Genomic DNA, 106,689 nt, shown 5'->3' with positions numbered 1-106,689 from the left:
TACCTGGGTCCATTCAAGGTACTTCAAAAGATCAATCCAGTCTCTTACAAACTATGTCTGCCCTCCTCCCTCTGCATTCCAAATTATATCCATGTTTCTCTTCTCAAGCCTTTGGTCATTAATCGGTTTTCTCAAAAGATCATTGCTCCCACTCCTGTCTCTGGTTCTTCTGACATTTACGAGGTGAAAGAAATTCTAGCAATGAAAACTGTAAGAGGGAAACATTATTTTCTTGTTGACTGGAAGGGGTTTGGTCCTGAAGGGAGGTCTTGGGACCCGGAGGAAAATATTTTGATCGCAGCCTGCTCTGGGATTTTCTAAGACCCAAAAAGAGGGGGAGACCCAAGGGGGGGGGGGGGAGGGTACTGTTATGGGCAGTGCGCCAGCGATTCATTCTGGCTGTGAGGGCTCCCACCCTGCCGGTACCAGTGGCTCCAGGACTCGCGGTGCGGGACGTGCCCTCAAGCGAGTCCCGGGTGTTGCTATGGACAACGCTCCGGCCGATCAGCCCGGCCATGAGCGCACCCCTTCCTATGCTTGCGGCCCCGGGACTCACTGTGCGGGACACGCCCACACATGAGTTCCGGGCATCTCCTTACCCCACAGTGCTCCAGGTCTCTCTCTCTGTCTGCGCACCACTGGCGCATGGGTCCCCTTTCCTTAGGGTGCACGTGCTTGCGCTACTAGATTTAAAGGGCCAGTGCTCCCTTAATTTGTCTGCTGCAGGGCAGACCTTATTTTAGTTCGGCACCTCCCTTTCATGGTGCTGGATCTTCGTGCCTTGGGCCAAGAGAAAGCGTTTCTACTGTGATTGCCTATTTTGTGTTCCTGACCTCCTGCTCGTGACCTGACCTTGCTCCTTGCCGTGCTTGTCCTGACTACGTTTCACCATCTGTGCCAAGTTACATCTGGGCAACCTGTATGGACGGATCGTGCCAGGGGATTGAATGTTCAAACATGGGAAGGTTGGTATATATAAGCATTTGTAGCAGAACCATCACTACCGACAAAGCTATCTGTGGCATACCTGTGGGTTTGGCCTCCTACTTTGGGCTCTACACAGTCCCCCTGGTGATGTTTTGTACACCATTGCAATTGTTTTTTAACATCTACACTATAAAGATAAAATCAGTGAAATTAACTTTAAAAATGCTGTAAAATCGTGACATCATAATTATATAAATTGAGAAACAATAAAACTGTTAAGCACCACCCTGGTACCTCCAGAAGTTTCTGCGACAGCTTAGTCACTACCTGTTTCCAGGGCAGTTGTATACCTGTCACTTGCACTTTAATCACACTTGAATCCTTACAACAGCATGTACCCTTGATGCAGTCCATGTCCATAGTTACAGGAACAAGAACAAATTTCTCTACTGTTACATTATGTGCTCCGGCCACACATGTTGGCCGTGAGCGCATGGTCCCCTTACATTCTGCTGCCGGCGGGGCAGGGACTCGCATAGCGCGACTCGCCCGTCACTCTCCGGGTGTTTTTCCTGCCTCTGCCTCTCTGCTCTGGCGCGCGTGTCCCTGTCCCCTAGGGCTCGCGCGCCGGAGCTTTTAAATTTAAAGGGCCAGTATTCTCATCAGTGTAAATTTCTAAATTCCTCTACCCTCCTCAGTTCCCTGCTGGATCATTGTTGCCTTGTGCCTTTGAGAAAGTGTTGCTCTGTATTGCCTTGCAGTGTATCAGATCTCTTGCTCTTGTGACTTGACCTTGCTCCTCTGCCGCCTGCCTAATGAACTCCTGCTTCGCTTTGACTACGCTACTGTGCTGCCTGCCCTGGCCTTCTGCTATCCAGACTATGAGTTGCCTAATCTCTCCTGTGCCTCGCATCTCCTCAGCCGCCTGTGTGGTCGAGCCATGCCAGGGGTAGCGACCTGGGTGCCACCTGCAGCAGCAAGTCCATCCCACTTTGCGGCGGGCTCTGGTGAAAACCAGCGGCACCTTAGACTCCGCTCCCTGGTACGGTCTGAGTCATCTGCCACACAAGTCCAGCGGATCCACATACACCGGGGTTCCTGTCTTCAGAAATGTGAGTGTTACATCTACAGTACATTAAAACATAACAAAACATTACAATGTAGTAAGGGGGTGCTTGCAGATCACCCACTGTACATAGGTACTTACTTATAATTTTTGCAGTCTGACTGGACAGTCACTCTAATGTTTTATAATATCATAAATCCATAGCTATACATTCCATCTATGTAGGTTATGTCTCGCAGTTACTTATATCATGTCTCAGCTCCCTCTTCCCATATTTGCCTAATTCTCTTTGTACGATCATAATTCATTTTCATTGGCAAGCGTCCTCACCTTGATGATTCTTTGCTCAGCACACATAAATACATATGTTGCCCTAGGCAAATTCTTTTTGTAATGTAAGAATACCCAGATGTAACATGTAAGAAATAAATTACCTGTTACTTCAACCTGTAAACCAATCATTTACATACTGTCTGACAATATGTATGAATAAATACACCCATGTAACTGAGCAGTGGTGGTAATGCTGGTAACCACATAATGCTATGTAACCCCATAATATTCTGTACTAACTGCTTGACATTGCAGAGCTTTAAAGGAAATCTGTCACCAGTGTCACCTGCACCAACCTGTTGGTACTGACAGGGCAGGTGACACTGATGACAACAGTACTCACCTTGTCCGGTTCCGTGGCGGGGATCTCCGGTAATCTCCTCCATTAACTCCGCTCTGTGCACCCTGCTTGGGGCATGGGCGGAGCTTACTGACGTCACCGCTGCTGCGAGACCCAGCAGAGAGCAGTAGCGGCTTGGGGCATTGGCGCTTATTGACATCTCCCTGCTGGGTCCTGCTGTGATAGAACAGCAACGGTGACGTCACTAAGCTCCGCCCATGCCCCAAGCGAGGTGCCCGGAGCAGAGCTAACGGAGGAGATTACCGAAGATCCCCGCTACGTAATGGGACAAGATGAGTACCGTTGTCATCAGTGTCACCTGCACTATCTGTCGGTAGCGACAGGTTAGTGCAGGTGACACTGGTTACAGATTTTTTTTAAGGGTCTGTTTACATAGAGGAAATTCAGCAAGATGTGTTCTTCTGCACTTAGATTCCATGTTTATGCCCGCTGTGAACATTTCATGTGGAATTTCTGTAGTGTGAATTTTTCCCTTGTGCAGAGCAGTGCTATGGGTATTTGCTCCTACTTCGGACAGTTCCTGACATGGACAGAGGTGTCAGCAGAGAGCACTGTGGTCAGACAGAAAAGAACAACCTCAACTTCCTCTGTAGTATACAGCAGCTCATAAGTACTGGAAGGGTTAAGATATTTTAATAGAAGTATTTACAAATCTGTTTAACTTTCTGGAACCAGTTGATTTGGAAAAAAATATATATATTTCCCCGGAGTACACCTTTAAGCATATGTTCAACTCTTACACCTTAAAGGAGTACTCCGGGACAAGAAAACTTATCCCCTAGAGGATAAGTTTCAGATCGCGGGGGGTCTGACCTCCCGTACGGGGCCCCGGTAGTCAGCGGCAAGGGGGCATTCCAGACCACCGCATGACGCGGCAGCCAACACGCCCCCAAATACATCTCTATGGGAGAACCGGAGCGCTGCATTTGACAGCCTCCGCCTCTGCTGCATTATGTGGTGATCGAAACGCACTATTTCGGCAAAGAGCCGAGGGCCCCATACGGGAGATCGCGGGGTGCCCCAGTGGTAGGACCCCCTGCGATCTGAAACTTGCTGATTGTTTCCAGCATAATTGTGGTTGCCAAACTTTTTTTTTATTATTTATTTTTATAGCACCCTTGGTTCCAGGACACTGTACATATGATAAAGGATAAAACACATAACACAAAGGCAAATACAATCCCGCCCGTTCCTCAAAGATCAGTAGCTCACAATTAGCATTGTGCAGTTGTCTTGATCTTTGCAGAACAGGTGGGAGACAAATGCTGGATTTCCACTTTAAGGGTAGGGTCACAGGTAGGGCATCCGCAGCGTTTGTCATGCTGAAGATGCGCCAAAGGCCGTCACAAGAGCAAGCTCATAGCTGCGGTTGCGTAGCTCTGTGTGTCCGCTTGCAGCAGCGAATTTCCCACTGTAGACACACTTGAGGAGATTTATCAAAACCTGTCCAGAGGAAAAGATGCCCATTTGCCCTTAGCAGCCAATCAGATTTCCTCTTTCGTTTTTACCAAGTCCTCTGAAAAATGAAAGAAACGATCTCATTGGTTGCTATGGGCAACTGGGCTACTTTTTCTCTGCACTGGTTTTGATAAATCTCCCCCACTATGCCTGCTCACAGCAGATGTGAAGCAGGAAATCCGAATCTACGAGCAGACACACAGAGCTACCTAGCTGCAGCAGGAAGCTAGCTCTTGTGAAATACACTGCACATTTGCTATGTGTGACCCTACCCTTAGGGCAGGGTCAAAGGGGGCGCATTCACAGCGAATTTTACACTGCAGATGTGCCAGCAGGACTGCAGAGAGAGCTCCCGGCTGCGGCTGGGTAGCTCTGTGTGTCTGCTCATAGCGGCAGATTCCCTTGTGATCCTGTGTATTCACAAATACAGTATCCTGCACATATTTGATGCACAGGATTTGAAACTGCAGATTTTATGCTGAAGATTTCAATGTAAACTAAATGATTGAACACAGCATCAAATCTACAGCTTCAAATCCTGTGCATCACATATGCGCTGGATACTGTAAGTGTGAATAGCCCTCAAGATGGTGTCTGTCAAGAAGCTTGCTGACAGTTTCCAATAACAAAAAGCAAAACTGTGATAACAGCTCAGGCACTAGGGGAGATTTATCAAAATCTGTCTAGAGGAAAAGTTGCTGAGTTGTCCATAGCAACCAATCAGATTGCTTCTTTCATTTTTGAAAAGGCCTCTGGAAAATGAAAGAAGTGATCTGATTGGTTGCTATGGGCAACTGGGCAACTTTTCCTTTGGACAGGTTTTGATAAATCTAACTGTAAATCGGGATGGGCACAAGATATGTTATGCAACATATTTACAAAGGTAAACACTATTTTACATAATCTATATCTATATAGAAAGCTGTGGTGATTAAAGAAAGACATATGCATTAACCCCTTCTTACATTCTGACATGGGGAAAACGGCATAATATGGCATTCCCACATAGGCGTTAGTGGGCTAAGTGGGTTTGCGGGTGATTAAAGACAACTCAGATTTCAGTAATTTAGCTAATTCAGCACCACAGTTCATAGTATTAAAGGGGTACTCCGGCGCTTAGACATCTTATCCCCTATCCAAATATGCCTGATCGCGGGGTCCCGCCGCTGGGGACCCCCGTGACCTTGTACGCCGCACCCCGTTAGAATCAGTCCCCGGAGCGTGTTCGCTGTTGATCACAGGAACGGAGCATTGTGAGGTCACGGCTCCGCCCCAGTGTGACGTCACGCTCCGACCCTCAATGCAAGCCTATGGGAGCTGTCACGTCCCCTCCCTGTATATACCAGTGATCGCCAACCTGCGGACCTCCAGATGTTGCAAAACTACAACTCCCAGCATGCCCGGACAGCCAACGGCTATCCGGGCATGTTGGGAGTTGTAGTTTTGCAACATCTGGAGGTCCTCAGGTTGAAGACCACTGGTATATACGAAGGAAGAGGGAGGAACTGATGCAGGCCGGGTCAGTGCTGGTAACACATCATGTACTAAACTGGCTTAATGTAGATATGGTTCAAGGTAAGTTAACCCCTTAAGGACTGGGCCATATTTCATTTTTGCACTTTTTTTTTTTTTTTTGCGCCACCAATCTTACTATGAAAAAATTGAGAAAAAAAAAACTTTTCGGTAAAAATGACCCCTTATCTTTATTCTGTAGGTCCGCAAGGCTACCTAATTTATATAGGTTTTATGTTATTTTTCTACTTTAAAAAAATTATAACTACATGCACCCAAAATAGTATGTTTCAAATTGTCATGTTCTGACCCCTACTTTTTTATATTTCCGCATACGGGGATGTATGAGGGCTCATTTTTTGCGCTGTGATCTGAAGTTTTTATCAATAACATTTTTGTTTTGATGGGACTTATTGATCACTTTTTATTATTTTTTAGGGTTTACAAAATGACCAAAAATACGCAATTTTTGACTTTGGATTTTTTTTTTACGTATACGCCACTGACCGTGCAGTTTAATTAACATTATATAATTATAGTTTGGACATTTACGCATGTGGCGATACCACATATGTTTATTTTTGTTTGCATTTTTTTGGGGGGGAAAAGGGGGGTGATTCAAACTTTTAGTAGGGAAGGGGTTAAATCACATTTATTAACTTCTTTTTTTTTAAACTCTTTTTTACACCATTTTTTAGTCCCCCTATTACATGCAATTTTCTGATTGCATACACTGTTCAATGCTATGCCATAGCATAGCATTGATCAGTGTTATCTGTACTCTGCTGCTCTAGGCTGCTGAGCAGGCATGAAGCAGCAGATCGCCGATCAGACGGAGAGGAGGCAGGTAGGGACCCTACCCCTGTCCTCTCAGCTGTTCGGGATGCCACGATTTCACCCCGGCGGTCTCAAACAGGCCAAATGAGCTGCTGGGAACCGTTTACTTTTACTTTAGACACGGCGATCAACTTTGATAGCCGCATCTAAGGGGTTAATGGCGGGCATCACCGCAATCAGTGATGTCCGGTATTATTCATGGGTCCTTGCGGCTGATAGCCACCGGGACCACCCGGCTATGATGCAGGGTCAGCCCGTGTCCCTGTCTCATAGCAGGGGAGCGGGACCAGGGCGTAGAGATAAGCCCTTGGTCCCCAAGGTGTTTTAATAAAGTAAATGTAAGCAAATCGTCAGGACCGGGTGGATTACACCCAAGAGTTCTTAGAGAACTAAGTTCAGTAATTTCTGTACCCTTGTTCATTCATTTAGAGATTTTCTGGTGTCTGGTATTGTGCCGAGGGACTGGCGCAAGGCGAATGTGATACCAATCTTCAAAAAGGGTCTAGGTCTTCCCCAGGTAATTATAAAACAGTAAGTTTAACGTGCATTGTGGGAAAATTGTTTGAAGGACTCATAAGAGACTACATACAGGAACACTTAGGGGATAATAGTACACTGCTCAAAAAATAAAGGCAACACTAAGATAACACATCCTAGATCTGAATCAATGAACTAATCGTATAAAACACTTTCATCTTTACATAGTTGAATGTGCTGAAACAAAATCACACAAAAATGATCAATGGAAATCAAATGTATCAACCCATGGAGGTCTGGATATGGAGTTACACTCAAAATCAAAAAGGAAAACCACACTACAGGCTGATCCAACTTTATATAATGTCCTTAAAACAAGTCAAAATGAGGCTCAGTAGTGTGTGTGGCCTCCACGTGCCCGTATGACCTCCCTACAACACCTGGGCATGCTCCTGATGAGGTGGGGGATGGTCTCCTGAGGGATGTCCTCCCAGACCTGCACTAAAGCATCCGCCAACTCCTGGACAGTCTGTGGTGCAATGTGGCGTTGGTGGATACAGCGAGACATGATGTCCCAGATGTGCTCAATCGGATTCAGGTCTGGGGAACGGATGGGCCTTCCTCTTGCAGGAATTGCTGACACACTCCAACCACATGAAGTCTAGCATTGTCTTGCATTAGGAGGAACCTAGGGCCAACTGAAGATCTCATCTTGGTACCTAATGGCAGTCAGGACACCTCTGGAAAGCACATGGAGGGCTGTGCGGCCCCCCGAAAGAAATGCCACCCCACATTATTAGTGACCCACAGACAAACCGGTCATGCTGGAGGATGTTGCAGGCAGCAGAACGTTCTCCACAGCGTCTCCAGACTCTGTTACATATGTCACATGTGCTCAGTGTGAAGGTGCTTTCATCTGTGAAGAGCACAGAGCACCAGTGGCGAATTTGCCAATCTTGGTGTTCTCTGGCACATGCCAAACGTCATGCACGGTGTTGGGCTGTAAGCAAAACCCCCACCGGTGGATGTCGGGCTTTCATACCATCCTCATGGAGTCTGTTTCTGAACGTTTGAGTGGACACATGCACATTTGTGGCCTGCCAGAGGTCATTTTGCAGGGCTCTGGCAGTGCTTGAACAAAAGGCGGAGGTAGCGGTCCTGCTGCTGGGTTGTTGCCCTCCTACGGCCTCCTCCACATCTCCTGATGTACTGGCCTGTCTCCTGGTAGCGCCTCCTTGCTCTGGACACTATGCTGACAGACACAGCAAACCTTCTTGCCACAGCTTGCATTAATGTGCCATCCTGGATGAGCTGCACTACCTGAGCCGCTTGTGTGGGTTGTAGACTCTGTCTCATGCTGCCACTAGAGTGAAAGCAAAAGTGACCAAAACATCAGCTAGGAAGCATAGGAACTGAGAAGTGGTCTGTTGTCAGCCCCTGCAAAACCACTCCTTTATTGGGGCTGTCTTGCTAATTGCCTATAATTTCCACCTGTTGTTTGTTCCATTTGCACAACCGCATGTGAAATTGATTGTCAATCAGTGTTGCTTCCTGAGTGGACAGTGTGATTTCACAGAAGTGTGATTGACTTGGAGTTACCTTGTGTTGTTTAAAGGGGTACTCTGGTGCTTAGACCCCACCCCCGTGTGATGTCACGCCTCCGCCCCATGTGATGTCACGCTCCGCCCCTCAATGCAAGCCTACGGGAGGGGGCGTGATAGCTGTCACGCCCCCTCCCGTAGGCTTGCATTGAGGGGCGTAGCGTGACGTCACACGGGGGCGGAGGCGTGACGTCACACACCGTCGGCCCTGCGGTCGCCGGTAATCAGACCCGGAGCGAACACGCTCCGGGGACTGATTCCAAACGGGGTGCCGCGTGCAAGATCACGGGGGTCCTCAGCGGCGGGACTCCCGCGATCAGGCATCTTATCCCCTATCCTTTGGATAGGGGATAAGATGTCTAAGCACAGGAGTACCCCTTTAAGTGTTCCCTTTATTTTTTTGAGCAGCGTATTATAAGTGATAGCCAGCATGTGTTTACTAAGGATAGCAGTTGTCAAACCAACATAATTTGCTTTTATGATGGTGAGAGCAGCAGCCTTGACTGTGGCTGTGGATATAGGGGGGACATTTATCATTGTTTGCTTTGGTAAGCAAGTTCTGAAGGCATTTTTTTTGCTTTAGTTTTGCTTATGTGCTACATATTTATCATACTATCACATGGGGTTGATAAATTTAGAGCACATAAGCAAAACAAAAAAGTTGCAAATGAGACTTTTTAAATTTGCTCACGTACAGGAGTTTTGTACTCCAGGTCAGATCTGGAGCAGACTTGCGACTTTTTGTAAGGGTTTGCATACGTGCGACTTTCGCACATCATAAATTCGTGACCACTGCAAAGTGAAAACTGAAATTTGCTTAGGTAAGACTGTAACTTATTGCTTATCCACAAAAGTCACACAAAAAAGTGCTTAGGCGCACGTGTGACTTTTTGTGCGCCCAGAGTAAGCAAAAAAAAAAAAAAAAAACATAGATAAAAACAGATTTTTTTTTTTTTTATAACATATAGATGTTTGTTAGGTAAGTTAAGGTTTTTGGATTTGGAAATTTTGGTTTGTAATTGGATTGAAAACTGGATTAAAGGGGTACTCCGCTGCTCAGCGTTTGGAACAAACTGTTCCGAATGCTGGACCCGGTAGCCAGGAGCTCGTGACATCATAGCCCCGCCCCACATGACGTCACACCCAGCCACTCAATGCAGTCTATGGAAGGGGGCGTCGGCTCCAGCATTCAGAAGTTTGTTCCAAACGCTGAGCAGCGGAGTACCCCTTTAAGGACCGTACACAGAGAATGGCGGTCAGTGATTCGTACTCTGACTGGTCCCCGGTTATTAGTGGTGGTGTACCACAAGGTACATTTTTTTTATTAATGATATAGAGGATGGTATTAACAGCTCTGTTTCTATCTTTGCAGATGACACCAAGCTTTGTAGCACGGTACAGTCTATAGAGGATGTGCATAAGTTACAAGATGACTTGGATACACTAAGTGGCTCATTTAGTATTGCAAACCCGACATGTTTTGTAGGATTGTGCACAGAGAAGGAGGAGGCTGTGTGCTTTTTGGTGCAGACAAGGGTGTGGTTAGGGGCGTGGCTTGGGCTATGGACTCCAGCCCCCAGTCTTTACGAGACCTAGCAACACCCCTTCTCACAACTATATTTTTCTCTAATGCTAAGGTGTTGCAGAGAAAAACATAGTTTGAAATCAAGCATGTGAAGTGGCTCTGTTTTTCCCCCACCCTGCTCGACTTAAAGGGGTCGCCGTTACTCCCCCTCCCATAGACTTGCATTGAGGGGGCAGGGCGTGACGCCACATAGGGGCAGAGTTGTGAAATCACGATACTCCGGCCCCGTGGTCATCACGCTGCACACTCTGAGCCTCCAGCGCTGCGGAGAGCTTGCAAAGGTGGGTGCTGAATGACTGATTGTGTGGGTCGCCAGTGGCGGGACCCCCACGATCAGACATCTTATCCCCTATCCTTTGGAGAGGGGATAAGATGTATTAGGGCCGGAGCACCCTTTTAATCAACAGGTCTCTCTGTATACACAAAGCCAGGAGAGACCTGTCAATCAAGCCAAGTTGGCCAGGGAGAGTCCACCTCCCAGACACTTTCCTAAGTGCCAAGGCTCAGATTCAAACTAAGGTTTTCCCAGACAAGCTGCGGAATTTCAGAATAAAACATAGTTGCCAGTGACAAGAATGCATGTCAGGATTTCATGCTGGCTGTGATTCATGCAGCATAAATCTCAGTCTTTCCATTTTATTTGTTGTTCATTATCTTGCAATCCTGGCTTTGGCTTTTAAAACTGCATAAAAAACACCTAAGGGTAAGGCCACATGGAAAGGAAATGCAGGAAATCTACAATATATATATATATATATATATATATATATATATATATATATATATCTATTTGAGCATTTAAAGCAGAATATGCTAATTATCCCTTCTTTGTATTTGAAATGTACAAATGCGGCTTTTGCTAGAGATCTGCAGTGTTTCCACATCAAATTCTTCAACACCTGCAGATTAGGACTTTCCCATTTAAAACAATTGGGAAAAAATAAATCTGCAGCATGTCAGCAACATAAAATGCACATTCTACAGGATAGGGGATAAGTGTCCATGCCGCATATATCAGGCAACTGATGGTTTTGACTGATAACAATTTATGCACTTTTTGTGCATCAGTCGTGCCATCAGTTGTGAAAAAACTGAGCCTGACACAACTGACATATGTAAACCACTGGGACCCCCTGCAATCTCCAGTACGGAGCCCCGGCTCTGCTTCCATGCCGCATATATCAGGCAACTGATGGTTTTGAATGATAACAATTTATGCACTTTTTTGCATCAGTCGTGCCATCAGTTGTGAAAAAACTGAGCCTGACACAACTGACATATGTTAACCACTGGGACCCCCTGCAATCTCCAGTACGGAGCCCCGGCTCTGCTTCCGGAAATGACGTTTCGTACCCAGCACTGACACCCCCCCCCCAAATTCATTTCTTTGGAAGAGGCAGAGACACTCCCATAGAAATGAATGGAGGGGGCTTGTATCAACCTATGTCAGTGCTGGGTGCGATAGTCATGTTAGAGGACCCCCAGTGTTTAGCCATGTGAGTGCGAGGTGGTCAGGCAAATGGGTGAAGAGGAGATGGAGGCAGGGAAGCTGGGTATGCTGGATCATGCTTCATTGCGCATAGCAGGCCATTTCAGATTAGCAATACCAGCTAACACACTGGCCCTGATTTACTAAGAGTGTTGTGTAGGTTTCTTTGTGGGTTTTAATTCCCTACAATTTTTTTTTCCAAGGTATTTACTAAGGTTTCCCTACATTTTGCACTTTTCCCTATATTTTGCTTTTTTTTAACTTTTCTGTGAAAACCTTAGTAAATATGTTGGGTTTTTGTGAAAAGTCGGGGATACGCCCCTTTTCATTAGCCACACCCCTTCCCCCTATGGCCATGCCCCTTTTTCAGGTTTTCTCAGTAAAATGGAGAGTTGGTCGGGCTTTTTCAACTCTGGTGCAAAATCTGGCGCAGTTGGAATTTTTGGCGCACAACCCAACAAAAAATATCGGGTTTACAATAGTAAATCATCGCAACTTTGTATCTCCGGAATCAGACTGTTAGTAAGATACTAAGGGGTGCTGACTATTTTACATGCTTTCTCTTTCAATAGTCTGCATACATCATTTTCTTATTATTATCTTTTTCACAACGTATGGATGAGATTTCTAAAAATCTCATCCACATTGCCACTACTGTAATACAATGTGCTTTTTTTTTTTTTTGCATGTGAATCTGTGCTGATAAATCAGCAGTAGAATACAATACAAGTTGAGTGGGTAAGATTTTACAAAATTAATTCAAAATTGCGATGTAGATTTTAAAGTCCACTGCATGTGAATTATGTGGTGAATTGTGCACAGATTTAATGAGGTATGGCCTCTGTGAACTTACCCTTAAAGGGGTACTCCACTGGCCAGCGTTCTGGCTGCATTCGGAACATTTTGTTCCAAATGCTGTGCTCGTGCTCCGGGGGTCGTCCACGCCCCCTCGTGCAGTCAGGCCACGCCCCCTCAATGCAAGTCTATGGGAGGCGGTGTGACAGTGGCCACACCCACTCCAATAGACTTACATTGAGGGGGCGTGGCCTGACACAATGTTCCGAACGCAGACGGAACACTGGCTAGTGGAGTACCCCATTAAGGGGAACTGTATGCAACAACTTCAAGAATTACTAACATGGTCCTATAAGGCATCACTAAAGATGCCCACCATTCTGGAACCAAGCCACATATTTTGAAAATTGTTTGCATAAAGGCATAGTTCACATTAGCCAATTTTTCTTTATATGGATATTAATAAAAATCTTTTGTGTTCCTTCCTTATCAGCTTTGCAATATAGACTGTGACATAGTCATATCATCAATGGGTGGTTCAAGGTATTTTTCTGGACAAACATTCAGGGAGACTTTTTTATTAGTTTTTAATTTCTTCTCAACTTGATCAACAAATTGATCACCGAGTTTTGTCGGTATTTACTGCCCGTATTTCAACAGTTTACCTGAGAAACCCAAAAAAACGGGCATGGCCTCTGCGTTTTCAGCTTTCCCTGCAAATTTATTATGGATTTCCTTCCAATTTTGGCACATGGACTTGGCATTTTACTGACCAATTTAAAGTGGTCAGTTTTCAGGGCTAGTATGAGGCATTATCTGAAAATGAATTTATTAGAGGATCCATTTTTGCTTTAGCCTCTGCAAAAGTATTCTCGCCTAAATTCTCTAGCAGGACTTATACTGGGATTCCAGGGCAATAAGCCCTGATTCCCTTAACTAGCACTGCTTTCCAGTTTTGGAGCCATAAGACATCCGTCCCACTCTGTGACTCCTCCTTAAAGGAAATCTGTCACCAGTATCACCTGCACTAACCTGTCGGTACTGACAGGTTAGTGCAGATGACACTGATGACAACGGTACTTACCTTGTCCCGTTCCGTGCAGGGGATCTCCGGTAATCTTCTCCGTTAGCTCCAGCTCCGGGCCTGGCTTGGGGCACGGGTGGAGCTTAGTGACATCACCGCTGCTGTTCTCTGCTGGGTCCCGCTGCTAGAAAACATTCTTGCTCCCCTCCAATCCATCCTCAACTCTGAGCCTAACTAATCTACTTCTCCCCTTGCTTCTCCTCTGCCTTTCCACACTGTCAATCCTTCACTAGCTACCTGTTGCCCAACAAATGTAATTTTAAGGGAATCTTCAGAACAGGCTTGTAGTGCGGGTGACACTAATGACAATAATACTTACCGATCCCTGCTCTGTGCCTCCGTTCTTCTATATGTGACAATAACTTGCTTAGTGCATAGGAAGGTGCTCCCAAGTTCCCTGTGCACAGTGATCAGGGCTTCCATCAGAAATTTTGGGGCCCCTTACACAGCTTAAGGCCTGACCCTGCCACCCAGCTTGTCCCCGAATTCCCCCCCCCCCCAGGGCCCAATCCCAATTTAATTTTATAATTACAGTATAGCAGAGTACGGTGCAGTAAAATACTGTGCTGCAAAAATATTTTACTGCACAGCACTCATCCTAAAAATGTGTTAATATTCCCACATACTGACCATATAGAGGTAGATACTACCAAGCGTCTGCAGACAGTTTAAGTGATTATAATTACATTTTGATACAAGCATCATCTTCTCTGAGTCGTTCACATTTCCTTTTTTCCACAGAGCAGCCAAACATTATAGGCTCCTTTCTCCAGCAAAATGCTGCCTCTTTACAAATTCCCCATGTGTATTGCCCTAATACGTAGTGCTCCTTTGTGCCCCCATAAATAATTTTAGGGTAGGTGTAGGCTCCATATTGCCCCCATAGGTAAGCGTAGGCCCCCATATTGCCCCTATAGGTAGGTTTAGCCCTTATAGGTATGTGTAAGCCCCGTAGGTAGGTGTGAAGACCCCCCATATTACCCCTATAGTTAGGTGTAGGCCCCCATAGGTAGATGTAGGCCCCCCAGTATCCCTATAGGTAGTTTTAGGTAGATGTAGCCCCCAATAGGTAGTTGTAGGCACCCATATTGCCCCCATAGGTAGGTGAAGGCCCCCATAGAAAGGTTTAGGCCCTCATATTAGCCCCATAGGTAGGTGCAGGCCCCCATATTGCCCCATTGGTAGGTGTAGGCCCATATTACCCCCATAGGTAGGTGAAGGCCTATATTGCCCCCATAGGTAGGTGTAGGCCCAAATATTGCACCCATAGGTAGATGTAGGTCCTTAGTGCCCCCATTGGTATAGGTAGGCCCCCAGTACCCCCATTGGTCGGTGTAGGCCCTCATAGGTAGGTGTAGGCCCCCTATGTCCCCACAGACATACTGCCTCCAGCCATGTACAGTATATGTCTGCAGGCAATATGTCTGTGTACTGTCCTGCTTCTGTGCTCCAAGTACTGCTCCTTTGGTCCGAGACCTATGGGTTATAGTAGTAGGTCCCTGGACTGGAGGAGCAGTGGTCGGAGCACTGAAGGCAGCGTGTTGTGCTGGTATAAATACCTGGCCAGCTACCTGTCTTCCTGCTCCGTGGCTCTCCTCTGCTCCATCTGTCCGGGCTCACACAGGCACGTCATTAACGTGCCTGCGTGCACTGCCTCCCGGCAGCCTCCAGATATTTAAAGCGGCCGCACGCCACGTGGTCACGACATCCCTGCATCCTGAAGAGATCCTTCAGGACGCAGTGATATCCCTGTTATACTGGTCGGCGGCGAGTGACGTGGGTCACAGGATCCAGCCCCCCTAGGGTCCCGGGCCCCTTACAGAGGTACCACCTTTCCCCCCCCTGACGGTGGCCCTGATGGTGATGTCCAGCTGCCATCTTCCTATTAACGCCTTTTCCCCTGTGTTGAGCCTCCTCTGCTGAAAAATGGAGCTCCACTTTGCAAAGGCTCAGGACATCAGAGGAGCATTAAAGTCGGTGTTGCTCTTCCCTTGTCTGCACACACAACCGTCTCTAAAAGTTCTCTTGTGCCTCCCCCATACACTAGAAATCACTACCCCGACATATCCAGCTATCACCCATCATCAAGTCCTTCAAAAGCAGCCTGATGACCCATGTCTTCAGAACAGCCAACAACCTACAATTAATGGCTGCTTCCTTACTTATCTCCCCTTGTAGATTGTAAATCCTCGCGGGCAGGGCTCCCTCTCTCTACTATTTTACACTTATGGCCCGTTTACACTACGGAACTTTGAGCAGAGATTCAGTGTACAACAGGTGACGCTGAAATAAATCAGCACTAAGGCCACGCCAACATGCGATGTCCCCACTGATGGCAAAGTGTGGAATTCTGCCAAAAGAGTGAACATGTATGTTCATTGTTTCGGCAGAGCCCGGAATTCTGAATTCTGCCATGGAAATGTTGCAGTGTGCATGGTGCAGCAGAATCCCATTGAACTCTGCACCTGAATGTCTCAACGGAAATCCACTAAAAAATTTGGTAGTGTGAATGAACCCCAATTGTACTTGCTTTTGTGTAATGATATGTATTTTAACCCCTCACAATGTGTAAAGCGCCCTATAACCAAGGGCCCTATAAAAATAAATAATAATAATTTAAAAAGCTAAAGTATCTAAATGTAAAGCAAAAAAATGTAATAAAAGTAAAAATGCATAATACATTACAAATAGTTTTGGATAAAGATAGTTTTCCAGATAAACCTATAAAAACAATTATATTTAAAATTAAATATGTTAATAAAAAATGTATATAAAAGTAAAAATGTATTAATTAACTAGCTAGTTAATATAAAATAGGCATATGTCTATTCAGTATTAGTAAAAAATGTGTTACACTTTACTAATAAACAAATAAATAAATATATATATATATATATATATATCTTACCAAAAAAATACAAGTAAAAGTACTTGGGAAAACTCATCGAAGCAATAAACCGAATCGCTGATTTTAAATATTTAAAATATACAAATATATTTTTATTGCAAATTTTTTTTTTTTTTTTAGTGCGTGCGTGTGTGTGTGTGTATGTCCCCCCTCTCTGTGAGCTCTCTCTCTCTCCCCGTCTGCTCCTTGTGGCTGAGCGAGGTTCATGTTGCTCTCTCTCTCTCTCTCTACACTGCCAGCCCCTGATGTGATGGCGAAGAAACCCCGTTGACAAGGCACTGCTTTTTCATGACGGTGAGTTTCCCTTTGAGTGTATTATAATTTTGTGATAAAAATTTCAAGGAAAAAAAAACACACAACCTCCTTCCTCCCTTTCCTTCCTTCGGGGGAGGGAGAAAAAAAAAGAGACGGGGAAATCTATCTCCAGACAGACAAGGAGCGAAAAAAAAAAAAATAGAGAGAAAAAGAGGAGCACATAATAATAATAAAAAAACAGTTGCCAAAAAAGCCAGCATATTAGGTTTCAGCTTGGAGAGCCATTGGCTCCCCAGTCTCCCCCTTCTTTACTCCTCTTTATCTTTCTTTTTTTCCTCCTCCGGTATTACAATTGGGCAGAGACGGAAGCAAAAAAAAAATAGAAAGGTGGGGGTGGGGGGTAGAATACTAAAATATTTATCGACGGTGAATATACTGTTTCCGATTTGTGAGCTCCTTTAGCTTCATGGCTGTTCGCTGGGGTTTTTGTTGTTTTTTCTGTCTGTTTGTGTGGTAGATATTCCAAGTTACGCCGCCGCTGTGTGAATTAAACAAATATAGGGTTATAATTTTACGTTATATGTCGCTTTAGGGGTGGAGAGGACAAGGATGGTCGGGGAGGGGGGTAAGAAGAGGTTGTTTCTCTTTTTCGACTCCTTTTTTTCTTCTTTTCCGCCCCAAGGTGATTAAAAAAAAGTAGCCAACTAAGGTGACAGTGCGACGGCGAGGGAGGGGTAGTAGTTTTTTCGTAGTAGTTTTTTCTTCTTTCTTTCGCACCCCCCAAATGCAAATCGAAGAAGGAAGGAAAAAGAAAAACTCTTCTTTCAATGACTCATTGATCTGAACTGGGATAAAATTAGTTTTTCTCTCTCTCCCCTCTCTTTTTAACTCCCACTACCACCATCACCATCACCTCCCCCACCCTCCCCGCCCTGGATTCACCACCATCAGGGGAAAAAATAGAAAAAGAAAAATAATCTTTAGCAATCCCCTCCCCTCTTTCTCTGTAAAAGCCGCATCGCTCGCTGCCCACGACGATTTATTTCGAGGTGTCTGTGTGTGGGAGACGTCGCGGCTGGCCCCCTCTTCGTCGTCGCCGAACTTTACTTCACGGCCGCCGGCTTCACTTCAAATCGACTCCCCGGCTTCCGCTCGGGCCTTGTCGTCAGGAGTCGGTTTTTTTTTAGACCGGACGTTTCCTCATCTATTGTGATATTTTTGCTTCTATTTTCCATAGCTTGAGTTTTTTTTCAATTTGGACGATATTTTTACCTCAGACTCGGCGCCGGGAAAAAATAACAAAATCCCGGTGAGGCGCGGGCGCCATTATGGGATATTCGTTACTGTGGTTATGGCGCGGCGGGAATTCACCGGCCTCCTGGTTATGGTGTGGTGTCGTGTTATGGCAGCTCCGTTATGTTGATGGTGCGAAGGAGACGGCACCTCCATGGGGTGAGCGCTGATGCCGCCGGTGTTTTGTATGGCGGGCGGTGAAGTCGTCGTCGTCCGTGTTGTTGCCGCGGGCGGGAAGCCGCCATTCACCTGACGGGTTGGTTTGTTTTTATTCGTTTTGTCTTCACGTTTCCGTGTTACATTTCGCTGTGCCACCTATTTTGTGTATTGTTTGGATGGTTATGTATCTTGTTTTTATTCATATCTAATTAAAACGGCTTCTTTAGGGGGTTCGTGCTGTGTTTGTATGTGGTGATTTACACAGTGAAGGACATTTCACCTTATTTAATGCAGTTTTTTCCTGTCAGGTTTATGTATTGTTTTGTGAGGAGACGGGAAGATGGCGCCGGGTGCTGGCACACGGCCAGTCGGGTTGGCGCAGTTCAGCCTCGGCCTCCATTTTATCACCGAGGCTGCCGCTTCCTCTCCGGGGTGTTAGGCTCTGTAGTACACGGGGGAGCTGGGGCTTTAGTAGTATAGTTCGGTCTATTTACTATGTTCTATTGTCCTCTGTTATCAGCCATTTCTGACTCGGCAGAGGCTAGGGATGCCACCCTTCTTGCATGGCCATGCTAATTTGCATAATTATATATATATATATATATATATATATATATATATATATATATATATATATATTTATATACTGTGTATATATATGGAGGCTAGGGTTGCCTCCCTTCTTGCATGGTCATGCTAATTTGCATAATTATATATATATATATATATATATATATATATATATATATATATATATATATGTAACATCACATAATACACACATGCAGGGGAAATTTTGTCCTATTTTGACCCCTATAACTTTTTTTTTTCCTTGTATGAGGGATCTTTTTTTGCACCTCGATCTGTAGTTTTTAACAGTACCGTTTTTTTTAATGTGACTTTTTGATCCATTTTTTATTTTTTTTAAGCAAATTCAGGGGGTTGAAGTTAGTTACTAACTACAACTCCCAGCATGCCCTGTTATAGCCTGTGGCTCAGCAGCTGCCCCAAACAAAAACTACAACTCCCAGCATGTTGGACTATATAGTATATTGTATAAGCCAGTGTTTCCCAACCAGGGTGCCTCCAGCTGTTGCAAAACTACAACTCCCAGCGTGTTGGATTATATATAGTAGTATATAGTATAGGTCATTGTTTCCCAATCAAGGGTGCCTCCAGCTGTTGCAAAACTACAACTCCAATCATGTTGGACTATATTGTATATAGTATAGGTCAGTGTTTCCCAACCAGGGGAGCCTCCAGCTGTTGCAAAACTACAACTCCCAGCATGTTGGACTATATAGGCTAGGTCAGTGTTTCCCAACCAGGGGTGCCTCCAGCTGTTGTAAAACTACCACTTCCAGCATGCCTGGACAGCCGTTGGCTGTTTGGGCATGCTGGGAGTTGTAGTCTTGCAACAGCTGGAGGCCCCCCTGTTTGGAAAACATTGGTATAGTATATGGTGCAACATTACGGGAGTTGGAGGATTGGTTGGATTAATAGCAGCCATTGCATTGCTGGAATTTTTAATATAAAAATACCATCAGGGTGGCGAAAATACCGTCTGTGCCGGTAAAATACCGGCCAAGTGGCAACCCTAGCAGGGGCTGAGTGTAGTTTTGGGTTGACTCAGCTGTTACCAAACTTCAAGTCCAGCATGCCTTTGGCTGTCAGGGCATAATGGTATTTGTAGTTGTATCAGCTGGTTGTCAGGGCATTATGGGAGTTGTAGTTTTGCAACATTTCAGAGAGCAACAGGTTGGGAAACATCGCTATACAGAATAACATATCCGATTCCAAGAAACCGAAGGGTTAGAGCAGTGTTTTCCAGCATTTCTCCAGCTGTTGCAAAACTACAATTCCCAGCATGTCCGTACAAAACTACAACTCCCAGCATGTCTGTACAGCCTTTGGCTGTTAGAGCTCTTTATTTCACGACCCATTTATGTTGTGGTTGTGATTTTGCCTCAAATGCTTTAAAAAAAATCCACAAAAGTTTCTCACAGATTTGTGGTAAAAAAAAAAAAATAAAGCACAATTTGACGGCACTGCCTGAATACAACCTCAGGGCCCGTGCACACTACGAAATTATGAGTGGTATTCCGTTCTGAAATTCCGGTGTCCCAGAATCCCATTGCTGTTAATGGTATTCTCCTGCACAGTGCACACTACGGTACTATAATTGGAATACATTGCTGCCTATGGGGATTGACAATGTCCACCCTCGTAATGTGAGCACAGTTTTAGAGCTGTTTATATGGCGACCCATTAATTTTTAGGTTGTTATTTTGCCTCAAATGCTCAAAAAACACAATGGGGGACATTATCAAGGGATTTAGAGCTCTTTTTTTGCTTATAAAAGTGCGACTTTTGGCTGTAAGCAAAAAGCTACAAAAGAGCTTACGAAAGTGAATTTCATTTTTCACTTTGCAATGGTGAGGGATTTATCAAGTGCAGAAGTAGCAAAAAAAAGTCACAACACCTCCAAAACAGCGTAAATGTAAACCAGCCTGGAGCTGGCTTACAAAACTGCTTTGGAGGGCAGATTTTATATTTCCCGCTGGCAGCCAGGAACACAGCTCCAGCGGAAAAATGATATAACAACCCTATAACGGAACCCGGGCTGTCATCACTCTGCAGCCGCCTCGGCTCCGTCATATTTTCTCCCCGCTACCCTTACAAAAACACGGACACTGCTTTTTACCCCCCTTGTCTCCCACCCACCCATGCTGCACATCTCCCATCTGTCTGTTACCTGTTGCAAGACTACAACTCAACACATAGAAAAGTTAGGGCACTATCTCCATAATAGACCATAGGCCACTAATATATAAACACCAAAAATGGAGGCCAGAAAGAATGGTCATACACGTATTAAAGGGGTAGTCCAGTGGTGAAAAACTGGATAGCGGGTGTCGACCCCCGCACAAAGCGGCGGCCGACACGCCCCCTCAATACATCTCAATGGCAGAGCCGGAGATTGCCGAAGGCAGCGCTTCGGCTCTGCCATAGAGTTGTATTGAGGGGGCGTGTCGGCTGCCGCTAAGTGCGGAGGTCAACACGCCCCCTTCCCGCGGGCTGTCGGGGCTCCGTACAGGAGATCGCAGGGGGCCCCAACGGTCGGATCCCCCGCGATCTGTAACTTATCCCCTATCCTTAAGATAGGGGATAAGTTGTTCACCACTGAGTCACCACTGGATTACTCCTTTAATCTTTATTACAAAAAATACTAAAACAATTAGGCAGATTAAAACAAGAACAGTAATGAGAAGACGGTTACACACAGAAAAAGGAGATGAGGATATCGCATAAGGTGCCTGATAATAGTTATCAACCTACATGGTAATAGGTGGAAGATTAAAGCAGGATCACAGATAAGTAATATGTCCAATGGAATAAAAACGGCGCAACAGCAGCTACTACAATGGTAGTTATGCAATGCAAGGGTGAAGGCTGGAAGGATAGAAAGTCACAGATAGCAAGTATAAAGACTGCCCACACAATATACCCCACATACAGTACCTCGCCTCACCCTGAACGCGTTTTCGCTAAGGCTTTGTCAAGGGGCGTGTAAAGCAGTGTCCCCATCATTAGAAGCGATTGTAGCGGGGAGAAAAGTGATGCCAGCCCGGGCTCCTTTTAACATACCACAGTCCTGTGGAGTTTGTCTATCCCCTACTGAAATTTCACATTTCCTGCTGGGTCCCATGATTGGCAGGGACCGTGCAGCCAATTACGGGACCCGGCGGGAACTTTGATATTATAGAATATAACGACTTTTTACCCCCTTTTTCCCTGGCTTTTCTCTCCCTTTCTCCCCGGCTTTTTTATTCTATTTTACTTCACCTGGCCGCGCTTTGGCAGGCTCAAGTTCAGGCTGCGGGTCTTCCGGGACTGCGGTGCCTTTAAAGCATTGAAAGCATGCCAAGTGACAATCCCTGCCGGCTCCTCTACTGCGCAGCGTAAGGGACGTCATTCCCTGCAGCTGCAGTGGGTGAAAGTGTCCGTAACACCGGTGACGTCCCTTACACCGCGCAGTAGAGGAGCCGGCAGGGATTGTCACTCAGCATGCTTTCAATGCTTTACAGGCACCGCAGACCGGAAGACCCGCAGCCTCAATCTGAGCCTGCCGGAGCGCGGCCAGGTGAAATAAAATTAAAATAAAAAAGACGGGGAGAAAGTGGGAGAAAAGCCAGGGAGAAAGGGGGTGAACAGCCGGGGCTCCTGCACATCTCCCGGCCCGGCTGTGGGAATCCTGGGCGGCTGCAGTGTTATGTCAGCCCGGGCTCCCTTTGCTACAGCGCAGCAGAGTTCACTGTAATTTCAAATTTCCTGCTGGGTTCCTTGTCACAGGAACCGGCGGGAAATATGAAATTACAGTGATTTTCCTATCACCTCTGGCCAGGGAGCAGAGCGCATTACCGCCCGCTTCCCTAACTTGCTTGTCACCTGCCGCACTGCATGACTACCACTCCCAGCATGCCCTTACTGTAAGGGCATGCTGGGAGTTGCAGTTCTGCAGCGGGGCAGGTGACAGGCTTGTCACTCTCCCGCACCACACAACTACAACTCCCAGCATGTCCTTACTGTAAGGACATGCTGAGAGTTGTAGTCCTGCAGTTGGGGGGCAGGTGACAAGCTTGTCACTCGCCTGCACATATCCCACACCGCACGACTACAACTCCCAGCATGTCCTTACTGTAAGGGCATGCTTGGAGTTGTAGTCGTGCAGCACGGTAGATGTGCAGGCGAGTGACAATAAATGTATTAACCTATTTTTCGTGGGTTTTTTCTTCTCATTTCAGATCCGTGTATCCTGTGGACTCCTTAGGATTTGGTGGATTACGTTGACAACCAGCGTTTTTTCTTTGTTTAATGTTAATAAAATGGTTAACGAGGGCTTGTGGGGGAGTGTTTTTTTGGAATAAATTATTTTTTAAACGTGTTGTGTTTTTTTAAATTTTATTTACTTGACAGGCTTAGTAGTGGAAGCTGTCTAGTAGACGGAGTCCATTACTAAGCTGGGCTTACCGTTAGCCACAAAAACAGCTAGCGCTAACCCCCAATTATTACCCCGGTACCCAACGCCACAGGGGTGCCGGGAAGAGCCTGTACTAACAGGCCCAGAGCATCAAAAATGGGGCTCCTGGGCCTAAGCGGTAACAGGTTGGCATTATTTAGGCTGGGGAGGGCCAGTAACAATGGTCCTCGCCCACCCTGGTAACGTCAGGCTGTTGCTGCTTGGTTGGTATTTGGCTGAGAATAAAAATAGGAGTTTTTTTTTTTATATTTAATTATGCAAAAAAAAAAAAGCATAGGGTTCCCCCTATTTTTATTCTCAGCCAAATACCAACCAAGCAGCAACAGCCTGACATTACCAGGGTGGGTGAGGACCATTGTTCCTGGCCCTCCCCAGCCTAAATAACACCAGTCTGTTACCACCTAGGCCCAGGAATGCCATTTTTGATGCTCCGAGCCTGTTGGTAGCTGTAATAATTGGGGTTTAGCGCTAGCTGTTTTTGTCGCTAATACTAAGCCCTGGCTTTGTAATGGTCTCCGCCTATAAACAACTTCCACTACTAAGCCTGTAAAGTAAATAAAAAACAAACAAACACAACATGTTTAAAAAAAATTATTCCAAAAAAACACTCCCCCCAAAAGCCCTCGTTAACCATTTTATTAACATTAACCAAATCTAAAGTAATCCACAGGATACACAGATCTGAAATGAGAAGTAAAAAAAAAAGTTAGTACATTAAGGAGGAAAAAAGTAGTAATAAAAATGTTATAAACATATGCATATATATCGCACATTTTTTTCAAGCTGCAAAGTGGTGTTCTGAAGTCATTTATTGGTTTTTGCTTATGTGTGCTAAAAAAAATGGTGAGCCAAATTTATCAACTCCCTGTGATAGTATGATAAATGTGTCATGCATAAGCAAAACTAAAGCAAAAAAAAATGCCTACAGAACTAGCTTACAAAAGCAACAATGATAAATGTCTCCGAAAATTTTGGCTATATTTTGTTCAAAAATTTGCAACAATTCTTTGTTGCCACATACACAAAAAACATTCATATATTTGACCACCTCCCCCATTTAAACATAAACTTATAGGTAAGTAAATGATTCTAGAGGGTCTCCAAACTGGAGATTTGTTCACATTTGCATCAGAGGCTATATTTGTGTCCTATGTCGCAGACTACGTAAAAGGCCAATAAATGGAGCTGGACAGTGTTGCACAGTGGACACCAATGGATTCCATAGACTTTAATGGGGTCAGGTGGGTTTCTGATGTTAAAGGTATTCTGCAAGGGAGCACCTCGAATTCTTTATATCATGTCACTTGACAATATTGATATTTTTGTTAACCCATTGGAGACATCAGGTGTACAGGAATACCTTGCCCCTTGGGCCTTAACACACCAGGGTGTATCTGTACGCCCTGAAGTGCTATGTAACTTTGAAGCGAGTGCAGGAGCTGCTCTTGCTTCAGTAAGGCGCTCGCTTCAGAGCAGTGAGTGTCGGCTACTGTACGTAGCCGGACACTAACTTCTAATGACATGCAGTGGCAATCCCACTGCTGGCTGTCATAAACCCTTTATATGCTGTGATCAATACCGATCACAGCGTCTAAAGTTAAAGGAGATCTGTGGTACACATTTTTTATAATCCCCTTTGCCCGGGCTGCAAAAAGTAACAAAACAAACTTTAACTCGCCTTCCGGCATTCCCCCGTTGTGCCTTTATCGGTGTCTCGGTCCTCCGGTGCAGCCGGCTGCTTCCTGGGGACAGTGACTCATACTACACTCAGTGTATCGCCGGCCACAGCAATGTCCCGCCTCGGCCAGTGATAGGCTGAGCACACTGTCATGTAAGGAGCCTGGACCCTGCCTTCTCCCTGCTGTCCGGGCTCCTTACATGACAGTGTGCTCAGCCTATCACCGGCCGAGGCGGGACATCGCTACTGCCGGCGATACGCTGAGTGCAGTATGAGTCGCTGTCCGCAGTAAGAAGCTCATCACTGAAGGACCAAGACACCGATAACGGTACAAAGGGGGAACAACGGAAGGTGAGTTAAAGTTTGTTTTGTTACTTTTTGCAGCCCGAGCACAGGGGATTATAAAAAAATGTACAGTGGGGCAGAAAAGTATTTATTCATCCACGCCCCCTCCCATAGACTTGCATAGCGGATGCGGGGGGTGACGTCACACGGGGGCAGAGTCGTTACATCACGATACTCTGGCCCCATGGTCGCCACCCAGCTGTTTGTGAGCTGGCACCGCGGCGTGCAGCTCTAACAGGTGGGTGGCGAATACACGATTGCAGGGGTCCCCAGCAGCGGGATCCCCCGTGGTGAGACATCTTATCCCCCTATCCTTTGGATAGGGGTTAAGATATCTCAGGGCCGGAGAACCCCTTTAAATGTATGCTATAACACTGCACACACTGATCGTTTACATTGATCATTGGTTTCTCATAGAAAACCATTGAGCGATGATTCTGCCGCTTGACTGCTCATGCGTGGATCTCAGGCACTGAGTAGTCATTCGGCGATCGGACACCAGGAGGCAGGTAGATACCCTCCTCGTGTCCTACAGCTGTTCAGGACGCCACAATTTCACCGCGGCGGTCCCGAACAGCCCACTGAGCTAGCCAGGGGTAGTTTAGTTTGACTTTAGATGCGGCGATCAACTTTGAACGCCGCGTCTAAAGGGCTAATAGCACGCGGCACCGCGATCAGTGCCATGCGCTATTAGCCACGAGTGCCGGCCATTGTTAGAGGCTGGGCCTGCCCCGCTATGATGCAGGGTCATGCCGTGGCCCTGCGTTATAGAAAGGGAGCGGACTCAGGGCGTACAGGTACGCCCTTGGTCCTTAACAGGTTAAATAATTTATTTGCAAATTATGGCGCAAAATAAGTATTTGGTCATGAATAAAAGTTCATCTCATTACTTTGTTATATACCTTTTGTTGGCAATGACAGAGGTCAAACATTTCTGAAAGTCTTCACAAGCTTTTTACACACTGTTGCTGGTATTTTGGCCCATTCCTCCATGCAGATATCCTCTAGAGCAGTGATGGTTTCGGGCTGTTGCTGGGCAACACAGACTTTTAACTCCCTCCAAAGGTTTTCTATGGGGTTGAGATCTGGAGACTGGCTAGGCCACTCCAGGACCTTGAAATGCTTCTTACGAAACAACTCCTTCTTTGCCGGGGCGGTGTGTTTGGGATCATTGTCATGCTGAAAGACCCAGCCACGTTTCATCCTCAAAGCCCTTGCTGATGGAAGGAGGTTTTCACTCAAAATCTCATGATACATGGCCCCATTCATTCTTTCCTTTACACAGATCAGTGGTCCTGGTCCCTTAGCGGAAAAACAGTCCCAAAGCATGATGTTTCCACCCCCTTGCTTCACAATAGGAATGGTGTTCTTTTGATGCAACTCAGCATTCTTTCTCCTCCAAACACGACTAGTTGAGTTTTTACCAAAAAGTTCTACTTTGATTTCATCTGACCATATGACATTCTCCCAATACTCTTCTGGATCATCCAAATGCTCTCTAGCAAACTTCAGATGGGCCCAGACATGTTCTGGCTTAAGCAGGGGGACATGTCTGGCACTACATCATTTGAGTCCCTGGCGGTGTAGTGTGTTACTGATGGTAGCCTTTGTTACTTTGGTCCCAGCTCTCTGCAGGTCATTCACTAGGCCCCCCCGTTTGGTTCTGGGATTTTTGCTCACCGTTCTTGTGATCATTTTGACACCACGGAGTGATATCTTGTGTGGAGCCCCAGATTGAGGGAGATTATCAGTGGTCTTGTATGTCTTCCATTTTCTAATAATTGCTCCCACAGTTGATTTCTTTACACCAAGCTGCTTGCCTATTGCAGATTCAGTCTTTCCAGCCTGGTGCAGGTCTACAATTTTGTTTCTAGTGTCCTTCGAGAGCTCTTTGGTCTTAGCCATAGTGGAGTTTGGAGTGTGACTGTTTGAGGTTGTGGACAGGTGTCTTTTATACTGATAACAAGTTCAAATATGTTCCATTAATACAGGTAACGAGTGGAGGACAGGGGAGACTCTTAGGCAGCATTCACATCTCATTTTGTACATACGGGCGCCAGATCCGGCTGGGGGAGGGGCAAACCGGGCGACAAACGGAGTCAAACGGTGACTCCGGTCAGCTCAGTTTTGACCCCGTTTGTCGCTCGGTTTGCCCCTCCCCCAGCCGGATCCGGCGCCCGTATGTACAAAATGAGATGTGAATGCAGCCTAAGAGTCTTTGCAGCCTTTGACCCGTATGCGGTTTTGGACCGGACCTAAAACCATAGTATACTACGGTTTTAGGTCCGGTCCAAAACTGCATACGGGTCAAAACTGAGCTGACCGGAGTCACCTTTTGACTCCGGTCGGCTCATTAAAGTAAATGGAGTCACGGGCTAATATGGCTGGGGTACGGGAGCGCCCGGTTTGCCCCTCCCCCAGCCGGATCCGGCGCCCGTATGTACAAAACGATATGTAAATGCAGCCTTAAAGAAGTTACAGGTCTGTGAGAGCCAGAAATCTTGCTTATTTTTAGGTGACCAATTACTTATTTTCCACCATAATTTGCAAATAAATTCTTTAAAGATTAGATAATGTGATTTTATGGATTTTTTTTTCTCATTATGTCTCTCATAGTTGAGGTATACCTATGATGAAAGTTACAGGCCTCTCATCTATTTAAGTGGGAGAACTTACACAATTGGTGGCTGACTAAATACTTTTTTGCCCCAGTGTACGCTACAGATCTCCTTTAACTGTTTGCCGTCTAAGGACGAGGCGGCTCGTCCTGAGACGGCAACCGTTGTATGGTGCGGGCACCCGACTCAAATTCGAATTAATATCTCTAAAACGCTTTTACCGAATACTCTGATTCTGAGATAGTTTTTTCGTGACATACTCTACTTTATTTTGGTGGTAAATTTTCGTCGTTACTTGCATCCTTTTTTTGCTGAAAAATCCCAAAATTTCATAAAAATTTTACATTTTTCTAACTTTGAAGCTCTCTGCTTGTAAGGAAAATGGATATTCCAAATAAATAAAATTTTTATTCACAAATACAATACAGTGGTCCCTCAACATACGATGGTAATTCGTTCCAAACGACCCATCGTTTGTCGAATCCATCGTATGTTGAGGGATCCGTGCAATGTAAAGTATAGGAAGCTGTACTCACCTGTCCCCGCTGCTCCGGACCAGGTCCTCACCCTCCCGCTGCTGTTTCAGGGGCTCCTGATGCTGTCCCGCTGCTTCGGTGTCTTCTTCGCGATCCTCCGGTGTCTTGCGCATCTTCTGCAGGGTCCGGGCCTCGCTTTCTGGTGACGTTATTACGCTGCTGCGCCGGCGCGGCGTGCGTAGTGACGTAATAACGACGCCGGAAAGCAAGGCCCGGACCCTGGAGAAGATGCGCAAGACACCGGAGGATCGCGAAGTGGACCCGGAGCAGCGGGAACAGGTAAGTGAACCTGCCAGGGATGCTTAAACTGCTATCCGACAGCAGCTTAAGCATTTTGCGCTGTCGGATAGCAGTTAATGCGATGGCCCCGACATATAAAAGCATCGTATGTCGATGCTGACATCGACATGCGATGGCCTCTGAGAGGCCATCGTATGTCGATTTTATCATATGTCGGGGCCATCGTAGGTCAGGGGGGTTACTGTATGTCTATTTTATGTTGGCATCATAAAATGGACATATTTTTACTTTTTGAAAAAATTAGAGGGCTTCAAAGTAGAGCAGCAATTTTCAAAAATTTAATGAAAATTGCGAAATCTGAGGGGACAGATGTTACAGAACTACAACTTCCAGCATGCCTGGGTAGTCTAGGCATGCTGAGAGTTGTAGTTTGGCAACATCTGGAGGGCTACAGTTTGGGCACCACTGTAACAGTGGTCCCCAAACTGTGACCCTCCAGATGTTGCAAAACTACAACTCCCAGCATGCCCAGACAGCCTTTGGCTGTCTGGGCATGCTGGGAGTTGCAGTTTGGCCTTCCTAGTGGTTGCCACAGTAAAGATCACTTTACTTTCACTTTCATTCCCCCCCCCCCCCCGGCACTTCCCTACCTGAGCAAGGATCCAGCAGTTTCCAGCGACGATCAGCTGTTCCCAGGCATCTTCTCCAGGTACCGACCTCCATCTTCTCCCCATGTTCCCCTCGACATCCCGGGGTGGGCAGAATGGGGGGTTGCCCACTATCCTGCTCTGCCATTGGTCAGAATCAGTTCTGACCAATGGCAGGGGATAGGAGGAGATCGCATCACCGCGACCTCACTCCTACCCTGCAAGATGATCTGGGCTGTCACTGACAGGTCAGATCATCACTATTTTCCGGGTGATCGGGTCACCAGAAACCCGATCAGCCTGGAATAGCAGGAAATTGCATGTCTGAATTGACATGCGACTTTCTGCGATCGCCGACATGAGGGGGTCTCAGGACCCCTCTCGGCGTTTGCCTCGGACACCTGCTGAACGATTTCAGCAGGCGTGCAGTTTCGCAACCCACCCGGCGGGATGCGAAATTCACCAGAACGTATGAGTACGTGCCTGGTCCTTAAGACCCAGGGCGCAGGGACGTACTCATACGTGCCTGGTCCTTAAGGGGTTAAAAATACACCCATTAAAGGGGTTCTCCGGTGCTTAGACATCTTATCCCCTATCCTCAATGCAAGCCTACGGGAGGGTGGCGTGATAGCCGCCCCCTCCCATAGGCTTGCATTGAGGGGCGGAGCGTGACGTCACACGGGGGCGGAGGCGTGACGTCACACGCCGCCGGCCCAGTGGTCGTCGGTAATCAGACCCAGAGCGAATACGCTCCGGGGACTGATTACAAACGGGGTGCCGCGTGCAAGATCCCGGGGGTCCCCAGCGGTGGGACTCCCGCGATCAGGCATCTTATCCCCTATCCTTTGGATAGGGGATAAGATGTCTAAGCACCGGAGAACCTCTTTAACCCCTTCCTTATTAAAAGTTTAAATCACCCCCCTTTTCCCAAATTCCATATAAAAAATATGTAACCATAATAAAAATAAACATATGTGGTATCGCCGGGTGCCTAAATATCCCAACTATAAAAATATATCATTAATTAAACCGCATGGTCAATGGCGTACGCGCAAAAAAATTCCAAATTCCCAAATAGTGTATTTTTGTTCACTTTTTATATAATGAAAAAATAAATAAAGAGCAATCCAAAAGTCCGATCAATACAAAAATGGTACCGCTAAAAACTTCAGATCACGGCGGAAAAAATTAGCCCTCATACCGCCCCATACGCGTAAAAATAAAAAAAAGTTATAGGGGTCAGAAGATGACAATTTTAAACGTATTAATTTTCGTGCATGTAGGTATGATTTTTTCCAGAAGTACGACAAAATTAAATATATAAGTAGGGTATCATTTTAATCGTAGGGGCCAACAGAATAATGATAAGGTGTAATTTTTACCGAAAAATGTATTGCGTAGAAACGGAAGCCCCCAATTACAAAATTCTGTTTTTTCTTCAGTTTTGTCACACAATAATTTTTTTTTGTTTCACTGTAGATTTTTGGTTAAAATGACTAATGTCCCTGCAAAGTAGAGTTGGTGGTGCAAAATTAAGCCATCATATGTATTTTTAGGTGCAAAATTGAAAGGGTTATGTTTTTTAAAAGGTAAGGAGGAAAAAACGAAAGTGCAAAAACAGAAAAACGCTCGGTCTTTAAGGGGTTAAAGTAAAAAGTTCAGAGAAGAGTTCAAGAGTCCAGAGAAGCTCATTGATCACTGCGATGCAAGGCTCCACCCACCTGCTGCCGATAGGTGAGTAATGCTGCCTGCTTAGCCAGGCTATACCAGTGAATTGCCAATCTCATTGTGTAATGCTCTGCTATAGGCATTATACAGTGAATGCAATCTAATGATTTACAAGTAAAAGTCCCCTATGAGAACTTAAAAAGTGTTAAACAAAGTCTCAAAAATTTTATAAAACCTCTCCCCTAATAAAAAATAAAATTACCCTTATTTTCCCATTTTACAAAATAAATAAATTAAGACTAGGTTCACATTGCCGTTTGCATGTAACCTGTTAAGGGTCCGATCAGATTTTTTTTTCTTTTTTGAGCCGATCAAACCCTAGTCGGATGCAAGCTGCTACTGCACGGTCTGACGGCCCACATTCACTTGCATGATCCGGTAATTTTACAGGAATTTATCGGAGAAAAAATAGTGCTTGCACCATTTTTTTCTCCGCTAAACTTGACAGAAATGCCAACGAAGTCCGACAGCAGTGTGAACGAGGCCTAACATATTTGGTTTTGCTGCGATAGAATGTCTAGGGGTAGAGTACTCCTTTAAGGGGAATAAATAATTTTACAGGCCAAACAGTAAATTTAGTCACATTTGCATCAGAGGCTAAGTTTGTGTCTTCTGTCGCAAATTATATAAAAGGCTAATAAATTGAGCTGTATAGTGTGGTACAGCGGACACCAATGGATCCCATTGACTTTAACCCCTTAAGGACACAGCCCATTTTGGCCTTGAGGACACAGGAATTTTTCATTTTTGTGCTTTCGCTATTTTCCTCCTCGCCTCCTCCTAAGAGCCATAACGCTTAAATTTTTTCAGCCACAGACCCATATGAGGGCTTGTTTTTTCTATGGCGCAAAACCCCCCCAAATATTCTTTATAGCGGAAAATTGATAAGAAACCCACAATTTTTAGTTTTTTGTTGTTTCTACCGAGTGCACTTTATCGTACAACTGACATGTTATTCTGTGGGTTAATATGAATAAAATGAAACCCATCTTTACATGCTTTTCTTTTATTTAACAAAAAATAATTTTTTTTAAACTTAACTTTTTTAACAATATTAGTATGTTTAAAATTGTCCTCTTTTGACCCCTATAACTTTTTTATTTTTCCGTATATGGGGCTGTATGAGGGCTCATTTTTGCCCCGATGTTTTCATAGTTTTTTTTTTGTATATGTGACTTTGTGAGCACTTTTTATTATTTTTTTTTCTTGGATGTGACCTCAAATCAGCAGTTTTGGACTTTGGTATTTTTCTAAGTTTACGTTGTTCACATTACGGGATCATTAACATTATATTTTAACCCCTTAAGGACTTATGACGTACCGGTACGTCATGAGTCCGCTCCCGATCTATAACGCGGGGCCACGGCCGGGACCCGTGGCTAATAACGCGCGGCATTGATCGCGCTGCCGCGCACTATTAACCCTTTAGACGCGGCGTTCAAAGTTGAACGCCGCGTCTAAAGTGTAAGTGAAAGTATGCCGGTTAGCTCAGGGAGCTGTTCGGGATAGCCGCGGTGAAATCGTGGCATCCCGAACAGCTTACAGGACAGCCGGAGGGTCCCTACCTGCCTCCTCGCTGTCTGATCGCCGAATGACTGCTCAGTGCCTGAGATCCAGGCATGAGCAGTCAAGCGGCAGAATCATTGATCACTGGTTTCCTATGAGAAACCAGTGATCAATGTGAAAGATCTGTGTGTGCAGTGTTATAGGTCCCTATGGGAGCTATAACACTGCAAAAAAAAAAGTGAAAAAAAAAAAAAAAGGAATAAAGATCATTTAACCCCTTCCCTATTAAAAAATTGAATCACCCCCCTTTTCCCATAAAAAACAAAAACAAAACAGTGTAAATAAAAATAAACATATGTGGTATTGCCGCGTGCGGAAATGTTCAAATTATAAAAATATATCGTTAATTAAACCGCACGGTCAATGGCGTGCACGCAAAAAAAATCCAGAGTCCAAAATAGTGCATTTTTGGCCAATAAGTCCTATCAATGCAAAAATGGTACCGCTAAAAACTTCAGATCACAGCGCAAAAAATGAGCCCTCATACCGCCCCATACGCAGAAAAATAAAAAAGTTATAGGGGTCAGAAGAGGACAATTTTGAACGTATAAATTTTCCTGCATGTAGTTATGATTTTTTCCAGAAGTACGACAAAATCAAACCTATATAAGTAGGGTATCATTTTAATCGTATGGACCTACAGAATAAAGATAAGGTGACATTTTTACCGAAAAATGTACTGTGTAGAAACGGAAGCCCCCAATAATTACAAAATGGCGTTTTTTTTCAATTTTGTCTCACAATGATTTTTTTTTCCCGTTTCGCCATAGATTTTGGGGTAAAATGACTGATGTAATTACAAAGTAGAATTGGTGACGCAAAAAATAAGCCAGCATATGGATTTTTAGGTGAAAAATTGAAAGAGTTATGATTTTTTAAAGGTAAGGAGGAAAAAACGAAAATGCAAAAATGGAAAAACGCTGAGTCCTTAGGGGGTTAATAGGCCGTCCACTATCTTGGCTGATGCTGTGGGCGATCAGATCAGCCACAGGAACCGCCGCAGATGCGGTGATAAGTATTGATCGCATCATCTGAAGGATTGATGGCTGACATCAGCACGATCGCTCATGTCCGCCATTAACGGCAAGTCCCTGGCTGCTGATAGAAGCTGAGACCCGCAGTCTATGATGCGAGTGCAGCTACAGGGCTCACTTCATAGCCGTGGCGAGACTCAGGGCATACAGGCTAAAAAAATACTGCTTGCAGTGTTTTTTATGTCTGCTAAGGTCCCTCTGTTTAACAAAAGTAAATGTATGCCCTGTGCCTGTTCCCGTTCTATGAAGCGCTCCCAGGAGCTGAGTGTGTTTCATACCGGGTTGGTCCCATTTGCTATAATCAGCAGCAGCCAGGACCAGTGGCTAATGCCAAACATCGCCAATGTCCAGCGAATAAAGTTGATTGTGGCATCTAAAAGTGCCAAACTTTACTTGCCAGTAGCTTAGTGGAGCTGATCGGGACCGCCACAGCGAAATTGCAGGGTCACGATCAGCTATTCGGACAGAGAAAGTCTCTAGGCTTCTTCCCTGCCTTAGCAGCCTGTAGCAATGGAGTGTGATAACACTGATCAGTGCTGTGCTATTACATAGCATTGTTCAGTGTATGAAATCTGAAGATTGCATGTAATAGTCCCCTATGGGGACTAAAAAATAGTAAAATAAACTGTACAAAAAAGTTAATAAATGTGAATAAGCCCCTTTCATAATAAAAGTTGAATTAGCCCCCTTTCTATTTTTTTTTTAAATAAAATAATGTAAATGAAAATAAACATAGATGTATGTAGTATTGCCCTCATACAGCACTGTATACAGAAAAAAAGTTACAGGAGTCAGAAGAGGAAAATTTTAAGCATACTAAATTTTGTACAAAAAGTTATAATAAAAGTAGTAAAACAAAACCTATATAAGTTGGGCATGATTGTAATTGTGTGGACATACAGAATAAATATAACCTGTCATTTTTACCAAAAAGTGCACTGCATAGAAGCTGAAGCCCCCAAAAGTTGTAAAATAAAGTCTTTTTTTTCTCAATTTCGCCCCACAAATATTATTTTTGCTTCAAACGTAGATTTTGTGGTAAAAGGAGTTATGTCATTACAAAGTAGAATTGGTGGCACAAAAAGAAACAAGTCCTTATATTGGTCTATAGGTGAAAAATTAAAAGTGTAATGGCTATTAGAAGGCGAGGAGGAAAAATCAAAAAACCCTCCTGTATCCTTAAAGGAGTACTCTGGCGCTAAGACATCTTATCCCCTATCCCCCTCCCATAGGCTTGTATTGAGAGGGCGGAGCATGACGTCACTTGGGGGCAGGGCCGTGACGTCACAATGCACCGGCCCCCGTGATCGCCAGTAATCAGACCCGGAGCGAACATGCTCCGGGGACTGATAGTAACGGGGTGCTGCGTGCAAGATCACGGAGGTCCCCAGCGGCGGGACCCCCGCGATCAGACATCTTATCCCCTATCCTTTGGATAGGGGATAAGATGTCTTAGCACCAGAGTACCCCTTTAAGGGGTTAAAGGTACTTTGCTACGGAGCACCTCAAATAGAGCTACGACGCAGATGTAAACTGTGGTCTGAATAGTGTCAGTATACTCTATAGTGTGCAACTTGACAATAATATTTTTGTTAAAATAGTTATCCCAAGATTATAAAGTTGTACCTATCCACAGGATAAGTGATAAATGTCTGATCAGTTGTGGTCCAACCTCTGGAATACCAATCACGAGAACAGCTAAAGATAGCCGAGTACAACACTCTGCTATTTTGGAAGTCACATAGAAAGTTAATGGAGTGGCTGTCAAAAGCATGCGCCCTGTTCTGTTTACATGGGGAACAAGACACCCTGTTCTCATAATCAGTGTCCGGGCGGTCAGACCTTTCAGTCGATCAGAAACTTATTACCTATTCTATCGATAAGGGAAACATTATCTTTGGTTGTCCCCTTTAAGACTGATGTTACACTGGGTTACACTGTTTATGGAATGCACAAGGAAACTTCTTGAAGCATATGTGAGGAATTCATGGGAGCCCATTCTCCTCTGTCATGCTGGTATACCTTTTATGTCACGTCTTGTTGTTGGGCTGTGTTGCCTGTAAACATTGTACTAGCAAACAGGTTTTAAAACATAAGCTACGCATATTAATGATGAACACATAGACTGAACTTACTCTACTAGTGATCATGTTCGATCTGTATAACCGCAAAGGAAAAAAATAACAATATGATTAGGTAGCCATGGTATGTCTGTGTTCCTCTTTGCTGGTATCCCGATGTGCACTTGTTTCATATCCCCAAAACATGATGTAAATAAGGCCTTGGGCTTCTTTCACACTACCGCTACTGCCCGTCATTAGCGGGTCAGTTGGAAGATAGCGGGAGAAAAATTAGTGCTTGCCATGTGTTTTTCTCCCTCTATCTTCCAGCGGAATAACGGACATCAGAGAATCCCATTAAAGTGAATGGGATCCTCTTTGCTCGTTATGCCTCCCGTTGGGTTCCATCACTAATGGCTGTTAAAAGCAAACAAAAAAATACAAAAAAAATAAAAAAAGAGCCTTAACGGCCGTTTGTGGCGGAGCCCAGCAGCAGTGTGGAAGTAGCCTTAGCTTTATGAAATAGTGGAGACTGCTGAGCCGTACAGAGGTATCCTGCAAATAAGAAGATACTGCATGAAATTTGTCTCTATTTGGGAGCGTACATTTAGCAGTATAGGAAATCAAACAAAAAATATATAATTTACCCTTAGGATATTTTCTCACAATGTTTCACATGGGTTTTGTAAAAAGATAAAATAATTCATGTGCGTGTGCCATAGTTCACACATTACAAACTACATTTGAAATCTGCTTCATGGAAACAATTTAAGCAACGTTAGTTTTTTCACCTAGTCCACTTAAAGGAATACTATTGTGAATTTTTTTTCATTCTACTGTGCCCAGGCTGCAAAAACACCCAAAAAACAAACATTAACTGACCTTTCTCCGTTGCGCCCCTATAGCTCTTCGTTCCTCTGGTCCGGTCTCCTTCCGTTCTTCCTGGGCCCCGCCTTCTCCCTGCTGCCCGGGCTACTTACACGAAACTGCGCTCAGCCTATCTCCGGCCGAGGCGGGACATCGCTGAAGGAAGGAGACCGGACCAGAGGACCGATGAGCTATTGTGGCGCAACTGGGGGACAGGAGAAGTTGAGTAAGTGTGTGTGTTTTTTTTTTTTTTTTTTTTTACAGCCCGGCACTAAAGGATTAAAAATTTTTTCACAAAAGTACTCCTTTAAATTTTGTATCGGGTAGAAGATTTTTTCCATTGTAATGTTTGTTATTATTGGTGCCATTTTTTCTTGGATGTAAGGGACCAAAAAACAGTACCTTGGGTATTTTCTTTCATTTACGGCATTTATCATCAGCAAGATAAAAAATGTTGTATTTAAAGCTTAACTTTTTATTTTTATTTTGGACCTTACTATTTGATCATTTCTACAGAACAGTTTGAAAATAGCAAAACAGAGATAATTTCTTTTAAAAACAGCACCACACCTGTCTGCAGGTTGTGTGTGGTATTACAACTTAGCTCCATTTTAATGGAACTGAGTCACAAAACCATACCCCACCTGCAGAAAAATATGGTGCACTTTTTTGATTAAATCACTTCTGTTCTTCTAATGCTGGATAACTCATTTGACAACTGGAATATAGCAGTGCCACTGACTGTAACAATTGGCCGACACTGTTCTATAGAGATCACTTATCAGCAGTCGTCTCATTATCATCATAACTCATTACACTGAAAGGTAACACCTATATAATAAATGATCACACCATTACCAGCAGGTGATGAAAACTAGGCATACAGTGCAAACAAAAAACAAGCAAAAGTGCAGTGGATGCATAGTCACATGTTCCTTCATGCTTGGCCATCTAGTAGACTGGACCCCATGCAGGAGGCTTGTTGACTGCAGCATGACGCCGCGCCCGACACGTCCCCTCCATGTATCTCTATGGGAGAGGTGAAGATTCAGCATTTGTGCATCCCGCCTCTCCCATAGAGCTGAATGGAGGGGGGCGTGTCTGATGACCTCTTGTTGAGGTCGACTACACAAGCGGCAGTTCCAGGTCCCCAAACAGGATATCGCTGGAGACCTCTCGCGATCAGACACTTATTCCCTACCCAGCAGTACTCCTCTAACTTGTCATTTTCACCACATGGTGATGACAAACGCTCCACAAAATTGTGCATTCGCTTGTTTTTTTTTCTTCATTATTTTAACTTTCAGTCCACTTTTTTTTTTGTTTCACAATACCTTATATGGTGAAGTAAAGGTGTCAATAAAAAGTTTAACTTGTCCTACAGTAAATATTATAACCCACCCAATAAAAATTTTAAATCACCCCTCCCCATTCCCATTTTTAAAATAAGATACAATAAAAAAATAAATAAGCATATTTTAACGTGTGCATAATTGTCCGAACTATTAAATTATTTCATTCCTGATCCTTCCTGGTTAATGGTGTAATTGCATAAAAATTCCAAACCCCAGAATTGCTGATTTTTGGTCACATCACATCCCAGAAAATAATGTATTAAAAGTGATCGAAAACCAAAAGGTACCGTTAAAAATTATAGCTCATGGCGCAAAAAATAAACCCTTACACAGCTCCGTAGGTGGAAAAAAAGTTATAGGGGTCAGAACATGGTAATGAAAATTTTTTTTCTTTCTTTCAAGCTTTCAAATTATTTTTTTCTATAAAACTAAACAAAAATCCAAGTTTGGTATCATTAGCCCGCTGAGCTAGCCGGGAAACAAAATTACTGCATTAAGACCCCGTGATCAACTTTGATCGGTTTCATGTTTGCAATTTACCCTTTAGATGTCGCGATCAAAGTTGATCACGGGGTCTTAATGCAGTAATTTTGGTTCCCGGCTAGCTCAGTGGGCTAATCGGGACCACTGAGATAAAATTGTGTTGTCCTGATCAGCTGAGAGGACAGCAGGAGGGCCCTTACCTGTCCTGTACATACACAAGCACAGGAACAAATCACGGCATCTGTGGCAATGCAGCACTTTAAATGGATGATCAGATCGCCCGTGGCACTGCCACAGGGATCCAATCATCCAAGATGGCAGACGGAGGTCCCCTTACCTGCCTCCGCCGCTTCTCCAGGGACTTCTTCACTGGTCTGACATCGAGCAGACCAGAGAAGAAGATCACAGATAATACTGATCAGTGCTATGCCTATGCATAGCACTGTTCAGTATCTGCAATCTATTGATTGCTATATATAGTCCTCTGTGGGGACATAAAGGAAAGAAAAGTAAAAAAAAAGTTTTAAAAAAATGTGAAAAGCCCCTCCCCCATTAAAAATGTAAATTGCCCCCCCCCCCGAAAAGCGTCAAGAAATACTTAACATGTTTGGTATCGCCGCGTGTGTAAATGTCCAAACTATCAAAATATAATGTAAATTATCCCGTACAGTGAATGGCGTAAACGGAAAAAAAAAAGAAAGTCCAAAATTACTGTATTTGGTCACATCACATTAAAAAAAAAATTTGATCAAATAGATTTGCGCAAACGTGGTACAAAAAAAACCCCTAAGTAACATGGCGCAAGAAATGAGCCCTCAAACAGCCCACCATACGGAAAAAATTAGGACGTTTTAGGGTGTCAAAAAAGGGCAATTTTAAACATACTTATTTTTGTGAAAAAAGTCAGAGAATAAAGATAACATGTCATTTTCACCGTAAAGTGTACAGCGTGAAAAGAAAACCATACAAACTTAGCAAAATTTTTATTTTATTTTCAATTTCCTCACACAAATAATAATTTTCTCTATCGCTCCATTGGGGGACACAGACCATGGGAATATGCTGCTGTCTCTAGGAGGCTTGACACTATGGCAACAAGAAAAGTCAGCTCCTCCCAGCAGGGTATACCTGCCCACAGGCACCTGAGGTAATCAGTTTTAGCTTAGTGTCTAAGGAGGTAGACACTGGTCTGGAGTTCTCCCCAGACCAGGTCTCATATTTTTAATTTTCCTAGGTTAGGGAAGTGTTAGTTTTTTATTCCTTTTTCTTTCCTGTTTTCAGGTGGGGACTCAGGAACATAGCGTTCACTGTTTCCCTATTTGCGATTGAGGGGGCACAGGCATCGTGGATGTACTGTCAACCCCCTTTCGCCAACGTTCAGCACCTGGGGTTGTACCTCATGGGTCCGGGTCCCCCTACCTCCCTGCTCGCCTCGCTCGTGCATGGCTGCCCGGCATGATGCAGGTGACAAAAGCTGGCTGAAGACTTCATAGGAAGACTTCATGAGGTAAGTTCTTCTGACTAAGGTGAGTATCCCACTTTTTTCTTTAGGTGTGGACTTTCAACATCTGGAGACCCCCAGTTTTTGGCCCTCACTTCTATATGGGGACTGTTGGGGCTGGCCAGTAGGGATTTCCCTCCTTTCCTTTATGAGGGGACTTTTATGATATGTGGGGCTGAGCAGTGTGTGATGTTTCACAGTATTCATGTGTGTGTGTGGTGTTTGCCTTTTTACCACGGCTACAGAAGGCAGCCGCGGCGCTTGTCTTTCCTTGCTGGCGCTCGGCGCCCGTTCTTACTTTCGTTTCGGCAGCGCGGCTGCCGACAGTGGCTCCCTCCCTTCCCGTTAGGGACCGGGCTGTATTTTACTTCGGCGGCCCGGTGTGCTTTGGCTCCGCCCACCGAAGCCGCCAAAGCCTGCATAAGGGCGCGGACTAAGCCCCAATCAGCGCTGTGCGCGTGCATAGGGGGTTATTACATGGCCAATTACAGAGCCCTTGCGTTTAGCACAGCCCCCTCTGGCCATTGGTTCAGAGGTTTTCTCATCTCCGCAGTTCTCATGGGAATTGCAACATGCTAATCACAGCTGCCTTAGGGACACAGCGTGGGTGTGACTGTTCAGTTTTTGCTATAGTCCGTGCCCAGTACTGTTCCTCCCTCCACACAGATAACTAGCTCCTAAGTTATCTATTACACTTGTAAGGCTGTAACTCAAAAATGTCTGGTTCTGCTGAACCCACTTGTTCTGCCTGCACCACTGCTCCCCCAGACCCCCCCCCCCACTATTTCTACCCCGGTTGCTCTTTAGACCCAATGGGTTCAGCCGCCCCTTCAACCTGGGGTTCCTCCCTCTGACTCGGCTCAGGTCTCCCAATCTGGGGTGACTGCCTTGGAGAGGCCCTCCTACACCGGCCCTCCGGAGGGACCCACTCTCCCCTTATACTGACCCTCTCGCAGCATCATAGGGGTGTTTCATCTGACTCATTCCCCGAGCCTTCTGACAGGCACGAGCACTCCCCTCGCAGGCATCACCCCATTACTCCGACCTGTAGCAAGCGTCGCTCCCCCAGAGGACGCTCCCATGGTCGCCGCTCTGGCTCTCCAGACCCGCGTACCAGGTCCGTCTCCCTCACTTACAGAGCCACCTCACCTTCCCGTTCACCTGGTGAACTTGTGGATGAAGTTTCTGATTTGGCCTCCGACTCAGAGGACCGCAAGGATATGCCTGATGGGGTGTATTCATTGGTTTTGGCCATAAGAGACACCTTCCAGCTAAAGGACCCAGGAACTTCGGACATGGTCAAGAAGTTTCCTCTCATCGTGTCCGACCTCTTCCAGGGCTGCCTCACCTCGTTCCCATTCACCTGGAGAACTTGTGGATGAGGTTTCTGATTCAGCCTCCGACTCAAAGGAACGCACGGATGCCTGATGTGGTGTACTCATCATTGGATTTCGGCCATAAGAGACACCTTCCATCTAAAGGACCCAGGAACTTCGGACGTGGCTCCAGAAGTCTCCTTTCTTCATGCCCGACCGGCACCCAAGACTTTCAGCTCTCACGCTGACTTTTACGCCCTGCTGGTATCCGCCTGGAGGCACCCTGACAAGAAGTTTCAGGAAACGAAGAAGGTTCAAGCGCAGTATCCCTTTGCCAAGGACCTCATTGCTCGGTTGACCTCCTCTCCAACTGTGGATCTGCTGGTCTCCCGCCTCTCTAAGGCGCCTACCCGGCCCTTTGCTGATGCGGCTGCCTTCAAGGATCCAGTGGACATGAAGGTGGAGACTTTGGCAAACTTAGCCTTTGAGACAGCAGGTTCTTCCTGCTTTTACTTCGGCCTGGGTGTCAAGGGCCCTTTCAGTATGGCCTCCCATCTCCGCCAGGGTAGTCTTCAAGATCCCTCTGGAGAATTTATTTAATCTAGCTCTCTGATGCTCCGCAGCTGGAGATTTTCTGTGTTCTGCTTCCATGCGCAGCCACTGTGCTGCCTTTGCCACAAGCTACCTGGTAGCCACAGTCCCTCCATGTGGCTTAAAGCCTAGAATGTGGATGCCGCCTTCAGGAAGTGAGGCGACGGGCGGAAAAGAGTTATTTATTACCTCTGGATAAGGCTCACGGGACCGCTTTCCGTCGTAAGTCCTCCTTCCGATTCTACGGACCTTTGGTACCAACAAAGGGTACCAACAAAGGGTCCAGCCGGGCGCCTTCACGGGAAGAGTGCTCCCTCCTTCCGGACCTGTCCCCTCCCGGAGGTCGGCTATCCGTTTCGGCCGTTTTGCGGCCCTATCAGGCACCCGTAGGCCTTCCGCGGTCTGAAGGGTCGCCGACCTTTCTCGGGTGGTTGGTCCCCTCTTACTCTTCTGGGATGCCTGGACCACGCACATTCAGGATTCCTGGGTCATCGATGTGGTAGTCAACGGATACAGGATCGAATTTGCTTCCCATCCATGGGATTGCCTTTTTTCTTTCCTGGACCCTCTGGTTCCCCTCTCTAGCGAAGGCAGTTCGGGGCGCGCTCCAGCTCCTTTTTTATCCAGGGAGTAATTGTCCTGGTTCCTTCAGGGGAACGTTTTCGAGGTTTATTCCAACCTCTTTGTGGTCCCCAAGAAAGGCGTTTCTGTTCGCCCAATCTTGGTTCTCGAGTATCTCAGCCAGCATCTTCTGCTTTCCCATCCCGAGTGGAGTCTCTCCGTCCGTTTTGCAGTTCCGGACGTCCATTTTCTATTGTGGTTCTCCATTTTGGTCTGACCACTTCTCCATGGACCTTTACCAAAGTCCTGGTGCCTGTGATAGCCCTTTTTCGGACATTGATTGATTGATTCCTCCTGATCAGAACTCCAGCCAGGGCCTAGATCCTGGAGAGTCTTAGTCTCAACCTCCAGACCTTGTCCCACTTCGGTTGGATGGTCAATCGGGACAAGTCCAACCGCTCTCCTGGGGCTCCAGTTCGACGCGGCCTCTGTCTGCTTTCGACTCCGCCGACCAATCGGCTGACTCTCTTATCAAGAGTCCGATGACTTCGGCACCCTGCTCCAGTTTCCATTTGCTTTTGCATGGATGTCCTGGGTCGGTTAGCGGCGGCCGTGCCATTTGCCCAGTTTCATCACCAACCTTTTCACTGGTGATTCTCTTCCTGTGGGACAGGTCTCCATTGTCTCTCGACCGCAAGATCGTTCTCTCTGGACAGTCTTGTCGGTCCCTTCTATGGTGGCTTCGTTTCCCCCCTGTTTTTTTCAGGGGCGCTCCTTCCTGCCCTTCCCTGCCAGTCTGTCGGGCTGGGGAGGTGTTTTCAGGGACCGGCCGGTCTGGGGCCTTGGTCCCCCGAGAAGCCCTTTTCCCCTTCAACATGTTGGGCCTAGGGCAATCCTTTCTTTGCTTGCTTCTTGGGAAATTCCCTTCTGGGCGGAACTCAGATTTCCGGCCATCTCAGCTATCTTCATTCCGGGCGTCTCTGGGATGTGGTCTTCTCAGCCGGTCCTCAGTCGTCCAAGGCGAGTGGTCCCCACATCCGGAGATGTTTGCAGTGATCTGCAACCCCTGAGGCGCTCCAGGCGTGGACCTCTGCACGTCCCGCCACAACCGAAGCGTTCCCCTCTCTTGGTCGGGCTTTGCCCTACCTTATCTGTTTATTGGTCGGGCTTTGCCCTACCTTATCTGTTTCCTCCCCTTCCTCTCTTTTCGAGGCCGTGAGGAAACTCTCAGCAGAGGGCGTTTCCGCAATTCTCGTGGCCCAGCCTGGCCCCGGCGGGCGTGGTACGTCGTCATGGTCAGGCTCCTGAACGACTTAACGCTGCGCCTTCTTTATCATCGAAAACTCTTATCTCAGGTCTTCTGTGCCACCCCTATTTACCGTCTCTGCTTTGGATGGCGTGGCGATTGAGACAGCGGTTCTGAGGACCTTTGAGGTTTCTCTTCCCGAGTGGTTCACACCATGCTGAGGGCACACAAGCCTTTCTCTGCAAGATTTACCACCATACCTGGAGGTCTTATTTTCCTTGGTGTGAAACTCAGCCTTTTTTCTCAGGTCGTGGTTTTCCTTCCCCGACCCCTTTCCAGTCGGGGCTGGCCCAAGGGTTGGCTTTCTGCTCCCTTAAGGGTCAAAGGTTCGGCCCTTTCCATTCTTTTTCAATGTCCTCTGGCATTCAATTGTCATGTCCAAACCTGGTTCAGGGAGTGGCACAAGCTGCCCCTCCCTATCGGTCCCCTTCTTTCCCTTGGGACATACACTTGGTCTTAGGTGCCCTGTGAGGCGCCCCTTTTGAACCTCTCAGGGACATTTCTCTTTGCCTCCTTCCCTGGAAGGTGGCGTTCCTTATTGCTCTTACCTCTGTTAGGAGGGGTCAGAGCTGGCAGCTCTCTCCTGCCATTCTCCCTCCTTGGTTGTATACCAGGACAAGTTGTTTTCCGTCCAGGTCCGTCCTTCTTACCTGAGATGGTTTTGATTTTTCATCTCAATGAGGACATCGTCCTACCATCCTTTTGTCCGGCCCCTTCTCATCCCTGGGAGCGTTTGCTCCTCCACTTAGTTGTGGTGAGGGCTGTTCGGACTTATCTCTCAGTCACTCTTTCCTTTCGGCATTGTAACTCCCTTTTTTGTTTTTCCGGAAGGTCGTCGTACAGGACAACCTGCTTCTACGGCCACCATTTTTCGGTGGATCTGGTCTGCTATTTCGGAAGCTTACCGCTGCAAGGGGAAGATCCCACCCTTTACGGATTTGGCTCATTCAACCCATTTTTCGGGGTATCCTGGGCACTCCGCTACGTGGCTTCGGCCTTGCAGTTCTGTAAAGCGTCCACGTGGTCGTCTTTGCACACTTTCACAAAGTCCTACCAGATTCATACCTTTGCATCAGCTTATGCTCCTCTGGGCCGTAAGGCGTTGCAGGCGGCGGTGGTCCAGCTGTCCACCTGACTGATTTCCTTACCCACCCAAGGGACGGCTTTGGTAAGTCCCATGGTCTGTGTCCCCCAATGGAGCCAATAGAGAAAAGGAGATTTTTATGCTTACCGTAAAATCTCTTTCTCGAAGGATCCATTGGGGGACACAGCTCCCACCGTTTTTCTGGTGTTCCTATTTCAGTTATCTGTCCGAGGGTGTGTTCAGTTACCTTTTTCTTCTGGTTGCTCGGACACTTTGTGGTTTTTCTCTTGACCTGTCGGTCTTCTCCTATTGCTCTGGGAATAAAACTATTACCTCAGGTGCCTGTGGGTGGGTATACCCTGCTGGGAGGAGCCGACTTTTCTTGTTGCCATAGTGTCAAGCCTCCTAGAGGCAGCAGCATATACCCATGGTCTGTGTCCCCCAATGGATCCTTCGAGAAAGAGATTTTACGGTAAGCATAAAAATCTCCTTTTTTGGGTTGTACATTTTATGGCAAAATAAGTGATGACATTACAAAGTACAATTGGTCACGCAAAAAACGAAAATGCAAAAACAAAATGGGCTGTGTCCAAATACCAGACAACTGCCTGATGCAGCAATTTTGATTGATTTTGTAGAAGTTATGGAGACTCACTATTTTATTGTTTTATTGTTTTCCTTCCTATTGTTTTTATCTTGCTCTCAAATTTCAATTAAGGTCCCTTTGGACCTAATAGATCCTTTGTGAATATGCGTAACACTGTTTGGATGAACGATTATGCTCCACCAGTCAAGGTTATTATGCATGTTCATATGTAAACTCTGATACATCTGATGTCATAATATGTTATATGTTACATTTCTTATGTTTATAAAATTCAATAAAAACATTGTGAAACTTAAGGGGTTATAGTCCTCTATGGGGACAAAAAAAGAAATGCGTTGGTAACTTCATATACAAGATATTAATAAAAAGCGATTAAAAGGTCCCATCAAAACAAAAACGGTCCCGTTAAAACTACGGATCACGGCGCAAAAATGAGCCCTCATATATTCCTGTATGCTGCAGAAAAATAAAAGAGTTATAGGGGTCAGAAGAGGACAATTTTAAGCATACTAATTTATATGCAAAATGTTATAGGAGAAATTTATCAAAACCTATGCAGAGGCAAAGTTGCCCATAGCAACCAATCAGATTGCTTCTTTCATTTTGCAGAGGCCTCGTTAAGAATGTAAGAAGTGAGCTAATTGGTTGCTATAGGCAACCAGGCAACTTTGCCTCTGGACAGGTTTTGATAAATCGCCCCCATAATTTTTTAAAAGTAGTAAATAAACACAACACCTATATGGATTGGGTATTATTTTAATTGTATGGGCCTTTAGAATATAGATAACATGTAATTTTACTGAAAAGGTGCACTGTGTAGAAACTGAAGCCCCCAAAATTAGCAAAACAGGGCAGGGTTATTTAAAATTTTCACCATAGTTTTTATGGTAACATGAGTGATGTCATTGCAAATAACACTTGGTGACACAAAAACAAGCCCTCATATGGGTCTGTAGATGGAAAATTGAGTTATGGCTATTAGGAGGTGAGCAGGAAAAAACTAAACCCTAAAATGAAAATTAGGCTTGGTTCTGAATGGGATGTCCACACAAACATATAGAAAGCTCTGTGCAGATACACAGATGCAAACACACTTATAATAAAACAAAGTTCCAGGGAGTCCATATGAAGAGAAGTCCTTGCAGAGTGCTTTCTCCAGCCCCTCCTTTGTTCTGACAGCAGATGGGAGGAAGCAGGCTTGGAGGAAGGGGAGGGACCATTGCATGGGAAGGAAAAGAACGGGCCCCTTATATGTATAATATGGCCAGGGCCGCTGATGGCAGTAATGCCCTGATGGTGGCCCTTGCTGGAGGATGTGAGGTTATGGTGGGTCCCATGTGCCCCATAGCAGTTGAAAGTGTATGGGCACCCTAACCTTTGACCATGAAATAATAAGGAAAAGGTCAAATCTATCAAAACCTGTGCAGAGAAAAAAATGTCCAGTTGCCCATAGCAACCAATCAGATTGCTTCTTTCATTTTTAAAAAGGCCTCCGAAAAAGGAAAGAAGTGGCCTGATTGGTTGCTATGGGCAACTACTCCACTTTTCCTCTGCACAGATCTTGATAAATGTATTCCATGGTGTTAAGTGCTTTATGAAACTGTGGTAACTGCATTTCTACTACAGTGAGCAAAACAATGGGCATTCAATACATATGATGGTCCTCATGGCCAAGATAAATAATGTGGGTGTCACGTTGTCAAACCCCTCAACCCTACTGACATCATTATATCATTAGATTAAGCCTTTCCAACCAAAGTGATACTCGTTTTTTCACTTTACTTTTTTCCTCCTTGTTTTCTAAGGGTATGCTCACACTGCAGATTCCATCTGGCGGCCGCTGCCGAAATACTTCGGCGGTAGGACTGGGCGGCACTGTAGTCACCATTGACGGCTATGCAGTGCTCGCAGACTTACGCTCAAAGAATGAACATGTACTTTCTTTGCGCGATACAATTTCAGCAAACAGGAAATTCCCCGACTGCTGGGATATGTAGAATTTAGAAAAATTGCACCCTAGAATAAGTGGAATGCACTGTGTATGTGTGGCCAGCTCTCCATTCATTTTTTGTATGACTCCTAAACATTTCCAAGCACTGAGCTCTTCAATATCCAGAAGCCCCAAAGACAGTGAATGGAACTCTGGCCAAGCATGTGGAATAGTGTTGATACTATTGTATGCTAAATTGAATTGAAATTAGAACAATTTATTTCAATATACTAGAGGATGAATATGCGGATTACCTGAGCAAGAATCTAAATAAAGAGGTTGGTTATATAGAAGGCACGTAATGGTCACATGCCCAAATAACAAAAATAGAGACCATCATCACATTAAGAAGTAAAAAGTAGAAGATAGAGGAAAGAGTTAAGGATAAGTGAATATTAAATATCTTTGCAATGAGGACGAGAGCTGCCATCTACGAGTGAACCTCATCATGGTACCAGAACCGAATGCTAGAATTTTTTCAAAGGAGTACACTGTGTTCAATTTATTTAGGATAACATCTATAGATGGGTGTTTTTCAATGGTTTGTAAGAGTATTATTGGGTATGATACAGATAATACAGATAAGATCCCTATGAGAAGAAGGGATGATAGTGAGACCTAGAAATAGTAATGTTGACTGGGGGTTCCAAGTAATTGGATGTTGACACATTGCCTCATTTAGGGTCTTGCAGGATGCCCAAAAAGGTTGGATACATGGGCAGGTCCATAATATGTGGTACAAAGTTCCCATCTGGCCAAGACCCCTCCAACATCTGTCTGAAGAGCCAGGGTATGCTTTGGCAATTTTATCTGTGGTAAAGTATTACCACCTTATGGTCTTGTAAGCTGACTCCAAGTGGGAGGAGCATTAGAAGGTTTTATTAATACATTTGAAAGCATATTGCCACTGTTTAGTATCAGTAATAATGCCTAGTTCTTTATAAAATAAGCGCAGAAAATACCTCTTGGAACAGGTATCGGACCTCAAAAAGGAAGAGTAGAATAACCTAAGACCCTAGGAGGGGGGAAGAGAAGAATTTGACGGTGGGAGTTACCAAGATTTCTTTTTCCTCAGTGATATGGTACCCCCAATGTTGCCAACATTCTTTTTATTAGCTCAGGCTTTTAACCCCTTAAGGACCCAGCCATTTTACACCTTAGGACCCGGCCATTTTTGCACATCTGACCACTGTCACTTTAAACATTAATAACTCTGGAATGCTTTTAGTTATCATTCTGATTCCGAGACAGTTTTTTCATGACATATTCTACTTTAACATAGTTGTAAAAATTTTTGGTAACTTGCATCCTTTTTTGGTGAAAAATCTAAAAATTTGCATTTTTCTAACTTTAAAGCTCTCTGCTTGTAAGGAAAATGGATATTCCAAATAAAAAAATTTTTTGATTCACATATACAATATGTCCACTTTATGTTTGCATCATAAAATTGACAAGTTTTTACTTTTGAAAGACACCAGAGGGCTTAACCCCTTAAGGACTCAGCCCATTTTGGCCTTAAGGACTCAGACAATTTAATTTTTACGTTTTCATTTTTTCCTCCTCGCCTTCTAAAAATCATAACTCTTTTATATTTTCATCCACAGACTAGTATGAGGGCTTGTTTTTTGCGCGACCAGTTGTCCTTTGTAATGACATCACTCATTATATCATAAAATGTATGGCGCAACCAAAAAACACTATTTTTGTGGGGAAATTAAAACGAAAAACGCAATTTTGCTAATTTTGGAAGGTTTTGTTTTCACACCGTACAATTTATGGTAAAAATGACATGTGTTCTTTATTCTGAGGGTCAATACAATTAAAATGATACCCATTATTATATACTTTTATATTATTGTTGTGCTTAAAAAAAATCACAAACTTTTTAACCAAATTAGTACATTTATAATCCCTTTATTTTGATGACCTATAACTTTTTTTTATTTTTCCGTATAAGCGGAGGGATGGGGGCTCATTTTTTGCGCCATGATCTGTACTTTTTTTTGATACCACATTTGTATATAAAAAACTTTTAATACATTTTTTATAATTTTTTTTTTAATAAAAGTAGGAATTTTGGACTTTTAAAATTTTTTTTCGTTCACGCCGTTCACCGTACGGGATCATTAACATTTTATTTTAATAGTTCGGACATTTACGCACGCGGCGATACCAAATATGTCTATAAAAAATGTTTTTTACGCTTTTTGGGGGTAAAATAGGAAAAAACGGACGTTTTACTTTTTTATTGGGGGAGGGGATTTTTCACTTTTTTTTTACTTTTACATTTTTTTACATTTTTTTTTACACTTGAATAGTCCCCATAGGGGACTATTCATAGCAATACCATGATTGCTAATACTGATCTGTTCTATGTATAGGACATAGAACAGATCAGTATTATCGGTCATCTCCTGCTCTGGTCTGCTCGATCACAGACCAGAGCAGGAGACGCCGGGAGCCGCACGGAGGCAGGAGAGGGGACCTTCGTGCGGCGTTATGAATGATCGGATCCCCGCAGCAGCGCTGCGGGCGATCCGATCGTTCATTTTAATCGCGAACTGCCGCAGATGCCGGGATCTGTATTGATCCCGGCACCTGAGGGGTTAATGGCGGACGCCCGCGAGATCGCGGGCGTCGGCCATTGCCGGCGGGTCCCTGGCTGCGATCAGCAGCCGGGATCAGCCGCGCATGACACGGGCATCGCTCCGATGCCCGCGGTTATGCTTAGGACGTAAATGTACGTCCTGGTGCGTTAAGTACCACCTCACCAGGACGTACATTTACGTCCTGCGTCCTTAAGGGGTTAAAAGTTCAGCAGCAATTTTCCAATTTTTCACAAAATTTCCAAACTCACTATTTTTCAGGGACCAGTTCAGGTTTGAAGTGGATTTGAAGGGTCTTCATCTTAGAAATACCCCACAAATGACCCCATTATAAAAACTGCACCCCCCAAAGTATTCAAAATGACATTCAGTCAGCGTTTTAACCCTTTAGGTGTTTCACAGGAATAGCAGCAAAGTGAAGGATAAAATTCACAATCTTCATTTTTTACACTTGCATGTTCTTGTGGACCCAATTTTTGAATTTTTACAAGGGGTAAAAGGAGAAAATGTATACTTATATTTGTAGCCCAATTTCTCTCGAGTAAGCACATACCTCATATGTCTATGTAAAGTGTTCGGCGGGCGCAGTAGAGGGCTCAGAAGTGAAGGAGCGACAAGGGGATTTTGGAGAGTACGTTTTTCTGAAATGGTTTTTGGGGGGCATGTTGCATTTAGGAAGCCCCTATGGTGACAGAACAGCAAAAAAAAAACACATGCCATACCATTTTGGAAACAAGACCCCTTGAGGAACGTAACTAGGAATTAAGTGAGCCTTAATACCCCACAGGTGTTTCACGACTTTTGCATATGTAAAAAAATAAATAAAATAAAAATTCACTTAAATGTGTTTCCCCCCAAATTTCAAATTTTTTGCAAGGGTTAATAGCAGAAAATACCCCCCCACAATTTGTAGCCCCATCTCTTCTAAGTATGGAGGTACCCCATAAGTTGACCTGAAGTGCACTACGGGCGAACTAGAGAAGAGAAGGAGAGCAAATGCTCAGAAGAGAAGGAGTCATATTTCGCTTTTTGAGAGCAAATTTTGCTCGGGGGCGTGTCACATTTAGGAAACCCCTATGGTGCCAGGACAGCAAAAAAACATGGCATACCATTTTGGAAACTAGACCCCTTGAGGAACATAACAAGGAATAAAGTGAGCCTTAATACCCCACAGGGGTTTCCCGACTTTTGCATACGTAAAAAAAATAATTATTTTTTCACTAAAATGTGTGTTTCCCCCCAAATTTCACATTTTTGCAAGGGTTAATAGCAGAAAATATCCCCCAAAATTTGTAACCCCACCTCTTCTGACTATGGAGGTACCCCATAAGTTGACCTGAAGCGCACTACGGGCGAACTACAATGCTCAGAAGAGAAGGAGTCATATTTGGCTTTTTGAGAGCAAATTTTGCTCGGGGGGCGTGTCGCATTTAGGAAGCCCCTATGGTGCCAGGACAGCAAAAAAAAACCCACATGGCATACCATTTTGGAAACTAGACCCCTTGAGGAACGTAACAAGGAATAAATTGAGCCTTAATACCCCACAGGGGTTTCACGACTTTTGCATACGTAAAAAAAAAATATATATTTTTTCACTAAAATGTGTGTTTCCCCCCCAAATTTCACATTTTTGCAAGGGTTAATTGCAGAAAATATCCCCCAAAATTTGTAACCCCATCTCTTCTGAGTATGGAGGTACCCCATAAGTTGACCTGAAGTGCACTACGGGCGAATTACAATGCTCAGAACAGAAGGAGTCATATTTGGCTTTTTGAGAGCAAATTTTGCTCGGGGGGCATGTCGCATTTAGGAAGCCCCTATGGTGCCAGGACAGCAAAAAAAAAAAACACATGGCATACCATTTTGGAAACTAGACCCCTTGAGGAACGTAACAAGGGGTACAGTGAGCATTTACCCCCCACTGGTGTCTGTCAGATCTTTGGAACAGTGGGCTGTACAAAATTTTTCATTTGCACAGCCCACTGTTCCAAAGAATTGTCAGACACCAGTGGGGTGTAAATTCTCACTGCACCCTTCATTACATTCCGTGATGGGTGTAGTTTCCGAAATGGGGTCACATGTGTTTTTTTATTTTTTTTATTTGCGTTTGTCAAAACCGCTGTAACAATCAGCCACCCCTGTTCAAATCACCTCAAATGTACATGGTGCACTCTCCCTTCTGAGCATTGTTGTGCGCCCCCCAGAGCACTTTGCGCCCACATATGGCGTATCTCCGTAGTCGAGAGAAATTGCATTACAAATTTTGGGGGGCTTTTTCCCCCTTTTACCTCTTGTCAAAATGAAAAGTATAGGGCAACACCAGCATGTTAGTGTAAAAAATGTATTTTTTTACACTAACATGCTGGTGTAGACCCCAACTTCACCTTTTCATAAGGGGTGAAAGGAGAAAAAGCCCCCCCAAAATTTGTTAGGCAATTTCTCCCGAGTACGGCGATACCCCATATGTGGCCCTAAAATGTTGCCTTGAAATACGACAGGGCTCCAAAGTGAGAACGCCATATGCATTTGAGGCCTGAATTTGGGATTTACATAGGGGTGGACATAGGGGTATTCTACCCCAGTGATTCCCAAACAGGGTGCCTCCAGCTGTTGCAAAACTCCCAGCATGCTTGGACAGTCAACGGCTGTCTGGCAATACTGGGAGTTGTTGTTTTGCAACAGCTGGAGGCTCCATTTTGGAAACAGTGGCGTACCAGATGTTTTTCATTTTTATTGGGAAGGGGAGGGGGGCTGTGTAGGGGTATGTGTATATGTAGTGTTTTTTTTACTTTTTATTTTATTTTGTGTAGTGTAGTGTTTTTAGGGTACAGTCACACGGGCGGGGGGTTACAGAGAGTTTCCCGTAGCGAGTTTGAGCTGCCACACAAAATTTCCTGCGTCGCAAACTTGCAGCCTGATACTCACTGTAAGCCCCCTGCCCATGTGAATGTACTCTGTACATTCACAGGGGGGAGGGGGACCTCCAGCTGTTGCAAAACTACAACTCCCAGCATGCACAGTCTACCAGTGCATGCTGGTAGTTATAGTTTTGCAACAGCTGGAGGCACACGGGTTGGGAAACACTGAGTTATGAAACAGACAATGTTTCCCAACCAGTGTGCCTCCAGTTGTTGCAAAACCACTACTCCCAAACATTCTCAGGCATGCTGGAAGTAGTAGTTCGGCAACATCTTTAGAGCCAGATGTTGCCGAACTACAACTCTCATTATGCTTGGAGTTGTAGTTTTGCAACATCTGGAGGACTACAGTTTGCAGACCACTAATACAGTGGTTCCCAATCTGTGCCCTTCCAGATGTTGCAAAACTACAACTCCCATGCCCCCTCAATGCAAGTCTATGGGCGGGGCGTGGGCTTCATTTGCTAGGCCAAACCCGACAGTTTTTATAGGGTTTTGTGAACTAAATTTAGGCGCACTCCTGTGCGACACTTTTTGTGAAATGGTTGGACAAAAAATAGTCCGCATTCTCACAAATCACTCAGAGAGTTTGAGAAAACCCTACAAAAAATGGACGTAACCCGACATTTTTCAAAAATCACTCCGTTTTTTTGTACAAAACCCAACGAAAAAGCGGAGAAGAGTGAATTTTGAAAACCTGACTGCCAGAGGCTGGTGCAAAAACTGGTAAAATGGTCGTTTTTTTTCCCCCAGCATGTATTTTATGGGCAATATGCATAAACTAGGTAAACCAAAATTACAAAGACTGGTTCACTAAATTCTAATTTCATCAGAACTTATATTCCTGACTTGATAGGATATATTGACAAATATTTTATTTTTATATCGTAAATGTGTGGAAATTTTACTGTTTACTTTGATGTTTGCATTGTTACATGGTAGTACTTTCTAACTTTATCTGTGATTTATTCAATATTTATAGCACAATTTTATTTGTAGGATTGCGAACATAATCCACTCACAGCCTTTTCTTCCATCTGGTCTGTAGAATATTGTCCCTATGGCTTGCAGCCTCAGTGTCAAAATACATGCTCAAATGGTATTCCCAAATTGTGAAAGTGTGTTATTTAAAATCGTTATGGTTCACAGAGCAGATTTCACACCCAACTCAATTTCTCAGGAATTCGGCAAATGCTTTGGAGATGTCATGCTTTTGCCTGGTTGTTGGGGGTGTCTCTTGCCTCAGATTTTCACAGACCTGAAGAGCCACTGTTATTTATTCCCACATTTTGTTGTACCTTCCGGTGCTGACAACAAATACCCCTCGTGCACCAAAAAAAAAAAAAAGGACATCTAGTAAATAACACACAAAAAAAGAAGAGGACAAAAAGAAACCAGACAGACAAAAACCCTACACTCTTAGTAAATCAGGGCCAATAAGTTTATACATCTAAATGGGATGGTGCATCAGTTTTAGCAAAATGCTTATCTATCTGCCAAATCGATCCAAACCTAGAGGTTAAAAAAAATTTATATTTAACTATTATACTAAATTTGTTTTCAGCCATCTTTTTTCTTATTTACATTTTAACCTGAATAGGAACTTTTTTAAATCTGTCTATGACAAACTTTTTACATATTTTTATTTTATTTCATTTTTAGGTCCCAGTTTTCAAACGTAGCATTTGTTTGTCAAAATGAACCTACTGACCCTTCAACATGGCGCCCCTTATCAGTGGCGTGAACAAAAGTTGTGGTAATACTTTGGAACACAAGGTACTTTTTGCAACAAAATCTGTTTGTTTAAGAAATTATATGGTGCAGTCAATATCCTTGTGAAAATGAAGAATAACCGTTTGGCAGTCTGCCAGTCCCTAATGTTATTTTAATTTGGAATCCCTTGTCGTATGACACACGTTCATGGAATCATAGAAAAGTAACCGTACCTTTGAAGTATTTTAATATTTACAATTAATTAAGTGGATTTGACCTGTTTTGTTGGACATTGAAATTTGCTGTATTCAGATTTGCGCACATTAATCATAAGTGTATTTTTCGTGTAGCTGAGATGGATGATGATGATGACTCCGGTCTTCTTGATTTTATTGGGTAAGACGTTTACTTTATATATATATATATATTTAGATGCATGAAAATGGCTAAAATTAATTGTAGTTGGATAATCTTTTGGGTGAAAAACATTTTTTTTATGATTAACAAAGTATATTTCAATTACATAAACAGAACCTCACAACCTTTATATCATAAAAATGCCTTGTTAGAACGTATAGCAAAAACATACAATACAATCAATAAAACAGAGACTGACAACATAGAGAACATCGATTATGCAAAAGAATAAAACAAACACAAAAATTGTTTACAGGTGCATAACCAGTGACATGTCTAAGAAGAAATTTACGTTTGCTAATGCCATATCATTAGCATGAATAATATAAGTTTATAGGGGTACTCCACTGGAAAATATTTTTAAACAGATTTGTAAATTTCTTCTAAAAAATCTTAACCCTTCCAGTACTTATCAGCTGCTGTATGCTCCACAGGAAGTTCTTTTCTTTTTGAATTTCCTTTCTGTCTGACCAAAATGCTCTCTGCTGGCACCTCTGTCCATTTTAGGAACTGTCCAGAGTAGGAGCAAATCCCCATAGCAAACCTTTCATGGCGCAAAAAATGAGCCCTCATACATCATGGTAAATGGAAAAATAAAAAAGTTATAGGGGTCAGTAGAGGTCAATTTTAAACATACAAATTTTCATACAAAAGTGTATAATTTTTTAAAAGTAGGAAACCCCCCCCCCCTAGTATACTACAGTTTTAGGTCCGGTCACAAAACTGGATATGGGTCAAAAATGAGCCGACCGGAGTCACCATTTGATTCCGGTTGGCTCATTAAAGTAAATGGAGTTCAGCGCTGGTCCGGCTGGTTTACAGGAGAGCCCGGTTTGCCCCTCCCCCAGCCAGATCCGGCACCCGTAGTGTAAAACCGAGATGTGAATGCAGTTTGGTATTGTTTTAATTGTATTGACCTAGAGAATAGATATAACATCTCACTTGTAGCGAAAAGTTCAACAGAAGCTTTTTTTTTTTGTTCAATTTCTTACCATAAATATATTTTGGTGGTAAAATGAGTGATGTCATTACAAAGTACAGTAGGTGGCGCAAAAAAACAAGACCACAAGGTCTGCAAGTGGAAAATTGAAAGCATTATGGCTTTTAGAAGATGAAGAAGAAAAAACAAAAGTGCAAAAAAAATTAAAAATAAACCATGTCATTAAGAGGTTAAAGAACTATAAATGACAAATGAGCATCATTCATTTAACAATGCTGGGTGACATTTTTTAATCCTTTCACTGCTATAGTGAACTGAGTTTTAGGCCAGATTTAGAAATATTTTTATGGTCAGTATTTTTAGGTGAAACCAGAAATGGGTTCAAAAATGTCAGGGACCGACTAGGGGACAGGGAGAGTGAGCCCTAAAGTGACCCTAAAACCGCTCTCACCTGCCTAACCGGTGGATCGACAACTGGGCGCCGGTCCCTTCCTGAACTAAAGTGCAGGGGCCTAATAAAAACACATACTAATAATTAGTCGGTCACAAACCAGAAACATAACAGGAACACAGAACTCCATAGTATAAAAGTTCAGAGGGCACAGATCAGAGATTTAGTACAGAGGACACTATATCGGCGGTCATGAACAGAGGACTCCATAGATCAGCGGACATGAACAGAGGACTCAGTGGTTGTGAACAGAGGACACTATAGTTCGGGGGTCATGAACAGAGGAAACTATAGATAAGTGGTCATGAACAAACTCCAAAGAACTGAATAGAACTTATAAACATATAGATTTCAAAACATCAGACAGACAAACGGATGAGTCTGAACATACTCCAGAAACAAAACAGAAATAAGCTGAATCCTCTAGAAAAGCCTCCGTTAGACACAGGAATAACAATACCCTCTGAGTCCCCACAGACAAGTAACCGGGATCTATCGCTAAACAGGAATATTCGCAATCCCTTTGAACACCTCCAGTAGACAAGGAGTCCCCATAGAGCAGTAACAGGGATCTAACATAGGACACTGAACACACAAACTGGACACACCATTCCTCTAACAAAGTAGCCATTAATAATAAATTGAAATAGACTACTGGCCAACGGCACACTCCACAGTGTGGTCAGAAGCTGACCTACTAGGAAAACAGAAATATAAAACACAGAACTTCATATAAACGGATACAAGAGCAAACACAGTGTGAACAGACACATAGCAGAAAGGATATACAAATCCTAAAACCGACTATACAAACACAGATTAAAAGCTACTATAAGCATGCCACCTAACCATGGCTAAAATCAGAAAATACAAAGTGCATGCTAAAGCAGAGATAGTAGATAAAAGCTCAAACAAAGAGTGTTTCACCAATTGCTCCATGCAGCATGTCCAGCATCTTAGCAAGTCAGGATAAAATTAAGTCAATCACCAGCCCAGAGGCTAGACTGGGCTTAAATAGACACACTCTAGGAGCTATTGCCTGAAAAAGCCAGAGGCATTAACTATTCCCTGCCCAGGGAACATGAAACTGTTCACACACAAGCAAATCAAAATGGCGTGTGAACACAGACATAGACAGACATGACAAAAAAGCTGCAAATCTTTCCACTATAATTTTGTTTTACCTGTGTAATTTCCACTCCTAAATGCTAAAAATACTGTGTGTGAACCCAGCCTTTGTTTTCAAATGTTTTCAAATAGAAAATATAAACATTTTATATTTAAATCATTTAGACAATTTCTTAAAAAATTACTTTTAACTTTTACTTTTTTCTTCAAGGGACCCACAGGCATTAAATTACTTTCTGCATGGATCTGGCTGTAAAGTAAGTTGTAATTTTATTTAAATTAAGTAAGTTAATTGACAAAACTTTTAGGGTAGGCTCAAGTGATGTGTATTTGCTGCTGTGTGTTTTCTTACCCATTGAGGTCAATGGGTATAAAAATAAGTCAATGGGTAGAAAAATACACAGCAAATAACGGCATGCGTGTCCCTACCCTTAGGCTAAGTTTCTGCATCTGGCGTTTTTTATGGCATTATTTCATTTGTGTGGAAATTGCATTTTCTCTATCGGCTCCATTGGGGGACACAAACCGTGGGTGTATGCTGCTGTCTCTAGGAGGTGTGACACTATGGTAATAAAAAAAAGTCAGCTCCTCCCAGCAGGATATACCCGCCTTCAGGCTCTGATCTAGTCAGTTTAAGCTTATTGTCTGAAGGAGGTGGACATGGTCTGGATTCTTCAGACCAGGTCTTCTGATTTTTTATTTTCCTAGTATAGGGACGTGTTAGTTTTTTTTATTCCTTTTTCTTTTCTGTTTTCAGGTGGGGGCTCAGGGACTCCGGTTCCCTGTTTCACCATTGCGAGTAAGGGGGCACAGACATTGCGTATATGCGCTGTTCACCCCCCCTCGCCAACGGTCAGTGTCTGAGTTGGTACCTCATGGGTCCGGGTCCCCCTATTTTTCTGCTCGCCTCGCTCGCGCATAGCAGCTAGGCGTGATGCAGGGACAAAAAGCTGACTGAAGACTTCACTGAAGACTCCATTAGGTAAGTTCTTCTGAATGAGGTAAGTACCCCTCTTTTTCTCCATAGGTACGGACTCGCAACCTCTGGAGACCCCCTGTTTTCATCTTCAGGTTATGGGGCTGGCTTATACAAGGGCTGCACTTTATTCTGGGGGAGCAGTAGCACCTGAGGGGGCATGTATTATGGGGCACTCTACTTAATGGGGCATATTATTGGGTGTTATTTTATTATTGGGTGTTTTCGGGCCGGGCGCTCTCAGTGCCGGCTTACTTTCGTTTTGGCGGCAGCGCCTTATACGCGGCTGTCAAGCCGCGGCGCTGCTACGAGTCGGGCGCTTCAGCGCCTGCTTGCTTTCACTTTCGCCGGCCGTCTCTGCCGGCGTTTAGGCCGCCCGCTCTATTCCCACGAGCGCATATGCGGCTAGACATGGCGCTCGGGACAAGGAGCGGGTGCCATGACAGTTCTTCTTCGGCCGGTCTGTAGCTCCGCCCACAGGGCTGGGAGCTCTCAGAGGCGCAAAGCAGCCTCCAATCAGCGCCGTGGGCGCGATTTTCAATGTGAAGGGGTCTGTTACTTTGTGCCTTGCTTCAGGCACGCCCCTCCCTTCCTATTGGATGGCCTGTTCAGTCTCTCTGGCTGCACGGAGCGAGTTCTCGTCACTGCAACTGACAGGGGACACAGACTAGGGTGAGAAAGTTCCTGTCTCCTTTTTCCCACATTATGTCCGTACCCAGGGCTGTTCCTCCCTCTAAACAGAAACCTGGATCTTCAGTGACTTATTATATCTGTAAGCACTGTAATACCAAGATGTCTGGCTCTGCTGAGCCCACTTGCCCTGCCTGCTCCACTGCTCCCCCAGACCCCCTGGTGCCCCCTGATGCCCCTTCGGTCCCGGTGGGTTCAGCCGCTCCTCCAGCCTGGGTTTCTTCCCTGACCCAGTATATGGCTGACTTGACCCAAGTCTCCCGTTCGGTGGCTGAGGCCTCCCGGGAAGTGGTGTCCGCCTTGAAGGGGTCTTCCCTGCGCAGGACCTCTGAGGGGGCCTGCTCCATGTCTCCTCATACTTCACGCTCTCACAAGCATGCTAGGGGTGCCTCGTCTGACTCTTCCATTTAGTCTTCTGATAGACGTGAGCGTTGCCCTCGCGGGTCCCGCCCCCCCATCATCTGGGCACAATCGTCGCTCCTCCAGAGGACGTTCTCGGAGTTGCAGCTCTGCCACGCTAGAGCTGCGTACCCGGTCTGGGTCGCCCCCCTCCAGGACTGCCTCTACTCATTCACATTCCCCTGGTGAACTGGTGGACGAGGCTTCCGAGCCAGCATCTGAATCAGAGGACTGCTCAGACTCAGTTGCAACGGTGAACTCATTGGTGACAGCCATAAGAGACACCTTTCACTTGGAGGACCCAGGATCTTCGGATGTCAATCCAGGAGTATCCTTTCATCGTGCTAAGCCAGCACCTCAAAGGTTCAGCTCTCACGCTGACTTTGACGACATTCTGGAATCCGCATGGAAACATCCAGACAAGAGGTTCCCGGGAATCAAGACAATTCAAGAGCGTTATCCATTTGACTTGGACTTCCAAGGACTTTGTCGCTAAGGTGGTTTCCCCTCCCTCAGTGGATCCACCAATCTCCCGGATCTCTAAGGCGACTACACTGCCTCTGGCAGATGCCACTGCCTTCAAGGATCCCACGGACAAGAAGGTAGAATCTTTAGCGAAGTTCGCTTCTGAAGCAGCTGGCTCTTCTCTTCTTCCCATCTTCGCCTCGACATGGGTGTCCAAGGCCCTGTCGGAGTGGTGCCAAAAGCTCCATCAGGATATCTTAGCGGGCTCCCCCCAGAGGATCGATCTGCTCTGGCTCTCCAATGCTCTAAAGCTGGGGACTTTCTGTGCACAGCTTCCATGCAGTCAGCCCGTTGTTCTGCCTTTGCTGTGGGTCACCTAGGGGCTCTCCGCCGCTCTATGTGGCTTAAAGCTTGGAATGCGGATGCCGCTTCCAAATGGTCTCTCACTGAGCTTCCCTTTACAGGTGGCCGTCTTTTTGGCATCTGATTATCTCTGAGGCAACGGGAGGTAAGAGTTCCTTGTTACCTCAGAATAAGGCTTGCCCTACTTCCCAAAGGAAGTCCTTTTCCTTTCGGTCCTTTCGGACCTCTGGCCCCAGTAAAGGGTCCGGGCAGGCGCCCTCGCTGGACGAGAAGGCTCCCTCGTTCCGGGCACGCCCGTCTTGGAAGTCGGACTCCAACCGGTCTGGCCGTTTTGAGCCCAAATCGGGCAACCGCAAACCCACTTCTGCATGAAGTGAGGCCCCCACCCGCGGTTTCTTTTCGGGTGGGAGGTCGTCTCTTGTTTTTCCGAGACATCTGGACCTCACACATTCAGGACTCTTGGGTCAGGGACGTGGTGTTCAACGGTTACCGGATCGAATTCGCCTCCCTTCCGAGGGATCGTTTTTTTTATCCCGGGCCCCCTGGTCTCCTCCTCTGGCGAAGCAATTTCGAGCGGCTCTCCAGTCTCTGCTTCTCCAGGGGGTTATCTTCCCCGTTCCTCCAGGGGAACGTTTTCGGGGTTTCTATTCAAATCTTTTTGTGGTCCCCAAGAAGGGCGGTTCTGTGTGACCAATCCTAGACCTCAGGTGTCTCAACCGTCACCTTCTCATCCGCCACTTCAGAATGGAATCTCTCCCTTCGGTGGTGGCGTCCCTGGAACAAGGAGAGTTCCTTTCATCGGTGGACATCAAGGATACCTACCTCCATGTGCCAATATTTCCGGGCCATCATCGGTACCTCCGCTTTGCGGTTCCAGAGGGGCACTTTCAATTTGTAGCCCTCCCCTTTGGTCTAGCCATGGCTCCTCGGGTCTTTACAAAGATCCTTGCGCCAGTGATGGGCCTGTTACGGTCGAGGGGAATCTCGGTGATACCCTATCTGGATGACCTTCTCATCAAGGCTCCAACCAGAGCACAGACTCTGGAGAATCTGGACGTCACTGTCCACACTCTGACTCGCTTCGGGTGGATGGTCAACTGGGACAAGTCAGTTCTCCGTCCTACCCAGTCTCTAACATTTCTGGGACTTCGATTCGACACGGCCTCTTCCCGAATTTGTCTTCCGCCATACAAACGTCTGGTGCTCCGGTTGGGGGTCCGCTCCCTTCGGACCCAGGTATCAGTCTCCATCCGTACTTGTATGGAAGTCCTGGGTCGAATGGTGGCAACTATGGAGGCCGTACCCTTTGCCCAGTTTAATTACCGCCCCTTTCAACTGGCGATTCTCTCTCGATGGAACAGGTCTCCTCTCTCCCTCCATCGTCAGATTGTTCTCCCTTGCAGGGTCCATCAGTCTCTGCTCTGGTGGCTCCGCTCCCCCCTTCTTCTCCAAGGGCGGTCGTTTCTTCCCTTTCACTGGCAGGTTGTTACAACGGATGCCAGCCTGTCGGGCTGGGGCGGCATGTTCAGGGATTGGACAGTCCCGTCTTCAGTCCCGTCCTGTCCGCGTTCAGTCGGACAACGCCACGGCCGTGGCGTACATAAATCGACAGGGCGGCACTCGCAGCTCGGCAGCCATGGCCGAGGTGACCAAGATTCTCACCTGGGCGGAGAGCAAGGTTCCGGCCATTTCGGCGATTCACAGACCGGGAGTGCTCAACTGGGAAGCGGACTTCCTCAGTCGGTCCTCACCCGACCCCGGCGAGTGGTCTCTTCATCCGGAGGTCTTCGCGCAGCTCTGCGACCTCTGGGGCATTCCGGACATGGACCTCTTCGCGTCCCGGCACAATCGGAAGATCCTTCCGTTTGTTTCCAAGTCCCGGGACCCTCAGGCTCTGGCCGTGGACGCCCTAGTGATTCCTTGGGTGGGGTTTGCCCTACCCTATCTTTTCCCTCCTCTTCCGCTCCTTCCCTGGGTGCTGAGGAAGCTCAAGGCAGAGGACGTCCCCGCCATTCTGGTAGCTCCAGATTGGCCCCGAAGGTCGTGGTACGCCGACGTAGTCAGGCTCCTGGACGACGCTCTTCTGCGTCTTCCGCTCCACCCAGACCTACTCTCTCAGGGTCCTCTTTGCCACCCCAATTTACAGTCGCTGCATTTGACTGCGTGGCGGTTGAGACTGCGGTTTTGAGGGCCCGCGGGTTCTCTTCCCAAGTCATTCACACCATGCTCAAGGCTCTTAAGCCCTCCTCCGCAAGAATTTACCACTGTACTTGGCGGTCTTATTTTCGTTGTTGTGAAGCTGAGGACTTCTCCCCGGTAACTTTCTCGGTTCCCCGTCTTCTCTCCTTTTTGCAGTCGGGGTTGGAACTGGAGTTGTCTCTCAGTTCCCTTAAAGGTCAAGTTTCGGCCCTTGCTGTTCTTTTCCAGCGGCCACTGGCTTCTAATTCTCATGTCCGGACCTTCCTGCAAGGAGTGGCGCACGCTGTTCCGCCTCATCGATCACCCTCTCCCCCTTGGGACTTGAATTTGGTTCTGAGTGCCCTCCAGGGTGCACCCTTTGAGCCCCTAAGAGAGGTGTCTCCCCGCCTCCTTTCTTGGAAAGTGGCGTTTCTTGTTGCTATCATCTCCATCCGGAGGGTGTCTGAACTGGCAGCTCTTTCCTGCCATTCTCCGTTTCTGGTGATCCACCAGGACAAGGTCGTTTTCCGGCCAGATCCTTCCTTTTTGCCTAAGGTGGTCTCGGTCCTCCCGTCCTTTTGTCCTGCTCCTACTCATCCTAAGGAGCGCTTACTACACAAGCTGGATGTAGTTCGGGCTGTTCGGTCTTATCTCTAGAATCACTTCTTCGTTTCGTCAGTGTGATTCCTTTTTCGTCCTTACGGAAGGTCGTCGCAAGGGACAACCTGCTTCCAAGGCCACCATTTCTCGGTGGATTCGGTCCGCAATTTCGGAAGTTTATCGCTTTAAGGGGAAGATTCCTCCGTTCAGAGTTGTGGCTCATTCTATCCTTTCTGTTGGGGCATCCTGGGCTCTCCAGAATAGAGCCTCGGCCTCGCAGATTTGCAAGGCGGCTACCTGGTTGTCTTTGCACACTTTCTCGAGGTTTTACCGAGTTCATACTTTCGCATCGGCTGATGCTATTCTGGGTCGTAAAGTGTTGCAGGCGGCAGTGGATCGGCCGTCCGTCTGATTAGTTATCTGCCCACCCAAGAGACTGCTTTGGTACGTCCCAAGGTCTGTGTCCCCCAATGGAGCCGATAGAGAAAAGGAGATTTTTGTTTACTTACCGTAAAAGCTCTTTCTCGAAGGATCCATTGGGGAACACAGCTCCCGCCCTTTTTGGGTTTTTCCCTTTGGTTCTCTGTCCGAGGGTGTGTTGCGTTATGTTTCTTCTTCTGGTTCTCGAACAGTTTTTTTTTTTTTTTGGGGGGGGGGGGGGGGGGATGGGTGTTCCTTGGCCTATTGGTCTCCTCCTATTGCTCTGGAACTTAAACTGACTAGCTCAGAGCCTGAAGACGGGTATATCCTGCTGGGAGGAGCTGACTTTTTTTATTACCATAGTGTCACACCTCCTAGAGACAGCAGCATACACCCATGGTCTGTGTCCCCAATGGATCCTTCGAGAAAGAGATTTTACGGTAAGTACACAAAAATCTCCTTTTTGGGCCCCTTTGGCGTTTCTTTAAAATGTGTTGGGTACCAAAAAAAAGGATGCAGTAGTGAAGGAAAAAAAATTAATTAATGAAATTCATATTTTTTATACCAACATTTTTATTAATTTTTAAACAGGGATCAATTTATGTTGGTGGGCGGGGCACTAAAAATGTAGCCGACGATAATAAAAATGTAGTGTGTGTGTTTTTCACTTTTTTTTTCTTTACTTTTTATATTTTTAGGTAGTACTACTACTCCCAGCATGAAACACACTGGTCCGTGATGGGAGTAGTAGTTTCTGTTCTAATAGACACATCCCCAGGGTGTCACTCCTGACACCCGATGCAATCATCCATAATATAGCAGAGATGCGGATTGGCTCTATACAGCGCTCCGATCTCTGCACTATACTCCGGCCAGTGATGTGAATAGAAATTGTCCTCCCAGAGGGAAATATGAATGAGTGAGTAGCCGTCCGAAGTACAGAGCAGAGATGCGAGCGCGGGAGAAAGCCGCTCCGCATCTCACGGATGAAGGACGATCGTAGCGGGTATCAGGAGTGACACCCGCTGTGATCTGTCCTTAACTGCAGGTACTCCTACTCCCAGCATGAAGCAGAACGTGCTCCATGTTGGGAGCAGTAGTACCTGCAGTTAAGGACAGATCACAGCGGATGTCACTCCTGACACCTGTTGCGATCCTCCTGTATAATGTATAGATGCGGCCACTCTTCTATGGTCTCTTGCACTGCGTATATATACACCTATTCATATTTCCCATAGAGAGTTGTGATTGGCTGAATAGGTGTATAAATACGGCAGTGCAGGGGACCATAGAAGAGCGACTGGGCACATCTATACATTATTCAGGAGGATTGCAACGGTTGTCAGAAGTGATACCCGGGGCGATCTGTCTATTAGTACAGGTACTACTACTCCCATCATGGAACAGTGTGTCCCATGCTGGAAGTAGTAGTACTACCTAAAAATGTATTTTTTTAAAAGTGAAAAACACACACACTACATTTTTATTATTGTCGGCTACATTTGTAGTGCCCTGCCCGCCCACATAAATTGATCCCTGTTTTAAAAATGAATAAATATTCAATGAAAAAACACCATGGGGGCCGTTTTGGCGTTTTTTTGGGGGGAAAAACGCACAAAAGAAAAAAAAGAAGTAGAAACTTAGCCTTAAGGAGAATTTTAAAACATTGACTTCTGTAATGATTTTAAATATTTAAATAAGTTGGATATGATTATACCAGTTTCCATAGGGATGTTTGCACATAGTTTAATTGTCTTTAGCCATCTTACGTCTATGTCATGGTTACTATTACTAGTATTAGGGTGATAGCAGTGTTATTTATGCTTTTTCAAGCATCTGTCCATGCATATGTATGAGTTTATGTCGCTTTTCCTTCTGTGTCACCACTGTTTCTCCCTGTTTTTTCCCCCCAACATATATATATATATATATATGTATATATATATACACATATTGGCCCTCATTTACTTAGAAAATTGGGTTGTAAGTCTATCTTGCTTTCTTACCCGATTGCTTTTTTCCCCTGGTATTTATTATTATGTCGCATCCTGTTTGTCGCACGTGGGTTTTGTTGGTTTTGGTTTCCAACTCCTCTGAGTTGTCGGGAAAAAATACACAACAATTCAACAAATTCGGGTTGGAAACCTTTATAAATACGTGGTAAAGCTCAGAAATGTCGGGTTACGCCCCTTTTTCGGGTTTGGGAGAATCCACATTGGGTCCGTCGGGAAAAAATGTCGCATCCTGTCGCAGACTGGCGCACGATGTCTGCAACATGTCGCAGACAAAGATGCGCCAAAAAAACCCGACAAAACAAGGTGGGTTTAGAATAGTAAATGAGGGCCATTCTGTTGTTTCCCGTGTGCGCTAATTTTCTTTTCACTGACTTTGTTCTTCCGAATATTTAAATCTATATTTTCTTATAGCCTGGTGAAGAGTTAAATACAGATTTTTCTGCATCAAATTCAAACTCCATTTTCGCCAATTCAAGTGTAAGTACAAAGCTCAAAGAAGTGCTACTGTTTTAACGTAGTAGGGCATGCAGAGTGCTCTGCTTATGTATTTTGTTCTACAAAGATCTCAGAAACTTCAATTACTTTTGTGATTGTTTACATGGCCACCTGCCCAGTCATAGAGAGAATAGGATACATATTGTACATAATAAGCCTATGCAGTTCTCTCCCAAATTGTCCCTCTGCTTAAAGGGGTACTCCCGTGGAAAACTTTTTTTTTTTTTTTAAATCAACTGGTGCCAGAAAGTTAAGCAGATTTGTAAATTAGTTCTATTAAAAAATCTTAATCCTTCCAATACATTTTATGGGCTGTATACTACAGAGGAAATACTTTTCTTTTTGGATTTCTCTGATGTCACGACCACAGTGCTCTCTGCTGACCTCTGCTGACCATTTTAGGAACAGTCCAGAGCAGCATATGTTTGCTATGGGGATTGAAGGATTAAGATTTTTTAATAGAAGTTATTTTCAAATCTGTTGAACTTTCTGGCACCAGTTGATTTAAAAAAAAAAAAAAAAAAAAAAAAAAAAAAGTTTTCCACCGGAGTACCCCTTTAAGGGTATGTTCAAACGTTAGAGTCTCCGTGCGGAATTCCAACGGAATATTCCACACGGATATTCTGCTGCAGGAGAGTCTTATTGATTTCAATGGGATTCTGCTGCACTACATATGCCGCCGAAATCCCAATTCTGGCATCCACAAAAAGAATAGACTTGTCTATTCTTTTTGGAGATTTTGCTTGGAAAGGCAATGCCGTCTATGAGACTGCGCATTTCCAAGCGGTCCTGTTGCCTGCCAGGCTATTCAAATGTTTGGAATGTTCACATATGTTTTCCATGCGGACATTCCGCACATTTTACACTGTGTGAACATAGCCTAAGGGTATGGCCACATGTTGCGGAAACGTTTCAGGTTTTCCCTAAGAAAATCTGTAAAGGGGAGGACATTTTCTTTTTTTTCAAATTCAAAAAAGGGTTTTATTGAAAGTGGTAAAAGAGGCATTACAAGCAATAGGTGAGTAACAGGATAAACAAACTTGTAAGAGAGAAAGGAGTCCGGTGGCCAGGGTAGGCCCAATGGACAGCAGCTAAACAATGCATAATCACATGACATGTCATATATCAAAAAAGAACAGCAAGTGGTAAATTCCACAATAAGTAGTGCAACAAACAGTCAATCAGGAGCAACATATAGCGTCCCAGGCACAAGGGCCAGGGTTACCTAGATAGGTCGGGTACGAGTCCTAATGAGGAATCTGAAATCAACAATAGGTGCGCCAGTGGAAGTACCAAAGAGAAAGAAAGCGAACAGATGTAAACGGTGTCGTGTGGGAAACAATAAGAGACAACAGAAAAGGGGGGAGGGTCATGGAAGGAGGAAAAGGTAAGGAGTCAGGTTCTGAGCAGTAAAAGAGGGACATACAGACAAGGGTTGGCAAGAAAAGGAGAGGGACTGAGAAGAAGAAAAAAGAGGGAGGGGGGAGGGAACGGGGGGGGGGAGAAAAGGAGAGGACATTTTCTAAATATAAGCTGCATATCTTAATCATGTCAATTGTTTTGTCAAATTTTCTTACTTGACTTCAAGAAAGTCAGAAGCTAGGTATTATAGATTTTCCTGCAGATACGCTGGGGATCTACAGCAAAATCCACAATTGCGGATTTGAAATGCATAGATTTTTTATATCTTTAAACATTAGCATATTATGCAACTGCAAATCCGCATAGTTTGGTATGGATGTGTAGTATCACTGCTGAAATGCAACATGTTTTTTCTGCAGTGGAAAATCTGCATTTCTGCAGTGTGTGGTCATACCCTCATAGTGGTATTTCTATCTCATATCACTAGAATAGGCCTTCATTTTATCATTATCATCAAAATGCAGAAAGTGCTATCAAATATATATAATTTGCTTTCAAAGGTACATAAAAATGAATAAAGCAAAAAGTTTTAAAACAATAAATGACAAATGATCAAACAATAAATGAATTGGGATATGCAGATTATGTAATCTACATACCGGAGTGACCATGTGGCCTCCAGTACGTGGTTCATGCTGAAAGAACGTATGAACCGATATAGGTTCAATATACAGTCAATTGTAAACAACAAAGTAAGACACTTTATGCACATTCACAATAGTGATAGTAAACTACTTAAATTGGTCCCCATAGAGCAGAATGGAAATAAAAGATCCAGATATAAAATTATGTCACCTTGAGAATAATTAGATTTTTAGTTTGGATACATTGTATCTAAAATGGTTTGAATGAGATTATGGAGAAGATATACCGTATATACTCGAGTATAAGCCGACCCGAGTATAAGCCGAGACCCCTAATTTCAACCCAAAATCCCAGGAAAAGTTATTGACTCGAGTATAAGCCTAGGGTGGGAAATACCTCATCCCCCCCTGTCATCATCCAGACCCGTCATTAACATCCTCATCATCCCCTTGTCATCATCCCACACATCCCCCCTTCATCATCCCCTTATCATCATCCCACACATCCCCTTATCATCCCACACATCCCCCCTTCATCATCCCCTTGTCATCATCCCACACATCCCCTTATCATCCCACACATCCCCCCTTCATCATCCCCTTGTCATCATCCCACACATCCCCTTATCATCCCACACATCCCCCCTTCATCATCCCCTTGTCATCATCCCACACATCCCCCTTCATCATCCCCTTGTCATCATCCCACACATCCCCTTATCCCACACATCCCCCCTTCATCATCCCCTTGTCATCATCCCACACATCCCCCCTTCATCATCCCCTTGTCATCATCCCACACATCCCCTTATCATCCCACACATCCCCCCTTCATCATCCCCTTGTCATCATCCCACACATCCCCTTATCATCCCACACATCCCCCCTTCATCATCCCCTTGTAATCATCCCACACCCCCCCCCTTCATCATCCCCACCCCCCTTCATCATCCTCTTCTCATCATTCGCCCTCAGTGGTCTTCAACCTGCGGACCTCCAGAGGTTTCAAAACTACAACTCCCAGCAAGCCCGGGCAGCCATCGGCTGTCCGGGCTTGCTGGGAGTTGTAGTTTTGAAACCTCCGGAGGTCCGCAGGTTGAAGACCACTGCGGCCTTCAACATGCGGACCTCCAGAGGTTTCAAAACTACAACTCCCAGCAAACCCGGGCAGCCATCGGCTGTCCGGGCTTGCTGGGAGTTGTAGTTTTGAAACCTCCGGAGGTCCGCAGGTTGAAGACCACTGCGGCCTTCAACATCATCCAGCCCCCTCTCACCCCCTTTAGTTCTGAGTACTCACCTCCGCTCGGCGCTGGTCCGGTCCTGCAGGGCTGTCCGGTAAGGAGGTGGTCCGGTGAGGAGGTGGTCCGGGCTGCTATCTTCACCGGGGGCGCCTCTTCTCCGCGCTTCCGGCCCGGAATAGAGCCGTTGCCTAGACAACGACGCATCTGCGTCGTTGTCAAGGCAACGTGACTATTCTGAGGCCGGGCCCGAAGCGCTTAGAAGAGGCCTCCCCGGTGAAGATAGCAGCCCGGACCACCTCCTCACCGGACCACCTCCTTACCGGACAGCCCTGCAGGACCGGACCAGCGCCGAGCGGAGGTGAGTACTCAGAACTAAAGGGGGTGAGAGGGGGCTGGATGATGTTGAAGGCCGCAGTGGTCTTCAACCTGCGGACCTCCGGAGGTTTCAAAACTACAACTCCCAGCAAGCCCGGACAGCCGATGGCTGCCCTGGCTTGCTGGGAGTTGTAGTTTTGAAACCTCTGGAAGTCCGCAGGTTGAAGACCACTGCGGGTGGGGGAGTTCACTCGAGTATAAGCCGAGGGGGGTGTTTTCAGCACGAAAAATCGTGCTGAAAAACTCGGCTTATACTCGAGTATATACGGTAGTGGCAGTAGTGATAGTATTGGACAAAATAGGTTAGGAAAAAGATAAATTGGTGCTAGTGATAGAACTAGATAAGATAAAGATGAAACAAAATGAAAATAAAGACACAAATAAAAATTGTTGGTTTTCTGCACATCATCCTGTACAGATCAATTTAAATGATAAGCTGATACTACCGTATGTTGTTGGAAGGATAACTGGAATATTATCTTTTCACACTGATGGTAATTTAAAGTGAAACTGACAGGCTGTTCCCCCGCACTAAACCCAATATACTAGGGTTATAGTGCAGGTGAACAGCATTAAAATGCGAGGTCACTTACGTGAATTTGTGAAGTATTACCAGAATTGGGCATCTTAAAGAGTGTCTGTCACCATACTAAACTTTTTATATATTGTTTCTTATGGAATTATAAGACACGTTGCTGTTTACTTGCTGTTAAAATTCTGAACCTTTATATGTTTTTAATGTGATTGAAAAAACAGCCACTAGGTGTCTCTGTTCTGTTCCCTGCACAAGTCAAACAGTTAGTTTGGTCTCCTCCTGGCCTGGCAGGAGACCAAACTCAGCATGGTGAGGCACAGCTCTCACAGGCTTCAGTGAGTTTCTTCTGCCAAGGGGAAAGGTATGATACACAGCTTTTTAAAGATCTGAAGTTTTTTTTAAGGGCAGAAGGGATGTTAGGAGTTGTTTGGGAATATAATCTGGGTTGGTTTAGCCCCTTAATGACCATGGACGTATATTTACGTCCGTGGCTGGCTCCCAATGTGTGAAGCACGCTCAGAAGCTGAGCGCGCTTTGTATTTGCGTGGTCCCAATTGCTATCAGCAACCAGGACCCACGGCTAATACCGGACATCGCCGATCGGGCTTATGTCCAGTATTAACCCTTTAGTCTAAAACGGGAGAATACACTGCCGGTTAGCTCAGCAGAGCTGTTCGGGACCGCCGCGTTAAAATCACGGCGTCCAAAACAGCTATGAGGACAGCGGGAAGTGTCCTACCTTCTTCCCAATGTCTGATCGGCGTTTAATTGCTTCAAGCCTGAAATCCAGGCTTGAGCAATCAAGCGCAGAAAACACTGATCAATGCATTCCTATGGCAATGCATTGAAGAGTGTATGCAATCAGTGTATGCTGTTTTATAGCTCCTAGAGGGGGCTATAACACTGCATAAAAAAAGTTTTAAAAAAAAGTTAATAAATGTAATTTAACACCTTCACTAATAAAAATCAGAATCACCCCCCTTTTCCCATAAAAAAAAAAAGTGTGTAAATAAAAATAAAAAACAAACATATGTGGTATCACTGCATGCATAAATGTCCGAACCATAAAAATAGTCCAAATCGAGTATTTCTCTATCGGCTCCATTGGGGGACACAGACCATGGGTGTATGCTGCTGTCACTAGGAGGTTTGACACTATGGCAACAAGAGAAGTCGGCTCCTCCCAGCAGGGTATACCCGCCCAAAGGCATCTGAGGTAATCAGTTTTAGCTTAGTGTCTTAAGGAGGTGGACATGGTCTGGAGTTCTCTCCAGACCAGGTCTTATGTTTTATTATTTTCCTAGTTAGGGATGTGTTAGTTTTTTATTCCTTTTTCTTTCATGTTTTCAGGTGGGGATTCAGGAACTGCGGCTCACTGTCTCCCCATTGCGATTGAGGGGGAACAGACATTGCGTATATGCGCTGTTAACCCCCTCTCGCCAACGGTCAGCCTCTGGTGTTGTACCTCATGGGTCCGGGTTCCCCTATTTCCCTGCTCGCTTCGCTCGCACATGGTAGCTCGGTAGACTTCATATTAAGACTTTATGAGAGTTCTTCTGACTGAGGTGAGTATATTCCCTTTCTCCTAGGTACAGCCTTGCAACCTCTGGAGACCCTCACTTTTTGCCCACTTTTTCTCAGGGGCTGGCCTGGACAGGGGGTTGTTCTATATTTATTGAAAAAACTGGGGTGAGCAGGAGCATTTTTGGACTGGGGCACAGCTTTATTCAGAGGGCACTATACTTTTCACTTTCCTGAACGATATGTGTGTGTGGTGTGTATGTTTCTTTAAGCGTCTGACAGCCGCAGCGTTTTTACTATGCGGGCGCATGAAGCGCCGGCTTACTTTCGCTTTCGGCAGCAGTCGGCTGCTGGCGGCGTCTCGCTCGCTACCCCGCAAGCGCATATGCGAATGACATGTTCGCTCGGGGAGAGGAGCGGGCGTGGGCGCCATTACTGACCTTCTTGTCAGAAGCTGAGGGTGCTATAGCTCCACCCCTCTGTTGTCGGGGCTTCTGAGATGGGCAGATTAGCCTCCAATCCGCGCTGTGCGCGCGTTGTGAGAGGCAGGGGCCAATCAGCAGTGCCCCTGCTCCTGGCCCGCCCCTCTTATGCTATTGGCCGGCATTTCTCCCTTCTTTGTCTACACTAGAACGGAGTTCTCTTCACTGCAGCTGCCCTGGGGTCACAGACTTGGGCTGCATAGACAACTGGAGCATTAGTTCATAATTTTGTCTGTAAAAGTTGTAATTTCACAATGCCTGGTTCTGCTGAAACCATTTGCTCCCTCTAAACAGTTAACTGGAGTGTTAGCCACTCATTACATCTGTAAAAGCTGTATCTCAAAAATGTCTGTTTCTGCTGAACCACTTGTTCTGCCTGCTCCACTGCTCCCCCAGACCCCCTGCTATTCTACCTCGGTTGTCTACCAGTCCCGGTGGGTTCGGCCACCCCTCCAGCCTGGGTTCTCTCCCTCCCCCAGTCTATATCTGACTTGGCTCAGGTCTCCTGTTATAAGGTGACTGCATTGAAGAGGCCCTCTGGAGGGTCCCACTCTCCTCCTATACTGATGCTCTCGCAGCGTCATGGGGGTGTTTTTCATCTGACTCATCCTCCGAGTCTTCTGGCAGGCACGGGCACTCCCCTCACAGGCATTGCTCTGTTACTCCACCCTGTAGCAAGCGTCGCTCCTCTAGAGGATGCTCCAATGGTCGCCGCTCTGGCTCTCTAGACATGCGTACCTGGTCAGTCTCCCCTTCTTCCAGGGCCACCTCACACGTTCCCATTCACCTGGAGAACTTGTGGATGCAGTTTCCGATTCGGCCTCTGATTCAGAGGACCACACGGATATGTCGGACATGGTGCACTCATTGGTCTCCGCCACAAGAGACACCTTCCATCTAGAGGACCCAGGAACTTCGGACGTGGCTCCAGAAGTTTCCTTTAATCGTGCTCAACCTCCAGGGTGGCCTCACCTCGTTCCCATTCTCCCGGAGAACTTGTGGATGAGGTTTCTGATTCAGCCTCCGACTCAGAGGACCACACGGATATGCCTGATGTGGTGTACTCATTGGTTTTGGCCATAAGAGACACCTTCCAGCTAAAGGTCCTAGGAACTTCGAACATGGTCCAGAAGTTTCCTCTCATCGTGCCCGACCTCTTCCAGGGCTGCCTGACCTCATTCCCATTCACCTGGAGAACTTGCGAATGAGGTTTCTGATTCGGCCTCCGACTTAAAGGAACGCACGGATGCCTGATGTGGTGTACTCATTGGTTTCAGCCATAAGATACACCTTCCATCTAAAGGACCCAGGAACTTTGGACGTGGCTCCAGAAGTCTCCTTTTCTTCGTGCCCGACCGGCACCCAAGACATTCAGTTCTCACGCTGAATTTTACACCCTGCTGGTATCCGCCTGGAGGCACCCTTACAAGAAGTTTCAGGAAACTTAGAAGGTTTAAGCGTGGTATCCCTTCGCCAAGGACCTCTTTGCTTGGTGGACCTCCTCTCCAACTGTGGATATGCCGGTCTCCCGCCTCTCTAAGGCGCCTACCGGGCCTTTGGCTGATGTCGCTGCATTCAAGATCCAGCCGACCTGAAGGTGGAGACTTTGACAAACTTTGCCTTGAGACAGCAGGATCTTCCTGCTTTTGCTTCGGCCTGGGGGTCAAGGGCCCTTTCAGTGTGGTCTCCCAACTCTGCCAGGGTAGTCTTCAAGATCCCTCTGGAGGATTTATTTAATCTAGCCCGATGCTCCGCAGCTGAAGATTTTCTGTTTCATGCTCAGCCACTGTGCTGCATTTGCCACAAGCTACCTGGTAGCCACCGTCCCTCCATGTGGCTTAAAGCCTGGAATGTGGATGCCGCCTTCAGGAAGTGAGGCGTCGGGCAGAAAAGAGTTCTTTATTACCTCTGGATACGGCTCGCAGAACCGCTTTCTGTCGTAAGTCCTCCTTCGGGTTCTGCAGACCTTTGGTGCCACACAGGGTACCAACACGGGGTCCAGCCGGGCGCCTTCACGGGAAGAGGGCTTCCTCCTTCCGGACCTGTCCCTCCCGGAGGTAGGCTATCCATTCAGGCCGTTTTGCGGCCCCATCGGGCACCCGTAGGCCTTCCTCGATCTGATGGGTCGCCCCCACCCGCCGACCTTTCTCGGGTGGTTGGTCGCCTCTTACTCTTCCGGGATGCCTGGACTACGCACATTCATTGTCCCGGTTCCTTCAGGGGAACGTTTTCGAGGTTTATTCCAACCTCTTTGTGGTCCCCAAGAAAGGCGTTTCTGTAAGCCCAATCTTGGTTCTTGAGTATCTCAGCCAGCATCTTCTGCTTCCCATCCCGAATGGAGTCTCTCCGTTCGGTGCTGGCATCCCTGGTTCATGGGGAATTTTCGTTCCTTGGTGGACATCAAGGATGCCTGCCTCCACATGTCATTGTTCTGGTCATCAGCGGTACCTCCGCTTTGCAGTTCCGGAAGGTCATTTTCTATTGTGGCTCTCCATTTCGGTCTGGCCACTTCTCCGCGGACCTTTAACATAATCCTGGCGTCTGTGATAGCCCCTTTTATGGACAACAGTTGTTTCCGTGATTCCTTACTTGGACGACCTTCTGATCAGAGTTCCAGCCAGGGCCCAGATCCTGGAGAGTCTTGGTCTCAACCTCCAGACCTTGTCTCTCTTCGGTTGGATGGTCATTCGGGACAAGTCCAACCGCTTTCCTGGGGCTCCAGTTCGACGCGGCCTCTGCCCGCTTTCAAATCTGCCGACCAATCGGCTGACTCTCTTATCAAGAGTCAGATGACTTTGGCACCCTGCTCCAGTTTCCATTAGCTTTTGCATGGATGTCCTGGGTCGGTTAGCGGCGGCCGTGAAGGCCGTGCCATTTGCCCAGTTTCATCACCGACCTCTTCAATTGGTGATTCTCTTCTGGTGGGACAGGTCTCCATTGTCACTCGACAGTCTTGTCGGTCCCTTCTATGGTGGCTTTGTTTCCCCTCCTTTTTCGGGGGCGCTCCTTCCTGCCCCTCCCTGCCAGTCTGTCGGGCTGGGGAGGTGTTTTCAAGGACCGGACGGTCTGGGGCCTTGGTCCCTCGAGAAGCCCTTTTCTCCTTCAACATGTTGGGGCCTAGGGCAATCCTTTCTTTCTTGGGAAATTCCCTTCTTGGCAGAACTCAGGTTTCCGTCCATCTCAGCGCTTTTCATTCCGGGTGTTTCTGGGATGTGGTCTTTCTCAGCCGGTCCTCAGCCGTCCAAGGCAAGTGGTCCCTACATCCGGAGGTGTTTGCAGTGATCTGCAACCTCTGGGGCGCTCCAGGCGTGGATGCCACAACCAAACGTTCCTCTTTCTTGGTCGGGCTTTGCCCTACCTTATCTGTTTATTGGTCGGGCTTTGCCTTACCTTATCTGTTTCCTCCCCTTCCTCTCTTTTCGGGGTTCATGAGGAAACTCACAGCAGAGGGCGTTCTCGCCATTCTCGTGGCCTAGACTGGCCCCGGCGGGCATGGTACGTCATCGTGGTCAGGCTCCTGTACTACTTACCTCTGCACCTTCCCTATCGTCCAGACCTCCTATATCAGGTCTCCTGTGCCACCCCTATTTACCGTCTCTGCTTTTGATGGCATGGCGTTGAGACAGCGGTTCTGAGGATCCACGGTTTCTCTTCCCAAGTGGTTCACATCATGCTGAGGGCTCACAAGCCTTCCTCTGCAAAGGTTTACCACCATACTTGGCGATCTTATTTCTGTTGGTGTGAAACTCAGCCTTTTTCTCCGGTCGTGGTTGGTTTTCGTCCGTTTCCATTCTTTTTCAACGTTCTTTGGCGTTCAATTATGATGTCCGAACCTAGTTCAGGGAGTGGCACAAGCTGCCCCTCCTTATCAGTCCCCTTTTTTCCCTTGGGACTTACACTTGGTCTTAGGTGCTCTGCAGGACGCCCCTTTTGACCCTCTCAGGGGCATTTCTTTTCGCCTCCTTCCCCGGAAGGTGGCGTTCCTTATTGCTCTTACCTCTGTTAGGAGGGTGTCAGAGCTGGTATCTCTCTCCTGCTGTTCTCCCTTCCTGGTGTTATACCAGGACAAGTTGTTTTTCGTCCAGGTCCGTCATTCTTACCTGAGATGGTTTTTTGACTTTTTCATCTCAATGAGAACATCGTCCTACTGTCCTCTTGTCTGGCCCCTTCTCATTCCTGGAAGCGTTTGTTCCACAATCTGGTTGTGGTGAGGGCTGTTCGGACTTATCTCTCGGTCACTCTTTCCTTTCCGCAGTGTGACCCCCTTTTTTGTTTTTCTGGAAGGTCGTTGTATAGGACAACCTGCTTCTACGACCACAAATGAAAGTGCAAAAACTGAAAAATGCTTGGTCCCTAAGGGGTTAAAAAATATGGTTTGATGACAGGTACACTTTAAGTCTTCTAGTTCTATTGTGCAACTCTGCCTCTTCAATATTCCCTACTCTGCCTGCCCCTGTGATAAATATGCAAAATAATTCATTCTCACATAGCTAGGACGTGAGAGAATTATTTTGCATATTCATTAGGGGGGAGGGGGGTTAATATTGGACGGGTAATATTGAGGAGGCAGGAGAGCGTGGTGAGCCGGCGCCCCACCTCCATTGCGCAGAGCTGTGCAATAGAACTAGAAGACTTAAGACGCACAACTCTGGAAATACTTCACCACAAACTCATGTAAGTGACTTTGCATTTGAATGCTTTTCACCCGCACTATAACCCAGTGTATTGGGTTTAGTGTGGGTGAACAGCCTGTCAGTTTTGCTTTAATATGCGGTTTACTCATTTGTTATGCACATTTAATGGATTGTTGCTGATCTAGTATGTATTCTATATACAGTATGTAATTCATGTTTTTATTTATTTATGTGATTGAGTATGAATATGTACACTATATAGAGAAATGTTCCTGTATGATTATGGTAGAAGGAAAGAGAAAAAGGGTTAAACTGGTAGCAATATGCTACATCCGGTTACATAAGCAGTGGGGGAAATGAGCATATATATTGGTGTTTGTAAATGTACTCTTGATAAAGGGATGAACCCTTCAACGTGTTGAGTTGCTATTTTATTGTATGTCTTATGAAAATAAAAGTAGTAAAGACTACTGAACTTAGTCCTGGAACCACATGGTGGTACAGAATGTGTAGATGAGCCTGTGGAGGTATAAAGGAAGAGTGGACCCCCCAAAGTAAGTCTGTTTCAGTGCACCTAAGGGAGATAGTGAAAGAAACACATACTGTGGTTGTGCCTGCTTTCCAATATTTGACAAAACATTGCAGCATTCTTTAGCCCTTATTCTGAACTTAGTGTTAAAAAGCAGTGTAAACATAGCACGGTTACTCAGTATGGTCTGGAGTTGTAGGCATTCTGTGTGCCAGTGTGTAGTTCTCCCTTATGAGCAATTATTCTAGCAGAGAATACCTTTGCAATGTGAAAGATCCACTGTTTGCTGTACAAAACAAAAACCTCCTCGTGTGTCTGTAAAAAAAAAAAATGAAGGTTTTTGGAGAAACAATATTGTGTCCCCAAAATATAATATGTTATTAGCAATTATCATACAGTTTATTGGTACAGGTTTGTATCCATACTTTGATTAATTATTCTTTTTTCCCATTAGCTGACTGATTCTAAGTCATCCATAAAAAGTGTGCAAAGCCTGGCTGACGAGGAATCCACAGACGGACTTCAGCTGTCAAACAACATTCAGTTCTTTGAAGATGAGCTTGAATCTTCCTCTATCCCAGACCTCAGTGAGGACATTCTCCAGAAATCACTGCAGGAGGCCAATATCACAGAGCAGATATTGGCAGAAGAGGCTTATTTGGATGCCAGTGTAGCCGCAAGCCAACAGTTTGCAAACGCTCTGCATCATGCCCTTTCATCAGCATCCCTCACCCAGGTTTCTAATACTGCTAGTTACTCAGGTCAGACATTACATCCCATAGGAGTGACGCACATGCCTGTAGGTGCATCATTTGCCAGCAATACATTAGGTGTACAGCATGGTTTTATGCAACCAGTGGGAATTATACCTAGCCAGCATATTCCTACCAGTAGTCACAGTGGTTCCGGACAGATACATCTTATTGGTTCCATCAACAATCAGTCTCCAGTGATGACTATTAATAATCCCGATGGATCTCAGATTATACTTAAAAGTGGTCAGCAGGCACCTCCGAGTAGCACAAGTGGTGGAGTACTTGTGCAGAGTCATACTCAAAATGGCAGTACAATGTTTTCCAGTCCAAATGTAAGTCCAGCTGGACAGCAAGTCACGGTTCCTTTCAGTAGTGGAAATTTCCAGACGTCCTTACCGGTCCATAATATAATTATTCATAGAGGTCCAGCACCAAATGCTAGTAAAGGCCCGATTAATATTCAGCCAAAGCCTATGCAGGTGGGACAGCAAATGTCCTACAGTGTCAGTAATTTGGGAATGCATCATCATAGACATCAAGGAGCGCATTGTGTTCCTGGAAATTCAGCACAAAGCCCTTCAATGGATCAGCAAATTCCTATAACTCATCAACGTTCCCATAAAGCATCGAGCCAGCAGCCAGGTAGCAGCATTGTTATCCATTCTCCTTTAGGAGAAGCACATGCTCATCATAACCAATTCTTCATTCCCGCAGGCCTTTCCATAAACTCCAGCTCTCTCCAACATATTCAGGCCATAAATGCCCAGTTTGTCCAGACACAATCTTCTCACCTCGGTCCTCACCAAGTCCCCACAGAACATATAATGCTGAACAGAAACACAGGTGGCATGATTAGGCCTAGCCAACATTATTCTGGGCAAATGTTACATAGCCCGGGAACTGCTGTACAGCTTGTTTCTGGCCAGACATTCTCAAGTTCCGGAGGACAAGTCTTTTTGAACCATGGACCATCTCAAATTGTTGGAGGACAAGTAGCACAGGTGTCTCCTACACTTTTACATTTGTCACCTGGTCAAGGCAATAAAGCCCAAGGAGGATCAACATCATCTGGTTGCTCAAACATGACAACGACAAACCGCTTTACTGTTGTAAATCCTAGCACGGTTCTTCAAGGTATGGGACCATCATTTCAGAGTCCGGGATCTGGTGACAGCTATGGCGATCAGCAGAATGACAGGCACCATCCTGTATCTAATGAAACTCATCTTCCAGGATCCAATACTAAATCAAACAGCACATTCTGCTCTAACACCAATTCTAAGCAGCCATTCTCCTGCAGTCAGGTATGCTATTTCTCTATCCTGCAGCATGATTATGTCCCTCTGTTTATACAGTTCTCATCCTGATGGACATTGTGACAGCCTAGTTAATGAGGTTATCCCTAGGCTAAATATTTTCACCTATACACAGGATAGGGGAAAACAGTGGACATCCATTCTTATAATCTGTTGGGGTCCCTACTGTTGGACCCCTACAGATTAAGAGAATGGAGGTCTATTGTTTTTCAGGTGAATAGAGTGTGATAGGCAGTGAATAGAGCAGAGGCCGCTTTACCACTTCATTCACTCGGGACAAGGGACCTCTATGCTTATGATTGGTGAAGGTCCGAGTGGTTAGACACCCTACCCCTTCCCTGATCAGCTATTTGTCCCCGATAATTACTTTTAGTCTTGGGAAAACCCCTTTAAGATCCAAGCTGCACACATGTCCTGTCTTCAGGTTATATATCACAATGTTGTTTGCATTTTTTTAATTCTTTTTTCTCTCTGTGGTGGGGTTTTATGGGTAAAAATGGATTGGGACACAAATTGTGCCCCTTAATTGCAGCTGTTTGTATGCTGGCTACTTGGCACATTTTTTATTCGGCACATGTAACATGTCATTTATCCAGGTGGATTTAAAATTTGCAGCAGTGTGAACAACAGTGCATAGACAAAACACTGGGCAGATCATGGGTATGATCTGTCTGTTTTAGTAAACATTTGACCTCCTTCTTTTCTTACAAATCTGTGTTTCCTCTTCCTCCGTTTTGTTTTTTAAATGTACTAATAAATTGACAACTGGGCTTTATTATTCCCCTTGTCAATAAAGTGTGTCACTATTCAGTCTGACACTGTCTGACACATTATGTATGAAGACACCCTATTGATAAGGAAAATGATAACACCCAGTTGTCAATTTATTTATATATTTCAGAGACACTAAAGGGTAGCTTTTATTTTGACAAACTTCTATCTTGTCATAGTTACATGTAAGATGTTTTGGTGAGGGTCTGGGTCTTAAAAGGCAGAATCACTTGACTGAACAGTGGGCTTGTTTGTTTCTGTTTGGTTCTGCTAGACTTTCCGAGTTGTGTTCATTAAAACAAAGACTACGCATTTCAAGGGGTATCAGCCCTTTGTCATCATTTGTCAAAATGATGCTTAGGCTTTAAATCTTAATTCTCTTAGTATTTCTTACATAGAGCTTTCCCTAATGATTTGAAATGTCATCTTTATCCCGACCTCTGCACAGTGATCTAAGGCTCATCTTTAGATAAACAGGTTGACTGCTTCCTTTAAATAGGCACTGTCACTACCAAAAGTTTTTTTTTTTAAAGTAACAGAATTGTATCATAATACAGGCTGTAAGTTCAGATAATTGCTACATAAGAAATGCATTGTATTTACAAAGTCTCTCACCTTTTTGTGTTGGTTATATCTGGATATAAATGGTATAAATGACTTTGAATGACAAGGATAACCTTAGAATGTATTTTTATTTTTAGAGTCAGAAGAATATTCTGAATCATCATTCTGCAGGTTCATTAATGAAAAATCAAGAAGGGCAATCAAATACAACAGGTATGATGCTACTTATTTCAAGATTTAAGATTTTAGATTTCAATATCTGATGGTCTGGGTGCCAACACCCTGAGCAGCAGCTGTTCAGGTGAGCCATGGTACTCAGATATCAACCAGAAGTCTCGACCCTTTACACTTTGTAGTGGTGGTTCCAAGATACCGTAGCTTAGCTCCCATTCATTTCAATGGGAGCTGAGCTGCAATACCCTGGCTCCAGAACTACACAATGTACCGAGGTTTCCAGCTGATGTACATTGTGTATATTAGGCACTGATTGAAAGGAGTGCTATCAATATCTGGAATCTTAAAACACCTTTAAAGGGGCTTTTTGACAAATAACAGCTGAGTCCTGGTTCTTAAAGGGGTACTCCACTGGAAAAAAAATGTTTTAAATCAACTGGTGCCAGAAAGTTAAACAGATTTTTTAATTTTCTTTCTGCCTGACCACAGTGGAACTGTCCAGAGTAGGATTAAATCCCCATAGAAAACCTATCCTGCTCTGAACAGTTCCTGACATGGACAGAGGTGTCAGCAGAGAGCACTGTGGTCAGACAAAAAGGAAATTCAAAAAGAAAAGAACTTCCTGTGGATGATAACAACAGCTGATAAGTACTGGAAGGATTAAGATTTTTTAATAGAAGTAATTTACAAATTTGTTTGACTTTCTGGCATGGTTTTGGTATGGTTTTCAGCAGCTCTGTGGCTTCTACATGGGTTCTAACCCTCAGGCTAAGGCTACATTGAGCCAATCAGTTCACATGTTGGCAGGAAAACTTGTGCGCTGATTGGCTGCCGCATTTAGGGTGAATGCGGCCAAGAGCCCAGGTGTTTTCACCCTAAGACTTTTTATAGTACTGCTGATCAGATAACAACTGCTGCCCACAAGATTGCATAGAAGATTGTTGGGAAGATAAATAAAAAACATAACATTCTTAACAGTTTTAACTTGGACTAGACAGTCTAAGACTGCGTCAAAGTTTCAACAGTGTCTCAGACGGAATGAAAATCTGGCCCATTTTTTATCTAAGTTTTAGGCCACATTGGATTTGAGGTCTAGTAAAATCAGTAAATCCATTACAGACTTATAGCAAGATACGTTAAAAGTAATCAGGATGGATAGAAACAAACATGTTTTGTCCTGCAATCTCCTTAAAGGGGTACTCCGCCCTAGACATCTTATCTCTTATCTAAAGGATAGGGGATAAGATGTCTGATTGCGAGGGTCGAGCCGCTGGGGACCCCTGCGATCTCCCTGCTGCACCCGGCGTTCGTTTAGAGCTTCGGTTGCAGCTCCACCGGCTCGTGACGTCATGCCTCCCCGCATCGCCAGTCATCTGGCACGTAGTAAAGTTCGCTCTGGTGCACCGGATGTCTGGGGTGCCGCAGCCGAGATCGGGGGGTCTCCAGCAGCACAACCTAGCGATCAGATGTCTAGGGGCGGAGTACCCCTTTAAACCAAACATATTGGTATCTGTTCATCCTGACTAATTTTAAGGTAACCTGCTTTATGTCTGTAACAGACTCTATGGATTTTACTGGACCTCAATAAAGAATTGCTACCTTTATGATAACACTGTAGTGCTGGTCCTTCTATGTTATTTATCTGTTTCCAGTGGGCTTTGGGACTGTGCACTGTGTGGTGAGTGAGCTGATTACTTTTTTTTCCCTCTGCAATACCCTTTTAATTGACTCACTTTGAAGCCAAAAAAGTAGTGCATTTTTGGTGCATATCAGCTATGCCTTTTATGTTGAAGTCCCATCCACTTTTCACTCAACCATGCCCACTATCGAGTGTGGCGCAATTATCAGTACTTTTTGTCTAATTTGTTTTCACACTCTGGCTAATTATGTGTACCGGTTTTGTGGCAAACTGTGCCAAAATTCTGGTTTGCACAGTTTTATTTATCTCCCACTGTATTTCTTGATGAAAGTCAATCAGTAGTGCAACAAAAAGTCTCAGTGTAGCCTAAAGATTAACGTTACCCTGGGAAGCATATAAAGTATCAACATTTGTCTTTTTCTTACAGATCACGGTCCTGTCAGTAGACATTTACATCATCATTTATCATTATCGAAGGAAGCTCTCATGGGACTGCAGAATGCTGAGGTAATTCCTAACAAGTAGCTTAAAGAGATTTACCAGGTTTTTTTTAAGTTGCAAAAGGGCCCTAAACATGTTAAAATAACAAATCAACAGTTATTAACCTCTCTGATCCCCAGTTTGGGCTCCAGTCGGCATCCCTGTCTTCATTTAGGAGTGATGCCCACTACTAAAGGGGCATCGGGGTGCTGACCGTGTGGTCGATCAGTGCGGGATCAGAGAGGTAAGTAACTGTTGCTTGTTGATTAATTGGGCACTGTCACCAACTTTATTTTTTGATATGTTGTAGTACTTATGTACTACAACATATCTCTAATATACCGGTTTTTAAATGTAAATTAAACCTTTTTAATGAAAAAAATAATAATAAAAGTATTATTATTTTTTTCATTAAAAAGGTTTAATTTACATTTAAAAACCGGCCACTGAAAAAGGACTGATTAGTCCTTTTTCAGTTAGGCTGCACTCGCTCCCTGACTGTCAATCAGGGGGGGGGGGGGACGGGTTAGAGCCATAGCGGGGAGGGGGGGGGGGGGGTTTCGGGGGTGGAACGGGCTAGCAAAAAAAAAAATAGGATGGTGGGAGCTACCCTTTAAACACGTTTGTGGCCCTTTTCCAACTTTAGTTTTTTTTAAATCTGGAAAACCCCTTTAACTTTAGTGTTGTCAGGATAGTATACTAGAGCTATATCTAAATGTCTCTAAATTGCAGACATAGCCTGAAATGGGTGCAGCTAACCATCCTACAGTGATTATAACTTCTACAAATATGGAGAACTTTATGGAGAACTTTAAACACAACGATTTTTGGAAATACTGCAGTTTTTCATTCAGTTTATCAAGCCAAAATCAAAACTGAGTTCAAACGGAATTGGAAATATAAAGAAAGACCTTGTACATTCCTGCTGGATTTACTTTTGGCTTTGGCTCAAAAACCTCCTCAAAAATGTTGTATGTGAACCTCGCCATGAAGGGATTTTTCAGAATTTTACATTAATGACCATTGCAGTTAAGGCACAGCAACACATGTGGCTATACAGGTTTTCCTGCTCATCTTATTCAAGTGAACCCACCTGAGATGCAGAGCAGACAAAGGCACAGGTGAATGGAAGTCACTGTGCTGGTTTTCCAGTGAATGGGGCACAACTCTCCAGCAAGAGCTGATGCCTCTTCATTTTGCTCATTGGTTGGGGTCCCAATGATCACTTCTAGATGGCCTTATGTCAATAGAAAAATTAAAGAGGAACTGCCAGAAGCTTTATATTGAATCCCATTGTTTGCATTTTTAAAATGTAAAATGTTTTTTTGAATATTACACTTTATTTCCTGTCCTAGTACTCTAGTGGCACACTTGATCCCCAACCAATCACTTACTTCTCATGCTTTTTTCCTATTAGAAATATGCTGTAGCCTTTAAAGGACATATTTCTCTATCGGCTCCATTGGGGGACACAGACCATGGGTATATGCTGTTGTTGCTAGGAGACTTGACACTATGGAAACCAAAAAGTCGGCTCCTCCCAGCAAGATATACCCGCCTACAGAGCCTGAGGTAATCAGTTTTAGCTTAGTGTCGCAGGAGATGGACACTGGTCTGGGGTTCTCCCCAGACTTGGTCTAACTTTTTTCAGATAGGGACGTTTAGTTTCTTATTTCCTTTTATTTTCCTGTTTTCAGGTGGGAACTCAGGAACATAGCGTTCACTCTTTCCCCATTTGCGATTGAGGGGGCACAGACATCGTGGATGTACTGTCAACCCCCTCTCGCCAACGGCCAGTGCCTGGGGTTGTACCTCATGGGTCCGAGTCCCCCACTTTTCCCTGCTCGTCTCGCTTTTCAAGCCCGGCATGATGCAGGTGACTAAAAGCTGGCTGAAGGCTTCATCAGGAAGTCTTCATTAGGTAAGTTCTTCTGACTAAGGTGAGTATATTTCCCCCTTTTTTCTTAGGTACTGGACTCTCAACAGCTGGAGACACCCTTTTCTCTAAAAGGGTTTATGGGACGGGCTTGGAGGAGTTCTTCCCTCCCTTTTTACTCTATGGGGGAAAGTTTTTATTGGGGTTTGAGCAGTGGCATTTATATATTGCGGGCATGTGTGTGTTTGGTGCACAGTATGTATGAGGCGGCTGTCCTCTGAAGCCGCGGCGTATCTGTTCGGCGCTCCGTTCCCCCGAGGCGCACATGCGTTCACAAGGTGCGCTCAGGGCCGGGAGCAGGCGCCATCATTATCTGGGTTATTATTTATTCGGCGGCCCGGTGCGCGTTAAGCTCCGCCCACCCTGAGTCGCCGAAGCTTTTCAGGATGGCGCGAATCCCCTCCAGTCAGCGCTGTGCGTGCGCAGGGGGTTTGCAGAGCCAATCAAAGTGTCCTTGTAATTGACACGCCCCCTCTGGCCATTGGTCCAGCGTTTTCTCTCTCTCTCTCCCTCTCTCTGCTCACAGCAGCAGTCTGAGGGACCCAGACCAGGGTGAGACTGTTCCTTTTTATTACTATGTCCGTGCCCAGAACTGTTCCTTCCTCTGAACAGATAGCTAGGTCCTTAGTTACTTATTACACCTGTAATAGCTGTAACACAAAATTGTCTGGTTCTGCTGAACCTACTTGTTCTGCCTGCACCACTGCTCCCCCAGACCCCCCGGCTATTACTACCCGGGATGTTCTACAGACCCGGTGGGTTCGGCCTTCCATCCAGCCTGGGTTTCTTCCCTTTCACAGTCTATATCTGACTTGGCGCAGGTCTCCCGTTCTGTGGTGACTGCCTTGGAGAGGTCCTCCGTCGGCCCTCAGGGGGGACTCGCTCCCCTTCTCCCTACGCTTCTTGCAAGCGTAATAGGGGTGTTTCCTCTGAATCATCCCCGGGGTCTTCGGACAGGTACGGGCGTTCCCATCATTGGCCTCGCCCCGCTACCTCAGCTTATCATAAGCGTCCCTCTTCCAGAGGACGCTCCCGCAGTCACTGCTCTGGCTCTCCAGAGCCGCGTACCGGGTCAGTCTCTTCCTCATCTAGGGCCGCCTCAACGTGTTCCAATTCACCTGGAGAGCTTGTGGATGAGGTTTGCCAATCGGCATCCGTCTCAGAGGACAGCTCGGATTCTGCCGACACAGTGAACTCATTGGTTTCGGCCATAAGAGACACCTTTCATCTAGAGGACCCAGGAACTTCGGACGTGGCTCCAGAAGTTGCCTTTCATCGTGGCCGACCTCTTCCAGGGCTGCCTCACCTCGTTCTCTTTCACCTGGAGAACTTGTGGATGAGGTTTCTGATTCGGCCTCCGACTCAGAGGGCTTCATGGATATGCCTGATGTGGTGTACTCATTGGTTTCGGCCATAAGAGACACCTTCCAGCTAAAGGACCCAGGAACTTCGGACGAGTCTCCAGAAGTCTCCTTTCTTCGTGCCCGACCGGCACCCAAGACTTTCAGCTCTCTCGCTGAATTTGACACCCTGCTGGAATCCGCCTGAAGGCACCCTAACTAAAAGTTTCAGAAAACGAAGAAGGTTCAAGTGCGGTATCCTTTCGCAAAGGACCTCATTGTTTGGTGGACCTCCTCTCCAACTGTGGATCTGCTGGTCTCCCGCCTCTTTTGCCTTTGAGACAGCAGGTTCTTCCTTTCTTCCTGCTTTTGCTTCTGCCTGGGTGTCAGATGCCCTTTCAATATGGTCTCCCAATTCCACCAGGGTAGTATTCAGGATCCCTCCAGGGGATTTATCTAGTCTAGCTCTCCGAGGCTCCTATGCCAGAGATTTTCTGTGTTTTTGCCTCAGGGTTTGCCTCTGCCATAGGCTACCTGGTAGCCCTCCTCCCCTCCATGTGGCTTATAGCCTGGAATGCGGACACAACCTTCAAGAAGTGAGGCGACGGACAGAAAGAGTTCCTTATACCTTACATCGAAAGTCCTCCTCCTTTCGGTCCTGCGGACCTTTGGTACCAACAAGGGTCCAGCCAGGCGCCTTCACGGGGAGAGGGCTCCCTCCTTCCTGACCCGTCCATCCCGGAGGTCGGCTAACCGTTCCGGCTGTTTGGCAGCCCCAGCAGGCACCGTACCCCCACCTGCTGACTTTTCTCGGGTGATTGGTCGTCTTACTCTTCCGGGATGCCTGGACACGTACTTTCCGGTTTCCTGGGTCAGGGATGTTGTAGCCAACGGATACAGGGTCGAATTTGCCTCCCTTCCATGGGACTGCTTTTTTCTTCCCGGACCCCCCGGTTCTCCTCTCTAGCGGAGGCATTTTGGGGCGCGTTCCAGTTCCTTTTCATCCAGGGAGTAATCGTCCCTGTTCCTTCAGGGGAACGTTTTCAAGGTTTTTTATTCCAACCTCTTTGTGGTCCCCAAGACGGGCGTTGCAGGTGGCCCAATCTTGGTTCTCGAGCATCTCCATCAGCATCTTCTGCTTCCCATTCCGAATTAAGTCTCTCCGTTCGGTGCTGGAGTCCATGGTTCAAGGGAAGTTTTTCTTCCCTCGGTGGACATCAAGGATGCCTGCCTCCACATTCCAATATTTCCCGGTCATCAGCGGTACTTCCGCTTTACAGTTCCGGACAGCCATTTTCTATTGTGGCTCTCCCTTTCGGTCTGACCACTACTCCGCGGGTCCTTACCAAGGACCTGACGCCTGTGATAGCCCTGTTACGGACAAGAGTTGTTTCAGTGATTCCTTTCTTGGACGACCTCCTGATCAGAGCTCCAACCAGGGCTCAGACTCTGGGGAGTCTTAGTCTCAACCTCCAACCCTTGTTTTCTTTTCGGTTGGATGGTTAATCGTGACAAGTTCAACCTCTCCCCTGGGGCTCCAGTGCGACGTGGCCTCTGCCCGCATTCGTCTGACTCACTTGTCAGGAGTCAGATAACTTCGGCATCCTGCTCCAGTTTCCATTCGCTTTTGCATACTATCCTGGGTTGGTTGCTGGCGGCCGTGGAGGCCGTGCCATTCGCCCAGTTTCATCACCGACCTCTTCAACTGGGGATTCTGTTCCGGTAGGACAGGTCCCCTTTGTCTCTCGTCTGCAAGATCGTTCTCTCTCGACAGTCTTGTCGGTCACTTCTATGTTGGCTTCGTTTCCCCCTGCATTTCGGGGGCGCTCCTTCCTGCCGATTTGTTGGACTGGGGAGGTGTTTTCAAGGACCGACCAGTTTGGGGCCTTGGTCCCCCCAGAAGCCCTTCTCCCCATCAACATGCTGGGAACTAGGGCAATTCGATCTTTGCTTGCTTCTTCGGGAAATTCCCTTCTGGGCGGAACTCAAGTTTCCGACCATCTCAGCGATCTTCATTCCGGACATACTCAACTGGTAGGTGGTCTGTCTCAGCTGGTCCTCAGCCGTCCAAGGCGAGTGGTCCCTACATCCGGAGGTGTTTGCAGTGACCTGCAACCTCTAGGGCGCTCCAGGCATGGACCTCTACTCGTCCCGCCACAACTGCCGCGTTCCTCTCTCCTGGTCGGGCTTTTCCCTACCTTATCTGTTTCTTAGTTGGGCCTGGCCCTACCTTATCTGATTCCTCTCATTCCAGAGTACTGAGGAAACTCATAGCAGAGGACGTTCCCGCCATTCTCGTGGCCCAGACTGGCTCTGGCGGGCGTGGTACGTCGTCGCGGTCAGGCTCCTAACGACTTACCGCTGTGCCTTCCCTCTCGCCCAGACCTCCTATCTTAGGTCCCCTGTGCCACCCCTTTTTACCGTCTCGGCTTTTGACGGAGTGGAGGTTGAGACCGCGGTTTCTCTTCCCAAGTGGTTCGCACCATGCTGAGGGCTCGCAAGATTTACCACCATACCTGGCGGTCTTATTTTCATTGGTGTGAAAATTCCCCCTTCTGGGTTTTGGCTCATTCCACCCGTTTTTCGGGGCATCCTGGGCCTTTCACTTCGTGACTTTGGCCTCGCAGTTCTGTACAGCGGCCACGTGGCCGTCTTTGCTCTCTTTCACAAGGTTCTACCAGATTCATACTTTTGCATCAGCTGATGCTACTCTGGGCAGTAAGGCGTTGCAGGCGGCGGTGGTCCAGCCGTTCACCTGACTGATTCCTTACCCACCTAAGGGACAGCTTTGGTACGTCCCAAGGTCTGTGTCCCCCAATGGAGCCGATAGAGAAAAAGTGATTTTTGTCTTACTGTAAAATCCTTTTCTCGGAGGATCCATTGGGGGACACAGCTCCCGCCCTTTCTTTGGTGTTCCTGTGTTTGGTTACCTGTCCGAGGATGTGCTCAGTTATTTTTTGTTCTGGTTGCCTCGGACTGGTCTTGGTTCTCTAGCTCTCGGTCATCTCCTACTGCTTGGTGAATAAACTGATTACCTCAGGCTCTGTAGGCGGGTATATCCTGCTGGGAGCAGCCGACTTTTTGGTTTCCATAGTGTCAAGTCTTCTAGCAACAACAGCATATACCCAAGGTCTGTGTCCCCCAATGGATCCTCCGAGAAAAGGATTTTATGGTAAGACAAAAATCACTTTATCCTGCGCATAGGGGATAAGTTTTAGATCGCGGGGGTGCGATTGCTGGGACCCCCCAGCAATCTCTTGTATGGGGCCCCGGCTCTCCCATGGTACGCAGTGTCACGACCCCCTCCCGAAGCGGGGGCCCCCTCCATATATCTCTATGGGAGAGCCGAAGATAGCTGATAGAGATATATGGAGGGGGCGTGGCGGCCCCTGCTTCATTACCAGGGAGAGCCGGGTCCCTGCGTTCGGACCCCATGCGATCTAAAACTTATCCCCTATCCTGGGGATCAGAGATACGTTTTTCGGCATGAGACTTCTCCTTTAAGTTTAAGGCTACACACAGGTCGCAAGACCAAAGATCATTATGTCATGCTGTGTTATTAATTGCAGCTAATGAAATTAAATGGAATTGCGTTGGAACCCAAAAGTGCCCAGGACTGAGACTCAACAAGCGCTAAAGATCCATCCAATATGGACCTCTGGTCTCGGCCACTTGCAGGTCACAACATGGCCCAATTTACTCTCATTAGCTGTGATGTACCAGCGTGACACGGGAATCTTTGGCTCAACAACCTGTGTTGTAGCCAGAGTCACCGTTAAGCCTCAGCAATGGGATGTGGATTGAATACAATAATGGCTTAGGACGCTTATGTGTGAGATGATTTTTTACTAGTGTAGTAATTGACTGAAAGTGAACACTGCTTGCAAAGATTGATTCATGTTCTATTTTATTGACAGGTTGAAGGACGCACTGTTGTACTGAAGAGACCAGCAACAAAGCAACATACTAAAGAAGCTTTGTGGGTTGAAAGTATTATTGCCCTGCAATCAGTACAATGATTGTGCTATAAGATCATAATTGTAATTTCTATTTTTGTTTAGATTTCTCCAGCATATGCATAAAGAGCAGGAGCATTCCCTTCTACCAGATAGAAGTGGATTCAAGTCCTTGGATAATGCGTGTGAAAGGCTTTTTCCCTACCATGTATTTCAAGGATCACTGCCTAGTGAAGAAGATTTACACCAAGGTAGTTTGTTACAAGACTTTTCTATGGATATTTAGTTAATAAACATTTGTCACAAGGATCATCAACATAAAATTAGAGCATCCACAGCAGTGTTTTCAAACCAGGGTGCTTCCAGCTATTGCAAAACTACAACTCCCAGCATGCCCGCTGGAGCCACACTGGTTGGGAAACACTGGTCTTTAGGTTGACCTGAAGCATTTCGATAGGTGCCTCCTATGTGGAAATTGTGGCCTGTTGTAGATTTACAAATGTTCAGAAAGTTCTATACAGTGTATGGAATTTTTGAGCTGCATTTTTGCCATGGAATGCAGGTTTTGCACTGCAAAAGATCCACAAGCAAGAGTTTTCTGCCAATTCTGGGAATGTCACTTTAGATATGATGTAAGGGCTTAATTGATATATTCAGCTCATTTTCAATAAGATTAGGCTATTGGGTTTTAGCCAGTAGTATGATCTCTGCTTAGTCATGGTGCCATATGTTTTCAAGCTAGGGAGTGGTGAGTTGATTTTAGTCATAATTCAGCTTTACATGTGGTTTTATTTTGTATTTTGTACTGTCCATAGTTTATTACGTTTATACTTTTTTAATACAGTGGACAATGAATTTGAGACTGCAGCTACACATCTTTTGAAGAAGACCCAGGCAATGCTCAACAAGTACCGCTTGCTGCTACTGGATGATGCAATGGTGTGTAATGTAAATACAATCCATATAAAAGTGATTATTATGTTCTTTACTATAGTCTCTTAAACCACATCATTCAGCATGTACACATGAATATGTTTGTTTTTGTTTTTTTCCAAAGAAGGTGAGCTGTAGAACACATATAAAGTGCAAAAAGGGGTATTTCACTAGTTTGTAAGATCGTTACTGCTTCTTCCTTTGACGCTTACTCTGCTTTGCTGTTTTATTGAACTTTAATAACAAATTACATTTTTATCTTGGAGCTGATGATTGCCACTGTTTTTCCTTTTTTTTTCTGCACTTTGGTTTAAATGTTGGACTTTTGGTTGTTTCAGCAAAGCACCACCACTTGCTCCAGTTTTCCTCTGCACCTGATACACAGATTATTTTGTAAGCAACATGCTATAGTGAGAACTGATCACCTCCTTGCTATTTTTGCACAATCTGAATGTAATACTCAATACATTTTTTTACATATGGCCTTACCCTAAAGGTGCCCATACATCTCATACTAAAGTCAGCTGAACCCTTCGCTGTTGGGGGGATCAGCCAACAGTATAAGATAAATGGCGACCTTCTGACTGTTCAAAACAGATGATGTCGGTGGAGGAAGGCTCAGGCGTGCTGAATTTCTGCCCGGCCGTTTGTTCAGGCAAGGATAAGCCAGCGCCAGAGCTGTCTACCAGTGGTTTTCCCTTTTCCTATAGGGAACACGGGAATGTTTGGCTGCAGGTTAAGAGTACAGTAAAGGCAGGGTCACACAGAGCGCATCCGCAGCATATTTTTCAATGCGGATGCACCGACGGCAGTCACAAGAGGGACTGTAGAGCGAGCTCCTGGTTGCGGCCAGGTAGCTCTATGTGTCCACTTGTAGTGGCAGATTTCCTGCTGTAGAAATCCACCACTACAAGCGGACACAGATAGCTAGCCAGCCACAGCCGAGTGACGGCCGTTGGCACATCATCAGCGTGAAATACGGTGAGGATGTGCCCTGTGTGACCCTGCTCTCATGATGAGTGGTCTTTAGATGCTTAATTTTATAGGTGCCATGCAGATGCTTATCTACTGGCAAAAGTGTGTACGTTAATAGAAGAGCCACAACTCTTTGGCTGTCAGTTGTTTAATGTTTTGTAGATGGTGTTAATTGTTGTTTTTAATATCTTTACACCAAATCATGTTTCTAAACCATATTGGAAATGTGCTCTTTTAATAAATTACTGTATTGTTTGTGTTATTACTTTTTATTGCTTGTGTTATTACTTTAGAGGATTGAACCTTCTGCAGAGATGGTAATGTTAGATCGAATGTTCAACCAGGAAGAGAGAGCCATGCTCACACGGGAAAAGCGGATGGCATTGGTTGATCCGGGTGAGTTTTATACCACAAGCAACCAGAACTAGATGCAAATTTTATGTTAAATAGAAGTTAGAATAACAACAACCAGAAGAAGGATACAAGAATAAAGACACTATAAGAGAGTAAAGAGAGAGTTCTCCAGTCTTTGGCAGCATGTCTTGGCAAAAAAGGTCTACTGTATGCCTAAGGTATATTTTCCATTTACTCACAATTTTACTAAACCACCTGGACATAGAAGAGTGTAAATAGGAGTAAGGGGCTGTTCACATCACATTTGGCCTGTATTTTGGAATATCACCAAATAGGGGATTCTAACATAGACGTGGTCATAAAGCTCACAGACTTAGAACTCTGCTTGATCCGTTTTACACTGGTATGTGTTTTATTTAAGGGGCACAAAAGCACAGCCTTCTACACTTTTGTGCCCTGTAAATAAAATGTATACACCGTGTAAAAAAGACCAAACGTAGTCACATATTTGGTCATTGTTTCTATACCTTTTTAATGGTATCCTACTGTATACATGTGAACAGCCTCTAACATACAGTACACTTGCAGTGTTTAGTGGAGAGAGCAGAAAGCATTTTTATATACTTGCATGCATACTCCCAGTGGCCAAACTCAGTTGTCCCTAAAAATGGCTGACAGTACTCTGCTAGATATATTATCGTAGCAAATGTCAATTTTGTTATTTGGGAAGAGAGGTACCGTATTTTTCGTCATATAAGACGCCCCGGCATATAAGATGCACCCAATTTTAAAGGATGAAAATCTAGAAAAAAAAGTTTCTGAACCAAATACAATGTAAAGTATAGGACAGTGATCTTCAACCTGCAGACCTCCAGATGTTGCAAAACTACAACTCCCAGCATGCCCGGACAGCCGTTGGCTGTCCAGGCATGCCAGGAGTTGTAGTTTTGCAACATCACGAGGTCCGCAGGTTGAAGACCACTGGTATAGGAGGTAATACTCATGTGTCCCCGCTGCTCCGGACCCGTCACCGCTGCCCTGGATGTCGCCCTCCATCGCTGTTGCCGCGTCCCCGGGGTGTCCCCGTCGCTCCGGGACGTCTCTGCTACCCGGTATCCTCGCTCTTCGTCGCCGCCATCATGTTGCTACGCACGCCGCTCCTGTTGGATGACGGGATGGCGTGTGCGTCGACGTAATGACGACGAAGGAGAGCGCCGGTCGTGCAGGGGATCCCGGCACGGAGCAGACACCGAGGAGGCAGGTAAGGTCCCTCCCGGTCTCCTGTAAGCTGTTCGGGACGCCGCGATTTCACCGCGGCGGTCCTGAACAGCCCGACTGAGCAGCCGGGTTAGTGTCTCTTTCGCTTCAAACGCGGCGGTCAGCTTTGTGTTAATGTGTATTTGTCGTATAAGACGCACCAACTTTCCCCTCCCAGTTTTGGGGAAGAAAAAGTGCGTCTTATACGGCGAAAAATACGGTAAGTGGTAAGATTATTTCACTGTGATGACTGCCAGGGAGACCACATAGAGATAGGGGAGCAACCTCTGCGTGACCACTTGACAGAAAATTTAGTCCCATTAGAGCTAATATGAATGGCCGTGGTAGTTGTCAGGCAGCTACTGTACTCCCTTTGTCAAAAGAGGTATAACTGGAAACAACATAGAGGGGCCAAAGATTTCAAAATTACAAATCAAAATGTATATTCTCTTTCTACAGATGCCTACTTGACAGAGTTTTGTTGCATTAATAAATTTCAAGAAAGTTCTACAGATGAAAAGGTTCTTAGCAGTCAGGATATGGATGCAGATGCAGACCCTTCTTCTCCAGATGCCTGTCCGACGGTTAATGACTCTGATGAAGACAAGACAGATGTGGGTAAAGTACACGACGAGCCATTTTCAGTGCCTAAGAACAATTCACCATCACATAAACCCAATGACACTTCCAAGGATAAAGACAGCCTTAATACAGATAGTATGTTGAAGAATACAAGTCTTTTACCACAAAAGCAACTTTTCGTAAGCCTTTATAAACTGAAGCGCAAGTACACTGAATGTTCTTCTGATCCTGATGCTTCTTGTGAGACATCTGAGAAACCAGACTCTGTTGCCAACTCTTCATCGCCCATTCCTGTTTCTGACTCAAATAGGGATGCTGGTGATGTAGAACGTCCCCAGGGTAAAACGGCAGGACCTTCTCAAGATGCCGCATGTAAGCCAAGAGATGTTGCAGCAAGCCCTGGAAAACCTTTTAAAACTTCAATGCCTAGTGAGGCTGTAAAAGCGACAGTCAGAAATGTCCTGGAACTTAAACTAAGTGCAAAACACTTTAAAAGTGAAACTTCCAGCAGCGATTCAGCAGAATTACAATTTGTTAAACCATCAGCTCCGACATTGGAGGAAAACTGTGTAGATAAACCCATTTCTGAAGCTAGAGAAGGCGCAGCAGAAACAGATTTGGTTTTAGAGGCAGCTGTAAATAGTATATTGGAGTGCTAAAGGACAATTTTCACATCTTTTTCTGTGGGATGCATGCCACCAGTGACCGGAAAGCAATAGTGACTTTATTCACAAGCCAGATAGGCAGTGGCACACAGCGAGGCAGCCATTACTGAATGAACGCAAGCCTGCTTTAGACAATCAGGATGGATCTGGAAAAGCAGGTCTCATAGTAACAAGGATTTAACCTATGTTTGTTCTTTTCTTTTTTGCACATTTTCATTAAAGATGCAATCTCTATTGCAAATCTGAAGCAGCCTTATTTCTTTAGTATAAGATGAATTAGGTAAAACACTGCCACCTTTAATAGGCAGAAGCATACCAGGAATCAATACGGTAAACCACAATCCTCATGTTAAAGCGGTACTCCGGTGGAAAACATTTTTTTTTTTTTTTTTATGAACTGCTGCCAGAAAGTTAAACAGATTTGTAAATTACTTCTATTAAAAAATCTTAATCCTTTCAGTACTTTTTAGCAGCTGTATGCTACAGAGGAAAATCTTAAAGGGTACCTTTCATCAAAAAAACTTTTGATATATTATAGATTAATGTATGCAGAATAACTTTCCAATAGCATGTTATTAAAAAATATGCTTCTTTCTATTAAATTTTCCACTTTGAAAAAATGACCACTAGAGGTCTCCCTACCAGTCCTTTTTTATAGATTTCAGACTCATGCTGGAGTCCTAAATCTCAGACTGCAGCCGGGACACAGACAAACTCCCTGACAGGGAGCAGTGCTGAGTTTGTCTGTGTCCCGGCTGCAGTCTGAGATTTAGTACTCCAGCATGAGTCTGAAATCTATAAAAAAAGGACTGGTAGGGAGACCCCTAGTGGTAATTTTTTCAAAGTGGAAAATTACATAGAAAGAAGCATATTTTTTAATAACATGCTATTGGAAAGTTATTCTGCATACATTAATCTATAATATATCAAAAGTTTTTTTTGATGAAAGTTGCCCTTTAATTTTTTTGAATTTCTTTTTTGTCTTGTCCACAGTGCTCTCTGCTGACACCTGATGCCCGTATCAGGAACTGTCCAGAGCAGGAGAAAATCCTTATAGCAAACCTATGCTGCTCTGGACAGTTCCTGACACGGACAGAGGTGTCAGCAGAGAGCACTGTGAACAACACTAAAAATTCAAAAAGTAAAGCATTTCCTCTGTTGCATACAGCTGCTTAAAAGTACTAAAAGGATTAAGATTTTTTAATAGAAGTAATTTACAAATCAAAATGTTTAACTTTCTGGCACCAGTTCATTTATAAAAAATAAAAGTTTTCTACTGGAGTACCCCTTTAAGTCCTATCTTTTTTGTGTGTTTTTGCCCTTTATGCATAAACACAGTTTAGGCATTAGTTATTTTGTTCCAATATGGCCAACAAAAGTAATTTTTTAAGCATTTTCAAATAAGCTAAGTTTTTGAGAAGCTGTCTTGTGAGCAACACATTTTCTCTAAATTGTAACATATTTTCATCCTTATGTTGCATTTCCCAATTCAAGTGGATCTCTCCTTGGTTCTCCGTTATTAAAGAGCATTTGCTTTATTATGGATGTGGCATTTACCCAATCATCTTCTTAATGCCGTTGTTGTTTATTTTTATAGTTCTCATACCTTATGTTAGTGCAAATCAGCTCTTTCCTTACTAAATTATTATTGTGGGCTTGGGATTATACCAAGAACCAATGGGAGCAAGCAGAGCTGCTGTGTAAAGCATGGCGGGGGGGGGGAAGAGCTGTCGTTTTCGACATGACAGGAGGTGGATTTCCGGTTAATTTAATGTCAGAGCAGCTAAGCTAGAGTCTATGACAGTGTTTCCCAACCAGGGTGCCTCCAGGTGTTGCAAAACTACAACTCCCAGCATGCCCGGACAGCCTTTGGCTGTCCGGGCATGCTGGGAGTTGTAGTTTTGCAACACCTGGAGGCACCCTGGTTGGGAAACACCGGTCTATGACCATAGCCAAGTAGCCAACACTGAAGAACAGGTAAGCACAAAAGATGGTGACATACAATTTTAAGCCCACAACAGGACATCTGCTTTAATGTTGAAACTATGTTTTTTCTTTTTATACATGACTCCAAATAGGATTTGAGAGATTGCACCTTTAGTGAAATGTTGTACAAGTGTCCCCATTCAGATGAGAAACAATTTTGCTTTTAGAGACTCCTTGTACCACTCGACAATTTACATACAGAACAGATCATGTGTTTATCAGCTTATATGTAACGTTACGTGTGCTTCACTTATCAGTAATCTTCTTTACATGTTGAACTTTGGATGGTTTTATTGTGTGTGATGCAAGTAAGACTCGACTATGTAAGCTTTACATTGAATGTGTGTATCGGTCTTTTACAATCGACACTATACAGTGGTCCCTCAAGTTACAATATTCATTGGTTCCGGGACGACCATTGTATGTTGAAACCATTGTATGTTGAGACCATAACTCTATGGAAACCTGGTAATTGGTTCTAAAGGCACCAAAATGTCATCCAAAAATAGGAAAAAGTGAGAATTAAAGAAAAATAAGTAGATATCTAATAAAGATAAAGCAAATCCTTACATATAAAAGTAATAAAGATCTGCTGGGAGCTGTAATCACTGTCTATGTCAGTGCTTCCCAAGCAGGGAGCCTCTAGCTGTTGCAAAACTGCAACTCCCAGCATGCCCGGACAGCCAAAGGCTGTCCAGGCATGCTGGGAGTTGTAGTTTTGCAACAGCTGGGGGCACAACGCTTGGGAAGCACTGGTCTATGTAGAGGAGAGGAGCTTCTTCAGGGTCCTGTACAGAACACACAATGTCCTAAAAAAGGTAACATGGAGCCACCCTCACCTGGTGTCCAAAGGAGCAGCTAACCCTGGCCCAAAGAGTAGTACAGAAGATGTAATACCTCGCTGTACTGTAGGGGGGCGCTACCAGACACCAGTCAGTGCATGCACTTCAGTAATACAGGAGTTTTACCAGTGAATGCCCATTCTGATTGGTCAGTTCATTGACACGTTTCACAGATCTGGACTGTCCATAACATTGTATGTTGAGTCTGGTTTCAAGTTACAATGGTCCAGAAAAGACCATTGTATGTTGAAACTATTGTATGTTGAGGCCATTGTAAGTTGAGGGATCACTGTACTTAGAAAGGGAGAGGGCAGCTAAATGTTATGTTCTAGCATAACAGTTCATTATCATGCCAGGATATCACATTGCTAATTCATTCCAAACCTGGGGTCCTCTGACTATAGCTGGTCATAGATATAATAGTAGCGGTTCTACTGCAAGTTAATGTTAGTGCTTGAGGTACTAAGCACACATTGGTGTGAATGCAGAAACAATATCAATAGATAGAATAGGGATATGGACCTTCTCATGGTCTCCATAGAAGATACATGGGCTACCTCTATGGTATGTATACTCTTGGCCCTGCTTTACATCTCTCTCTGTAATAATCAATGATTGCTTTGATCAAAGCCCTTAAAAGGGTTTCCTGGGACTTTAATGGGGTATTCCAGGCAAAAACTTTTTTATATATATCAACTGGCTCCGGAAAGTTAAATAGATTTGTAAATTACTTCTATTAAAAAATCTTAATCCTTCCAATAGTTATTAGCTTCTGAAGTTTTCAGTCTAACTGCTCAATGATGATGTCACGTCCCGGGAGCTGTGCATGATGGGAAAATATCCCCATAGGAACTGCACAGCTCCCGGGACGTGAGTCATCAGAGAACAGTTAGACAGAAAACAGCAACTCAACTTCAGAAGCTAATAACTATTGGAAGGATTAAGATTTTTTAATAGAAGTAATTTACAAATCTTTCCGGAGCCAGTTGATATATAAAAAAAAGTTTTTGCCTGGAATACCCCTTTAATGTTGATGGCCTATCCATTAGATATAAGATCAATGGGGTTTATCATCCCAGACAGTTAAAGGAAAAATCGGTACGGGTTTTGCTACCATTGACTTTAATGGGTCAGCAGAAAATCCGCAGTAGAAGCAGATTTCAAGATTTTCCTTCGGACCCATTGTAGTCAATGTTAGGAAAATCTGCTGCAGATTTTTTAATCCTCCAGTGTGAATGGACCCTAAAGGTTGAGTTTAAACTAAAACTTTCACCTCGATCACCCACACTAAACCCAATACACAGGGTTATAGTGTGAGTGACCAGGAGTGCAAAGAGGGGTCACTCACCAAACTCCATCCAGTGGCTCCTGTGATATTGCCCGACAAATATCCCGTTCTCAATTCGGTTACCTGCGCACAGAAGATGGGGCCCTGATGGCTGTCCGCCCCTTGCTTCTATCTGCCTCCTGAAACAATCTGCCTCTATTAGTACATTCAAATTCTGCGCTGCGCTCTGAGGCAGGAGCGCATGCGCAGTTAGTTTACAAACAGCTCTCACGTCCTAGTAACGTGAGTCGCATGTCACGTGAGCGCTCGAAGCGCATGCACTCTGGCACAGTAGCGGAGCACTCTGGCAAGAAGAGCTCTGATGTCACTAGGATGTGAGAGCTCCTGCCTCAGAGCGCAGCGCAGAATTTGAATGCACTAATAGAGGCAGATTGTTTCAGGAGGCAGATAGAAGCAGGGGCGGACAGACATCGGGGCCCCATCTTCTGCGCGCAGGTAACCGAATTGAGAACGGGATATTTGTCGGGCAATATCACAGGAGCCACTCGTTGGAATTTGGTGAGTGACCCCTCTTTGCACTCCTGGTCACTCACACTATAACCCTGTGTATTGGGTTTAGTGTGGGTGATCAAGGTGAAAGTTGTAGTTTAAACTCCACCTTTAGGGTCCATTCACACTGGTGGATTAACAAATCTGCAGCAGATTTTCCTAACATTGACTACAATGGGTCCGAAGGAAAATCTTGAAATCTGCTTCTACTGCGGATTTTCTGCTGACCCATTAAAGTCAATGGTAGCAAAATCCGTAGCGGATTTTCCGCAGCAAATACGTAATTCACCCGTGTGAACAGATTCTTACAGAAGGTAGTCATGTAAAGACAGTCCCATTCCTGACCATATTTTAAATCGGTGGTCTTGAACCTGTGTCCTTTTAGCTGTTCCAAAACTACAACTACCAGCATGCCCGTACAGCTCTTGGCTGTCCGCGGATGCTGGGAAATGTGGTGATCCTTTTAAAACAGGGTTCTCAAACACAAATTATCTAGGGGCCACTGGAGGTAGCGGCTGGGTGAGGCTGGGCCACATGCGCCCCTCACATATAATGCCCCCATCACATATAATGCCCCCATCATGCGCCCCTCACATATAATGCCCCCATCACATATAATGCCCCCATCATATATAATGCCCCCATCATATATAATGCCCCCATCATGCGCCCCTCACATATAATGCCCCCATCACATATAATGCCCCCATCATGCGCCCCTCACATATAATGCCCCCATCACATATAATGCCCCCATCATGCGCCCCTCATCATGCACCAGCAACACCCCCCTCATTCCCCCTACCCCCCTGCCCTGTGGTAATAGATGATGGGGGTGCTACATCTGGGGCGGGGGGAAGCATTAGGTAGGCATCAGTTTCCCCACATTAGGTAGCCGTAGCACAGATTCCCCACCTGCGGGGACTTCCTGGCGGAGGTGAGCGCGGCGCTTGCGATGGCGTCACTCACTGCGCACACCTCCGCCAGGAAGTCCCCCCAGGCAGATGTAAGTAGCAGTTTAGTGACGGGGCAAGACTGGTTGCCCCATCATATGTGCACTGGGTCCCATGTAGCAGTGTTTGCCGAAGTGTGTGAAGTCTTCCGGCATTTAGCTCTGCTTACCAAAAGCAGGTGCTAAATGCCTGAAGAAATCACCTGCCCGGCGCCCGGAACTGCATGTCCCGGGCGTCGGGCGATACAAATTCCAGATCCCTGGTGCGGGCCGCAAAATTGCCTGTGGGCCCGGAGTTGGAGACCCCTGTTTAACCAGTTCTATCTAAAAGAACTACAGACTGGTAGGGTCTCCCTCTTACTGTTACATATTCCAATGGTAGCAAAGATACAACATCCAGAACTGTTTAAGGTGAGGCTCATTATTGGGCACACATGGCAATGGCACTCACTAGTATTAAGTGTTTTAGGACATCCTGGGGACACCCTTAGTCACATGACAGGTACAGTACCCATAAACATAATTTTCTACAAGACTCATTAGGGTTATAGGTTGAACTTGACGGACTCTGGTCTTTTTTCGACCTTATGAACTATGTTACTATGTTACTTGAGGTTTACTAATTCACAGCTCCTTGGACTTTTATTTTGCAATTGCAACTTCTATTCTCTATATAAGGGTTTCCCAACCTGTGGATCTCCGGCTTGTGCAAAACTACAACTCCCATCATCCCCCGACAGCTTTCGGATTTCAGGGTATGAAGGGTGCTGTAGAGCTGTAGGCTGGGAAAATCTGATTTCTATATGATAAGATGGTTTCACTTGGCTCAGTAATTTACATCAGTATTTTTAAGCAAAAACTAGGAGTGGCTCCAAATCCCCCCAAAAATTACACATTTTTCCATTATGTTTTTTTTTTTTCCTGTAGATAATTTTGGCTTATAAATACTGATGCAAAATACTGAGCCATAGGGCTCTTTCACACAACTTTCCCTGTAATCATTTGTGCCCGTATTGTTGCCCATAATGGACGGAAATATACGTGTAAAATAAAATACACCAATAATTTTTTGGAAGTGTGAACATGCCCTTACTCTGAACTTCTAACAAACCAAACAATCATTGTGTAAGTCAGTGTTTCCTAACCGGGGTGCCTCCAGCTGTTGCAAAACTACAACTCCCAGCATGCCCGGACAGCCGAAGGCTGTCCGGGCATGCTGGAAGTTGTAGTTTTGCAACAGCTGGAGGCACACTGGCTGGGAAACACTGGTATAAGGTGATACACACATTTTACGAAAGTAAAAGAAAAAAAAGCTAGTCTATTGTATTGTATGCTGGTTTGTGGCTGGATAGTGTTGCTTCTTTTTTTTTGCCTATGTCCGTGCCGTTTACATACAGTGTGTATATATATATATATATATATATATATATATATATATAAAAATAGCGATAGGGTCACAAAAAAATTGTTTAAAAATTATTTTAACATTTTTTAGGATTTCAAAATTATAATTAAAGAAACAATCAGTTAAAACTGATACAGTGGGTGAGATTTATGAAACCATCTTAAAGGGGTATTCCAGGCCAAAACTTTTTTTTAAATATCAACTGGCTCCGGAAAGTTAAACAGATTTGTAAATTACTTCTATTAAAAAATCTTAATCCTTCCAATAGTTATTAGCTTCTGAAGTTGAGTTGTTGTTTTCTGTCTAACTGCTCTATGATGACTCATGTCCTGGGAGCTGTCCAGCTCCTATGGGGATATTTTCCCATCATGCACAGCTCCCGGGACGTGACATCATCATTGAGCAGTTAGACAGAAAACTTCAGAAGCTAATAACTATTGGAAGGATTAAGATTTTTTAATAGAAGTCATTTACAAATCTGTTTAACTTTCCGGAGCCAGTTGATATATATATATAAAAAGGTTTTTCCTGGAATACCCCTTTAAAGAAAAACTGTCTTTCGTTGCCCATCTATATGCTGTAGGTCCAATATTCTGATCAATTTCCTAAGGTATCTCTTTAGGGCTGACAGATCAATCCCTTTGTTGAATGTAGTTATGTGACAAAATTTCGATAGCCTGCAACCACAAGTAAGGGAAATGTAGGGTTGCACTGCATACAGCATTGTTCCCCAACCTCTGGCTAATACCTCCATCGAGCCCTCAGAGACACAGACTGGTAATACGTATTGGTAGTTGTAGTTTTGCAACAGTTCGGCTAGGTTCACACTGCGGAATCTCCGGGCAGAAAATTTCCGCACGGAGATTCCGAGTGCGGCTGAATCAGTCGGCGCTAGGACCGCACGGACACTGCAGTCTCCAGTAGACTGCAATGTGTTCCGTGAGTATTTCCGCCTGAAGAATGAGCAACGCCATTCTTCAGGCGGAAATTTTAAAGCGGATTTTCCGTTCACAAATTCCACTTCACAAATTCCAAAGTGTGAATTTGTGAATGAAAACCCATTCACTATACTATATATTTTAGTAAGCAGAATTTCTGCCTGCAATTTCAAAGCGGAATTGAAGGCGGAAATTCCGTAGTGTGAACCTAGCTTTAGGCTTCTTTCACACAGTGTGACATCCGTCGGGGAAGCTGAGGAGAATAGCGGTAGAAAAAATACTGCTTGTGCCGTCTTTTTCTCCCACTATTCCCGTCAAAAAACAACGGCGCCCAACGGACCACATAATAGTAAATGTGTCCCGTCACGAGAATAGCCGTTAAAGGCACAAAAAAAAAAAAAAAAACTTTAATGCCCATTCATGACGGGAACAACGGCAGTGTGTAAGGGGCCTTAAAGACAAAGGTTGGAAAACATTAGCATACAGATACATTAAAGGGAACCTTTCACTGCTTTTAAACCCTTGTAGCAACACATTCAATAGCTGTACATAAGTGTTCCTACCATGTTTCTGTCCTGGAATGATGGCCGGGATCTTGAGAAAAGGACCTTTAAGAATATTGCTGGATGCAAATTCTCATCAAGTAGTCCCCTTGGCAGTGCGTTGTTTACAAGTAGTCACCGCGCCTCTTTTGTTTGTAACCACGCCTACAATCACAAAGTCCGGAGGCCGCACTAATGTCTCGGGAGCGCAGCATGAGCGCGAGTACCCAGCGTTCAGTACAGAGCAGTGCGCATGCCCAGAGCTCTCTATGCTTCTGGGCCTGAGCAAGATCTGAAGGAGCAGGGGAGAATTCCACCATTGTTCAGGTCGGTCAGTCATGTCTAGGTAGGTATGATTAGGAACGAAAGAGATGTGATTACAGGCCATTTTCTAAAGATTAGCCATCATTCCAGGACATAGAAACATGGCAGGAACACTTGTGTACAGCTATAGGACGTGTTGCTGTTGGTTACGGGGGTAAAAAGTGTTGACAAGTTCCTGTTAAAGGGGTACTCCGCTGCTCAACATTTGGAACAAACTGTTCCGAATGCTGGAGCCGGCGCCGGGAGCTCGTGATGTCATAGCCCTGTCCCCTCATTACGTCACACCCCGCTCCCTCAATGCAAGTCTGTGGGAGGGGGCGTGACGACTGTCACGCCCCCTCCCATAGACTTGCATTGAGGGGGCGGGGCATGATATCATGAGGACGTGGGGCTGTGACATCACGAGCTCTCGGCGCCGACTCCAGCGTTCGAAACAGTTTATTCCTAACGCTGAGCAGCGGAGTACCCCTTTAAGCTCAATAAGGTCCTATTCAAACAATAGCAATTCCACTGGGATTTTCCACAATTAAATTCCAGTCATATCCAGTTTACAGCAGCCTCCTCCGGGATCCGTGCATAGTGGCTGCGGACAGTAGGCACGATCCCATGGACAATAGCGTAGTGCCATGACTCCTTGGGCTGGTTTTACCACAAGATTGGACGTGTTCAATCTCCCAGAGGAATACAGTCCGTGTCAGAAAATATGCTATGTGACCAATGGGAGTCTGCTGAAATCAGAGTCTGCGCTGAATTTCTTTGTGGAAATTCCGTACTGTGAGCAGGTCCTAATTCTAGAGAATGCAGTAAGTGTGTAAGTCTTCCCTAGTGGTAAGTACAGGCAGCCAAAAGTGTATAATTTAAATGAAATGGATCTTTATAAGAAAAACAGAGCTCCATCTTCTTATATAGAGTTATACACCGTAACGGATCTTTATCTTGTGACCCGAGGTGAGAACGATTACAAAGAGTATCCTGCTCTGTACTGCATTACACAGACAACCTCATGATATGAAAGAACATTGGGGGGAGATTTATCAAAACCTGTGTAGGGGAAGAGCGGTGCAGTTGCCCATGGCAGCCAATCAGATCGCTTCTTTTATTTTGCACAAGGCCTCTTTAAAAATGAAGGAAGCGATTTGATTGGTTGCCATGGACAACTGCACCACTCTTCCTCTGCACAGGTTTTGAGACATCTCCCCCATTGTGTAAAGCCTCATTTCCCCTGTGGTGGTGTTGCAAGGAAACTGAATGCTAAGACTGGGTGCACATTAAGGAATCTCCAGATGGAATTTCCGCTGAAGGTCCCACAGGCGGCAGACTGTATTTACAGCAATGCATTTCTGAGCCGATGTGCCGAAAGATCCACTTAGCAACGCATGGCTGTCTATGGGGGAAGCAATGCAGCCCACATAGTCTTAGTGCCGCCCACGAAATCTCAGGCACAGATTCTGCAGTGTGAACCCGGCTTTATTGCCTGGTTTACTAAGGCTGGGTTCACATATATCAAGCGTCCGGCATAGTTTCCCTCTGTCGTGCACCGGATCGAAACTGATGCCAGAACTGATCTCATTCAGTTCACAATCATCCATTGTCTCAATTTTGACACCAGGTAGTTGGACACGCTGGAGGGCACTGGACTGGGGGAACGTAGCTTGCTTGTCATCAGTTGTGGCATCAGCTGCGCCGAGAGTTCAGCTATGCCGGATGCCGGACCTATGTGAACCCAGCCTAACAGATCACACCTGAACTCTTGTGATCAGCTTATTGTCAATGAGCCATCCTAACAAATAGGGATGGTTCAAAGCAGAGGACCCCTTTATTCAGCACAGCTAAAAAAGAGTCGACTATATCCACCATAATGTGTTTCTCTTCCATTCACAATTTACACACTACATTCATAGTAATAACAGTGGACAGATCGGAAACCCTTTTGAACAGGTCAGATCACTGGACAAAAGGTATCCAAAATTTTTGGTTGAAGTTTGGTGGGCCTGATATGGGGGCTGTATATATTTGTTTTCTATTCAGTAGATTATATTTAGGAGAGGCAGCGGCCAGAGAACTACGGTAATAATAGGGACTTTAAAATACTTCATTGATTCTGGACAAGTACTTATTAGTTCTGCTTGTTCCCAGGAAGCTAATGTACAAAAGTTGTCTGCTTAGGAGCCAAAATGTTTATCTATTCCTACTTTTAAAAGGGTACTCCCCTGCTCAGCGTTTGGAACAAACTGTTCCGAACGCTGGAGCCGAGAGTTGGTGACGTCATAGCCCCACCCCTTCGTGATGTCTCGCCCAGCCCCCTCAATGCAAGTCTATGGGAGGGGGCGTGACAGTTTGTTCCAAACGCTGAGCAAATAAACTATATATATATATATATATATATATATATATATATATATATATATATACCAAGCAAATAAACTGAGCAAGGGCTTTGATTGGTCCCCTTTAAGAATAGTTTTCATTTATCATACACAGCCTTTGTTACATTGTCTGATCATATAGCCAGTTATGTTCAGTGTGAAGACAGCAAATATATGTTTTTTAGTCTCGAAATCTGCTACTTTGGGTTAGGTCATTGCAGTTCTGCTGGGTATTGCTACAAAGGATTGTGGCTGTAGTTAGATGTCTAATAGAGGCTCTGCCATAGGAATGAAGTGAATGTGGGAAACCATGTCACTTATCAAGTTTGATGTAAGACATAGAAGCTTTTTTGTATGTTCACATTGACTTTTTTATTATAATTTGTGCCAAGTTAAAAAAAAGGTTTGC

At 45.1% G+C, this 106,689-nt stretch overlaps 1 protein-coding gene across 8 annotated transcripts; it reads left to right on the top strand.

Moving 5' to 3' along the window:
* The first annotated feature begins 5,008 nt into the window (after positions 1-5,008).
* Positions 5,009-95,502, top strand: BICRAL (BICRA like chromatin remodeling complex associated protein). 8 transcript variants are annotated; one of them, XM_056568182.1, is made up of 14 exons: positions 5,009-5,028; positions 6,924-7,011; positions 54,481-54,594; positions 54,882-54,927; positions 57,679-57,724; positions 65,985-66,050; positions 77,846-79,450; positions 80,935-81,010; positions 83,038-83,117; positions 90,284-90,345; positions 90,428-90,573; positions 91,167-91,261; positions 92,524-92,626; positions 94,301-95,502. In XM_056568182.1, exons 4-14 carry the CDS (start codon positions 54,887-54,889, stop codon positions 95,080-95,082), a joined length of 3,102 nt encoding a protein of 1,033 aa, XP_056424157.1. In that variant the 5' UTR covers positions 5,009-5,028; positions 6,924-7,011; positions 54,481-54,594; positions 54,882-54,886; the 3' UTR covers positions 95,083-95,502. The 8 variants fall into 8 exon arrangements, with proteins under 8 accessions (XP_056424157.1, XP_056424156.1, XP_056424153.1 ...); XM_056568178.1 differs by lacking the exons at positions 5,009-5,028; positions 6,924-7,011 and adding exons at positions 16,829-18,140; positions 30,840-30,979; XM_056568179.1 differs by lacking the exons at positions 5,009-5,028; positions 6,924-7,011 and adding exons at positions 16,829-18,140; positions 30,835-30,979.
* Positions 95,503-106,689: the final 11,187 nt, after the last annotated feature.

Source organism: Hyla sarda, chromosome 3 (genome assembly GCF_029499605.1).
Source record: "Hyla sarda isolate aHylSar1 chromosome 3, aHylSar1.hap1, whole genome shotgun sequence".
NCBI classification, from domain to species: Eukaryota; Metazoa; Chordata; class Amphibia; order Anura; family Hylidae; genus Hyla; species Hyla sarda.
The sequence above is the reverse complement of the archived record's forward strand: the minus strand, read 5'-3'. Positions and strand labels throughout refer to the sequence as shown.

Coding starts and splice junctions, on each gene's coding strand:
- BICRAL (XM_056568182.1), top strand. CDS start 54,887: ATGGATGATGATGATGACTCCGGTCTTCTTGATTTTATTGG. Junction 54,928..57,678: donor GGTCTTCTTGATTTTATTGG/GTAAGACGTTTA, acceptor TTTTTCTTCAAG/GGACCCACAGGCATTAAATT. Junction 57,725..65,984: donor TGCATGGATCTGGCTGTAAA/GTAAGTTGTAAT, acceptor ATTTTCTTATAG/CCTGGTGAAGAGTTAAATAC.